General features: G+C 39.5%; 1 long non-coding RNA gene across 1 annotated transcript; it reads right to left on the reverse strand.

Annotated features, from left to right (window-relative positions):
• Positions 1 to 23,082: 23,082 nt before the first annotated feature.
• LOC141938381 (uncharacterized) lies at positions 23,083 to 87,752 on the reverse strand. The gene is made up of 3 exons (XR_012627248.1): positions 87,696 to 87,752; positions 83,159 to 83,250; positions 23,083 to 23,350 (listed from the first exon to the last, which is right to left on the reverse strand). It is a non-coding gene; the product is annotated as an uncharacterized LOC141938381 (long non-coding RNA).
• Between the last annotated feature and the right edge of the window lie 56,427 nt (positions 87,753 to 144,179).

Below are 144,179 nucleotides of genomic sequence, written 5' to 3' on the forward strand. Positions count from 1 at the left end.
AAGTTTGAAAATAGAACCATTCCCAATACTAACATCTAAAAGCACTCTCTTTTGTCTTTCCCCCCAAAAGTTCCATCATTCACTTAAACATAAAGTCAGACCCTGCAAAGAGAATTTCCTGTTGTAGTTAATGTTACACTATCTATGACCCAATCCACTATGGGATTTAAAAGCACAGTTGCTAACAGGAAATCTTTTCTACTTCTTTTATGCATAAAATTAAGTGGGTCTAAAAAATGTTATTTTGACATTCTTTTCTTTAAAGGCAGCAGGGACAGAAAAGGGACATATATTCAGTTATGTGCACTTTCTTACATGTATTTTTCATACAAAACTTTACTTTCTGAGAAAGTAAAGTTCAGGTGAAGAGATGCCCTTTTGCTGGATGAAGTGAGCTCATCCACGGTGCCTTTGTCTGCTCTACATCTTGAAAAAATCACATCTTACTTTTATATAATGCTGTGGAAGTTGGATACATTACAGCTTCCTCCTTTGGTTTTGAAGGTACTAACCACTGATGATTTCTAATTCATCCTAGAAGGTTCCTGAATGGTAGTTTTCTAAACTCTAGTTCTCACTTACTGCTGAAAGGAGACAAGACAAACTTTCATTAAAGTTTGGGAGAATTCAGGCAAAAACTCCTACGGGCAAGAGTGTCCTTCCAGGACCACTTTGTTAAAATGAATGAACAGGTTTTGGGGAAAGGGAAAGAGAGAGAGAAAGGGAAAAGGGGAAGAGAAGGGGAAGACACGTTTACCTTTTCCAGTTCTTTGGCTATCAGAATGATTTCTGCATACTGAGACGAATATCCAAAAGCGACATACCATAAAATTAACATCGTAACTCCAAAACAACTAAATTCGTAAGCCAATTGTCTATGACTTAACTCTTTCAGTTCAGGTTTGAAGTATACGTCAGAGAGACTGGTTTTTTTATATAGTAGGTCATACTTATCCATCAAGTTCAGTCCACAGATTTCAAAGGGGCTGAAATAAACAGCAAGTTGTTAAGATAAGTCCCACAACCTACATTAAAAATATGCTGTGGATATGAGACAGTGAAACCCTCTAACAAATATGGGTTTGTACTTTGTACTTTGTACTTTGATCTGTACTACAATCCCACCTTTGGGAAACTGTACTTAATGCTGCATCACAGTTTTGAAATATGTATAATTCTGATATTTTGAAATATGTTATTTATTACACTTGTTAAAAAAAAGATGGGTTTTTTTTGTAAAATGAAAGAAGAATCTGCCACTTCTGTCGGAAACAAATCAGAAAGGCACTGGTTATTGAAAAGAAGCTTGATTAAAAAGAAAAGATTAAATGGGATTCTTTCCACATTTGAAGACTGATCTGAGTTTTATTACTTAAGTTTAAATGTAATCACCATGTTTTGAAATGATGTCTTCAAACATACTTGCAAAATCGAGGAATTTCAAGGTTAAAGCTAGAAAGTTATATATTCTGCAGCACCTAGGCACATCTGAGTGAGCTCTTACCTGATTCAGAGACATGGCCTGTTTGTGCCTTGTACTAAGTTGCCCTGCTCGTGAGACTTTAAACACACTGATTTTATTTTTTGTTTGTTTGCTAGCCTACCATTTGATGTTTGGATTTTACAGAAGTGCCTGTCGGTGTTTGAACTGGTGATACAGATCTTCTTCTGCTTTTCTCCCCCAGGACAATTAGTGACAGCACCTGGGCTGGGACACCTAAAGGAGCCTCACTGAAGGAAGCTGGTCCTCCCATTACCTCTGTCACTTAAAGTCGATACAGGCTGCATATCCACCTACCAACAGCTTTAATCAATGTCCATCATGTACAGAGAAAATAACCTCCAGGATGGAGCAAGAAACTCGCCTGCTGCCAGCACCCTTTGTATCCTCCATATGGGCAGGACATGATTCCCCGCGATTAGCCAACAATTACGAGCTCTGAACTGATCAATTCAGCCAATTTACCGTGCAAAGTAAATTGATCCTCCGGAACAAAGAGATCTGCCAGCAGGGAGGTACCTGAGAAAGCAGCATGCCTGTGTAAACAGTGCTGTCCTTGCCCCGGTGTGGAGTGGCCCAGCGCCATATGGTGCCACTATGAACTTATTAACTGACGGATTAACTCATCTCAGCATTTGGGATCCCCAGTTTCCAGCTGTGAGGATGATTGATAGGCTAACTACTGCTTCAGTCTTGGAAGTTATTTCCTCCATTTAACAGAGTCAAGAAGACAGAAAATTGCCCCCTTTGTAAATGCTAATCTCACCACTCCTTCGAACACCCAACATAGCAATTTATTCCAGGCAAAGTCTTAAAATTGGTATAGTACACATCAAATGCATACTAATTAGCAATTTCTTTTGAAGGCTCCGTCTCTTAATAAGGGTCTCCTTTTCCATATGTTCATCATGCCCCACTTCACCCTTTAATTACAAAACACCACTTTCTACTAATTGTGAGAAGGTACATTGTACCCAGTATCTGTATTAAATACTACACCTTCTGAGGACTAATTTAGGGTCAGATAGAAAGCAGGCAGATAGGCAGAAAGTCTTAGGGACACTGTCCTCATCTTAGGGATATTAATTTTTATTCCCCCTGGTGATGCTTCTTAAGGGAACGCTCCATGAAAAGGGCATTTCTTTAGAAATGGCAAACCTCATGTCCACACAGCATTGTGCCAGCACTGGTAATGAGACCATGGTTTTCGCACTGCTGCTGAATAGGGTCTGACTACCAGCAATTTGTTTCTTGGTGCCTTCAGGTGGGAGGGTGTCGATAAATCTTAAAATGGGCAATCTGTGGTGGGTCAGAGGATTTGGTCTGTCCAATTCAGTCTGTGTTGACCCAGGTCATGATTATTTTCTTTTTACCCTATATGATTCTTTACTGATTATATAATGAGCCTTCAGTTCTTAAAAGCCTAGCACTACCTTACTTGTTCTTACCATCACTCACACCAGAATTACAGCATGAAGATGTACAAGAAGCTGAGAAGAAAAAGTACCCAAACTAAATCAGAGGCGTACAAAAAATTGACACCTTTTTCCTGTTGAAAACATTAAAATGTGCTCCTTCTTTTGCTTTCCTTATGCCAGGCAACTGCAACCATAACCTTGATAAGTAATTTGTGTTTATGCCTAGCATGGCATAAATATAACTGGAGATGGATAAATAAACAACCAGGTTTCAAAGCAGGTTTCACTACTATGGTGTTTATTTTAACATGATCCTTGTAGGCAACTTCAAGCTGGTTTAGTTCATTATCTTTTGCAAAAAGCAAAAGCCCCATTCAAAGCGAATACTTTGTTATGAAATGAGGGAAAGTATGTCATGGAGATTAGAACAAGTAAAAGCTCCAGATGCTTGCTGAAATTTATGTTTTAATGGTGTCTCTATCATTGCTTAAAAGACGAATATGCCTTTTTTGTGTTAAGTTAAAAGAAGACGATAATTTCAGAGCATATATAAGGAAGATACTTTGTTTGAGGGTAAAAGAAACTCAGGTTCTCTTAGTCACTCCTGTTCAATGAAAGCAGAGCTTGTCTGAAGCCAGAAGAAAAATATTCACTCAAAGCTTTAATATTTTTCCTTGGTTTTGTTGAAACTGCATTTCAATCAAGATTTTCCCACCAGTTCTAAGTGAAAAAAAAGAAACATCCTTATCTTTTAAAAGGAACATTAAAAGAAGCACTGCCACATTTGATTTCATATTGCAGTTTTTAAATAGTTAGGTCAAATATTAAAACTGAGGTTAAAGCAGATGTTAGCACATATGATTGCTGGCTGCCAGCAAGTTCCACGTTTGGGTTTGCCACCAACAGAAATCCACCGAACAGACATACTAGCCAAATTTGTTGTTGCTCCGAAAGCCTTAACTCATCTGTACTTTAGAAATTCTGCCATTTAAGAGCACGGACCAGTGCAGGAGATCCAGATGATGACTTTTAAATTGGGGTAGCCTTTACCTTGAGGTGGACCAGCAGCACCATCAGAGGAGGCTTGCACTGAACTCCACTGGCCACAGTGAGATCGTTGTTGCCAGACAACTTAGTCTAACCTGCGCATCTGTCCACTACATGAAAGACCCAACATGCCTTTAGTTTACACAGCCCTTACAAAATGTTGCCTTAACAGTAAGATTTACCTATGGGTAAGAGGAAAGATTTGTACCAGATATGTGTGACCTGTGGAGAAGGTGAGACCATGGCCAGGCATAGAGCTGCCCCATCCCAGTGGCTGTCGCCATCCAGCCTTTGGTCTCAGTCTCGGAAGCAACAACTGTACCCGCCCTGTGACAGCTGCACACGATGGACCTGGTCACACAGACATCTTCTGGGCAATGGAGGTTTTCACTGGACACCTACTTTAGAAGGAAGCTGGAAAATTATTTTTTATTTTGTTGAAACATCCCTTGCTAGCATTTTCAGAATAAATTGTTCTGATTTTGGCTAATTTCTTTTAACTGTGCTTTAACACACAGTCTTGGAAATAATTCTGAAAGATAATGAAATTATCTCCCACTCCTTTGAATTGTTTAATTTTTTTTTTTAACCAAACCCGATAATCTATTAAGCCCACATTGCACTGAACTTCATTTTCAGCACTCAAGTCCTTACGAATGTGATGTGATGTCTGGAACAATAAGTTCTAAAATTTCAGCCTTTGTTAAAAAACCCAAAACCACAACAACAAACAAACCAAAAAAACCCCCCCAAACCAAAAATTGAAAGATTGGAAAACAAAGAAGAAAAAGCAATTTAGCTGGACAAGTGACTGAAGAAAAGAAGTCCTTCACTTGAGAAACAGGTACCTAATAATAGCTTACAAATGAAGGGAGAAATAAAGAACTTCTTTTATCTGTGTGTGTATATGTATATACACACACGTATTTATATGTGTGTATATGTGTATATATATGTGTATGTCTATAAGTGTGTATATATGTATGTGTGTATATATAAATAAAGTTATGACTTAACACCTTGAATTTGGGAGGGGACAGTATAACGCAGCATTTTTTTGAGCACTGAAGACTGACAGCGTGGCATTTTGTTCAAAGCTCAATCATGTTTGAAATGATTAAAATATTTTTTACTTGTTAAAAGAAAAAATACATGCATCTCTTGGCTGGCACTTTGTATGATATGTCGTGTCTGTGCTTGCTGTGTTTTGGGATGGGCCAACATTTTCAACCTCAAAAATCATGATTTAAATTGGGAACTGACAGACCCCTACAGTCCTGCGAGTGGCAATGTGATCGTGAAGAAATGTAATTAAATTGTCTCTGTCAGGGAGAGATTTGACCAATCACACAGTGTTCATCTTATGTGCAAACACTTCTTTCACTAGCTATTAGCTTCATTGTCTTTAGGTGTTTTAGTTTCATCTGGAGCATCATGCTGATCAAACTACACCTCTTATTCCTTTTAATTAGGAATGCAGCATCCTTCTGTTCTCAATTTAGGCATCTCAAAAGCATTCCTAAAATATCAGATCCTCTGTCAACTGGGTTGAACAGCATGAAAATAATTATATTTTTCTTTCTAACACAAGATCAAAGCTCCAGAAGAGGTGACATACATGTTGGATATTCAGCCTCAAGCACGGAGGTCAACTGAACCCAGAAATACTTTGTTGCTGATTTTATAGCATAAAAGCTGTTTTTAAAAGAAATGTTGATACATGGTAGTACTTAACTGCTGCCCTAAGTTCATGTATATTGTATGCTTTGCTAAGGTGTGTGGGTTTTTTCCCCTCGTGCACTGCTATTTGTTCTAATATAGAAAATGAGCATGGAGCCAAGGCTCAGATCTACAGAGACATCAGGAGAACTGATTGCAAACCCAGCCCTTTTAAGCCCTGCTTTGAAAATTTACAGGGAGGTATTCATATTTGCTTTCTTACTCCTCCCTAAATTTTACCTCTCCTGCATACATCTAGGAGAGGCTCTAACTTCAGGTTATTAGCAGTCACTGAGTGCTTTCCCCCTTTATTTCTCCTCTCCCCCCCTCCACAAACACATTTTTTTTTTCCTATTGTAGTGCAAAAATCCCAGATGCAGAGTAGCTTCCTTGAGTGCGTGGGAAGGCTCTCAGAGTGGATGTAGGCTCCAAAATGTCATGGGGGTCTGTCCTGGAACAACATGCCATGCCCTGATGGTCACTGTGAGAAGAGCTTCTGCTCCCAACCCAATATTGTCAATTTGCTGATCATTTGTCCTCCCGAGATGCAGGACCTGTGATCGTTGAATTGCTGCCTCCCAGAAGGGCTGCAGACAAATGTAAAACTGGATCCTTTTCCTTATCAAAGAATTTCTCATCTCTTTTCAATACAGGAACTGCCAGAAGTGGCAAAAGAATCACATGAACCCTCCCTCTGAGGATTTTATGAGTACGGGAGACAATCTCTGAGTGGCCTTTGGAAGTAAGAGCTGTTTTAAATCACCAAAGCATCAAGCAGAAGAAAAAAGGAATCATGACAGAAGAACTGGCCGTGTTTCTTATGGTAAAATTCCCAATTGATGGAATGTGTAACTTTTCACTTGAATTAGTGCAAGAGCATTTCGAGGGCAATGGTCCAAAGAAATAAAGCATTTTTAATTGGGCTAGCAGGAGGGAGAAGGGAGGGCTTCTCACCATGCTAATTGAAAAAGCAAACTCACTGGTTTTATACACTGGGTTGGTCAAGAGCTTTCTTTTATGCTTTAGTTTATTTAAACATGGCACATCTGTGGCTTCAGTGCCTTGCACACAGATGGCATCCCTTTTTGTTAAAGCACTTGACAACAGCATTGCTTGCTTGTCAGTCTGGATAACCTCAGATAACATGAAGAAACTTCTTATGTTATGCTTAATGACAGTGTCATTCATTACACCGCTTCATCCTTTCCCTTTATCTGACTTCTGTTAGAGTCCTAAAACTCCTCTCATTTACAGGAATGCCCTGGTCATGAAAAAGCTGCCTCAGACAAACAGCGCATCACCTTTCCTTCCCTGGTGCACAGCTCCCTGTGAAAACTCCTGTCACATACCAGGGGCTGCTGCCTGAAAAATGGGAGAAAGAAGCAGGTGGGCAGGAGGGAGTGACAGAAGCCGGTGTACATATTAAGTGCTACTCATTAAAGTGGGTCCCTGGAGAATATGGCCACTACACAGGGGTGAAAGGACAGAGAATTAATGACAACCGCCTCAGCCATGACAGAGAAGCAACAAGTCACCTTCTCACACTGGCCTTGATCTCGCCTGCGAGGGTCATTGCATCATGCACGGTGCCGTGCACGAAGCAGCCTGGCCCCAGCCCCTGCGGTGGGTGGGTGTGGGCGCAGTCAGGTTAAACACCAGACATCCTTATCCATAGGGCACGGTGGCAAGAGTCAAGTCCCTGTATCAGTTTTCTTACTCACAAGAGGAGAGCGACCAGACCAGGTGAGAAAGGAGGTTGGACTCTGGAAATGGTGCCTTGACTCCTACCAGGGGCTGGAGGAGCTTGGACATCTTCCAGCTGGACATCAGTTAAATGATAGGGTGATACGCACAGCCCAGGCCATTTCACATGACCGGGTTGTAGGAGCAGGCTGCAAGTTGCTCTTACCACCACTGTCCAAATGGACGATTTTACACTTGGAGATTAACAAACAACCCCTGGATGTTTTGGTCATATTTTTTATACATGCCTGCTCATCAGCTACCTCACTGGACAGAGCTGTAATGAGGCATTGCCAGGACTGTCGTGGCCTCAGACAAATGGGAATGGAAAAGTGCCTCAACCAAAGAGCACATGGCCTTTCTGTCTCAGGGTGTTCAGTTGTCTATGAAACGGCCATGATATACTGGGGGTTGATGTCCAAGGAACGGGAGAATGCCATTTTCATGCCAGTTCCTTTCTTACATTTTTCTATTTTTCCCTTGAGCTTCATTCAGCTGCTGTCACCACCAAGGTTCGGTACAGTGCCATGGTTTTTCAGCTCATTTTCCTGGGCAGCAGCAGGCACAAAAACAACCTGAACATGCCAACTCCTGTCTCCTGTTACTCCCAATCTGACAGCCAAGTAGCAGAGAGTAGTTACCTGCATGTGGGAAATGAAAGGGTGTTGCCATATTGCCCATCCCTTGAGCTGGCAATACATGGAAACATGACCTGACTTAACCTCTGAGTTTACATCATCAGAGCAGTGTTTCAGGACTGATGTGCAAACAATTTAGATTAGAAAAGCAATCAGTATGGTCTGGTATGTAACTTCTGGATATGTTTGCCATGGAAAGAGATTGGCAATTTATTCTATTTTTGTGCTTTCTTGCATTTTGATCCCATCATAAAATGCTTTACGGACCATTTCACCTTGCAGAGTAGATGGACATTCCCAGCCTCCTGTGACCCATCTCTTCTCTCCTTACTATACCAATGAATGCCCATCTTCTGATTAGGTATTCCACTCCCAGCCTATGCCACCAGAAGTAGTGATATTGGTAGTAACTGGGGACTTTGAGGCAAAAGATTTGTGGAAGTAAACCTTAATTAAATTTATCAACAGAATTTTGAACATAAATTGTATTTGGTATTTAGGAATGGGAAAACACTTTAAAATTACTCCTGAAATGAAGATGCCTGGGATGGAAAAAGTGCTTTGATGGAGGAAAGCACTTTTGGATAGTCAAAACTTAACAGTCCTGCCCAAAGTACCAGAGCAATGTGGTCTTCACTACCATTGCGTTGAGTTACTGACCAGCTCTTTAGGCTTGAAGACAGAACAAAGTCAGTTTTCAAAAGTCACAGTGGAAATGCGGACAAGATTTCCTTTTCTCTCTAAGATCTAAGTCTATGAGAAGATGATACTACTTTAATTTCATTCTGAAACTTCAGAAACTGGATTATTCTGGCTCTGCACCCAGAACACGTGTCTCTGATGAAGAGGAGATTGCTGCTTCCCCAGCACAGGGATGTGTGGGGAAAGCAGGAGGATGGGAGGACTGTTTTGTAGCTGGTCCTTGTGGACTTCCAAGGGCGAATCCAGGCAGAGGAGAGTATTAATTCTAAAGAAAAGTAATAGAAAAGTAAATAAAAAAATGAGCATAGAATTGCCTCTGAATCCTAATATCTTTATCCTTGGGGATTTTGATTCCATTACAAATATTAGCAAAGATCAAGGGCGTTTTATTTTAAGGGCAAGTCTAATTGGAAAGAAGTTAATTCTACCAAAGTGGAAGTCAGCTAAAGAAATTAAAATTGATGTGAGTTCTGCAGTGGAAGTGTCAGATCCTTCAGGATTCTTCCCACATGTGAGTCAAACTTCTCTTCAAGGGACCTCTTGTATTTTCCAAATCCCAGCCCACTCTTCCCTCTTGTCCTCCAGTCATCCCAGCCCTTCCCATGCACATTTTGCTTTGATGTTCTTGCAGATCTTTCTCTCCCCTTCCCAGCATGCTCTTTTGGAGGCACAAAATGCTCTCTGTCACCTATCTAGACCACCAAGAAAAGCAGGGGGGTGTCTTCCCCATTGGTTATTTTAGCTGACCCCCTCTGAACTCCATTTTGTCTAGTTTCACTGCCTCTGACAGTATGAAAACACACTGAGACAGATGGCAAATACCAGCTTTTTAATAAACAGTGAGTGTACATGGCAAACCAAATCTCACCTCAGAGTCACAGAGAGGCATCCAAGCAGATTTCCTTAAGAAAAGCCTTATCAAAGAGAAAAAAATGAGGAGGCTTGACTCATTTTTAAAGATTATTTTTACTCCTGCTCCTCTTCATCAGTTGAACTGATACATCTCAGGTGGGCAAAGGAACAAGAAAGGCAAGTTGGCCATGTAGATGAAGTAGACAACAGACAAGAGAGAGACACAAGGAGATGAGATTAGCTTCAGATTTTTTTCTTGCCTGGTTCTCTAAAGAGACAAAGCTGACATTCTCACAGGGTGTGAGCATTCACTCTTATCTGCATCTGTGCATGTGTGTGTCTTCCTTCCTAACACCCTGTGGGCCAATTTCAGTGAAACTGCAAAGAGTGCATGGTCTGAAGCCATTATATTCCTACAAGTTTTATGAGAAAAACCAGGTATCGCCATCTGCTTGCCTTGATGTGACTCTGCTCCCTATCAGCCTCTGCTGAATTCCGCTGGCCACTTAGTGTAACTGTGCACAGCTGCGTTTACATTCATGATAAACAGCTGGGCAGATGAGCAAGGTCCTGCCAGTGTCTTTACCGAAGTACAGTCTGCACACAGTATGGGTATCAGATCTGCCTCTCAGTGCTGGGAGAAAATAGCTGCATGCACTGTAATTAAAATCAATAACAAAGGCAATTCCATGTTGTTGCCCTCAATAAAAAGCTCCATAATACTAAAACCATTTAGAGGTCATTTTGGGTATACAGAGATTTTACCATTATGTTAACAGTTCCTGTAATTGTGCTAGCAGGAACACAAAACTACAAGATATCATGGGATGGTATCTGCTGCATAAAAATTGAAAGGAATTACATCATAACGAATCAGTTGGAAAAGCAGCTAGTTGCAGAAATACACGAAATCTAAAGGTACAGCATAAGCAAAATTAAGGATCCACATCAATTGCATTTCAAAACATACGGCCTGGGTAAATGCAGGTTTATCAAAAAAATTAATGCAAAATAAAGACACTTTCAACAAAAAACATGCAGTAAGTTACAAAACCAAAGATAGCAAATTGCAAATTCAACTTGATCATCATTTGAATGTAAGACTGAAATGTTTCAAAATCATCTCTATAATGAGAAATAACTAAGAGTAGCAAAGAACTCAAGTCTTATTCACAGGCCACAATTACAATGATTTTATTGAACCTGGAGCAAACTGGTGGCTTGTGAACATGTAAGAGTCCTTCATTTTTAAGTCCACTCTTAAGACTTCGAATTGCAGAAAAAAGCAAAAAAACACAATTGGAAAATTGAAATAATAATTTCTAAAAACAAAGCATCTACATGGTAAGCCAAAATGTTGATATTAGTAGGATATGAATTTCTGGCAGAGTTAATGGTATAGAAGTTCATGGTCAAAATACATTTTTTTAACTGATGAAAAAGTCATCAGCCTTGGTCTTTCAAAAAGGATGACTTGATCTTTTGAATGGACTGAAGAAAAGGGGACACAGCTCTGAAATTTCACTTCGTAGATGTAACATTTATTCTGACTCAACAAAGGATCTCCAAGGCATAAACACATACTTACAGACGTGCTTATGTCACACAATAAACAGATTTTTTAAGAACGTGCTTAACTTTCATCATCAAAATCAAAATCAATGGCACTCTTTATATCCTTGAGATTTGTATTTGTTCAGGTACCTTATCACAAGACTGAACTCAAGAGATACATTAAACACACAGATCTATTACCCATTAAATGCTACTGCCACCACAGCATGGCCATTCTCCACCACTGGCATGCTGAGGGCCAGACATAACTAGGATGTTAGAGAAAGACCAAAGGATGGAAATAAAGCAGGAAGAGGAGGAGAGATCTCAGGCAGAATGGAAAGGTAAAAATAGTTACTGCTTTGGATGAGCAAACAGCCTGTGGGAACCGAAATTTTGTTGTGATGACTCTACCCATGGCTGGGTTAAACTTGATAGAAAAAGGACGGACTTTCAGAAGAATAAACATGATGAAAAGTACTCAGGTCTTGCTGGGAATAGAATATTTTAATTGCTGCTGTCATTTGTTAAAACTCTAGCATCTCCACTTAATTCCTTGAGCACACCTGAGGGTTTGAGGTATTACAGGCAGCTCTAAAACATGCAATGCTGCCGTTGTGAGCGTGTGCACTGGGGAGAGAAATATTGGGAGTGAATGTGTCCCCAGGGAGGGGCAACTTCTGTAAGTTTGTTCTTACAGGTGTCTCCTAGAGGAAAAAACATTACAGCCAGTGTTTTCTATTTTAAAAGTATCTGTTCCGCAGTTTTTCATTTCAAGTAACACATTTCTAAGGAAGACAGCAAGGGAATGGTCTACCAGTTCAAAGGTAGAATTAGCACTGAGTGAAGTAGTTAAAATTTTGGTGCCACCAAAATAAGTAGGCTAGACCTCCACTCTCCATGACCACTAGACTTGAGCCAGTCCTGTAGAAAACATGTTCAAAGTAAACTCCAGAGAAAAGGTAGTGATCAGAAAGATTACCTGGGGAATTTTGCCGGGTCATATGGACTAACCTACATGCAAAATATCACAGGATACTTTAAATGTCTGTGAGGGTGGAGGATCTTAATTTTACTTTTTAAATGAATGCACTTTCAGCCCCGTGGCAGTCTCTACCAACTATTCACAACTGACTCAGCTGGAGGTTGTGCTAATTCTTGGCACACCATTTGTTTTTGGTCCTAGTAGACTCTTTAAGACATTACTCTCTGTGTTGCAACCATGTTTATGGCATCTGACAGGACCACAGTCAACTGTGTTATATCTGTATAAAGAATCATACAGTTAAAACATATTTTTTATTACAATTTAGGAGTATGATTCAAACTTGGGAGTAAATTATTAATGTATCATTATTAATTAATCCGCCAGATGTTACAGTTTTTCATTGTGTATCTCAGGAGACTTAAGCCAAAAAGCAGAGTGCAATGGTAGCTTTAATAAGGAGTTTTTCCCATTGATACAGGGCATGAAAGCAGGAGGAGCATATGGAATTAAAAAAGCAGCAAAGTAAGGATTGAGGCTAGCAAGGTTAAAGGGGGATCAGGACTTTGACATGATAATGTGAAAGACAACTAGGGTAAGAGATCAGTTATGGTCTTTAGGGCAGGGCATTCCTGTTCATGGTGCTCTGGCAATACATCTTCAAATAACATTTCTCATCAGGATTGCTTTCATATTGAAGGAAATGCTAAAAAGGAGCCATTGTGCTCACACAAACGCATCTCAAGCATGTTCTTCTACATAATCTGTACCACTCCATACAGAACAAACTTTTATGTAGGTATGAAAAAAATCTTGACCTGGACCTATACTGGGTACCATAGCTGACTATGATTATAAAGGAGAAAGAAATCTGTGAGCTAGAAATGATCAAAACTAAGATAAGTGGTTATGATGGCACCTTCTGAAATTAAAGACCCAAGTGTTACAGGCACAGTAGCATTGTACATATGCTGTAAGACTGTACCATGATAAAATCCTTTGGGAAAATTTAAGTAATGGAACAAATTACTCTTAAGTTAAATGATACACTTTATAACCCACTTCTTATTTTAGAAACATTTAATAATATTAAATTACCTAAATGGCTAGGGAGGGCTATGCTTAGCGATTTACTAATTGCTGGCAGAGTCATTCCAAAAATGGAAACCCCAAATGAGCCCACCCCAGTTCTGGCCCACTCACTAATAGATTGTGACTACTCTGAAAAAGTTCACTTTCAAATATGTGAGAACTGATTGCATTTGACATTGCTTCTAGTTTGAATACATGAGGTGACCTCCAAGCCTCTCTCAAATTAATGTAAAAAATTTATTGTAACTTTAGTGAGATGAGGAAGCCACACACTTGGGCCTTCCCTGCTGCTGCTCATTCCAGTTTGTTCAGAAGGAACTCTAGTAGACCATTACAAAAAAATAAAATCAGTTTTGGTGGAAGGCTGCTTTTTTGAATTTGTATAGGATGCAAACCAGCAATGGGATTAACAACACATTCAGTCTGGTGAACTCTCTGTTATTCATCCTTTTTAGGCAGTTCATATGCTTCATCTGCGAATTCAGGTATATATCAACTTCTTCCTAATTTTTCTGAGATGTACCTCAAGTTTTTGAATTACTTCTAATGGAAGTATTGTAACATAGGCAGTGACTCTACTTCACTAGTAAGGCATAAAGCATATAGCTAATTAGCCATTTAAGTCATATACAGCTCTTTATGGTATAATGCTAATTTTAAAACTTTCTCTGTGACTTATGTGTAATACATTTATTCTTCGTCTGACTTTTTAAAGAAAAATGGCAGAAAAGAGTGTATAATTGGAAAGAGCTCACAGGAATATTCTCACACTTTATACATTGTTTAAAACAAGTAACTCCCCTGGGAAGTTCCCTGAGATTCTTTTCTTTTTCTTTTTTTTTCTTTTTTTTTTTTTTTTTTTTTAAACTGGGTTAGGACAGTTCTTGTAAAGTGCCTTTGAAAATATAAGTAGTGCTTAAATGGCAGAGCTGGGCCTGCAGAAGGGGAAGAGGGAACCTCTAGTGTGTCTGGGAGGGCTGATACACTTGTGGCAGTGAATTAAAATCAGGATGCTAAAGCTGTTACTGCCTTCAGCTGTTTGACCCATCTTTCAAACAGATGGATGGCCAACTCAGAATGAACTGATCTACTCACAAAACAGTTCCCAACTTGCCGGTTTTCAGCCTGTCACACTAATGTGAAGTAATTCAGATTTTGTTTTTTCTTAATAAACCATGCTGAAACCAGTGTCAGTTCAGGAGCTGATTCATGAATGTACTGGATGGTTTTGCCTCAGGGTTAAAAATGTCATGGGAGAGACAGGGCAAATACCTGAGGGATGTAACTAATCCACTGCCCAATTTTCATTGGTTTCATCGACTCCTACATCCACTTTTGTAAGCAGTCTGTCTGCCTATGAATCTCAGCCTGAATTTTATTATGCCTTTTATATCATGTTTTCCACAGTGCTGCCCTGCAACGGATACCTGAAAGGTGTCATTCAGAGAAACACTTTTAAACATACTTTATGGCTTTTAACATTCATTTTGATAATTTGCCATATTCCCACCTATTTATCCAAGGTTTATCTAATTCATTCAACACCACAACATTTAACAGATTCACCATATGTAAAGCCAGACCCCTAGCTGATGCAGAAGCCAAAAGGATTTTTAAGAAGCTTTTGCTGTGCCATACTTTAAAACATACCTTGGCGTTGAAAACCAACAAATTAAGAGAGGATTGAACCTCACTTGCATGGATGCCTTTGGCTCCTCTTCTCCCACTCACACACTGACACTGGGTCAAAGCAATCGCTCCATGTGTAGCTGCCAGCAGCATAAAAAGAAACAGTGGGACATATATCACCCACTTTGGGTTTCTTTATCATTATCATATGACAATAATAAGCAAATACTTTTCTTAACGCTTGCTTCCCTGAGTGCCTCCTCTCCTTTCTCCTCATCTTTCCCTGACTTCATGTCCATTTTGTCTGCTGCTGCAGAACTGCAGGAGTTGCTCTTTGTGCCTCAAGGAATGCAAAGATCATCTCATGTTCAACCTGGGAAGATGCCATAGATGCGAAATCTGAAGCAGTCACAAAACCCTTCAGATATTTTTATGGAAACAGACAGGTGGATATGATTGTTCCTCAAAGCCAGGATAATATGAAGCACCATTTTTCTATCTGGCTGGATTAAGCGATGTTCTGCTCCAGCATTATTTTTAGTGGTGATGTAAAAGGAGCAGGGGCAAACTTTGTGTTGAGATCTCCCACTGCCGTTGGGTTGTGCATGTTCTTCAGAAAAAATTTCTATCACCATATTATGAAATATCAGGTACCTAAGGTGACAAGCTGTTTTCTCCACAAACCTGTGACATCATTTAGCATTAAAAAAATGTGGAAGGGATGATCAGATTAGTGCCCAGGAAGGGGGGGAAAAACCCCTCTAAAATCCAGAGTAGATATTAATAAATTCAAAGGGAGACAATTTTCAACATTTCAGCTAAGATTTGTGAGGAATCCTGTGACAATCCACATTTGCACTTCAGCTGGCAGAATGGCAGAGCTGACACCTCCTGTCAGGACCAGTCAATGGAGCAGGTAGACCTTGGTGAGGAGTCATTGGCATAACAATGAAAACTGGTACTGCATGCCCTAAAAAAGATGTCAAAGAAACCTCAAAGATAGTGAAGTGCACAAACCCTGAGTCACAACCTTTTAAATTCATTTCCTTAGCCTGCTGACTTCTAGTATTTCCTTCCTATTGTATCTGTGTTTCTTAAACCTGCCTATAAGGCACATAACACCACCAAGTGAAAGAACTCTATTGGTGTAAAAGAATGAGGTTGCAGCTGGCGTGTATCTCCATCACCTGATCAGACCCCTAGAAACTTACCACTGCCAGGGTAGCTCCCATCCCTCTTTCCCTGCCTCTTGTCTTACTGCCAGTACTTGGCAAGTAAGTGTCGAGGAGCTGAAGAGTATCTGTTAAAGTATTGACAGCCTTTAAAAAGGTCAGGCTGCCTCTTCTTCTTTTTATTTTTTTTTTTTCTGATTTTCAGCTGTTCCTTGATAAAACTAGCAACACTTTATTTGCACAGAGTTGAAGCATCAGGTATACTGGATGAAGGAGCCTAAGTAAACTGCAAAATAACAATTAAATTCCTGGAAGAGATAATGGAAAAATATTTGCTTTGTCACCGCTTAATGAGAAGAAGGGCCCGTCTCTTAATTTTGTCATAAAGTGTTTTGATGACTTGTTACTAGTTAACTGTGAATCTTTTGATCTCCTGATTTTGATAGACAATGACCCTGTCATCATATCAAAGCGCTTCCTATTACAGTAAATGGAGAAGCACAGCTCTCTAGAGATATCCTTAGGGCAAAGTGTGTATGCATACACAAGGAAGATGGAGAAAAAGGGAGAGATCTATAGCATCTAGCCTATTTAGGGGTTTTCTATACTAGAAATACAATTGTGTCATGGGACCCACTTACCACACAGTTTCATTGTAGAGTGCAGCTGGTAACCTTAACCTTTAAGCCTTGCTGTGGAACATAGTTATGGACCCATCAACACTACAAAATAGGATCATATTGTATTTGGGTCAGGGGATAACTATGTTGTAACTTCGTCCCTTGTCACGGCTGTGATTTTACCACAGACAAGGCCTTCTAAAGCCCAGTATTGTATTATATGTCTTGTTCACTACTAATAATTGCTGCAGCTACTGCTGTTGTAGGGGAACCACCTGCTGTGTCCCTTTCTTTTGTGTAGCAGCCCCTTTAACAGCAATAGTAGTAATTCTAGGAAACCCTAATGCAGACTATTAGTGTCATTTTATTGGGTACAGTAACTGACCATTTTTTGCATAGCAAATTTTTAACTTTGTACAGGAGGGTAAAGACCAAATCTGAAAGGAGAGTGGTTGCTCTCAGAAAATGTCTAATTCTGGGCTTTTCTGATGCCAGTAAAAGTCAAGGCTGTTAAAGAGCCTCCTTTCAGCTTTTGCTACTGACATAAACTTAATAGTGGCATGTGAAGGTGTGCACCATCCAGATTGCTACCTTAACATCATTGCCAGTGTTAGGTGATAAACCCAGCAAGAAACATGAAGTCTTTTCATATTCCTTGTAAAATCTATTAGTCCAATATTGGGGGTGGGGGGGTGGGGGGCAGGAAGGGGTTGTGTGTTTGTATTTTGGAGGGGAGCAGGTGGTGGACTCATCTAAATTCCCACCTTCATTTCCAAAGCTTGGGAGGGACATGGGAAAATGCCCTAAGAGCTGCAGTGTGTTCAGGTTTCCACTGAGATCCTACAAACAGGAGGCTTGGTGAAGGCAACGGGGAGGACAGCATGCCTTAGCAAGAGGTCCTCTCCATGGATGCTTAATGTTGCCCACTTTTGCTGCTGTAGTGATGCAGTGCAGGGCTCCTATAAGGGGCTAGTCCATCCTAGGCCCACTGGATACTCTCCAAGTAATGAGGCAGCCTGGGAGGAGCAGAGGGATCTGCAAGGTCATGGTTGCAACAGGTCCCTTGTGCTTCCAGCTACCATACACCACCTACCATATAGCTTATAGGGTGATCAGAGGTTGACTTATAGCTCTGCTGTCCAGTAGCCCTTTAGAGATTCTAACAGGTCTTGAGGCAGGGGTGATAATTTCCTGTTGCTAATCTCCTCATTGAAGTATCTTCTCAAAGGGCAAGCTGTTAGCTACCCCATCCCCCTGTGCCCTGTACCCAAACACGGCAAGGAGGGATGCATTAACTGCGCTCAGGGCAAAGCAGTCTGGGCTAGCTGAAGCTTTGAAATCTTTGCAGGAGAAAACTGAGAGGAGAACACATCTTTAGAGCACAGCACAACTGTCTGGAACAGCCCTTTCTTCAAGAAAGGCATCAGGCAGAGTGGCAGGACCTCCTTTCCCAAAGAAGGACAGAGGAATGCAGCTGCCCTGATGGGGGAACTGTGAAGCCTTCAAAATTGTGTAGGGTTGCCCAAGCACCAGGGTGACTGGCATGCTAAACACAGAGAGGGATGTAAGCACCTGAAAGGGGAGAGCAGGGACACAGCAGCCCCTCTCAGCAGGGCTCCAACGCAGCTTCCCTGGAGGTACCTCACGGACAGAAAACAGACATTGCTGGGAATAAAGAAAGGAAGGACAGGTTGAATATCACAATAAACTTTATTACTGCAATGCTTTTATTTGCAGTTATTTCATAGTTTACAGGTGTCCTTATGTCACCTTCCACCGTTGTATCTCTGTGCCTCTCCAAGGCTGACAAAAAACCTGCAGTGTTCAATACCTCCTTAGTCTTGCCTTTTCATTGAAGAGCACAAGCAGCCACTTGGAAGTGTACCCCAAAACCCATGAATGTTGCCTGACATGGAAGAAAAGGTCTGTGGGGAGCAGGAGGACAGGGGAAGCACTGCACAGTGTTAGGCCCACATTCAGGTGGAAACACGGTCACCCTTCTACTGCTCTGCTTTCCCAAGGGCGGCAGAGCCAGGGCTGGGTGGGAAGCTGCACTGATTGTAGAGTGTCTGCCTGTAGCTGCCTTCCCTGCTTTCATCTGCAGGAAGGTGATACAGAGCCTGGGGCTGGAACCACGTCCTGCCCATCTCCCCCCTCCTCCAAATTTATGCACGAAGTATGGGTCTGCAGCATTATCCTAGTAAAGTCAGTCACAGTGATGGTAGAGCCTGAGGGGATACATAGCTCTGCCTGTAGCTACAGTCATGCAGTTTTCAGGGAATTACTGCTGTCAGACGTGGTGCATACTCCTGCTGCCGACTGCCTCTCACAGCTCCTTCTGCTAGAGAGCCAGGTGAGGAGGGAAGGGCTCACTGCAGAACGTAGTTACATTGGCCAGTTCATCCCAGTTCTTATAAGATTGCTTTCCCTTTTCCTTTCTTCACCGTTTACACCTTCTTACTAAAGTTTAAAGGCTCTCCCTGAAAGATAGTGAAATTCCATCTCCAAATGTTAAAGCTTCCACTTGTGAAAAAGCCAAGTCTGTCCTGGTATGATTTATAAATTTCTTTTGTTCAGGAAAATAAATTTACCTTTCGCTAAAGGCAGAAAGTAGAGTGAATAGTTCTAAAATATTCAACATGTAGCCAGCTTGGCTTCTCAGCTAAAATTTCTGTTCTTGTGCAATTTTTCTTGCAAAAAGCAATACATAGTTTCCTTTTATATAGGTTCTCTCCTGACAGAAGTTTTCTCTTCTCAAACACTGCTAAAGAGCAACCTGCAAAGAAGTGTCATGGGAACTGGGGTTGGCTCTCTGAACTTCAGCTGTCTTTAGCCAACATAATGTGTAAATTTTGTTTTTACTGAGTACAAACCAGCTTCGCTGCTGAAAAATTGTCTTCACTCACGGTGAAAAAACCCCAGACATTCACATACATTTCATTTTGCTTTTTTCTGTTCAACCAACACAAAAAATTAAATTTGTCATTCTGCAATAAGTATTGTCAGGGAACTGTAATTAATACCTTCTGGAGATAGCCATTGCCCTCCATGAATGCCCATTGAATTTGTCTGTACAGGAACTACAGATTTCCACTATGCATCTCAAGCAGGACCAATTTTGAAAGAAAGTAACAAAGATTGGAGTTTTTTTCTGGGCAGAAAGTGCACTGGGCAGTTTCTGGGTTTTTTCTGGGGTTTTGGGGGTTTTTTGGGGTTTTTTGTTTGGTTGGGTTTTTTTTCGTTTTGGTTTGTTTTTTTTGGGGGGGGTTTGTTTGTTTGTTTTTTTTTCTCTTTGGTTGTTATTCCTAACATAAGGCTGATGTTTAACATCCTCCTTTTGTCCCAATACCAGGGCTTCCTTCTGGTTGGCTGCTGAAAAAATTGCAGATGCTGAAGCAGGTAGTTGTGTGTCTGTATGGAGAGTACAGAAAGGAACTACCACCTCCTAAGGGTGCCCCCAGGAGCATGGGGGAGAAGGGAGGAGGCAGAGGGACAACTCAAGGGCAGAAGGGGCATCATCTGCCTCTCCCTGTGATGGTCAAGAAAATGCCTCTGTTTGTTCATGTTCTCTCAATCCTGCTCTAAGCGGGTCCCTGGTTGAATCAGGAGCCTCAGGGTTTGGTAATGTCACTTATTAAAGCACTCAACCCCCTGAGCTTCTCCTAAAAGCTAGGTTTTGGCAAGCTGCTCCTGTGAGCAGGAGGTGCTGAAATGGGTTTCTAGTCTGAAATCTGCCTTATGTCTCCAATAAGCAGCTCTTGGGTCTGTTTTCACTCAGCGCTTGTCCATACTTACATATCAGTCAACAACACATGACATCTCTTTTATCTTGGCAATATCCAAGGAGTACTCACGGAGAAAATCCAATACAACAAAGAGAAAAGCACTGCTCTGAGTGTCTGAAGATGAACACTGAGAAAGCTCAAACATACTTGACATGCCCTAAATCACCAGCTGTGGGTGATGTTAAAATTTTCCATTCTGATTTTTTGCTTCCCTGACAAAGGCATCCATCGACCGAAAACTCTTTTATTGCGTTAGGGCACACTGCAGATGTCCTACAACGTGGGTGCTCCTGAAGGCATATTGATAAAAACCCTGTACGTCCCGACAGCCTGCAATTTCACCAAAGGCATCGCATGGAAGGGGCTCCACAAAGACAAAATTCAGCCTCCAGCAATTTCAGCGGAGGAGGTTGCAAATGCTGAAAACTGCTTCTTATGCACAGAGTTGTTGGAATCAGATTAATGCTACAGCATGAGCTACTATTGGGAAGTCAAAACACATAGTGTGCATGAAATAGCTTAAAATAAACAAATACACAATAAGCAATATAAAGAAAATTATTTTTTTTCCAGGAAGCAGTCAAAAAACAATATCTTATAATACCTACATTTGGCAATGGTGTGTCCAGGAAGAACTCTGGTCTCTCAGCAAAAGAAAATTGTTTCAGAGATGAATCTCTCTCAGTCTCTTTTTTTTACAGAAAAAAAAGATGGACATTGTTAGGCAGTTGTAAATTCATTATTCAGGTTCATCCTTATAACTAAATACCTGGATTGCAATTCTCTACCCACCGAGTTATGTTTCATTACTTCTAGGTAAAACTGTCGCAATTATTTCTGCCTATGGATAACCATGGTAGCTACCCAGAAACTACTGCTTGTCCAACATATGGATAAGCTGTCACCTTTAATAAAAAAAATAACCAAAAATATATCTCACTGGGGCTTTGTGCGTTATATTGTTTCCTCATGAAATACCATTTTAATTTCCTTCATAAGCCCTGCTCTTCCTCTTCAGAGCTCGGTTATGACTCTCCATCCTTCCCTGCATTGAAGGATGATGCAGTTGATAATAGTTAGAAAAAAGCTTCTCTTGTGAAGCCATGCTCTCAGCCTCTCTCTGTGTTGTATGTGTTAAAATGGAATATGTTCTTTGTGGCAAAGAAAAGGAGAATGAGAATATTTCTGTCTCCTTTGGCTACAAAACTTACTGGTGTTTTGTCTGTGTATTAATGATGTAGTGCTTGCAATACCTTGACTTTTTATGACCTGCAAAGCCCAAAGATTTCACAGTCCTTTTCACGCACTATGACTCCTTCCTGCCTCTCTCTGAGGAGGTTTGATGATATTTCTCCATTTTGGATGAGGAAACTGAGGCAGGAGTTACTAAGAGCCACACAGCATGATGGCAGAGAGAAAGAGACAAGACCCAGGGCTCTTGGTCTACATGCAGGTCACATCTGCCTTTGAATGAAGACAAAGCAGGAACTTATGTGTCAGCTTTATGGCTCATTTTTTTACCAGTTTTACCTATTTTGGGGGGAGCAAAAAGTCACAGGTCAGATTCTCAATGGAAACAATGTCACCGCTTCTGCACCTACCTGTTAGCTGCAGTGAAAAGCTGGTACGCATGGCTGGTATGAAATTGTATCTACCAAAGAGATGTTATTGCTGGAAATCAGGCTCTGTTTCAGCTGAAGAAAGAGCAGGTAAGGACATTACTTTGCCAGACATTACAGATTAAGTAGTGTTGCTTCGGCAGTGGAAATATCTTTAGACTACTGAAAACTACCTTAAAGCCCAGAGGCACTGCCAAAGAAAAAAGAATGATTTTTTCAGTGGCCTTCATCCTGTTCCTACTTTCTCCAGTAGTATGCTCCTCTTGCAGAACTATATATTAAGGTGAAGGATCCTTTCTTGATACTCAGTGGAGCTCATTCCCCAAAACCCATAAAAATAGATTGCTCATATGATTCTATTAACTGCTATATTTCTAAAAGCCATTTTAATTCACCTCTGGCCCTCTGTAGCACTTCTTACTCAGGCCCAGAGGCAGGCTTGGTTGGATTTTTTTCAAGAATAGGGGACACCTAACGATGACAAGGCAGGACCTAGATGTGTTGACAGCATTTTCACGCAGAGATCAGTTGTGTTTGTTAGCCAAGACAACAAAATAATGAATGGGAAAGAAATTTCTGCAGACAAAACCAGGCTTATCGCTGCTGTAAAATCTGTGTCACTGATGCTGCTGGGAGGAGAGGGGGAAGCTGGAGAGTGGAGATAGCTGCAATAGCACAAACCCTCCCCACCACCGGTGCCGTGAACAGCTTGCCAGAATAACAAAAGGTTGAAAATTGCTATTGTCTCCGAGTTGTACGGCGTGCCTCCCCGCTCATCCCGGAGGAGAGTGACCTCCTGGTCTGGAAGCAGCAGAAGAAATACAGGCAACAACTGTACGTACAAGGATGGCCCTGCAACCCTTGTCAGGCTGTGATATACAGCTCAGCAGGAATTTATTTCAAACTGGTGGAGATTGGGGGCCCCATAAAACTGTACAGCCTCAACCCAGTGAAATAAGGTTAGTAAAATACATAAAGTCTGATACCGTGCAGTGAAGTATGCCTCCAGTCAACTGCAATTCACCAGTGGCATCATGATGGATACTCCAGCAGCTTGGTTTGTCTGCTGATGGATCTGACCAGTTCATGCCTTCAGCTCCTTTCCTCTCCCTCCTTTTTGCCTGCCCACCGCTGTGCTGTCCGTTAGGATGCAGGACTGAGGCCTTCTGCCTGCAGAGTCAATGTTAAGCAGTGACACTTCAGCAAAACCTGCTGCAGACCTCCTGGGTGATAACTCATCTCATCCAAGCTCCAGTGCAGGATAAAAGACCATGCTTGCAAAACAAAAAATACAACAGGAGACAAAGAGAAAAAAGAGGCAATTAAAAAAAAAAAAAAAAAAAAAATAGTCTGTGCTGCTGACGACTGCTCTGTCTTATAGGAGAAAACACATTAGGCAGAAACACTACCAGTTTTTTTACACTTCATACTACTGTCAGTGTGATGTTGAACAAGTGCCATTAATCAAGAGCTCTGTAATTCATTAGGCACAGTGATGTACTTGAAATGTTATTTCAGTATCATTGTTCAAAGCCCCTGTAACAGATTTGAAAAAGTAAACTGGGAAGAATTAGCTGCTTGCATCTTAAAGCCAGGGTAGGATTTAATTGGAAATAACAACGTTCTCACTGTTAACCCAATTCTAAATAAAACAGGAAAGTCTATAGTGGCTTGGAGGATCACCGATGTTTCTCTGTTAGCATTCTAAGTGACACTGGTCCAGGCCAGATTATTCACAGGGAAGTGCAGACACTTATGGCTGTGCAGGATATTCCCCTTCCTGCATTTATTCTTTCTGCTGTGAGGTCAAAACTGTCTCGTACAGCTGAAGCAGTTGGGTGTTCAACCTTTAATTAATACAGGCCCTACCTAATACAGCTACAGATATCCTCAATATTTATGCCAGCACCCAAATCTGGTTTAATTGCATTAAATTGTAAACCTGTGTGGTATCTAACTGCAATGATTTTCACAGGTAGATTACACAGACTACAAAACAAGACTTTGCTGATTATCATTTTCAACTAACATCCTTGTCACATGTCGTGAGTATGATTAATCTTCTGCATGCAGCTTGTTTTATGTGCATCTATCATGCAATTTCTTATTGGACTCCCTTTTAAAAAGAAGATTATTGCCTTTTTAGTACCCTTTCAGACAGGACACATTTTACATATTTAATTATTTTCATTACCTTCGCTGCTTTTCTTTTTACTCTTCTCTTGCAATATGGTGACAATATATATGAGCAGACTATTCTGAGTGAGGGAATGATACGTTTTTAACAGTTGGCACGGTATTCTAGTACAGAGAAACTTTTGCTGTCCTACTTGCAATATTTTCTTGGCATTTTTTGCCCATGTGAATGCCTGCATTTTGATCAGAACCTGGTTGTGTTACAATGTTACCATCCTTGAGTTGTTTCCAGTGCATCTTCATTTATACATCCTGATACTGAATTCCACCTGGCTTTAACTTCTGTAGACACAAACTTTCTTAGCTCCTTCTGCAGATTCTTGCAGTCTTTCTTGTCTTGACTAACCTGAATCTTTTTTATTACTTGCAGACTTTGTTAGGCTTCTTTTGATCATTAGGAAATAGATCACATCATTTTAAAGCATTTAACTATTATATTTTGATAAAATAAAATTATGTGTATTTCTACTTCTCCCTTCTGCCTTTCAATCCACTGTCTATTTATAGATAATCTGTCTCACCTATTTCAGGACTTTGGTTTTTTACATCAAAATATATTTTCTTCCTTAACAGCTAATAGTGATTGATTTGTCAAAAGATTATGCTGCATTGACTAATTCTGGTTCATCTATTCTATTGATAAAACTTTAGTACCTGTGTGGTAGGTTGTAGAAATATGATTTTTTTCCCTTATAGAACCTATATAATACTTTTATGATCTATGTGCCTTTGATCTTGCATTGGATGGCATGCAGCTAGGTTGCTATCTTTCCAACAGAAAGCTATACAGGCAGAAAAGTTTCACTACTTTGAAAAGTATAAAGAGCAGGGAACCTGTAAAAAATAGCTTTGTAACCCTATACCTGCATGGTAATGAAAAAGGTAACTTATAAATAAATAAGTATCTTATAAATAATGGTATATAAGTAATAAACCTGTGTACATCAAGTGATTCTACACTGAAATAAGCAACCTGTCTGAATTCCTCTTTCCTTGCAGAGAGCTTAGCTACAGCCACCGGTTATAAATACACTTAGGATTTTCTAATTATGTTAAAAAAATCATCCAGAAAACATTCTGAGATGGAAGTCTTGCAAGTAGAAAGATGATGCAGAAGCACATGCCAGGAAGCCTTGTCAATACTCCTGATGGCATCACCTGTGGTGCTGCTTCAAAAACTCTACAGACAGATTGATTACACAGGGGTTGGAGACCTGTAGTGATGTGACCTCCTTTCTGAGGGTGTGACACTGGATATTATAGCACAATTTAAAGGTCTTTGTCTCCCTCCAATGCTCGGCATGATGATGATGTTGCAGTGCCAGGAGTGACCCGCTCTCTCCCATTAGCACCCACAAACCACACACAACATGCACCAGTGTTGTTCCCAACATGACCTCATGGCTGTTTTGCCCACTTCCACCTACATTCATTCTGCCAAGACTGGCTCAAATGCCTCTTCCAAACAACCAAGTTTGCAGTATTTTGAAATTATCAATATATATTTTTAAAGGGATCACTCACCACTGTGTATTAGATGACCTGAAACTTTACTATGTAAATTTTAATGACCAGCAGGTCCACCCTTCACATGATTGTCTTCTTACTGTCTCACACTCACAAAACCTAGGATCTTCTCCTCAGGCATAAGTGAAACACTTAACAAACAGAAATTGGTCAATGGTTTCAGTTTTGTCTTCATTAACTGCTGGTTGGTGCAAAAATACGCAGAGCTAATATGCCTTACTTTCCATGTGAAGAAGTGGTTGAGCTGATCACCCAAGGAGCCTGTTTCAAAGACCATATATTAATCAAACTATTGTAGTAACATGAATACTTCTGCTGAGATTTTTGCTTTATTTTCATTACAGGTAAGTAATTCTGTACTTTTATAGCACTACCCAGGTACTCTCTTGAAGTTTTCGAACCCTAATCTTCTAAAACATAGTTAAGTTCCCTTGCCATTATTTCATTTCCTTCAATTTAGCTGCCAGCCACAGAATATTTTCTTAATACAACTGATCAACTAATATTGTAGGCCAGTTTACCCAATAAATAGTTAAATGCACATTTTAAACATGATTCTGGCAAGAACTATGACATAGTTTTATGTTACTCACTAATTAGTACTAAATAAATATATATATTATAAATCCTCTATAGACATCACGTGTGTGTGTGTGCCTGTCTGTTGCTTGCTTGTGGAAATATTCCAATAGTGAAAGCATTGGAAGTTTAGGAGAGTAATTTCCAACAATGCTTCCCCCTCATCCCTCAAACTGTTTCTGACTATAGGATAAGAAAGGAAATTAAACAAATGTTTGGTGACTCCAAAAATGAAACCAGCGTGTGCCACCAATAGTTCTGCAGGAAGCTAATACCATAGCTGGCATAAAATGTAATTTCTAGTAAAATCAAAATGATGCATATTATATATTTGGTTAAAATATGTCTTTTTTTTTCTAAAAGAGATGAGGAAATAGGTTGTGGTTTTTTGCCTTTTTTTTTTTTTTTTTTTTTCTTTTTTTGCTTAGGCTTTTCATTTGCTTCTGAAAATGAGGTTTGGCTTTAAAGAACTTTCATTTTGATAAGAGTGATTCTGGATATTACTTCGGCGCCATTTACCCAGCACTTCTTTTTATTCAATTATTTAGCAATATTAAGTGAAACAACATTTAATTTACCAGGTTTTCTACAGTACCATTTGCTGAATCAGAAATGGTTTATAGTCGCCAAATAAAATTAAAATTATGTGTACTGGGATTAATTAATATTTACTGCAGACAGTAAATATTCTTGCACATAATTATTATATTATAACTGTAAAAATAGATTAGTTTAAAAAGCAAATATACAAAGGCTGTCTTTAATAAATCAGGCTCACAAGGCTCACAAACTTGCTATTAGAAGTGGACAAAGTGCAGAAGTGGTTTTGAATGCAAAGAAAGCCTATCTCTCTCTCCATCCATCTATCCTAGGTTATTTAAGGCATTATAATTTTGGCATCTACATCCCAATTAGTGACAAGAGTTACAGAATGAGCTCCCATTTCCATTACAACTTGTTGCTAATGGCAGAAATGAGTTTATTTAGCAACAATAAGCATAATGCTGTAAGTGTCCACTCCATAAAGTCCTTGCTTGTACCAATGCCTGTGCACAAGTATCACATTTTTAGACCCATAGTTGGGGCATTCATTAAAACTTTTCTGCATGCAGATGCAGTGCTCAATCCCTGCCTTATAGTTTTGGGTAATCAACAACCTCAAGTGGCAGCCGTGTGGCTAAATGTATTGCTTCATGAAGAGGTTTCACCAGGCATCTGAAACATATTCGACATTAGGCCTATTGAGAAATCGTCTTTGTTAGCAGGGTGGGCTTAACTGTGGCTTTCTCACAGGTTTATGAGTTTAATGAGCTGGCAGAATGGAGGAAAGAGTTGGAACTGAATGCAGAGGAGGGCTTGATAAAGAAAATCGTGTGGAAGCATGGTGTAACTCTGAACATTATTAAAAAATAAAAAAAAAATAAAAAAGAGGAGGAACATCAAAAATAACTATCTTTTCTCTGCATGAGAGAGGCTTAGTTGCCTTTTCACCTGACTTTTTATGCAGCACAAATTATTTGGGAAACTAGCAAACAATGAAATACACAGCAGACAATTTACATCAGTATGCTCGGCTTCAAGGAAGTGTCTTTATTTGAGCTACAGCTATAGATTAATCGGTAAAAGAAACGGCATCTTTTAAAATGTCAGCTGTTCCTCCTCCTGCAACTCACTGGTTACAGGTTCAAATGTCATGAGTCAGGGTGGGTAATAATGTCATTGAAGCTGGGTGAAACATTCATAGCACAACGTGTCTACTTCTGACCAAAGTGCATTCAAATAATTGAAACAAATGTGCCAAACGATAACTTCATTGTCATTTTATATACACAGGTAAATATAAGATTGTGTAAAAAAAGAAAATGAAATGAATTTTTTTTTATCGCTGCTCATTTTTATTTTGAAGTGCATTAGTTATAATTCGCATGGCAGTGGTTTTAAATTTCCTGAGGGTAGACAGCACTGAGAGAAGGTATTTGGACTCATTTTCATAGAAGGAATAGCCATATTAGACTGCTGTGTTACTCCTTGCTGGCCCTATTACTCCTTGCATGGTTGGAATAAAACTCCAACATCAGGAAGCAACAACTTATACAGTCAGACAAATGTAGTAGAGGAATTAGTTAGTTCACATTTGTTGTTGAAGTAGAGCTGTGAAAACAATTATTTTCCAGCCCAAAGCAACACCTTTTCTTTAACCAACTTTAGATCCTGGGTTTGGTTGACCCAAAATGACATTTCAGGGTTTTCTAAACTGTGAGAAGAGACATAGTGGCATCAGGCTGTCTAACATCTCCTTTTCAAACTTTTAAAATATTTTTTCAGTTTTCAAAAATAATACTTTATCATGAGGGATTAAAATAATTGTGATTTGGGAAGGATTTGTGGAAGGGGGAAAACAACTAAAACAAATACTCAATTTTTTTTTTCTACCAACCTCAACCATTCTGTGATTCGATGATGTTACAATCATCACCATGCTTCCAAACCCTTTTTTATTTTCACAACAGCTTACCTGCCCTCAAAAAAGTCAACATATAAAAAACTCTTTCATGATGTTCATCCTCAATTTTAGGAGGGCAGCACCCTCAGCCTAGAAATTTCTACTGAAGTACTCTGGCAGGCAAGGCTCAATCAGAAAGGCATGGGCTCACTCTTCTCCTACGCAGTAAGACAGTTTGGGTTAAAAGACCTTGTGACAGAAGATATGCCAAAAGATTTACTGATTTTTAGATGCACAACTTATTGTGTGCCTTGATGCAGACTGATTAATAATCCTCCATTAATTTTTCAGTTTTCTTTACAATAGATATGTTCTTTAGCTGAAACTCTTTGCATCAATCTTGGATGTGTGCTATTGATACCATTTCACACCAGGCACATAGAACTTAATTTTGTTAAACTTGGGCATTTATGTTTTATTTCTCTTTAGTCACTGGTATTGATTTCAAGGAGCACCAGTGCTGTAGTAGAAATAAGAGATATCACTGTGAGCTTACCTGTTACCTATACTGCAATAAAAACAATAATCCAATATAAAACCATATAGGCCATTATCTTTGTTGTATTTCTGCTCACCTAGCCACCTCACATCCACAGAAGCCCACGAACCGGTGCATGTCCAGCTCTAACCTCTCCGCATGCCGCACTGTAATTTTCAGCAGCCATCAGTCCATTTTCTCCAGCAATTAGCCATGAGCCAAGCAGGTTACACTCCTTTGAGCCTGAGCGTGAGGCTGCAGTCCCTGATGCAGATCACTAACAGCAAGATTTTGACAGCTTTACTCAATACCACAAAATATTTCCGTTCCACTGCTATCGACAGTGGAAGATGTGCCTGCTGTATGAAGCACAAGCTATTTTGGTCTTTTTTGATCAGACTGTGTATGTGGTTCAGTTGTTTTCATTCCTTAATTGACCTGCTTACTCATCACTTATGTAAATAAATTGTTTTAATCTGCTCCACATCTTTCCTGTGTATCATCATTTCTTTGGTGAATTATTGTGATATATTCAGGCAAAAATCTGAATGTCCACATTACCAAATGATCAAACATAAGAAATTTCAAAGAAAAAAAAAAATTAAAGGCTTTGAAAATGAAAGGCTTTTTTTAGGCAAAAAAATTTTCCTTTATTCTCAAATGTATTTTCCTTTGTCCAGAAATTATTTTTGAAATATAGACTGTAGCGTTTTTTGCAAGGACCTACTGCCAGCAATTCTGCATTCTGAACATGTTGGATATACTGGAAGAATAGTTTTCCTTTCTAAATATTCCTCATCTTCTCCTCCCATTTCTTAAACATGGGCCAAAATTAAGAAAGAAAAACCAAACCATAAATGACTGATATTAGCCAGGTAACTTAACACACTGTTGGAAGGTTTTCTGCAAATGGAAAACACTTGAACGGATGGAACTTCATAAAAAAAGACAAGAAAAACAGGAAAAATAAAATTAAATAGATCTTTTTAAAACTGAGAGTTTGAAATTGCTGTATATTAGATTTGATTTAAACCAATTCCTTGTTTACAGTTCATCCTTCCTAAAAATGATATTATATTTTTTGTCAGCTGAGAGTTTCTCCAAGCTTTCAAATCTCATTTGGAGTTTACAGTGATACAGTATTGCATTACTTCTGTTAATCAAATATGTAAATATACTTCAACACTTTTTAAAAGGAACCTTAGGTTGTCCCAAAATGTGTTTGTGCCTGAAAGTCTGTGTTTTAAAAGCTGTGTTTTAAAAGCTGATATTTAGGGCTTCCCATGCTCCTCAGCCTGTTATTAGGACTCTGCATCCTGTCCCCTGCATCCTCAAGGTGCCCACAGAAGTCACTTAGGACAAGATGCAAAGACAGAAGGTCTCCTCAATCCCTGGATTCTCCCCCAAAATTCATAATTATGGCATTTTATAGCTGCTCCCTTTTTCCTTCTATTTCTCCCTTTTCTTTTCTTCATGTACGGCATTTGCAAGACAAGCTGCTCATTGCATGGTTTTTATTATTTGTTTTCCCTCTTTTTTTCTTTCTTATTCTGAAGTGTAATGTCAGACAGTATGAACTGTCTCATAGAGGATTTCATAATATTGGCCTGACTAAGAAGGGAGATTTTCTGTAAGAAGTCAGAAGGGGCCTGCAATGAAATTACACTGATGAATTAGCACATTGAGACAATTGTTTGTGATAGTAACACATTGCCGTGGTGAAGCTGCCACCAGCTGGAGCGGCCTTTAACACCGGTGCTAAGAAAATTATAAAGGCAAGATTGGTGGGAGAAATAGAAAAGGATAGGTGTGGAAGAAAATAAATGGACAGAGGGAAAAAAAAACCCCTCACACTAATTAGCTAAGAAATTAAGTACCTTTACAACCACTTTTCACATCCTTGGAGAAATAAGGACTTGAATTTAGCAAAGAATAAATTCATGTCAAAAAAACAAAAAATCAGATCAGCTGATTACCTAAGTAAATGTCATCAAGGCTCTGCTGTATTTTGAAATACCTGAATTAAGTTAATACATGCTTGCATGACATACCCCATATTTGCCCATAAAACAGCAGCAGATAAGGCTTCCTTCAGGTTTACAGGGAATGCAGTGCTTTGTCATTTTCAGTTATCATTTAAGCAGTGTGTGTGTTAGTAGCCGCTGTAAACAGAAAATCATAACAGATAGAGCAACTGCTTTAAATAGTACCCGTGATGTAATACTGCCTTGAAATATTTTATGCCTGACTTCTCCGCTCTTTTGCCGAGAATCAAACATAAGGTCTCATGCAAACTTTATTTCAGAGACTTTGTATAGGGGATAAGGAGTAGTCTTTATGTAGCACTGTTACAAACGTTTATCATACAGCAAGATGAGGGAAAAAAAAGACATGGCAAGAGTTGCTCTTTTTTTCTTCCCCCAGATGATAACATCCCTAATTTTGTTGATAGCAGTTATAAGTTGGTTGCTACAAGCTGAATGGGATGCAAAGCTGGTGGTCATGCTGTTTGCTTTCTGTCAAAAAATAAGCTTCTTGGAAGTGATTTTCCTTGTTATCCCAGAAATTGACCAGGTATTAATTAACCTAGGGAGGAACCAAGCTAAGTCTAGTAAGCTTTGTCTCCTAGATGACCTTCACTACATAACACCCAGCTAACTCTTTTATCACAACAGAGCAAGAACAGTTTTGCAGTCGCATGTGAATCCCATTGTTCCCTTTCCACTCATGATTAAATGATATGCTTTTCCTCTTGGCACGCATCTATGATTTTAAACCTAATAATTTTAAAGGCATCATGATAGTTTTAATTTCCAGGTGATATTTTAGTAATAGACAGCAGACCCTTTTTGTTACAAGAAAGTACATGGGAATAGTCCTCAAAACATAAACAACACCTTGTGAAACATATTCTGTAAACGTACTTAGAGAGAGACAAGCTAAGGTAGGGAAAAAAGAAATGGGAAGATTTTTTCTGCTACCTCTTAAGCATGATATAGAAAGAAGTACAAGCAAAAGACGCAACAACCTTACAGCTGAGTGGGCACGTGGCTTACTGAGAACTAGAAAGGTCCAGTAAGCTCCCAGGTATCACAATGGCCATGGGACTCCTTTCAAAACAGTTATTTTAGCATGCTTGCCTCTCCAATTTACCAGATCAGACCTCAGTAATGTTTGCTTCAAGAAGGAGGTCTTGTTCCACCTTCTGAACCGGTGTCACCGTCAGTCAGTGCGTGGAAATAGTAATAGCAACGTACCAGCCGTCCTTCCACTGCTGGTGTGCCGTAGAAAAGGCTGGTGTTTCTCTTGCTGAGTAAGCAAACTTTTACTTTTAGATGGTCAGAACTGAGTCTGCTGAGAAACAGGGTTTGTGTAGCAAGGGCTGAAAGTTGCTGTAGGAATATTTTTGGGTTTTTTTCTCTTGATAGAAGGAAGCCGTGTTTTTTCATATATCAGTGGGCTGTTTTTTAAAATACATATATCTGAAAGTTTGAGCAGATCTTTCCTTCATGTCTTTTACTTGTGGAAGAAAATTACATCAAAATTGGTGATCAAATGAGTCACTCACCCCACCAACCAAAGCGTTCTCAGCTATTACAGTTGACTTTAACAGCATGTCATTACCAGACAACTTAATTCAACTTCCTGGAGGCATTATGCTATTTCTGCTCTTCTGTCCAGTCTCGTCGTGCTTTAATAAGCCTAGCCAAGAGATAGTTCTTAACTCTTTCTGTTTCTCTTTTAAGATATCAACTTTGGCTTCACAGAGATGAACTGACACTGAAAGTCTGCAAGAGGGTTGAAGTCCCTAATGGCTATGGATTTCAACAGGAATAAAAGATCGCACCACCTGGGAAATCCATACCCTGAAAATCTAGTTCTTTATCAGTTTAGTGCCATTTCAAACCAAAACACACCCCACCCCTCAAGTACTATCTCTGTATGTTAAAATCACGATTGTGCCTCTGACTTGTTTGTATTTAGTATGTTAGCTCTGTCTGACAGAGTATCACACCTGTAATCTTACAGACATTCAGTAAGGGGTTACGGTTAGTTAATAGTTAAAAACTATTCATTGACTAATTTTTCATGGATTACCACCTTGACATTGGAGACATTGAAGATTTTACTGTAACTTCTAGGTACAATGGTGATGGTATAAGTGCAGAAATTGAGATGTAGACAATCATACACACAAGCAAGCTAAACACACACATATATAGTACTTAGAAGAAATATAGAACAAGTGTGGAGATTTTTTTCATTCTTTAGAATTCAAATACTCAGCCAGGAATAGTTTTATGGAAAGTGAAGATATTGTAACTTAATGATATTAAATGACCCCTCCCAGGATATTGAACAAGTCTACACTTTCCTTACATTATCATACATTAGTAACAATCCTAAGTAATTGTAATGTATGAAAATTGAGTTCCTTGACTGAAACAACCATCTATTCAGCAAACAACAGTAGCTGATAAACACTTAATCGTCACCAATATTCATGGAAAGGGGATTCAAAGAAATTTAGAGGGGGAATAAAAAAAAAATAAATGTGAAAAACATTAATGCGATGTTAGAGATGAAAACTGAACCGGTACTTTTGAATTTGTGCTTATAGAAGTGTAATCAACTTCATATCATTCCTTTAATAGGGAAAATTAAATGCACAGATTATGCGAATAGGATGGTATAGTTCAGAATTTAAACACAGGAGTTGGAGATCAAAGATACACTTCCCACTGTAACAGAATATGGGGTCCTCAGGCTGCACAGATTGAAAGGATCTAAGCAAAAGAGTTGTTATACCTGAAAAGGCACATATTCATTATACAGGCTTTGTTCTTTTAATGCATCCAGGTTAAAGTTGATGTTGGTATTTTAGCATTTCATATCTTTTACGTTAGCTTAAGTTTTGCATTCAGTTATCTAGGGAACTATTAAAGAAGCCTGCCTTCTGAACCTGGATGAGATAAGCTGATTTATTCTTTTTTCTTTTTTTTTTTTTTTTTTTTTTTTTTACTTTGGGTTATACTAATTGAATTCCAGTGTGTTGTGTAGGAATGCAGGGATTGGCAGTACTATGTCCTGAGAGGACTATGACTATGGTGCCTGGAAAAAATGTCTGATAAACCTGTGATCGACCCAAAGCTATAGGAGGGTAAGGTATGAATCCATCACGTTTATTAGATTGAACACCTAAGCTGATTTCAAAGAAAAACACCTTCTGGCTCCTGAGGGAGAAACTTCTGGCATGTGCTGGGTAGATGTCTGCTCCATGGAGGGTCTGGCATCCAAAACAGTGATGGGAGGCTGTCAGAGTGCCAGATGTGTGTTTTAGGAAGGTGAGATGAGTGTCCTTCTTCCTGGAAAGTGGGAAGTGGAAAGGGAAAGGAAAGAGGAGAGGAACACAACCACCAGCACTGGGTAACCAAGACTGTGAGATGTTTAGCCCTCTCCTAGAGCATATCCTGATTACCCTGCTTTGAATGGCTCTCTGGAGAGATGTATTTTCCTTCATGGGGTATACAGATTGCTTAAAAAACCCCTCAACAGATAAAAGAGCATGGTGAGCATTCCCCTAAAAGTTCATCCCTTCACCAGATCACCTCCCAAGAAAGCTACTGGATTAAACTTTGATCGGTAAACAATGCATAAGTCTTTGTGTACGTGTGTAGGTCTGCATGTATATGCTTCTGTAGATATACCTAAAAATCAGAATGATCATGTAAAGCAATTCTTAATAGCTAGAAAATGTGCAATAAAGTAATGGAAGCCAGCTTTAAAAATTAATATGAATTCTGTGAATGCCATTAGAACAATTCAGTGAATATATTTAAGATCGATAAATATACTTCCTATTTTGATTACCTGCATTTTACTGTAATTTCAAATACATATTTAAACAACTTAAATACCTGAACTTATGAGCGTTTTCTCTCTTTTCAAGTTGGCTGAAACAGCATCATGACCTAATTGATAAATTCTGCTATTAAATAAAAATTGATATTATAGTAATGTAGTAGGGCATGACAGTTCATGGGTTTGTATAATTAGACAACAGACTCCAGCCCACTCTAGTCCCAGGTGACCTGAGAGCACTAAAACTTAGTGTTTGACATCAAAACCTTAAACGTACAGCAAATTATTTAAAATGTAAAGTTAAAAAAGCAACAAAGGATTCAGCTTGGAAACTTTCAAGTGCAGCCTCTTCCTTAGAGCTAGACTATTTTAAATTTATCATTTTTGAAAGACACTGTTAAAATGCAACAGAAGAGGAAAATTTAACAGATAACTAAAAGTAATCCTTATGCTAAAAATTGTAATTGTTGCCAACAACTGCTAGAGGATAGATGGAAATACAATAATTTGATGCAGTTTACCATCAAGTAATTTGCAATCGTATTCTCGTGTGTATATATTGTTTTCTGAAACAGTTTGAAGAATTACTACAGCTCTATACCTAGAGAGCAGAGAATATAAAACAGGAAAAATCTTGCAACGTCTTGACCCATCACACTATATTTTCATAGGGCTCTTTAAGGAAAACAGGCTTTGGAAAGCAGTTGCTGATGGCTGAATTACCAGATTCCCTTGCAACCAAAAGAATGATGTTAGATGTTCTTCCTGGCAGCACAGGTCTGCCTAGAAAAGGGTAATCATTAACACAAAACTAGCATGTAACGTTTGCACTTGAAAAGTCAAATCAAATGAAAATACAATTAGCCATAGATTTCAGCCAGTTAATTATTAATCCTGAGCAGCATATAAAAATTTAAAGCTCTGTAACTGGCAAGCTGTATTTATAAAACCTGTTCAAGATATTGTGCTCCCAAGCTTAGTTGTAATTTTCACAATATAACTTGAAACTCTCTGGTTTAAATCTCGTCTCTGAGTTATATACAGATTTTACCATTACCGAATTTGCCATTACCAAATTGCAAAAGCCCTTCCTCCCCAGACAACAAAACAGATAGCTGTAAAACTCGATACTTTGGTTTAAATTTAAGTAGCAATTAGCCTTTGTAAATTTTAGACACAAGAATGTACAGTTAGCTTAATAGGGGAGGATCATAATAAGTATTTATTAATGTTTTAGATTAATGCAAGTTACAGTATGAAATCACAGGATAATCCTCATGGACTTGACATGGAGAAGGCAAACAAATGGAAAATATTAATAGCAGCAAGGCAGCTATTAGGATAAGGATAGTGTAAATCAATCAAAAATGAATATGGACATAAACATATTATTATAATATAATCAATGCATTTCTTTATATCCTTTTCAAAAGAATAACTCTTCCATTATTCTGTGCTATTTTATCTTTTTTTCCCAGATTTTCTTCAGATGTTTTCACAACATGAGTGAAATATACCAATTTTTCAGCAATGAAAGCTGTTTTATTTCCCATATTCATACTATGAACACATTATTTTTAATCCTCTAATTTTATTTGACAGTTATCAAAACAATTTTTAGCTCTGAACTATGGGTTCAGAAATTCTATAACAATTTCAGCTATTCCAGAAATATGTTTTGTTACCAAAAGCGGCTTTTCAAACAGAATCATGCAACTTCCTCAAACAAGACTATTAATAATAAACAGAAAAACTGCATTTCTTTTATAGTAAAGAATAATAACATTAGTATTTAGAACGTTATGATCTGGATGGTGATTTGATTCTTCAGCCAAAATTAATTAAAAAAAAAATTATTAAATTTAAGAATCGCCTGTTACATAGAACAGTGATGCTGTTTAAAAGCAGATTGTTTTCATCATTATTATATTTTTATTCCTTTAAGATGTGTCCTTGATTCAGGGATCTTCTGCCTATGACAAGGAACACCTGTAGGAAAAAAGGAAATTAAATCCCAAGGAAAATATTTAAAGCAAATAAGTTCTTCAGAGGCTGGCCCAAGATTCTCTGTTATCAGAAGAAAGATACTTGTAGAATTAAATGTGTACTTATTCATGTTTCATCATTTCCTACCGTGGTCTGAAATGCACCATGCTTTAAACATAAATAAATCACTGACAGTTAATTAACACTCAGTCCTATTAAAGAGGTCTCCTCAAAGCAGGCAGATTCAAGTCATACCAAGATGACTGCCATGAAGGGAATTTTTGTAGTGGGTTTCTTAAAGGCAAGCAATAAAAGTAGCCTCAAATAAGATATGATTTTAAAAAACAGAGAGTTTTTCTGTTGCTTTCCAGAATCAGCCTTTACCAAATGATTTCATTTGTTCCATTCACAAGGTTTGTTCAAAACCAGCCTTGTAATAGTTAAGGGCATCCTGAAGTTAGTGGCAGTTGCGATAATTGCTCAGAACAGTAAAAAAAAACCCGACCCAAAATGAAAAAAAATTAAAAAACCCAAGACTCTTAACTTCAATGTTATTTGTAATTTGGGATTTCTTGGGACAGTCTGAAAGATGAATCAGTAATACTACAGGGACAGCTACTGGCTATCTGTGATTGACAAAGCTGGTACAATTTTATGAGTTTTTTTTTTTTTTTTTTTTTTTAAAAAAAACCCAAAACAAACCCACACAGCAAAAGGACAGGAAAGCTTAGCTGTGTTCTGTGCCCATTGATGAAAGCACTGTTCTCTGATCCATGCTGCTATTGTTGGTTTTAGTTTAGCTCCCTCTCAATCAATATCTAACGGGGCATGATTTAATAAGGTTTTATAATCTCAAAAAATGGGGGGAGGGCAGTTGTGGTATTGTCATTCATCAAAGGGGGCCTTTCAGGTTTCTTTGCTTTCACCTGCTGGGACCCATTTGGTCTCTTTCAAAGAGAATGCAGTGACAAAATGAATGAGAAATGCTAGAATAAGAGTCCCTTATTCTACCCAATAGTATGATCAATGAGCACTTGTAATCCCTATTGTACTTCACAGAGGTAGTTGTAAGACAATTAAATCTTGCTTCTCAGGCAAATGATTTTGGTAGTTAACCTGAAACAGCCAACAATATTGTAGAGGATGAATGCATCTGAAGCAATGATGTAATGGGATACTGCTTAGCTAGAAAAGCCTAGTGGTTTGGGGTTTTTTTGGTTTTGTTTTGGTTTTTTGGTAGCCTGAAACTACAGTACATGTGAGCTATAATTACAGAAAAATACTGGAAAAAAGCAAAAGAGATTTTAAATTTAATTCTCAAAGGGGTGAAAGAGGTGAATAATCCATATATATGCTCTTTTAAATGCAGAGTTTGCATCTTAAATGTACAACAAGACTTATATTTTTATCACAGTCTAAATTCTAAATGGTGGCTTAATAAATAGCAAACATTTACATAGTTAACATCATCTTGATGTGACAACCAATTTGGCTTTAATTTCATTTGCATCAGCTAAATTCAATTCTAGCTTTTTTCCTCCTTACTGAATTGCTTGCATGTCAAAAGAGAGCTTGTACTGTTTTGAAGAGACATGCATTCATTCTGTACTCTGCATTATTTGTCCGCTTTCTACTGCATGGACATTATTCTCGGAAAAGCACTTATCTCCTGCATCATGTCAGTTTATGTATTTTTCTCTTAAAAATTTCATTTTTGTTATTAGACTTAGTCTTGCATAATTTACATATTTCATCAGAATTGTAAACATTTTGTGCTGTAATTAGAGTACTCCACAAAACAGAAATGGTCAAACAAGAATTGTTACGCTTCAAAGAGCACAGGCAGAAGATACTGGAGTCAGCAGATATATTTGCACACCTACTTTTATATATTACATAATAGATGTAGGGAAATAAATGTTATTTGCCATTAATATTATGAAATGTTGCTAATGTAAGCATTTATTGTTTTAAACAGAAATTGTACCAATAGTTGAGATTAAACTGCCAGTTTTCACGTTTTTATTCAAGATTTTGAAGAAAAGAAAAAGACAAAACCAAGCCCTGACATCATGTTGCACTCTCCTGTTGGCAAATAGATTCATTCAGTCCTTTTTTTGGGTGTAAGAGTGTCTCTCTGGCAAAAGGTCTATGACAGTCAGCTGCATGAGACGATGCTTTTTATTGGGTAAAGGACAGTGCTTTTTCAGAAGGCAATCCACCTTATGAAAATGATCAGATTTATAAATATCTTAAAAAATACTAACTTTTCTACACAGGTTTTTGTTTTTGTTTTTTTTTTTTAGAAGGTGATATTGGGAAGAACTTACAGAAATACAGCGAGACTCTTAAAACCCCTGAGCCACTGTCCATGAATGCCAGTGGAAAGACTTTAATCCTTGCCAGCTTTCCAGGTTCCACATGATCACTTTGTGATAAATCCCATGAATGTTGTTTTGCTCTTTGAATCATAAATACTTCCAATCTTGACCTAAAACTATAGCTCTATTGTCAGGGAAGGTGACACAATGCATTTTAAAAATGTCATATGAGGTAGCTATTCTTGATAAATACTAGCCTGCAAAGCAGAGCTGGAGCAAGAAAGAACAAAGAAGTATTCAGCTGTGCCTCAACTGAAAGGGGCAAGTCTAATTTTGGTCACAGAATATCAAACTTTTTTATTGGTTTAGACTAGATATTATGCTAAGATTACTCAGCGTTGAGTAGGAAAAAGTGTTGCATGTGAGATACAGTGGGAAAGGACATAAAAGAAGAGGGATGCCATTTAGTAACTGCTCAGAGAAGGCGGCAGAGGGAAACCACGATGGGGGCTGCCAGTGAGAAAGACCCTTGCCCATATGCACACAACACTGCTGCTTACTACAGGTTCTGCGTGGAGGTGTCATGAGCCTCACTACCCAGCTGAAATGCAAGCATGTGTTTAAGCCAAGCTGTCCTCCCTCTCTGCACATTAATTTGGCACCTACGTGGTGGCCTGATGGGCTTGTCAGTATCTTCCCCCTCTTCCTTTCTTAAGTGTCCTGAGTGAAACCCCCTCCTTTTGCACTGAACGTCCAATTTGCCATCACTGCTAGCAGAAGCATGATTTAGTCTCCTGAATCAAACAACCACTCACTGGCTCAGCATGACAGTAGGCACCAGTGGTAACAACACCAGTAATTGAGATTTAACACAAAACCAGTGTCTCTTGCTGGCAGACATGTTTTTATGTATAGGAGAAGCTCCTTCTACTTTTCTATACAGTAAGGATCACTATAACCTTAACATTTTACGCCCATGGTAGCTACATTAATTGCTGTATTTGTGTGTTTCCCATTCTAAGATAAGGAGTATGAGCGATACCATGCAGAAATCAAATGTCATTGCTTGACATTATAACTGCTGTCGAACCCCAAGGCTCCTATTTCTAAGTCTCCTCTATATGCAGAAGACTCTCTGATGACACTTCTGAGAATATCTGGCCGTACACACATGGCTGCAGTGCTGAGCCAGACTCACAAAAGCCTCACCGTCCTCACTCAGCACCAGCCATGTGTGCAGGAGTATGCTGGGCGGGGAGAGCAGCCAGCCGTGCTCTCCATGGCCTTCACCAGCAGCAACAGGAGAAAAAATTCCCCTAGTCTGGTCCTCTCTTTCCCATTTTTGAGTTTCTTTTCTGTGTTTACTTTGCCTTTTGAAGAGGTGATGCTTTCCTTCTCAAGTTCCCAAGCCCTGGCTTAAGCGATGCTGTGAAGGAAGGGGTCTACCTCTACAGCTCTGACCCACTTCGTAAATAAAGGTTACACCAGTAAAGATGGGATGTTTGTAGCTTTATGGTGCTGCTGAACTCAGCTGGCTAACCAGCAGTGGCAACATTGCTGAAGTCATCTTCCCCTTGATTGCCTGGCATAAGAAATCCATCACAGGAAAAGCACCAAGAGATGTCCCACTCTTGTTTCTTTCAAAAAACAAAAGCTCAAGAAAATCACTTAGTGGCAGCTAGCTCTATTATCTTATTTTTTCACCTGATGGCCAGGCTTTACTGGAGGCCTTGGGCAGCTTGCAAGGTGGGTGGGACTTTGTAAAAACACCAGGAAAGCTGCTAGGAGAAGACTCTTCAGGTAGCTGTGTGCTGTTTTTGAGGGCAGCATTACTGCGTTTGCTGAGTTCGGTTGCTGCAATGGCATGAAATGAAGGAAGAGCGAGTGCCCCTGTGCATAGAAAAAAGTTTAAAAGCATTAATTGTGTCCCTTAATTTTATTTTCTTCTTTATTTTTTGTGTTAAGGATATTAGATACTATATTTAAAAAAGCTGTCATGCTACTGTGAATTTAGTTTTTTCTTTAGCAAAAAAGACACATTCATCTCTGTTTTAATACCTGGGTTTCAACAGAGCTGTCTTCAGTTGTATTTGACACATGGTGGCTGGCTGGTAGCTGGCTGAATACTCTTTCTTTACCAGACTTTTTTGTTACTTTGCTTTTAATGGACTTTGAGATGTTTAAAAGAAATTGAAACAGAGTCTGTAACACTGATCCTATATTTCAAAATCATAAAAAATGTACGGTTTTTTTCTTTTATTAAGAAAGTATTTTGTTCTGGGTTCATTTCATTTTTTTTTTTCTTGGGGAGGAGCAGAAGGAGGTAATTATTTTTCTGTGGAGCTGCATCATCAAGAAGAGGAGTTCAGGCATTAATACAGCTGTATGCGTTGATACACAGTGCAGTAGCATTTGATATATGCACTTGGTAGTTACAGAGTTAATTTTCAGCAGTCATTTAGCTAGATAAGCTAACCAAGATCAAACCACAAGGCCACAAAAAACCCAAAGGAAAAGAAAAACACCAGTCCTTATTTATGTCAGTGTGTCTGCTGTGCAAACATAGAAGGGAAAGTTCATAGATAGAAGAGAGATATTTTAAACAAACATGTCTCTTTTTATAAAAAGTATAATGCAGAGTAAAACATCAGCTAATGTAGTCAAAAGCTCTGGCAGATCTTGTGCTATTTGTGCACAGGTGCAACAGAAGGATTCCTTTATTTCCTTCTCATCGCCCTACCTTTAATCTTCAGCTTAACTAGAGTTTCTGCTCTTTGTACTTTTCCCTGGCTATTCCCACAGCGGTAGGGTTAAGTGAGAGGGACAGATAACAATTGTTCTGTAGCCCTGCTAGGAAGCACTAATGTCTGTCAAAATCATAACACTGAAGTTATTAGGAATCATGCCCACTATGGCTTTCAACATGGTTTAAAAACCATTTCAATTCAAAAATTCAGATAAAAGTTTGCCGGTTTTAAATTGCTTTTTCTTGGCTCGTTTTTACGCACGCACACAGACCTGAAATGGCTGCTGGCTTTGCTAGAAATGCTTGAAGAGACCAGTCAGCTGAGCAGAGGAGCTCTGAGCACCAGGCAGCCCCTCTGCGTGCCAGCATCCCCCCGTACAGCCCCAGGGACAGGCACCGTGCACCGAGGAGGATTAAGACAAACTCTCTCGAAGCTGTCTCGGATGAACAGCCTGCGCTGCCCGGGTCCTTCGCAGGGAGCAGCTGCTTTGCTGGCAACAACTTACAGGCTGCAGTCTGGGTGCTTCTATGGGAACGGGTACCTGCTTTTTTGTGCAGAAAATGAGTTGAGAGTCAGAGGAACAGGTCTGCCACCTGCTTCTCTAGAGCTGGGTTATTGCAGGTGGTTCCCACTGCAGACTACCTTGCAGGGACACGTGGTTAAACCTCGCTGAACTGTTGCTTAGGAATGGTATTCACTGGTGAGGCTGAAAAGGTATAAATGATATTTGTATTTGTGGAAAAGACTTATATATTTCAAGAGCACCCAATGAGTTGTCATCATGGGGTTTTTTTAAGACTTACTGTGGTTTAGCCTGTTTTGGGAGGAGATGCTTCATCTGACAAAATTTAACCTCAAGTTCTTTCCCTTCATCTGACAAAATTTAACCTCAAATTCTTTCCCAAACAAAATTCTATGCAAGGATTTGCACGTTCAATACCATTTTCTATACTGGAGTCAGATTCCTAATACGCTTCAAAAGAACTGCACTCACTCACACTTACCGTGCCTTAGAGTTTTCTGCCATAGTTCACACACTTGTGATACAAACCAGGTCACCATATAGACCTATTCTATTCTATTCTATTCTATTCTATTCTATTCTATTCTATTCTATTCTATTCTATTCTATTCTATTCTATTCTATTCTATTCTATTCTATTCTATTCTATATCTTGCCCTTCAGAGAACCCAACTGAGCTGAACCCAACTCAGATCTGCAAGACTTTTTGATAAGATTCATCCCATTACTTGTAAAAATAGGAAATTTTAAATGGTAAAATACAAAAATTTTTAAAAAATGATGACCAAAGAAGACTGTTAGTTCACTAAAGTGTAAGCAAAAAGTGGTTTACACTGAAAGAAAAAAAAAAAAAGTTAGAAGGCGCTTTCAGGGTCAGGGTTGCACAGTAACAAGCCTCACAAGCTTTCTGGTGCTGTGTTGTTTTGCCTATAATTTTGACATAAATTCAGAATTCTGGCTCTGTTACAAGATGTGGCAATTTTACTTAAAACAACTTTAAAAGGAAATATCCTCCCCAAAAACCCAAGAGGTATATCAATCATCCATTTTATAATTCAATTAATGAGGAAATTGTCCAGTTTCAGAATTTGCTGTGTCAGGCACAGCAGCAGTTTTACACAGGCCGTGAAAATCTCAGCGTTGTCTCTAGCCAGGTTAGAGCTGTCTGAGTTTTGAATACTTCTTTTTGTTGGAACCATCTGAAATTAATGATTTAGCAATTTCAAGCATTTCAACTTGTATTGGGAAAGAAAACAAAATCTTTGCTTGAGCCCAAGGCAAAAAACTTCTGTGTTTCACATACTTTAGAAAACAGAAATAAGTTTAAAAACATTTGTGGGTGATATGGATTTGTACAATAGCAAATCTATTGTGTCTGTATAAACTTAACTATATCAATAGCATATGAAATTAATCATGCTGCTCAGTTTCCTAGTGTTCAATACCTTTTTCTAGGAATATGTAATTTTTCAAGAGGTTTAAAAGAGTTTCTTAAAATACACTCCAAACTACAACAGATTTGTCATTCATGCACTGATGAGCACAGAGGCTTAATTTTACTTTTTTTTTGCTGTTATTTCAAATCAAGCCAGTTATCCAAAAGATGAAAACAGCTTTTAAACAGACATTTTGTGATGGAGGAAATGATGGTGCGTGCTGGAATATGGTAATTTTTCATACAGTAAAGGTGCAGATAGTGCTAAAAAGCTTAATAGGTGTGTTGAAAAAGTACAGAGACGGTGGGCCAAATGTATCCTTAATGCAACCTCGCTGAAATCAACAAATCTGCACCAGGAAAAAGTAGGATGGTTGTAAATTGTCTCAGGAAAAAAAAAAAAAAAAAAAAAAAGCGCCTTTTTTTTTTTTTTTTTTTTTTTTTTTTGCTTTGTTCTTTTTCTTCTCCCTAAGGAGAACTCAAATTCCAGCAGTTTGTTTCCTGGGCGGGTCGGGCCGGCCCCCGCGGGACTGCGCGGTGCTGCGCGGCGCTGCGCGGTGCTCTCCTGCCATCTAGCGGCTGCCGCCGAGCACCTCTGCCACCTACCGCACCGCGCCGCCCCGCGGAACTCCCGCCGCCGCCCCGCGGGGACCGGCGGGGCTTACACCGGGCGGCCGGGCCTATTGGTGAGTCATTTAAAAAAAAAAAAAAAAAAAAAAGTCAAAAAAAAAGGAAAAAAACCCTTTAGATTTCTCCTAGAGCATAGGTAACTCTATAAGAATGTCTCACCCTTTTGTGAGAAACTCCAGAATTTACAGGAGAAAGGGGGATGCACGCCCCACCTTCATGGGTAATCATTTCTGCTGATAGCCAATGCCCAGTTTACAGGTTTACTCATAACTGACAATTTTGGCATCGTTTTACAGCATACCCACTTTAAATACTCCGTACTTAATTCTAGACTAGACATACAATGCTGCATATCCCAGGTATTATTCATGAACCAGGATAATTATGAGTCAAATACCTGCTCTTCCTGAAACCAGAAGGTTCAGAGCCAGCTGGCACCCACGCTTTTCTAACATGTTTTTGTTTTGTGTTTTTTTTTTCCTCTCCATGTGTTGGCACAGGAATTTATGGGCTGGACCAAATTGCAAATCCCCATGTCAGCTGTGTATTTCAGCCTTTAATCAGTAACAAAGAAACATCCTCCCTCCGTACATAATGGCGAGGAATTGCTTGGTTTCACAGAATAATGTGGAATAATTAACTTTATAGCCTATTTGTGGATCTGCGATGTTGTTTCTGGATGCCCAGAGGTATTTAGTTTTTCCCTTCTTGTAGCTCCACCACTTTCCCCTTTACCCTCATCCTGCTGGGAGCTCCCGCTCTGACCCAACCTGGGACCTGTGTATTTTGCCACAGGTCTCTGAACTGGTGAATGACCTTTCTCTGCCCTTTGCCACACATCTGCACACTTTCCAGATCTTCTTATCTAGTCTTCATTGTCTAATAGTTGCAAAAGTCTCTTACACCATTATGAAAGGCTGTTGCAGGTGTTGATGAGGACTTTACAAGCAAAATAATTATGATCGAGCAAATGTATGGATCAACATTAACATTCCTCAAACACCGTAATGAGGAAATCCAGATAGTACTAATTATCTGTTAAATAAGCAACATAATAAAGGTTGTATATGAGTCCTGCTGTAAAACGTCAAAATCAGCCCAAACCTTCATCTTCAAGAGCCTCAAGCAGTATCTCAGTCTGAATACTAAGTGAGGCAAACAATATGGAATTTTTTTCTACCAGACATGTTCAAAACAGCAACAAGGAGATGGCAGAACATTGCAGGACCAAGTCGAAGAACAGAAGGAGGTATTTTGTTGTACTATCTGCATTGGAATAATTCTACAACAAATAACTGGCTAAAATATCCCCAAATTAATTCTTTTGCCTGGAAACCTCTGTACTGCCTTCCTTCATAAATTAATGCAATGACCATCTTGTTTGCAAATTTGCTTCACGTGATACCTTTTTTGCTCCCTTTTGGATTTCTACAAAGTCTCAGAACAATCCCGATGTTCAGTCTGGAGCACAAATGTAAACCCTGGATATGTTGAATAAGATTTTTTTGCATCAAGTCAGAAAGGACGCAAACACTGGTACTTTTATATGAAAATTATGTGCTGTATTTTGTATATCATTCCAGATAGAACACAACCCTACCATTGCTCTGCACATTTCCTGGCATGAAACAGAGAAAAATTAATAACTGTTCTGTATAATTCAGATATCCATATAATTCCTTATTTAAACATGGGAAACCATGTCTGATATAAATGACCTACTACTGATTTGAGTAGACTTTGGTTCCTCAATGAAATGGCAAAAATTATTTGTTAAAGGTCTGTGCTGCTCTCCTTAGATAAAAATCCTGTTCTGAAGCTTGCTTTTCTACATTTTACGTCCTTGGCCTTCAGTATTTTTCTTAAGACTGTAGCTACTGCAAGATTTTTTTTTTTAAAGGCTAAAACCTAAAAGGTTGCTCCTATGAATGTTGTCATCTTAGGTTTATACAGTAAGGTCCCTGTTGTGCAGCTTGGTGTCTTCTGCTGTTCTGAACACCTCATCTGATTTTCACATACACTTTCTGCATCTCCTGGTGCTCCAGAGCACCTTTTATTTCAGTTCTTCCTTCTCCTTCCTCGGTTTCTTGTTAAAAAGAAACAGAAAACGCTTTTCATCCCCATTTGAGTAACTGCTTTCCCATCACGGGTCCCTCACTTTGCATCTGGGCTGCCTTCCACCCCGCAGCACACACTGCCAGACAAGCTCTTCATTCAGTTAGTGGTTCAGAGCAGCATTGTGCAAATCAAAACAAGTTAAATGACAGATGGCTTGTGGCAATTTAATGAAATGTCTAGTCACCGAGCAGCCTCACTCTTGTAAACTACAGTAATGAACTAGCTATTGTACTGGCTACAGTAATGAGCAGGCGCAGGCAGAGTGGCTGAACCCCTGTTTTGCAGGCTGGGCACCAAGGAGACCTAAAGCAGAGGCACCTCCTTCAGCTCCTGAGCTGGCAGCTGCCCTGCACAATCCAGTCACACATGGTAGTTGCTGTTTTTCTCCACTGTCATCACTACAAACTTATTGCCTTCTTTACTGCTTCATGTTATACATATTTTCCCCTGGTGTTCACGGTATGTCCCCATACCCTTCCTGGTTCAGAGTGAAAACAAACACTGTTAAGAGACCTGAGTAGTACACGTGCTACACAAGAGGGGTGTCATCGCTGTCATCATAGTAAAATGGGGGTGGCATTCTCACTTCCCGGTAATATTCTGCAGGCAAAAAAGTTCTAACGAGGTTCGGTTGCTCATTTCCATCTGGGCTGTGTACAGTATCCGCATGCATCTCTGCATTTTCTGTACGTGTTACGGATTTGAATATTGCTGATGCAAGTTCACTAAATTTATATGGCCGTGAGTCAATCCTCAGATACCATGGTGATAACCAATTACAGCCATCAATCAAACTCCCACTACAGATGATAGAAGTGGCCCCAGTGACTTCAGCAGGGGAAAGATCCTTGCTGTTACATTTACAGAGGAGCTCAGAGACACAGTTCAGTGCCACGGTTTAAAGAAAAAAAAAAAAAAAAAAAAAAAAAGGCAGTCAACCTGAATACTTTCTGAAGCATCTTTGAAACTGGGGCCCTAGGTGACACAGGGAACACTTTAAAAATATGGCTTTGGGTTCTTTTTTGCCTGAGTTGAAACTGAATGCTGGCCCTGGTCTGTCCCCAGTGCTGAGCAACAGAAACACAGTTTTTATAAGAATTGTATGTGAGTGTGGTTTTGTATGAATATGCTGATCATATTTGATTTCTCATGGGAACCAGCATAATTTGGTTCATTCCAGTCAAATGGTATTATACTAAAAGCCAAGTTCTCGGTTCATTAAGACTTTTGCCATTGACTTCAATGCAAGCAGAAAATGCTACATTTTCAGTATTACTACCTATTACTACCTATTACTATTACTTCACATCCACATTGATTGTCTAGGATGAAAAAGACATAATGAAAAAAGTAAAAGGAAATGCAATTTTACAAATTAACTTAAAAAGAACTTAGAGAAAGTGAACTAACACTAGAAGAGTTTGAAAACATAGAAAGAGGATGGAAATCAGATAAGTTCAGGGATATCCGTCTAAAGTTAATCAGATCATAAATTATTTTCAGATTATACTTTTCAAATTAGCATGCTGCTTGCACAGATTAGTCTGTGCCTGTCACATGGCTATATATGCTACTGCCTTCCAGAAATGTGCAGCATGAAGAGCTCATGGTGTTATTGATCAAGTCAGCTTGACAATTATTGATTTTTAATTTTTTTCCATCTCTTTTCTGACTGCAGCAATTTTTCAGAGTAACTTAGTGAGGGGACAAATCTCTACAGCCCTAACCCCTTCCATGTGCTTCTGACCAGAGGCTGTGCATCAGAGAAAGCATGCAATGCACCCCTGGGCACAAGGCGTTAGTGAAGGCTTGTCCCAAGCGTGGGTCAAGCTGGGGGAGCTGCTCTTGGTGCCAGGACTGGAGATGGAGAAGTCGGAGAAGAAGGTGATGAAGAGTTTCAGGGCGTGTTGTCGCAGCAGTGTTCACTGCTCTGCCCAAACCAGCACTGATGCCTACCTTGCTCTCATTATCAGCAGCAAAACTGGCTTCCCAGAAACAGGCAAAACAGTATGTCTACACTTGTTTTTCCCTCTGTAGTAGTCTGCTGTGCCTACCATGCCAGTGCACAGACCCCATGCCAATACATTACATACAGCGCTCAGCAAAACTTATCCAAAAACTTCCAAAAGTAATGGAAAACCTCCTGTTTGCCAGCAAGATAAAACAACCAAGTGAGAAAAATAGTAGCCATCCCATTAAACAATAATCACCTTTTTAGATAATTGCCCTTTCATACCTTTGTATTTAGCTCCTAGGTGCAGTGATTGACAGCCAGCATCGGTGCTTTTCAACCCTTTGCACACCAGGATACTTCAGTACTTCCCTTCACCAGAAAACAACCTCTCTGGTATCATGACACATAGAATGATCATAAATGATGACTTTTTAGTGATTCTTACTTCACTGTGTGGAGGGATGCTTTATAAAAGTCAGAGACTGACAGACATGACTACGGCTGTATTCATGGAATTGTTCCAGGCCACCTGGGTAAATGAGCCCTAAAAGTGAAGTCCAGACAAGTTATTTTAGCTTGAGGATTCCCCTTTTTTTCAGAGAAACCCTGTTTCAGCCACAGTGTTGTGTAGTGATTAACTACGCCATCCACTCACTGGCTATATTAATCATAGGTGAGCTCCTTATGGATATTGCGAAAGATTTATTCTCTGTGCTGTTCTATTTCAAAATGCCAGCTGAAATTCAGATAGGGTGAACAAAGCTGTGTCCTTGAATGTGTTACAGGCCCTAGTGCTTCCTTACAATTGATAGTCTTATTTCTGAAAGTGTATTAGCTAATTTGCTCACCCCTACTGAGAGCACAGGGACAGACTAAGCAGCTAAGGAGACATATGAGCAAAGAGAGTTAAAAGAGGTTAGTTTTGTCATGGGATTGGCAGGAGCTGGGTACATCAGACCATGGTCTGTTGCTCTGTCAGGTCACTGAATCCAGTGGTGGCAGCACCTTCCACAACAGAAGGCCCTCCCCAGAAGAAGACACCTGTGGTACACATCATTTTCTGTCAGTTCAGCCCAGACTGATGCTGACTGGGGAACCTCATGAGTATTCAAATCAGTCCCTAAAAGAAATGCCCAAAGTCCAAGGTTTTATGGAAGTAAAGCAAAAGTAATTAAACAATTGGCAGTATGTCTCCCTTTACAGTACCAGTAAACTTCCCAGTGCTGAGAAGCAAAACAAAGTGTTAAACGACTCTAGAAAGGGAAGAATTAGAACCGGTTAAAAGGCGGAATTTGTTGATATGGAGAATAAATAAATATTGACCAGAAATTATTTTCCATTGGTCCACAATTTAAAGAAAAAAAAAAAAAAAAAAAAAGGAGAGTTACTGAATTGGGTAACTACAAAAAATGAACAGTTAAAAAAAGTTTTTAAAAGTTAAAAAAAGTCTATTAAAGAGCAACCTATGATCATCTCCTCCTGTAGACTTCCCCAGCAAGCTGTTTTTCCAGTTTCAGGGGAAGAAGAGAGTTCACCCACAGGGACTCAAGACATGTCACACCACCTCTGACCTGTTGTGGTGGTTTGGCCTTGGCTAAATGCCAGGTACCCACCAAGTCGCTCTATCACTTCCCCCCCTTTCCCCTTTTTTTCTCAATAGGGCAAAGAAGGGAAAGAAAATAAGATAGGAAAACAAAACAACCCTTGTGGGTAAAACAAAAGCAGTTTTAATATAAGCAAAGCGAAGCAAAGGTCCGCGCGTGGAAGCAAAAAAAAAGAAAACAGATTTATTCTCTACTTCCCATGAACAGGCGATGTCGGGCCTTCTCAGGAAGCAGAGCTCCAATACGCGTAGTGGTTGCCTCAGAGGACCAAGGGTGACCCCACCCCCTTCCTCCTTTCTCCCAGCTTTATACTGAGCAGACGTCAGATGGTCTGGAATATCCCTTTGGTCAGTTGGGGTCAGCTGTCCTGGTTGTGTCCCCTCCCAAGATCTTGCCCACCCCGTCCCACTGTGGGGTGGGAAATGTCAGAAAGAGCCTTGGTGCTGTGTAAGCACTACTCAGCAGTAGCCACAGCACCAGTGTGCTATCAACACCCTGCCAGCTCCCAGCATAAAACACAGCACCATGAGGGCTGCTACAGGGGAAAACCAATTCTGGCTCAGCCAGACCCGGTACACCTGTGCTGGACCTTGATTCTTCACAGGTCTTGTATACCTGCAGCAACTCTCCTGAAGCAAATGGCAGAGCAGCAGCTGGTAACGAGACCCAACCATACAGCTGTGCAGCTGCCCCTGCGAGGTGCTCTGACAACCGTCTTCCACTTGTCTGATCAAAACCAGACCACATCTTCTCCCCGTGTCACTCACCTGAGTCCTGTCACCCTTCCACTGATGTCCTTTATGGACTTCCACTGCGGTGCAGCAATAAAACTATCCTTGGCATTTCTTGACTTACACCATGAGCAGCACTATATTTAAAAATTGGATGCCACTCTAAAATCTAAACAACACTTCTATATTGGCAGAAAAGTAGTCAGAGGGTCAGCATACTATTTTATTGCTACTGCGACAATTACTATCATTATTGTAAACTGAGCTTGTTCCTTAAAGCACACAACACATAAAATGGTGAGAATAACAAAAAAAGCAAGCAAGTGGCATTGCTTTAGTATCATCACCCCAGAAAAGAGAAAAAGATGACTCTCACTGATCATCATTTAAGATGAGATAACAGAGAAACCTCTCTCACTGCTAATTCAGACTTTACAGTAGGGCTCAGCTTGTCACAGTGCGTAGCTTTCTTCCCTTTGATAAGGTCAGTTTGCCAAAAAGAACAAAGTGCACATGAGTAATACATTACTCAGCCACTTGTATATATACATCTATTTTTTTTTACCAGGTCTCACTATTCAGACAGGTATGGACATGGCACCATGATAAAAAGGGTCATTTAAAAGACTTCTCAGAGGCTCTGTTCTGTGAAGGATTGAATTTTCACTTGAATGCCTACATTTTCACATCTTTTTCTTTACAGAAATATTGTGTTTGAATAGCAGGATGCAACTGGGTGTTTCCCTATGATGTTCTCTAGGAATATATAAAATATTAGAGCACATTTGCCCTGGGGGAGGACCACAAGTAACTCAGAACTGCATGATTGTGATGATGGAGGTTATACATCCAGTCCTGCCCGGCGGCCTCCTCCAGGTCTGCTCAGATGGTGCTGCTACAGAATGGCCAAAGGAAGACAATTTCTGAAATCACTAGTTCCCAGACATATTCACAGGACTGACTCTCATAATCATCGGGCCTTCCACATGCTGGCAGAATGCTGAGTCTGATTTGGTTTTTTCCCTCTTCTCAGCAAATTTAAGTGTTAAAGGGCAACATTTAAAAGATATCTGCAAGCAAATTGCAGGAATAATTGTGGGCTTGCATTTGTGCACACTTAACAAGGTAAGGTGAAGTAGCTCCTTGGTCCTGTTGGAGTATCTACTTGATATCTGAAACTATAGAATGCTGCACACACACCAAAGCTGTCTAAAAAAGAGTGTATGGATAAATTTAGGAAAACTTTTGGGTTTTTTCAGGTATTGTAACTCCTCCAAACAACTTTTGGTGACTTTTACAAAGGTGAGTTCATCTAAAGGGGAGGGACGGTTCTGGTTTGATGTGGGCATTGGTCAGCATATCCGATCAAACTGGTTGTGTTTTTACAGCAAGTTGTACAATGTTTACTGGTTTCCTACTGAAAACCTGAAGCAGGATTCTGCACAGCAGAACAGATGAAAGATTCACCCAGTCCCATACAACAGCTTGTGGGACAACTCCCAGAGACCTCCTGCCCCTGTGTTAGCAGTGATGGTGGCTTCACCTTCTCCTTCCTTGCAGAGTCCCCCTGTGCTGAGCACTGTACAGATGCACAGGAAAGAAAAACCTTGGCATTTCCTTCGCAGGACACTTACATGCCAGTTGAAAAGCTGGGCTGAGCTTCATCGTTACAAACCTCCATGACCTGATGGAAAGGCCGTTTAAAGGAATGAGCCTTTTTATTGCTTCTGCAATAACTTTTGTATAATGTTCGGTATCACCTTGAGTTAATGTTGCACCCCAATATTTACTTTTATCAGGGTATTCTAGATACTTACACTGGGAAATTCTGCAACAAATTTAAGTATTGTGATAGTGAAAGCCCAGATTGTCATAGGGTTCATTTCATGTGTAAAATTCAGATCCATGCCTGCCTGTTTCCCAGTAAAAGAAATTTCTTCCACTAATCTCTTAGCCGTATTTTTCCATACTCTATTTTAAAACACAGAAGTAAAAAGAAGGTGACAAGCAGGGTCAAGAAGAGAAGCAGATCCTAACAAACAATGAAATAGAAGCACTGTAGTTCTGGCAAAAAGGGAAATTAATACGCCACTGCTTTTCTGAAATGTGAATAGATATATGAGTTATTACTTTTTCTTTTATTTGTTCAGGCATTCTGAAACTTTTTTCTTCTAACAACCTTTCTCTTCATGAAATTCTTTCTAAGGTGCTTCTGTTTGCTGTATGGTAAGGTTTAGAATAACTGCAGAAGGGTGTCATAGATGGAAAAGGACTTGAAACTATCTTCTGCTCTAATATATGCCTTTCATCCCTCAAAGGAAGATGTCACCTTTAAATAAAATTACATAAATGTAATAATCCCTTACAACTGTCTTATACACAGGAGGCAGTACAGCTAAGTAGCAAAATATCTGATGTTATGAGCTTAAATACATGCTGTTGATTTGTCACATGTTAAAAAAGAGGCTTCCCTGGATCCTTTTATCTCAAGTTCTGATTCTCTGAGGCTTGACAAAATTCAGGAGTATTCCTGGTCAGTATGTTTTCTAATGGATTACCCTTCTTTGTATTTGTTGTAGGACATTTGTTGCCGTACAATTATTTTGAGCAACCACAGCCTGTTGCAGGACAGCTGGGAGGTAGAGTCTGAGTGGATGCAAATGGGATGAAGACCCCAGGACCAAGCATGTTGTGTCAGGCTGAAGTTCACCTAACACTTCAGAGCATGGCTGGCAGCAGACTCTTGAGGGGCAAGACCATCAGTAGTGTGACCTTTTCCTCCTCACAGCCAAGCTGTCCCTTGTCACCTCCAGGCATCTGGCAGCCACTGGCTCTGATCCTCTTTTCCAAGTATTCTCTTCTTGTTTTCATACCCTTTTTAGAACAGAGTGCTCAGAATTGCAGTAGATGTTCAGGATCAGGGAGTACCTGTGAATTTACACAGTGGCATTAAAAAGCTTTTTTGTGGTTTTTAGTCATGTCCTAATTACTTGCATCCTAGCACTGAACACCCATGTCAGTGATAATGTAAAGAACAATGAGTACCTGATCCCAGAGGTAGCACAGACTCGTTCACACTCACTTCCTTCCTTCCTTCCTTTTTAATGGCCTGCTCTGCTCATGTATGTGTAAGATAGCACAAGTGGTTTAAACCATGCAAAGGGGACGTTATACTACGGTGAACGGTGATTTTTCTACACATTCCACATAATCAGCTTTTGAGGAATGTTAAATTATTCTGTTACTGAATTTACTTTGGCAGGTTTTCTACAGTTTCGATTTTATTTTAACATGATGTTATATTGTACTTATTTGCGAATTCCTCTTATATTAGTTATTGCTCCTTTATAATTCTGAGGCTATTTGGACTTCCTTTTCCTTCACAAGAACTAGCACTTTAAAGAGTTTCTTTATAAACTCAAGTGAACTGTCTGTTTATCCCCAATATCCCTTATTTATCCATAGCTCCTTGCATCCCCATTTTGCAGACGGGTCTGCACTTGACACCTGCTACATTCGAACCAGCTTTCAAGCTGTAGCTCATTTCAGTTCTTGCTTCTGTACACTGTACTTCCCCAATACATTCTTGTCCTTGACGTAATTAAAGTGGTTAGCCCTCCAACCCTGTGAAGTTGTCCTCCAGGGTGGTTACCAAGAAGGATGGTCTTACCAAGATAAATGATTAATTTTATGCTATCTAATATCTTCATAAATGATCTGGAAAAACTGGGTGAGTGCTGACATGACAAAGGTTTTCAGCACTGAAAAATTTTTCAGGGTATTCAAATCCAATGCTGATTGCAAAAACTTCTGGTAGAAAGGTCGATGCAAATTATGGCAAAGTAATGCAAATCAGGCAAAAAAGAACTGCAATTGCGTGTGTACAGTGATGACGTTTTTGTTAAACATTATGACACAGGAGAGACAATTTGGAGTCAGTACAGAGTCAAAACCATAAAAAATATATTTAGAGGTACTACAAAAATAATACCTGAAGAAACCAGAAAATATAATCAAGTCATGGCTTAAGTTTTTGCTACTCCTAAGTCTTGAATATTCTGTGAAGTTCTGATTCTTCCATCTCAAAAAAGATGCAATAGAACTAGGAGAGATATAGAGAAAGGGAAAAAGTATGATCAGATATGAAACAGAATCTATATGAAAAGAGATTAGGCTGGGATTCTTGGCTTGGGAAAGAAGCCTCTGAAAGTATGAAAGATACAGAGAAAATGAACATGAGGCTGCAAACTGTGATTACTTGCAACATAAAGAACAGATCAAGATAACTCTGAGATTCACTTCCGTGGGGAAGTGAAGCCAGTGTTCTGGGGACTAATTGTTAAAAAAGGGTTAAAAAAAGAGAAAGGATTGAACAAATTCATGGAGGGCAAGTTCACTGACAGCTATGAAACATAGCAGTCTAGATGCAACCTCTAAATCAGAATATTCCTAAATTATTGTTTGTGGAAACAGTATAGCAGGAAGAAGTTTGTGCACACATACATGACCCTATCTCTTATGCTTTAATAGTATCTTTAAGCATTGCTAGTAGGAGTGCCACTATCTGTGCTGATTAATCTATACAATGAGTTTGATACACTCCAGCCCGTGCTTTCTCCATGCAACCACAACGCAACTATGCAGCATTCTCTGTGATGCCATTCTATCTTGTAGTCTGTATGTTTGTGTTGGTTTTTTTTTCAGGTGAGAAGCCACTGCTACTGCCATTCTCCTCTTTCCTTGCTCTTTATATGTGCTGCACCTCTATTTCCTTGCGGCAGTGCCAGGCTGATGAAGACAGAAGTTAATTAGCTGATGTTTACCAGCTTGAGCTCTGCACTGTGTCTCACCTTTAAGGTAATTTTTTGCGAGTAAAGAATCGATCATAGAAAAGTCTGTCTCTGTACAGTTTATGAATTCTGTTTGATTTCAGGGAACTCAGTGTATGCGTTTGTCGCGGATGAAAGTATTGACACGGTAATATTTAGTAAGAAATCTAGGTTTATTGATAACTAACAGCAATTTGTTATTATAAAATAATTCAGAGATACTAAAAGAAAGAAAAGCTACTTATTCAGATTCTAAAATGACAAGATTCACACTAACTTACTTAACGGTACCTATATATATACACATGCATGCACATAACAAAACAGACAAACATACAGAAACAAAGGTGTTTGGATTCACTAGAATGGACACAGAACAGACATACACACACAGAAACAAGGGTACGTACCCACACACACACACACACAGAGTAAAGAGAAGCTAGCTCAAAGAAAATTTCCCTCTCGAGTTTAGAGCAAATACTCACAATGCCTTGGCATTCCTCAACGGGCGATAATTGAGACTCAAGCGGGGGACTTCGCCCTGGCCTTCCGTCTGGAGCAGACGACACCTTAAGGGTTTGGTACCTGAGAGGCGTCCCAGCTCAGGGGAGATGCTGGTCACAGGCCCACTGCGATCCAGGAGAGCTCAAAGGGTCTCCCTGGTGGTCGCCATTTATAGGGTCCAAGATAATTGACTTTTGTCAAATGCCTTCTGGTGCCTTCCAGCAGTTACAAAAGAATTTGATTAATGTGCGACTCTGTTATTGTTCCCATTTGACCACATCCCAGGTACAGGTGTGCCAGGCCCTCAGGAGTTGATGGGCCATTTTAACCATTTCCGAGCAATCGGGAGGGGCAGGAGCCAGGCTCGTTAACATTGTCAGTCCTTATCTCCACAGACTGGTGTATAGCTCGGGGGATGTGGGTGGAATCGCACCTAGCACCAAGCAGCCCAACAAAGAGGGGAGGGGGGGGGGGGGGGGTAAGGATTGCACCACCACAGCGTTTCAGACTGGAAACACTATTTTGAAAGTTGGACTTGCCTGCCTTTTCTGTTATTACCATGTTTTTTTACTTCCAGACTGATTTAGTAAGGGAATTTCAGTAAAACCAGACTGATCTTGTGCTGCCGATGAAGCTGGTTTTGGACAGAGCTACCACCCAGTCCAGAAAGAATTAGTTTCAAGGCTGAATAGCAGAAGTACCTGAATTAGTCATCTAGTGATGACAGGCTTAGTAATTCCTGTTGTTCCTGTGTTTCCTAAAAAATACACTCAACAATCAGGAAAAGGAGATCATAACAAAAAGAAACCAGAGATACCCCTTGTGAAAGACAGCAGGGCTCTCACTACAGGTTTACATTTCTTGTGCCAACATAATTGTATTTAAAGTCTTCACAAAACAAAAGTGCTATGTAGTTATTACTATGAATCTCACAAGGTAGGTGACTGGAAATCAAATTGATCACAAAGGTCAAACTGATTACTGGGAAGGGTGTATTAGTCTAAAACCAGCAAGGGTCTTGCCATGTCTCTAAGAAGTTAAAAACACAATGCCTATCCAAGAAATGTATACCCAGACAGAAAAATTTTGAAGCCTACCTACACAACAAAGAGCTTTCCATTGTTTTGGATGACAAGTTTTGCCAAGTTTAATGATAGGGAAAATTTTGCTATTGGCAAAACAAAGAATCATGTTTAAACTACATATTGCCATGAAGATGAGACCCTCTGCAGCTGGCTGAGATTTCATATTTTGCGGCTTCTAGCAACACTAATTCTAGTGATAAAATTAAAAACTTCAGAAAAAAATTTCATGGAAAATTTTGAATGGAAGAAGTGGAAAAGTTTGGACAACTGAAAAATTGTGCTGACACTCTGAATATATTCTTGCAATGGTTTTTTTTTTTTCCATGTCTATATACAAAGTGCATGCCTAAGTATCCTGCTCAATAGTTTATCTCTTAGGGGCAGTAGACTCCTAATTGTTTTGTCAAGTGTTATATAGATCCCTGTAAATTTTCTATTCTATATTGATTCTGTATTGTAACTCATGTCAAAGACACCTCAATTTGGGGATAAGTCTGTTTTAGGTCTCTTATAGTAAATATGAGTGCATGTACACTACTGCATCTATACGCACAATAAATATCATTAATAAATATTGTATCACACCACATAGCTGAAAAGATTCCTTGCAGCATTCTTGAGTTGTTGCTTCGCAGAAGTTGGGTCTTCCTGATTTCTTTCAAGCAATGGTGATGTCATGGGACGGTTTTATTTCAGAATTCTTTTAGATCGGTGAGAGTTAGCTGATTTGCTGTTTGAAATGGAGTCTGACTCAATGCTTGTGTATGTCTTGATGTAGTGGATTTCTACACTGGATTTCTATGGCAGTTTTATTTATCCTTTATGTTGACAAAGGGATGTGCCATTGTCATCCTTTTTTATTGCACTGTGGTGATTTAGCTCAGTGTTTTAGAATATCACACAGTAGCCTTTCACTGTGTAAAATGCCAGTATGAGGGCATTATGGTCACCTGGTGATTAAACAAGCAGTATGAAGAGGCAGAAAGGACACTGTCAGGCTGCATTCTCCCAGTGATGTGCAAGAGGACTTAGAAGTTCCTCTTGCCTGGTACTAATAGAACATCCCTCAAATCCCCCAGGCTTACCTGGGAAAATACTGTCCATTACTTTTATTAAGGTCATATAGCATTGTATATACAGCCCTTATTTGCCCATAAACTGGGGAGAAGTTGAAGAACACAAACAAGGAGTCAAGTAAAACTCAAAACTCAAAAATCTTGGCTTGTGGTTGAGTTTAATTCCTATCTTTGCTAGACTTGATAGTATTTTTATCTAGCTCGGCATTAACTCATAACTCGTGTTTGTGCCTGGCAGACAGAACCGTGTGGATTTATCACCAGAACTAAATTCTGTACAATACAGCCAAGAGGAAAAACATACTAATCCTGTAGTCACCCAACTTGTTTCAAGGTATCTCATGGGCATAATATGGAGACGGTAAATTTTCTCTGAATACTTAATGGTTATTTAGAGACATTCTGAAGGTATTTAGTCTCGCCTTGTTTGCATTACTTCTTATCAAGAATAACCTCTTTGAATCCATCTATACTGTACAGGCATAAAACTGCAAAATGTTTAGAAACTCAGTCTTCAGTCATCCTTAAAGACCACATGAATTTGTGCTTTTCTGAGCAGGAGCTATGCTCTGTACAAAGCTCTGCACTGTACCACAGACATTATTTTTAGCCTAAGAAATATCTCAATCATCTATAATAGCCATTTCCCTCACACAGTCATGCTGTCACTGTCTGCATGAAGACCAGAGGAAAACGGGTACTGTTTGATTTGAGGAAGTGATGTCATTTGGACTTTTAGAAGACAGTCATTCTATTAAGTACTTGCTGTGTTAAAGTTACACACATTTTTTGGCATTGCACTTAGTGACTCAGGAAAATTGTTGACCTAGGTACAAGTCTAAATGCACAAATCTTTCTAGTTTTTTAGAGTGCTATAGATGTTTTTTCTTGTTTCTTGCAGAAGTGCTACAAAAATTTGATTGTTGACTGTCACAATGTTTGCAGAAGAAACATAATTTTCAGTGGGACACACAAATCTCTGGATTACATCATATAACGTGAAAAAAAAATCTTGATTTGAGTCTTACTAGCTTTCCTCAATGGATTTCAAACTTATGTTGGCATACATGTGAGGCTAAAATGCTTGAAGATGTGCAGATTGGCATAAAGTTTAGTTTTCTGTAACAGCTATTAAACATGGAAAAGGTGGAAGAAAGTTGGGGGTTTTTTTTGGTGTTCCAGTGCACTCTCTTCTTTTCATCTTGTGAGTTCAGCCCTGCTACTATCCATTTGTCTTGCCTATGAGCCAAATTCACCTCTTTTTATGGAGTTGAGTGGGATGCTCAGGTTTTGAGCCTTACTCATTCTAAGGTAAAATGGGCTCATTTCTGAAACATGTTCCAATGGGGAGTCCCAAGTAATAATGTAATTTGAAGCTATCAATAGCCAGAAGCACAGAACAAAAGTAAAACCTGTGATTCCTCCCACAATATTTTCAAAGACAGTGGACTTGGTATGGCTGAAGAGGGAAAGGTTTGTCTGAAATGGGTTGAAAAGGATCTAAGTAAAATAGATGGAGTGATTGAGAAGAAAAAGAATGAAAAAAGGAAGTTCTCACAATGTCCAGACTGTTGGGTACATCATCTTATTTATCAGATATTTATGATGTAAAAGCATAACAAAACTCTCATTGGTTATTTCCTTCCATATTTCTGTGCTATAAATTATACTAACAAAAAGATACCAGCAATCCAACTGGAGATCTCTACACTCCCTTGGTGTTGGGGTCATAGGTGAATAATAAAAGGAGATTGTTTAGGATTAAGATAAATGTGTTGTGGGTTTTTTTTAAGTGGTTGTTATTATTATTATGTATTATTAATTAATATTATTTATTAATATTGTTAATAATTGTGGTAATAACAACAACAAACAAGAAAATGGAAAGAGAGTTTGGTTTCCTTGGTGATAAAGGGAATGAGGTCTACCTGAAGACTAATTGAAATTTAATTTACATCTCTGATTTATTTGACTACTCACTGCTGGGTGGTAAAAGCTAGATACCAAATGACTTACAGTTTTTCTCCCTACACTCATGTAAGTTAGCAGATCAGCTTACTGTGACCCTGGGCTAACAGGGAGACTAATTCCACCATTCCCACTGGTACAACATTAAGGGAAATTAATCTCATTCTGTTCCTTTTTTTTTTGTAGTTTATCAGATGATTTATTTATAGAGTCGGCTGTATGGCAAGTAAACAAATATGTTATTTTTACCGTCTGCAGCCTGTAAATGCATTCTGAACATGAAAAAGAGACAGAATAAAAGTCTTTCCCGGGTGTGTGAAAAATTCAACAGCCCTGGAAAATGAAGGGAACTGTATTACTGGGTGTTTAGCAAGAGCTGATTTACATACTGGAGCAGATCTTTCATGAATTACACTGAAATGTAAAGGAGAAAGGGAAAAAAAAAAAAAAAGCCTGCAATTGCTCTCTACCACCATGCATGTTGATGAATCCCTGGCACATGTTAATTAATGCCCTATTGTGTTTGGCAGCTTACCAAGGACTGGGACTGAAGACAGAGAGATCCTTTAGACTAAAAGTGGCTTACAACATATACTGAAAAGGAAAAGATTTGTATTTGTACAAGCTGTGAATATTCTGCTGTTAGTGCAATTAACTGAGATGAATTGCCATCTATCACAATATTTTATCATTAGTATAGTAAAATCTTAAACCCTATAGAGTGAGTAAAAAAACATTTCTAGTATTAATGTGCCAGTTGGTCAAAAAGAATATTCTAAAAAAATCCAGTAATCCTTCTCAGATTCCACACTAGGGGAGAGGGAATGATAATCACCATCAGAGTAAAGGAAATTCTTTAAAACACTCAGTGAGTATTTGTTCACATTTACAAATAAATGCATTTGACTGTATTTATATTCTTTTTGTTCAAGCTTCCTATGAGCAAATTTCTAGCTATTCTCAGAAATATCCAGTAAGTAAGATTTTTTGGCAAGAATATTGACAGAAAAACCCGACTTTTTTCAAATAGTCAATTAGAATTAAATTTACAACAGAAACCCAATTCAAAGCAAGATGTTAATTAAGTATACAACACAAACTGTTGGTGTGAACCCACTGTTCAGGCAAAACAGCACAACTTCTCGATATCAGAATTGCAAAGCAAACAGCTCGCAAACTAAGGATAATTCACAGAAATTATTGGTTGAATAACAGCAAATACATCTGTGAAAATTATGATCCAGTTTTTGGCAGCTTGAAAGGAAGAAAAAGACTGAACAGAGAATAAAAAAATCTGTGAAAAACATACCTATTGCAAACTATTCATCCACTCTGCTAATATCATATATATACAATAACTGTTATACACTGCAAAGATTACAGTACTGTGCACTCTATATGTCATAAAAACAGTTGTGTGTAGAATAAGAAATGTGTGATTATCACAATAATCATACAATAATTACAATTTTGTCTTTTGCTCTAAGAGGTAGTGTGTGGCCACGATACCCAGGAACTGAGCAGAGCCTGAAGTGCTCAGGAGTTTAGCAGTATCTAGGTGCCAGAATTTCTTTGCTTGCCTTTTCTAGGGGGAAAAAAGTGAATTATTAGACGCCTATTTTTTCTAGAGTTGCTTATTATCCCTGTACATGTAATCACCAAGAATGGAGCCAGGCCTCCCCCTAGACTCCACCTCCTGCCCTGGGCATGAGACCAGCCTGCAGCCCCCATCACCTGGAGAAAGCCAATCAGAAGTACATCAAGAGATGCTTAGACAGCCAGAGAACAGCTGTGGTGGCCCAAGACCGTAACAATAGCTTGGGCACTCTTAGCAAAGATATTTCTCTCTTCTAGCTGCCAGCCTTTGAGAAAGCTGTCTCATCTAGGTTAGAAGTTCCATGTTAATTAAATGCATCTTAACATTAATTTATAGAGCCTAGTAGTGCTTTATTTCAACACTAACTTCATAGACTTTATGGAACTGGTAATATTTTTAGATAAGAGAGAAAATTGCCATTGAATTATTTCTTCTATGAAAATAAAAGCCATGCTTTCAGGCGTAATGAGACTTCCAGAAAGAAGAACCACAAAATCTTTCTGAAATCAGATTTAGTAGATGGTATTAGTTCCTAGCAAGAAGGGTCTGAGTCATATCCTGTCATCATTTACCTCATCAGAAAAAGAACAAGTCTTAAGTTTCAGTCAAGGAACCCCTTCCACAACAGATGAGACAAAAAGATCCATCTCCACATAGTCTTATCACTAGTTTACATTTTTATAAACTTAAATTCAGAGAACATGGAGGTCTGAAAGAACACTCTAACTCTGCACCCAGGATCAAAATGAGAGCCCCAGGTGTCAAGGCATGGAGGTAGCTCACCGTAACTTTGGCAGACTATTTCAATGAGCACAGAAATCTAGATTTTGCTTTGTATATCTCTTCTCCCACTTGATCCAGGCATGGGTGTTGGAATAATGAATTATTTCTGCTACTGCATAGCACTTCTATTGCTGTGTTAGAATTAACAACAGTGTGATGCAGCTGGCACTAGGAAATAATGTTATCATGTGTCTTGAATCAAAGCTCTAGGATATGAATAGCCCTGAGGAGAAGTTATTTCTTTTGTGTAAAGGTAGGATCCAGGCAAAAAAAAAAAAAAATTACGTGTGCACTCTTTAAAGTATACATCACGGGACTAACCTTCTCAGAAGAACTAGACTTACACCACACGCTCTGTAGAGCTGGGATGCACATTTGCAGTGCGTCTAGTAAGTCTGGGGCACATTTTTTCATGTCCATTCTAGATTTGACATCCATGGAAGGGCTAGATTCTGCACAGACACCACAAAGGCAATCCACCTATGTAAAGTGCACATATCTAGATTTTCTGGTATGCAGTAGCTCGTGTCTCAGCTGAGTTGTTGGTCATCTGTAAGCACTGAGGAAATGTGCAAAATCCTGTAATTCCATCAGGATTGAAATACCATGAGGAGTTAAGGGACACCACCAGGAGTCCATGGAAAATGCTTCAAGAGACATTGGATGGACTTTCAGACACCATGGTCAGGAGCAGTGGTGTGAGGAGACAAACACCAGGGATGTTACCTTTCCTGTAGCACCAGACAAAGAGAAGAGGCTCAGGACCTTTGTCCACCTTTCTGTGCAGTCTGATTTAGTTTCCATGGAGATGTTACAGCTAGTTGCTGTAGTAAACTAACCAAAAAATAAACTAACCAGAAATAATTTTCTTCACAAAGCTAGAGAGAAGTAGGAAAACTTTTTCTCTTAAAGAGTATGTCACCATAGCTCCTGGGGCTACATTAGGATGACATAATGCCACCTTATAATGAGCATTATATATAAAAGTGAAAATCAGTCCCTGTATGACAAGAAAAATGTGATTTTTATTTGCTATTATGACATCAAGAAAATTGAGCTGCTTTTTTTGTAGATGAGATTATGTTAGAGCCCTGTTAGGACACACTATTAATAGTGCTATATATTTATAGAAGGACAAAGCTTGAAGTGAATGGTGTAAGGAGAAGAAACTTGTTCAGGTTTTAAAATCTTTTCAGCCAAGTATTCTTCTTTCTAATTTTTCAGTGAATGAAAAGGTACTAATACACAAGAGAAATGGATCTTCCTAAGGCACCTTTTAACAACTTCTTTCTCAATGCTTTAGGACAAATTCTGTCATTCTTGATAAGTAGGAACAGACTCTGAGATGGCAGAAGAAAGGAATCAGTTGTCCCATATTACTGGCATTTAAACTTACTCTGAATGGGTATCAGTGTTGTGGTGTTTAAATCACCCTTCTGTTCCATGTTATCTTCTGATAGAAAACCTTGTACTATTTATGGATGTCCGGCTTCTGATTAATGCATGAAATGAGACAGAGGAAAGTCTGTAGAGTGCTGTGAGGACAGGAGCCACAAGACTTTGCACAGGTGTAGCAGGAGATATCACAGGAGAAATTAAGTGGATTAAGACTTGTTTTGTGTAATAACTCTGAAGAGTTCTCATTCTGGTGAGTGATAGGTTTCATAGAAGCACAGAATGGTTTGGGTTGGAAGGGACCTTAAAGATCATCTAGTTCCAACCCCCTGCCATGGGCAAGGACACCTTCCACTAGCACAGGTTGCCCAAACACCCGTCCAACCTGGCCTTGAACCCTTCCAGGGAGGGCGAAGCCACAGCTTCTCTGGGAAACTGTTCCAGTGTCTCACCACCCTCACAGGGAAGAATTTCTTCCTAACAGCTAATCTAAATCTATCCTCTTTCAGGTTAAAACCATTACCACTCATCCTATCCCTTCACCCCCTGATCAGGAGTCCCTCCCCACCTTTCCTGTAGCCCCTTTAAGTCCTGGGAGGCTGCTCTAAGGTCTCCCTGGAGCCTTCTCTTCTCAGCTGAACCCCCCCCAACTGTCTCAGCCTGTCCTCACAGGGGAGGTGCTCCAGCCCCCTGAGCATCTTCATGGCCTCCTCTGGCCCCGCTCGAGCAGGTCTGTGTCCTTCTGATGTTGGTGCCCCCAGAGCTGGACACAGCACTGCAGGGGGGGTCTCACGAGAGCGGAGCAGAGGGGGAGAATCCCCTCCCTTGACCTGCTGGCCACACTGCTCTGAATGTAGCCCAGGACACGGTGGCTTTCTCAGCTGCAAGTGCACATTAGTGGCTCATAGTCAGTTTTCCATCCACTTATACCCCCAAGTCCTTCTCCTTGGGGCTGCTCTCCATCCACTCATCGCTCAGCCTGTATTTGTGTTTATAATTGTCTCAACGCATTTGCAGGACCTTGCCCTTGGCCTTGTTGAACTCCATGAGGTTTACATGTCCCAACTCTCCAGCCTGTCCAGGTCCCTCTTGATGGCACATCACTTCCTTCCAGCGTGTTGACACACAGCTTGCTGTCGTTGGTGACCTTGCTGAGGGTGCGCTCAATCCCACTGCCCATGTTGCCAACAAAGGCGTTAAAGAGCGCCGGTCCCAACCCCAGCCCCTGAGGATGCCACTCGTCACTGGTCTCCACTTGGACATCGAGCTGTTTACCACATCTCTTTGAGTGTGACCGTTCAGCCAATTCCTTATCCACCGAGTGGTCCATCCATCAAATCCATGTCGCTCCCATTTAGAGACAAGGATGTTGTGTGAGATAGTGTCAAATGTTTTGCCCAAATCCACGTAGATGATGTCAGTTGCTCTTCCCTTACTCACCAACACTATAAGCCCATTGTAGACGGCCACCAAATTTGTCAGGTTTCGCACAAAATTAATACAGTAGGGCTGAAGAAGGGGTCAAAGATTCCTAAAGAGCAGTGGAAAGGGTGGGATCAATAGCCAGTTTAAAACAGTAATCAAGTTTTCCTTTCTTGGTGTCCTCAAGGTACCCTTGCTCATCAGCAGCTCAATATGTGTATATGTTTGAAGGGGGAAGACATCTCTTATGTCACCCAAGAGTTTTTTCTGCTTTGGTTTGGCAGCTTTCAACATCTTCTATTTTAACATAAATAAACACATTTAATCATCACAAGGGAAATCTGACCACTTCCCAAGAGACAGAAACTTTGGCAAGATTCATAGAGTGGAAACAGAATTAACACCACAAAAAAGAGTTTGTTCACATACATTAGAGACTTATTTAATCCAGCAGTTTATTGACTTTTTGTAGGATCTATCCCCAACCTGCTAGTGAAGATTTTCCAAACAGGATCAGTGAGATCAGTCAAAACATTGCAACTTCAAAGTGTGGGTCTGGTCTGGGTAAAAGTATGAAAATATGTCTAAGACTTCATTAAAAAGTGCCTACGTGACATCTCCCATGAGATATGCAACTGTCTGGCAGCACTGCTCATTAAGAAAAAAAGCCCTAAATGGTCACTCCTTGAAGAACAGCTGTTGTGTCACATTATGGCTGGCCAGGGGGGCATTTTGCTCGTGCCTGTTGTTGCACTCCTAAGCCAGAAAGTCTCCTGCACAGGAACCAGATTTGCTTAATGCAGTATTGCAGCTATGCCTAAGAGAGAGCCATCAATACTTTTGCTTATTCAGACCCTGCCATCCACCCAGCTGGCCACAATGGTATTTGATTATCTGGACTAAGCGTTAGAAAATCATACAACAGAACAAGGCAGTTGTCCCTGGGTGATGGGAGGAGGTCAACATGACTCAAGGGACCCTTTTTTTTAATATTTTTTGCCTCCTGTGACAGTCTTTTCTGGAAAGAAAAAGTAAAAAATTAGACTATTCTAAAGGTATTGAAATCAGACACTTTGGAAATAATTCCTTTGTTCTAATCTCTATCAGTAACATTCAGGTTAAATCTCCCCTACCTTTTATTTTAAAGCATCAGTGGAGTGGTCTTGTTATTTCCAATCACAGAGTATTCACAGCCTGCACTTGCACTTACATCCAGGGCATATAAAACACAGAATTACTGGAGGTGATCATGACCAGCAAAGGCCACGATGTCAAGAAAATATGAATGATACACAACTTTGTGGTCATTAAAGAAATTAAAAGAAATTATTAAAGAAATTATTAAAGAGATACTTCAAAAGAAGTCATGTTTGATATATTTATTTATTTATTTATTATGCTGTAGTTTCTCTACTATACTTTAAAGTATTGTATCACAATATGTTCAGAGAAAGAGCATGACAAAGAAAGGAGAAAAAAAAACCTGACTTGAAGAAACTAAGGTTCATCTTCTTGCAGAGCATGATTTACGAGTTTACAATGGTTTTAAAAGTCACCCTATTAAGATGTAAATTGTAACATTCTGTATTTCTTAGGAAAATGTAATGATCAAGATAGGCACATTAGAAGAAGCCATAGTGCAGTTATGTGACCGCATTTTTTTTTTTTTAAAAAAGATGAATAGATGTTTAGGAGCTGTGACATATAGCTCAAATTTAGTTTGAATGGTGATGAGATCACTGCATTGAACAGACTATTATATTACAGAATCACAGAATCATTCAGGCTGGAAAAGACCCTTGGGATCATCAAGTCCAACCATCAGCCCTACTCTACAAAGTTCTCCCCTACACCATATCCCCCAACATCTCATCTAAATGACCCTCAAACTAAACAGTCCCAGCTCCTTCAATTACTCCTCATAAGATTTATTCTCCAGGCCCTTCACCAGCTTCGTTGACCTTTGTTCATGTTGACACAGTTTGACTCATCATGGCTGATAGTGCAGAAACAGGAGTATACTCATATCTGTGACACTTTGAATAGTCCCAAAATATAAATATGCAGTTAAACCTGGGATGAAATGTACAATGCTGGACCTAGACAAACATTTGTTCCCTGAAATGGTGGTATACACTGACTTTCCTTTCCTGTGGTCTGAAAGAAAGTTAGAAGCACAAACTTAGCAGTGAACATTTGCCTTTACAAAGTTCAGCTGCACTGGAAAAATTGCAGTCTTCAATATGTTGCTTTTTATTCCTGTGGAGCTCTACGATCATTTAACTGTTACTGGTAATGGTGACAATGTGGTTCAAAGGCTATCATAAACACGACAAAGCATTCAAGAAGGTTCAGCTCGATGGATTATTCAAATGGCTGAACTTTCTGATGTCTCCTTTATCTCTCTTTAGGAAAGAGGTATCAGGTGGACCCTTAAAAATCCCATGCATACATCTGTTTTCACCACTGAAGCAGGGAAATGAATGCATTTATATTTTTAATTTGGGTGTGAGGAAATTACAGTATAAGATATCAGTATGACCAGTTTCATAAGAGTGAGAACTTCTGCTGACATCTTTTTCAGAGGAGAGAGATGCAGTATTCTCTGTGGAGATGAGACTAGATTTGCTTCATAGGCCCCTAAAACTCCTATATAAAAAGAAATGTCATTATGAGCATTTATTAATATATAATTAAATATCAGGCTACATCCATCTTGCTCATCATTTTCCCTTCATTTCAAGGTTTAATTTAGGTGGCTCAGAAAACAAGGAGTGGAGCTGTTTTCCACACAAAAGATAGAGATATCACAAGGCTTTTTTGATCTCTACTGGCAACGCTAGTCAGAAAATGAAACCCAAAATGTATTTTTCCTGAAGTTTTTTTTACAAAGCTAGGCACAGTTTCCACCCAGAAAAGAAAATAAAAAAGAGGGAGAGAGAATGAAAGAAATCAGGACACTTAAATCAATTAGAAAACAGCATCTTGAAGTAGCTGATTTTCAGCAAGCAGAGCTATCCTGCTAGTGAAACAGGCATGCTGAAAATGGTGAAGATTTCCTGCACTGGATTCTCATCTGAGCTACAACCAAGTAAATCACCGACACAGCTGGGACAAGGTGACCCCACTATTAAATTAATATAGTGGGAAGGCTTCAGTAGTGTTTGTACTGGTTATCTGTACTGAGAATGAGCTTTCAAGACCATAGACAGGTCCCAGAGTGCAGTTTGGGCAGGTGGTTGCTCACCCAAGACAAACAGATTATTTGCAAAGTTCCCCCACCGATCACGGAAGAGTTATACTCACAGCTTGAAATACAGAAAATGTTTGTACAATGATGCAATAACATTTGTCTCCTGTGCTCCTAGGAAAAAGGGTTTAAAGACCAAAGACCAGAGGGATTTTTATTCAGACAGATAATCATCTTCTGTGCTCCAGTGAAAGCTCAGGACATCCCCTGCTTCATGAGCTGATGGAGGAAGGACAGCAGGGAAAGGGAAAATGGAGAAACATCGTCTTTCAGATGCTGCCATGGGGCCGTAGTGCCTGTCACTGCCTCTGTGATCTCTTCCCACCTGAACTGCCAGACACATGAAAGGAGATTCCATTCAGCAGGATACTTATGATTCACACTTTCATCTTTATAATTAGATATCAAAACACATAGCTTAATGAGCAGGGAAAGTAATGAAGCATCATTTCCAAAGAATCTTTCCCAAGTAGTCTCTTGGGACATTAACAGGATCCTTCACCTTTATCTAACAGTCAGAAACCTTATGGGAACTTAATATCTTTGATGCGTCAGCCTAGCTATAGCAAGCTTGGTTGAAATTAGCCAAGAAATTCAAAAGTTATTTGTAGGGGACTAAAATGGACAACTGAACAGGCAATGACTAAAGAGAAACATGCATGTTCTCTTTGATAAGAATTAAATAAGCCTTTGTTCTTAAAGCAAGCAGATTAAAATAATTAAAGTTTGAAAGCTACCACTTCCATCACCACTGGTATGTGGATCATGTTCTCCATAGGAAGCTGAAGAGAGGGTGACACAGTACTTCCAGATCAGATCAGGTGCATTAGAGCAATGCTGGTCACTGTTTCCCTACCCAAACTGTAAGTAGAGGAGTTCACCACTGCTGGTTGGAAGTTCAGCCTTGGTTTCGTTCTTCTCCCTGTTTTTTCTCTTTTCTCTTAATCTCCCTGCCTCTTAATCTCCCTCCCTCTTAATCCCTTTTATGTGCTGGATTTGCTACAATGCAAAATTTACTGCCTCTGTAGCTGTGATGTATCAAACCTGGGTAACAGCTACTGGGAAGACAAGTATCTCATCAAAGCAGAAGGTGGAGAAACTTACTCACATACATACTTGCAACTGAGATGAACTACTTGTTTCAACTGTGCAAACTAGGGAAAAGGTAATACTAATACACATGACCACTTTTAGATTTTTTTTTTTTTTTCATCCACAGATCCCAAGGCACTTTGTAGTTTATAATTATTCTTATTTACAGTGAGACTACAGAAAGAGAAGGTCAAATTATTTCTTAAAGATAATCTACCAGAAAGAAATAGGACTAGGCAGAGACCTTAGCACCCATCTCTTTGCCTTAAATCTGTCTCCTAGACCACAATAAAGAACTGACAATTTCTGTCGCTTTGCTGGAAGATTATCACATTGTATGGGGGCAGTGGTTGAAGCCTGAATATCACTTTCATACAGAAAATGTTAATCAGAAATGTAAACTTTTATCTTGTCTTGTGTTTTCTTTTTTTTTTTTTAAATTTAATAAACAATCCCCCTATATTTAAATATGATTTTTTAAAAAAAATTACACAACACAGGATGAAAAAGTCTCATGTCCATTCCAGATGTCATCTGCTTCAAAAGAAGCACTATGCTGGTAGTTATACTGATATCCAGATCATGAATAGATGAGCATTCATTTAAAATAGATCTGGCTGTGGTTTGCTCTGCTTTACCTGAGAGTGAAACCTGGCCTCATTCATTGGAGTACATTGGAGGAAAGTTAAAATAAGCTTTTTTATTTCTGAGGACTGTGGGAGAGCATGGGCTTGGTTCTTGCTACAGCACCTGAGATGCTCAGCACTCAACTAGCAAATCAGAAAAGCACTAACACTTAAGAGTCCACATTGTACTGTTGACATCAGTAGGGCCTCTCACGCAGCTAAGTGAAGTATATGTGTCAGTGTTGCTGTATTAAGATCAATTTGACCATTTGGCAGAAGCTGTAAAATGACAGCAGAATGTGTGTTTTGCTTGGGATTGTTTTGTTTTGTTTTGTTTTGTTTTTTATTGGTAGGTAGAATTTTAAGTAGTTCATATGTGAACTAGTGACTAGCTGATCAAAACATGAGTGCAGAACATCAGTGAAAAATCATTTATCTTTCTTTTTGCACAAATGCACATTTATACAGTGGTATGCATATTTTGCAGTACAAGTTTGAATGTATATATAAAGGTTGATGAGTGTCTCACATTTTAACCTAAAGGAGGAAAAAAGAATCTTATTATTGACACATACATAGACTTTTTTCCCTAAATATTAAATATCTTGCTATCTATTTCATAGAATATATGCATATAAAATATACCTTATATGTCTATGGCTTTGTGTGCAGTATGTAAATACACACTGCATTTATGTGCAGAATGTAAATACATACTGTACATAAATGATTTATTATAGAAATATCAGTGTTTCTAGATTACACTGCATAGTAGATGAGCTGTCATTAGCAAAAAAAAGGATATACAGCTTTTCAACAAAAGAAGAGAATAAGGTTGCCGGAGTGTTGCAGTGGTTTGGGTGTTTTTGTGTGCATGCATGTGTGTGTGTGTGTCTCTATGTGTGTGCCTCTCTGTGTGTGTGTGTGTGTGTGTGTCTTTTTTTTTTTTTTTTTTTAGCATTCATCCCTGCCAATCTTTGCACTGCCAGTAGGGAAAATCATATCCATGGCAACCAACTGCACCATTCCTACCCACATCAGTGACGCCTCCAATCTAAACTGTCAAATATTCTATGCACATCATGTAAAATAGGTCTCTTTTCCTTATACCTTTGTGCATCTAGTTTCCGTGGCTACATGTTTATGCAAATGAGAATTGTCCTTTTTCTCTCAGGTTGATTGAACACTGAATTTGTTTTTCACCTTGGCAATGCAAAGCCATGCTGTCTTGCCACCTAGTATATCCTATAATTGCAAAAGCTATATTATAATGATAACTCTTCTTAAATTAGTCTGATAATAGCAACTACCTGGCTTGTGAGGAAGACTTGGAGTGTGCTTTAAAAGAAGAACACTAATAGGGGGCTGAGACATGCGAATAATGTTTAATTGGCTCTCTAGAGTGTACTAATTTTCAGGACTGGAAAGCTAGTATTTGATTTGTTCTTTACAGGTAATGAAAATGAGAAAACCTCTTTCATAAATCCTGAATGACAAATTAGCCACCACTTTTTGTACAAAGACCTCTGATACCAAGGATTGCCCTTTTCCTACCTGCCAGGAAAAAAAGAAAATCCTATTAAACTCTCTTGGTTTCTGCCCCACGTTTAGTGGACATACAGTCAAATCATCTTTCCTTGGTCTCTGAATCGTGATTCTTACAATAACTAACCCTACAAATCCCACAGGAATGCTGACTGGAGGTTCTGAGGTGCCTCAAACAAAACCAGCACACAGCGGTGCTGAGCCTCTCTGTCATGTCCTCACCCATGGTGCTGAGTTGGGAGGAGAAGATACTTCCAGTCTCAGCCACCAGAACCCACAGCACGCTCCAGAGAGGTGCAAGGCTTTGACTTTTGCTTTTTGTGCAAGGAAAATTCTGGATGTCAGGACCTTGGCAGTGTTACCTGGTAAATAAAAAGTGCTGGACAAAAAATACAGCATTCGAAAAGGGTGTTCTTTTGAAGCATTGGTGGCGTTTTTATTTGATTTGCAAAAATACTTCAGTGCCTGCGGCTTTCTTGTATGCTATGGGCTGTGGGAAGGGTGAAGCGGCTGCACAAGTCTCTGATTCAACAGTACAATCATCAAAAGCAAAATTGTTCTCGTTGAGAAAAGCAACCCCAAAAGGAAACTAATGGTGAATATCCAAAAGAAAGGGGATTCCTTTTGGCACAAATGCTCTCATTTGAACATTAGCGCATAAAAGTGCTTACCTTTCACAAAGTTTCAACTAATCAAAGACCAAAAAGTTATTTAAAAAAAGTGTGCTCACAAAGTAAAACATATCTTTTTGTGAATATCAGTCCCCTGTCAACTGATGTCACTTTATCATACCTTAACTAGTAAAGTGTAATACACACAGTGCTGTACATATAGCACATTACACCTATGAATCCAGTATAAATTGCACTGGTGAGACTCAGCACCAGTGCTGTATCCTCCTCTGTGGAACTAAGAAGCTTATGGAAATACCATTCCACTGACAGCATTGTGTCTGGGGTGGTTGTCTCCGGAAGCATTTGACAGGGGGACATTTTAGCACCAATTTCCAAAACACCAGCTTGCCTCTTCTAAAGGAGGCATGTGGAACCTGTGAAAGGTCACTACAGACATTAAAAATCAGGATTTCCTCCTGGCCCAGGGGGACTCTGAGATGCGAGATATGGGATGGCCCCACTGGAGCTGTCAGCTTCCTTCTGAAGTTTCCAGCCCATCTGCTGCTGAATGGAGATGTGGTGGAAACCCATACTCTGCTTCTGGCTGCTCCAGGAAACCTCCTCAGCCAGACATTGAGAAAGACAAGAGCACGATGGAGAGACAAACAACATTTAAAACACGAAAGACTTTCCATCACTACACTAATACTTTAGGAATAATTTCCTACTGTGCTTATCCAGAGTTTCACACAGAAATTCAGAATGAGTACATCTATGTAGTATTTTGAAGACATGTAGACCTAAGGCCACCCATTAGACCAGGCTCACCATCTACACAGATAGCAAAATCCTTTCATATCTGCTTTTGTTTTTTCCCTCCTTTACTGACTTAAGACTTTAGACAACTGTGTCCAAAACAAACTTTTGAAAGAACATTCAGACATTCCACAGTGAAGATATTCCAGGAGCATCTTTAATGTGTGAATGCATTGCAATACTATTTAACTGCGTTGGGGAGCTGAACTAACATCATGCAGTTTCACAAGGGTGAGTTTTGCAATTCAAATATTTCCATTACTTGGTTTTTGGGACGAAGAGGATTTATCAACAATCAAGTTCTATAAGAACACTTTAGTCTACTCCAGCACTTTCAAATACATCCTAAAATATGAAGAGCAAGATCCTTGTCCCAAGAACAATAAAGACTAAAGGCACTTAAGTATAAATACCCTACATGCAAATTCATTAAGTGGGTTGGAGCCACTGAAGTGCTTTGCAAAGCAGATGATAGGTTTTTCAGGGTCTTTCTAAAGAATTAGTTGGAAGGGTATTAACCTGCCAGTTTTTCCAGGTGTATGAAGAAAACAGATTTTTTTACCTGAAGTTACCATTTTGACAAGCATTTTTATCTTTTTTTTGCCATAAATGGTTCTACAGCATCCTTTTGCAGAGTTACTCATTCTGACATGCAAGGCAGCGAACAGTGCAGATTCAAAGCGCAAATCAAAAGGATATATATAAGAATAAAACTGCAGCTGCTCTTGCTGTTACCCACCTGGCAATCCTCACAACCTTTCCTGAGCTACCATTCTCATCACCAAAGCCACACTTTCATACATCACTGTGCCTTACTACTTAGGTCTCTTTGATTATCACTTCTGTTCAAATGAGAGGTTTGGCTCAGTAAAAATAGCCTGCAGTAGGATGAATGGAAAGGCAGTCTTTTTGCTTATAAATATATCATGTCTGTGTACACATTTGAAAAGTCAGGCCAAATTAACAGGATCATATCATAGAATTGTAGACACAGAATGGTTTGGATTGGAAGGGACCTTAAAGATCATCTAGTTCCAACCCCCTGCCATGGGCAGGGACATCTTCCACTAGCCCAGGGTACCCAAAGACCCGTCCAACCTGGCCTTGAACCCTTCCAGGGAGGGGGCAGCCACAGCTTCTATGGGCAACCTGTGCCAGGGCCTCACCACCTTCACAATAAAGAATTTATTCCTTATATCTAATCTAAATCTTCTCTTTTTCAGTTTAAAACTGTTACCCCTCGTCGTATCCCTACCCTCCCTGATCAAGAGTCCCTCCCCACCTTTCCTGTAGCCCCTTTAAGTCCTGGGAGGCTGCTCTAAGGTCTCCCTGGAGCCTTCTCTTCTCCAGCTGAACCCCCCCAACTCTCTCAGCCTGTCCTCACAGGGGAGGTGCTCCAGCCCCCCGAGCTTCTTCATGGCCTCCTCTGGCCCCGTTCGAGCAGGTCTGTGTCCTTCTGATGTTGGTGCCCCCAGAGCTGGACACAGCACTGCAGGGGGGGTTCTCATGAGAGTGGAGCAGAGGGGGAGAATCCCCTCCCTCAACCTGCTTGCCACAATTCTCTGGATGCAGCCCAGGAGACAGTTGGCTTTCTGGACTGTGGGTGCAAATTGCTGGCTCACAGTCAGTTTTCCGTCCACTAATACCCCTAAGTCCTCCTCTGCAGGGCTGGTCTCAATCCACTCATCGCTCAGCCTGTATTTGTGTTTATAATTGTCTCAACGCATTTGCAGGACCTTGCCCTTGGCCTTGTTGAACTCCATGAGGTTTGCATGTCCCACCTCTCCAGCCTGTCCAGGTCCCTCTGGATGGCACATCCCTTCCCTCAGCATGTTGACACACAATTTGGCATCATCGGCAAACTTGCTGAGGGTGCCTCGATCCCGCTGTCCATGTTGCCAACAAAGATGATAAACAGCGCCAGTCCCAATCCCAGCCCCTGAGGAATGGCACTCTCACTGCTCTCCACTTGGACATCGAGCTTTTGACCACAAGTCTTTGAGTGTGACCATCCAGTCAATTCCTTGTCCACCGAATGGTCCATCCATCAAATCCATATATATTTTATCCATATGTATTTTATCCATAAATATTTTATATAATTTATATATTAAAAAAAATCCTCTCGAAGCATGGACACAAGCTTCAGTCACTGGAATGTGGGAGAGGATATCAGAGTAGTGTTTTCTGCTGAAATGGATTTTTAAAAATATAAAGATAAACGGAAAAGAAGTTACATGATATTTTTATTGCTGTGACAGTCAGGAGTGAGAAGGATATATTAATAAGATATGATAACTACTGAAATTAGAATTCCTGGTCTCAGTCTTTTGTCACCATCTGGAGTGTTCCTATGAATAGTGATGATGTCATACTGCTGTGAAAGTTATGAGGTCAGATGTGTTCATGCATTTAGTAAGGCAAATGTAATCCTGCAAACAGTGCAAAATCAGGAGGCAACTTTGTACATGATTATTCACTATAAGACCCAGATGTTAATATTAAAGAGAAAATGCTCAGGAGTATTTTTTCCACCTTTATCATCAGTACTCTTAGAATACAACAGGAAGGTCTTTTCCAACCATAACCATCCACAGATTAGCATTCAAATTATTATTTGAGCATGAGAAAACAGTTTGCTTACTGCCTGGCCTGGGATTCTGTATATACTGAAACGTGCAAAATGCAGTCAGAGGTCTGACAAACAATGTTCTCTTTCATGGAACAGACTCTTTTCAGATGCTGTTGCAGCACTGAAGCTTCACCAATAGTTTCTCTGACATCAAGAAATATTCTGGCATACAGCTAAAGATACCATCTGTCTGGCTTTAGAGAAGAGAGAAACAAAGTGTCACCACAGTGCAGAGGATCACACTGATATATTTCCCTTCAAATCGAATAAAAGAGTAATTATATTTCTTTAATGACAATATATAATTTGTGTCCAGGAAAGGGAAGATGAAAATGACATTAAAGTAAGTCTAAATCTGTGGTCTAGAGCTACACCTGTTATAAATCAAGACATTGATAAGTGTCAATTTTCTTGTTTTGAATGAACATTAATATCCTAATATCATCATCTTCATGATCATCATCACCACCATCACCATCATCATAGCTTTTGACTGATTTTTGTCCTCCTCTGGATCTCAGACCATTCTTAATAAGCCTGTTCACTGAAAGCATGTTTGCATTCAAATAATGCAACAGGCAGAGTCAAGGCACTTTTCTATAAGAGCCTAAGGTCTTTATGGTGTCAAGAAACTGTCTGGGGTACACCTGACATAGTGGAGCAAGATGTCAAATGCATTTTCTTTCATAGTTTGAACAGAGTGCCTGCACTGGCTGAGTCCATATCAAAGAGATATGTCTTCCAACTCATGGACACAAACACTCCTCACTAATATGGTAGGTTGTATGCTGAGGATGCAAAAAGCCAGATTCCTTGGTTACATCTTGCTGTTCTTTACATTGCCTGTTCCAGATCTGAAATTGCAAGGTTGCTTACAAGTGCAATAAATTTTTTCTCCTTTAGATAAAGCAGTTATAATGTCACCAACTCTAGATGATACCACTCATTTTCTTTATGTCAGTGGAAATTTATCAACATACAAACCAATTCTGTTCAGATTTGATCTAAATAGTCACATTAGCCTGGAAACACTTTTTTCTTTTAGGTTGTTATATGGTCTGGATTGCAGCACACACCCTGAGACAGAGGAACTAGGGACACCAAATCAAGAGGCAAAGCCCTAGCATAATCAATATCTAAACAAACACAAGATGAGATCAATCTATGGCACATTGTTCATTCATTTGATTTGGCAAGTATCTTCCAACCACCAGTAACATTTGTCAGTTTCTGCAGATCTGTTATTAATGTCTTTATTATTTGCTTAATTGAAGTTAGACTCTGTCATTAGCAGCTCCATCTTGTGTCATTCAGACCTTTCAAATGAATTTGTCTTTGGTGTGAATAATGATATTCCCACTCTTCAAGACAGACTGAATAGCAATCAAATGAACCTTTTAAAACAGTATAATGGTTTGAAGAATCAACCCTCCCCTTTCCACCATCAACTTTCTTATTATTTCTACTTCCAAGAGACTGCTGTTTTCTAGACCAACTCATAAAGTTCCTAGTATGGACAGTGGATAATCATGGTGCTTACGGAAATCTGATGAGATAAAACTGGGGTATGAAAGAGTCTGCAAAACCCACAAACCACAGAACTTCATGTTTTCTAACCAGCTAAGCTTGTTAATAGTTTTGGCACCTTAATGAAGGATGGTATAAATTCACAACACCCTCCTTGATTATCGGTGAATGACTATTATTTCATCAACCTCATCCTTCAGCATTGACAAAACTTTGGCTACCAGTATAGTTTAAGCTCATATCCAGTAGGAATATTCATCAGTTAGCCACATGCTTTTATCCCAGGATGTGCATGTGTAGGTACAATATCTGAAGAATTGCAACACAGGCAACAACAATTCTTCAGCAGTCCATTTCTCATTTAAACAAATCAAACAAACAGTTGAGAGTAGTTCTTAATGACCAATGTCAGCAGTTTCTCTCTCATGATTGCAGAGATGCTAGCTCTTTTCACCATAACAGTCATCCATCTAAAGCATCACTGATATATCTTATTTCGTGTTCCCGATCCTAAATACTTTCAATTTTTCATACACTAATATGAAATCCTGAACACCTTCACAAATCAAACCTCTATTTTCTTCTTTCTCATGTTTAGTAAACAGTAAATTCAGTTCACCCTTACTCTCATCATGCCTATTTTACTTTTTCTTTTTTTTGTACATACAATGTTCCTTCTAAAACTAAGAGTATAGACAGCCCAAAAGTGTATGATTTATTGGTTCAAAACTGTGTATTTTTCTAAGCCTTCTTCCACCTATTATTTAATAATAGTTTAATCTGCAAGGTTTCCAGCTCTTCATGACTTTCAAATTAGCTATACCTCTTTTTCCTGTTCATCTAAGTTAGGACATATTTATAAATGCTGTTCATCTACTCAGCCATTTTACAATTCATCACAGATTTCCCTATTCTACCTCATTTATTAATGGGTCTATTTATCTAGTGTTTGCACTGATATATCTGAAATCTCTTTGTAATTCCCACAGAGTGTTGCATTATTCTGACAACTGACTTTGTAAGTGGAATATGGGCTTTATGTGCACACTCACTAATTCTATATCAAACCTTAAGCACAAAATCTACCCAGGCTTATGAATGAAAATTGCCAATGCTCTGCCACAACCTGCTGAGTTTTCAACACAAATTCAACATTTTTATTTCCCATCCAGGCAAATGAAACTTTGACGCTCAGCTCACACTCTCTTCCTCATCTTCATGCCGTATCATCAACGTAAATTTGCCTCATGTTGAGATGGAGACGGAATTCCCACTGACTGATGTACGTGAAGGTGTAAATCTAGTTTATAACATCTTAATTTTTGGAGACAGTGCAGGAGGAGAGGAGAATCCATTTTGACTTTCAGATCCTATGTTAGCTTCTGGAGGTTAGAAAACAATTGTTTCACTTGCATGAGAAACAAGCAAACCAGGAGTTACTGAAACACAATAAATAAATTTCTTCTTAAAGCACTTTTTCTGCATTGCAGACAATGGCTTTTGACACACTAGGAGTTTATTTTGCTCGTCTATTTCTATTTTGTTGACTTTATGTTCACTTTTTGTACCTTATTAAGACTAGCTCTTATTCCCTACCATTTTGTTAATCTGTCTCAACACATTTAACCTAACTGACCCAAATACCAAAAACCTTGTCAGCTTTTCCAAAGAAATATATTCAGTGCACCCACATGCTCCAGAGATTTGCATGGTGTCACCTAATGACACACATTAAAACTCAGATTTTGCACTGAGCTCGGATCTTCAGGGAGCCATTTCTGATCTCCCTTATATCATTATAATTCCAATGAGGTTAAATTTATCCCAGTATAAGAGAAAGAGTGAATCTTGTCCTAACCTTCTAAAAACCCAATTTAGCAATATAGACAATTTCTGAAACACAGATTTTTTTGGTCATGTAAAATACTGTTCTCCTGAATCAGAAGCCAAGTATTATACACTCCATTTAAATCATACAGAACAACTAGATATACTCTTAAAAATCTATTATGGTAACAGATTTTCTTAATGTTTGCATTGAAACCTTAAAATCCCAATATCCTACCTGATATTACATACCAGTCAGAAATAAAGTTTTAATTTGTTTTAAAGTCTGAGCTGCAAACCCAACAGCTTTGGCAATAGAAAATCTCATTAACCAGCCTCTCTTGCAAACTAGAAATGGATCTATGGGACAGTCTTATGTTGTTCTAGTTCTCATGAGGTTTCTTTACACATAATTTTTAAAATTAATGTAAATTCTAGGGGAATAAGAAGCTCTGAAACAAGTCTATTACCTTGTTACTGAAACCCAGTTGAATGTGAAACCTCACAGATTATGAAAGAGTTTTATGAAATGCACAACATTCAACAACATTCAACAACATTCAAACAACAGAAAAAATGGGACACTTAATTAGTGGTAGAGAAAATATACTTTCTCCTACTGATTTAACAGCTCCCCACATCAGCATACAACAGAACTAGTCAGTTTTGAAGATGCTCTTGATAAATTAAGACTTTAACAATATAGAAGGGTTCAGTAAGGTGAGACCTAGGGGTTCAGAAAAAGAGACAAATTGGTTGCTCCAGGTACTGCTTCACTCCTGTTTAAGGGATATTTCAGCTGGAACAACAGCATGGAATTGAGCTGCTGCGAATGCTGCACTGCAAAGGGAGTTGTGCCAGATTTATCCTTTTCATTCTGCAGAATTTTTCTGGGAAATGGTGAAATTTGAGCAAGATTGCACAATACAGCTGTGTCACCATATCTGCATTTTCTTAACACCCCACCCCCCCCACCCCACCCCCAGTTTTTCATCACAAATTTTGCATATTTTGATGACCAATTAATTTCTATTCAGGAACTCATTTTGCTGGAAATATCTTGATGAACACTCAACAGAAACTATTATTTGTCAGAAAAAAACCCAGATGCAGAATAATTTAGAATGCTCAAATATAGAAGTAACTCCATCTCAAGACCCCAAAAAAAGATGGAAAAATATTTATTTGGCTCTGATGTGGATTGAAACAAAAAATAAACATAAAAAGAGGAAGCAATTTCAAAACAAAATAATTTATTTTTCACACAACAAATATTTCCTTCATGGGGTACCATCAGGTGATAGAGGAACTTCTGAGAGGGAAGGGACAAAGTGAAACCATATGGTGTTGAATTTTTAAACAGGACAAACATTTTGAACTAGACCTGCCTTTCTAAACACTCACAGAAACATAATTCTGGGATTATTTGGTTGAGAAAGGAAGCTCAACTCTTGCTGGTATTAATTCGTGCGTTTCATGATGGGATTTGACTGTGGGTACAAGTAATGGCAATGAATTTTTGACAGAAGGTAGGTAAGAATTAAAAATAAATATATGCATTAAAATGTGCATGTCTTTGTCTTTAGCTTTCAGGAATGGGAACAGACAACCCCCGTCACTTTCATGGGAGGTGATCAGAGCTGCATTGTCTCCCGAGATTTCCTCTGTGGCTCATCACATGAGATGAAAAAGAACCCATAATCAGAAGGGTTTACATAAGAAACACATAGAATTTACAGTGTTTCTCCACAAATGTCCTAACCAGAAAAATGAGGCAAAAAGAAGTCCTATACTTTTTTGAAAGGGAAATCTTCCCATGATCATTGTAAAGCTTACTTGACATGTATTGTGACTGAATGATGTGTTTCGCCTTTGTTTTCCTGTGAACAGTATCCTCCTAACTGTCCATGGCAAATGAATTAACACATTTTTCTCCCCTCTTTTTTCACACAGCAGTGTGAATGTTTGCATTCCGGGAATGACCTTAAAAAGGAGGGACTCGTATGTACAGGCTAGTAATTATAATAGCAGTAAAGCTGTTACATTGCAAAGAACGGGGGTCAGACAATTTGTACAGATGCAAGAAAGCTGAACAAAGTGTTCCAGGAGAGCAGCTGCACTAAACCAATAATTGAACTCATGATAAACATTCAAGAAGAGTTTTGATCTGAGAAACTTTCAAAAAGGGAGAAACCTGAGAAAGCCTGAGAAAGGTTCCTGAGATTATTCATGCAAATTGTTTGAAGAATTTGCTGCAGCCGTCATGAACTTCTGCATGTGTTTGTTTTTCAGAAACACTCATTCAATCACATTTTACTTGCATGAGTATCTGCAAAAAGTGAGTTTCACACCCGTGTGCACAAATATTTGAAGAAAATGAATGGCAGATCCATAGCTGTGTATTCATGCAAGAAAAGCCCATGCGCTAATCTAATCAGGCAATTTACACAATGCCATGAGACAAATCTGCCCAATCACAAAGCACCTAAACATTAAACCATGAGTATAAAGAACGATCCATTTTTTGAGCAGTTCAAGGGGACATGGCAATAAACTTTGCCAAAATGCTAGTGAGGATGTCACACCAAATCAAACTGAAAAAAATAAAATGAGGATATTCCACAAGCAGCAAAAGGAGCTAATTTCATTGAATAAAATATTAATTGTGAATTATTCACTAAGCATTAATATTTGGTTTATAATTGATACTGAATAATTTAGTTCTGCAACCATGGAGGAATCCATGAAATGCTTTATTTATATTTTTAAATATATCTTAACTCTTAGATTTATAACTGTTTCAGTAGCTTGAGAGATTTAAATTATCTTCATTTTCCAGAAAATTTATCACAAGACTGCATCAGGAAGATTCCTCTCCTGCAACTGGGAGTCTCTCTCCAGAGAGTGGGATGAGTCTCAGCAGATTCAGAAAGGAACAATATCTCATCTTCTTATTCTCCTCTTCTTATCCTCTGCTTTTCCTTTTCTACGTTGCATTATGCAATTAGTTGGGGGTTTTTTGTTTGGATTTCTTTTCAGCATTTGCGTCTCCCATATATTTTTGTGTCTTTATACAAGCGATGCTGTATTTTTCATTATTTACCCTACTCTTTGGTAGCAAGTGTTTGCATTGAGATAAATAATAAGAGATGCATTGAAAAATATTTTTAGATTAAAAAAGAAAGCACAGTACATGTTCAGTAAAACACTCATGGCCGTGATGAAATCCCCAAAAAGCGAATGGAAATGCGCTTTTGTGTCATACAGACACTGCTCTTCTTTCATCCACATGCTTACCTCAGGACAGAACTGCTAAGGATGGTTCCTGTGTCTTTCTGGGCTTCTCCAAATTTCTGTTGTCTTTACTGTCATTTCAGGACATCTGTTTACTGGAACGAAAGTTGTGCAAACTCTGGGTGAGCACAGTCCAGCACATATGGTACAGATACTTTGGACGCATGATTCTGAGCAAAAACCCTTCGATTTTCTATTTAAATGCCAAATTTTCGTATTTTTTACCACGAACCCTGAATGGAAGGCAATCAATTAAAATCCACAGGCAATTATTTTGATTTTCAATGTTGGCCCCTTTTGGGTTTTCTCTTCAACAATTAAACACAGCAAATATCCAGAGACTGTCGAAGGGGTAGTCACACCTCTTTGCTGATTTCCTCACGTACTTTCTGTGTGATTTTGAGATGAAAGAGTAGGGACCCATTTTATTAAAATAACATAGTATGTTTGGGGCATAACGTGATGAGGGAGGAAAATACACAGCAGTAAGACCTTTCCCTCTGAGATGACACTTTAATGCTTTGGTAGCTGAGACTCCCATCTCTTTTGTCTGTATAAATACAACCTTTAAAATTAGCCAAGTTTATAGCAGAGGAAAAATTTTTGATTTCTTAATGCAAATGACTGGGAGACAAATACCGTATTTCTCTGTCTGTTACAAAATACTCCATTTTCTTGGAGAGATCATTTCAATAATCTGTTTCTAGTTTTCCTTGAAGACAGGACAAGTAATACCTTCTTGATGCAAGTAATATCAGGTTCAATTCTTTGCTGTTCGTAACATGTTCAGATAAGACAGTGATAAACCACACACAAAGACCCTTTTTATCAGGTCAAGTTCCCACTGACTTCGATTGAAGTTTGCTGAGATAAAGGTGGAAAATGAATAAAAAATATGACCTGTTATAAATAACAATTCATTTTAACCTTTTATTTAGGTTTATTTAATGTAGATTCCTCACATCTATGTGGTATGATCTCAGGAATGTGGGCTGGTTTTTTTTTCCTCTTCTTTTCTTTTCTCCTCCTCTTTTTTTTCCATGCACAATGCCCAGATTAATGGAGCTCTGAGTTATAGAGGGGTTATTATAATGCACTGAAGTAATGAATAATCATTTATGAGCAAAAAAAAAAGACCAGGAATATCTGAGGGATGATGCTTGAAGTGGTCTGTCTAAATCACACACTTGGATTATTGAAATATAGGTTTATAATATTTAAAAACCCTTTTGAACTGAAGGACATTAATTTCCTACTGAAGCTTACAGCTAACATTACTGTGCCACAGTTTCATATATCAGGTCAGGATTTCAGTCAAAAGTACAGTTTTTGGGAAAGACTGTGTACAACTAGAAGACATTTGCCCCCATAAAAGAATAGGGAATTCTTTTGTAAAATGGATGCTGCTAAATATATTAGATCAAAACAGCTGTCCCCTCTCCCCACTACAAGCCTGAGCTTGACTAGGTTGAACAAGATGTGACACCATGCGTGTTAGAGATAAACGTCTGTTCCAGGGGCTTTTTCCCATCATCAGACTCCCTTTTTCATAAGCTAATGATCCTCCAAAGTGCATGAAAAGCTTTTTGTCACAGAACTGAAAACACCATATTTCAAAGTCCTCATTCTGAGCAGAGCAACTATTTCTGACGATGGCACGTGCAAAGTGAATGTGTCCCCTTCCCAGGGAGCAAGCTTTATCCTCTCAGCAGCATCCCAGGAACAATGTGGGTGAGACACAGACATCTGGAGTAACACCACCATAGCTGCTGGTGGTTTGCTAGAGGGAGAGCCCTTCAGCAGCAAGATATGCCTCAACCAAATGCGTTCTTTAGCAGCAGATGTTGCTCTGCTGAAGGACAATGAGGTGTTTCTGCTTAGTTACAATACAATAAGTCATCGCTGCACTTACATAACATCATTCACTTCATAGTTTGAGCCAATTTTAAGAATTTTCATGAAACAAACCTTGCTCACTGAACATATTTAAGTCAGAACTGAGAAAAGTTAAGGGTACCAGAGGGCTACAGTTTAGGAGAAACTTCACTGCTGATTTCACTATTTTCCTCTCAAGATATCAATGTCAATGGCCATGTAGTAATTACTTTGTTTTATAAATAATCAGAAACTGTCTCAACAGTAACTTCACATATAAACATCTTCTGTTAATGTATTGCTCTCAAGATAAAGTGTATTCCTATGTATGACACAAGAAAGATCACATCACAGGATCTCTCCTTACTTTTTTCATCAGCCATTTTCTCCCTGTTGGTTTCTCCTCCTCTACATAGTTTCTCTTCTCCCAAATCAAATCGCCTCTCATCCTTACCTCTCTTTTGGTTATCACATCTCTCTGCTCCCCTTTATCATCACATTTCTCAGTCAGGCAATTTAATCCCCAAAGAATAGGAAGGGGTAGGACCAAGCCTTAGAGTTTTCTCTTCAAAGCCTCCTGGCACAAAACCTGTTCTCATTTGAAAAAAGGAAATAAAAGGCTCCACAGGAACTCTACCATTTTTTAAAATAAGTGGCACAAGCCAATTAGAGAAATGCCTAAATCACACTTCAGAATGACAGAAATATTCAAAATGTTTTATGTTTCCAGGATTTTCTAACAGCATTTGCCAATCCTTTGAAATGTAGCTGAATATTAGGGGAAACATTTTGAAAAATAGGTCCTCAACTTGAATGCAAAATTACATACAATGCACAGTATATTTTAAAAATATACTCATTTTTTAATACAAAAGCCACTCAAGCAAACAGGGTGCATAAGTATGAACATGTAGGGACAGGGTCCCTTCCCCAGCTTATGCAAAGTGACAGCATCTCACTGAAAACCAGTCCTGCTACCACAGAAGGTGACAGGAGAAAGGCTAAAATTTTGTTGTCAGCAACAGTGGCAACATCAGTATAACACTACAAGACTGCCAGAGCTGCTGTACCTTATACAGATTGAACACTTCCCATGCACCTTAAAACTATTCTCATTCTTTCAGACTTGTTAGGAGACACCTTGAATGTGAGCACTGAACTTGTTATGGGGACCTGCATCAGGTGCCTCTGCCCTCCCCTTCCAGCTGCCAGGGACAGGACTTGGCCCTCGTTTCAGATCCCCCTGACCTGCCACAGGTCACCATACATAGTCTCAAAGACACTCATTTGACCTCTAGTAACATGATCCTCCAGATTTTGAGGGACCCCCTGAAGGCTACTATTGCTGTAAAGCAGGAGGAAGAGATACCTTATCCAGCGGTCCACCCTTGAAATGGCCCTGATTTGACAGATGCAAGCACCAAACCCCAAGGACAAACATCTCGTAATATAAACATAACTTCCAAAATGTCAGCCAGCAATTTATTAAGTATTCAGAGATCATTCAGATAATTTTGAGGTTGCATTGCATTATCAGATGGGTTTTTTTCCTTCTTTTTTAATCACAGAGAGTATTTATGAACAGTTATTCCCATGCTGTTCTCTCTTCTGATGCTTCAATTTCCACAAGATACACAAAACAGTATAATATCATGAACTAAAAATAGCACCAATAGGATATGAAAATGTTAGCAGACCATACTCACAATTCCCTATTGATTTTCCCTCCAATAATATCAGATTAATAGGACAAAGGGCATTAATGCAATACGATGGAGATCTCACAGTTAAAATACCAGACTATTACAATGCAATAATAGCTAACACTGCTGTATCATATCTGACTAGTATGGCTTCTGTATAATATGATGCAATAGTATGGCATAGTACATAAAGAATACAAGATAAATAAAAGTCAGAGTTTTCTTCTGTTGAAGAAAATGCTATAGGCATGCAATTACTGACCAAGAAAGGAAAATATTAAGGATTAAAATAAAATAAAACACATTTACAATTAAGCACACTATGATGACTAGGCATTAACCGAAGTCATTTACTGTTGTTCAGTTTTATTATTTCTGAAGATGAGTCATAGGTGCTGAGACTATTATTATCATTTATATGATTGGGGCTTATGCGATGTTTCATTGTAAACAGAGCACGCTTTTCACATCGATGAACCAGAGTTCATTGCAAGAGGGTTTCTCTCCATTATGAAAATCCGTATTGACTTAGCTGCAGAGCTGTCACCAAAGTGAAGCCAAACACAACCTAAGTAGGACTTCACCCATAAATATGACACATGTCACTATTTTATGACACTGGAACAGAAGCATCCTGGCTTCCAGCAATGTGGCTAAAGTTACATCAACAGTTTTCACAGCTGGGCACAGAAAACTGAAAAACTTAACAACACTCAAAATGTAAATATTAGCACCTGTTAGTGGTTCTAAAATTTTTCAAATTTTTTACTCGTTAGGCCTGTTTAGGAAATTATTTTCACTTACTTGCCATAAGAAGTTCTGACATGGCCAGTATTTTCACAACACAAGGAAGTTTAAAAGCTGGTCAGCATGAACATGTTTCGTTGGATTTTCAGGTACCTATTTACAACTCAAACTCAGTGTGATTATATGCTTATGCTCCAAGTATGTGATACAAATACCTGCTAATGTTGGAAAATGGTCAAAGCCCAGGCACGAAAGATCATTGTCAGCGTACTACCAACAATTCCACTAAAAAAAAAAAAAAATCCCATAAATTATTTTACTGGACACTTTTTCACAGTACAATTTTTAAAAGTCATCCAATACTATTACTCTGGCTTTCTGATCAGATAAAAACACTGCTGCCAACAAACTGTCCACAGGCTCCAGTAGTCAAAGAAATAAATCTAGATATAAAGATATGGTCTGGGATTGTATTTAGTGCTGTGCTTCTATATATGTTTGTATTTTGCTGAGGCAAATATTGCAAATTTTGAAGGTGGTGCTGGAGTCTGTTCTGTAAAATATTTTCATGAAATTCTCAGCTAAAGAGTAAACATTTTACTACACAACAAGGAAAAGATTTCTTAACTACTTTTAAATTTCAACAACATAGCATCCTGTCAAAAGTTAACCACTAGGTGTTTTTAAAGTGTCTATTGTGCAGGTGTTTGGGGAATGCTTGTTTAATTTCAATAAATGTCTTAACTGACTGTAAAATAATAATATAATACTATAGAGCTATTCACTGTAATAAGTGGTCTTGTGACAAGAACATCTCTGAGCTGCTATATCATACTGCTATTTGAAGAGAAAAAGAGACCCTCCTTATAACTCTCATTTTCAGTCTGGTCATTAGTTTCATAAACAGGATGTGCAAATTAAGCACTTTTAGGTATAATTGTAGGGCAAACCTAGCTTGGCTTGGGGAGGTGGAAATATTCCAGCAACTGTATCTAGTTTGGATTGAAAACACTGTCTTGTTAATTCTGCTCAAGAAGAATGAAGCAGGACAGCATATACATAGTGCAGGTTTATGCATGTGAAATGGTTCAAAACTCGCTATTGTGGATGTGATCATATGAGTTTAACTTGTCATGAGCCAAAGTTCTTCCAGATATTCGAGATCATGAGTGGTGATACATGAGTCTTCTAAAGAGGATCCAAAGGGCAAGCAATCACAGGTAATTGCACTGAATCAATAATTTCTTCTGCATAGCTATAGCCATATAGTTCTTAGGGGCCTGGGTTAAAGATATGAATAGAAAGCTTCCTACTCTGGTATGGACCTCAAATTATTATCTATTAGTGATTTTTCAGGTAGGCAGTGATGAAGGTGCAACAAGAAGTCTGAGGGCAACCAAGAGACTCCAGGGCCTTGGGGTGTCTGGTTAAGGGATCAGAAGTACAAGTAGTGTTCTCCTCTATCTTTCCAGTTTCAGGGAATTATGAGGGAAGAAACAGGAAGAGCCAGAAGATCAATACCTGGCTCTGACCTTGGTGTCACCAGCAAAATTTTGGGTTTATGGGTTGCTCTACATGACACCAGGCCTGCTGGCAATAGATGGGGTATGTCTGCCTCAAGGGGGAAAAGGATCTTTGCGCAGGAGTTAGAAGAGCTCATTGAAAGAGCTTTAAGTCAGATTTGAAGGGAAAAAGGGATAAAACCAAGCTTGCTAGAGATAAGCCTGGGGGCGGCACGCCAAAGTTTGCGGGATGGTGTGCTAGCGAGGTCCTTTGGTCTGCCATCTCTGTGGAGGTAGGGGATAGAGATCCATGCAGCAACAAAGACACAAGGGTTGTTGATGTGTTAGAAACCATGAAAGAACCTGAGAATGATCACATAGGACTTAGGGTTTCTCCCCTCCAAAATGTGGCAGGATCAACAGCCCAACTGAAGTGCATCTACACCAATGCAGGCAGCATGGGCAATAAACAAGAGGAGCTGGAAGCTGTTTTGCAGCTGGAAGACTATGATATAGTTGCAATCACAGAAATATGGTGGGATGACTTGCTCAACTGGAGTGCTGCAATAAATGGTTATAAACTCTTCAGAAGTGATAGGCAAGAAAGGAGAGGTGGTGAAGTAGCCTTGTATGTGAGGGTGTGTTTTGACTGTCTAAAGCCTGACAGTGATGAAAGGGTCGAGTGTCTATGGGTAAGAATCAGGGCGAAGGCCAAGAAGGTACATATCATGGTGGGAGTCTGTAATAGATCACCCAACCAGAATGAAGAGACGGATGAAATATTCTATAAGCAGTTGGGAGAAGTCTCACAATCGCTAGCCCTTGTTCTTATGAGGGAGTTCAACTCGCCATATGTCTGCTGGAAATATAACACTGTGGAGAGGAAACAGTCTAGGAGGTTTCTGGAGTGTGTGGAAGATAACTTCCTGACACAGTTGGTGAGTAAGCCAACTAGAGAAGGCACCCTGCTGGACCTGTTCATGAACAGAGAAGAACTTGTGGGCAATGTGATGGTTGGAGGTCATCTTGGGCATAGTGATCACAAAATGGTAGGTTTTGATTCTTGGAGAAGTAAGGAGGGGGGTTAACAGAACTGCTACCTTAGACTTCCAGAGGGCAGACTTTGGCCTGTTTAGGAGCCTGGTCAACAGAGTCCCTTGGGAGGCAGTCCTGAAGGGCAAAGGAGTCCAGGAAGGCTGGCCATTCTTTGAGAAGGAAATCTTAAAGGAATAGGAGCAGGCCATCTCCATGTGCTGAAAGACAAGCCAGAGAGGAAGACCGGTCTGGCTGAACAGAGAGATTTGGCTGGAACTAAGGAAAAAAAGGAGAGTTTATGACCTTTGGAAGAAGGGGCAGAAAGCTCAGGAGGACTACAAGGATGTCGGTTATGCAGGGAGAAAATTAGAAGGACCAAAGCCAAATTAGAAATTAATCTGGCTACTGCCATAAAAGACAATAAAAATGCTTCTATAAATTTAAAAAACTGTTTCTATACTTTAACAGCAAAAGGAAGGCTAAGAAGAATCTCCATCCTTTATTGGGTGTGGCAGGAAACACAGTGACAAAGGCTGAGGAAAAGGGTGAGGTACTTAACGCCTTCTTTGTCTCAGTCTTTAACAGCAAGACCAATTGTTCTCAGGGTACCCAGCCCCCTGAGCTGGAAGACAGGAATGGAGAGCAGAATGAAGCCCCCATAATCTGAGGGGAAATGGTTAGTGACCTGCCACACCACTGAGACACACACAAGTCTATGGGTCTGGATGGGACCCACTCAAGTGTATTGAGTGACCTGGCAGAAGTGCTCACAAAGCCACTTTCAATCATTTATCAGCAGTCCTGGCTAACTGGGGAGGTCCCGGTTGATTGGAAGTTGGCAGATGTGATGCTCATCTACAAGAAGGTCTGGAAGGAGTATCCAGGGAACTACAATCCTGTCATTCTGACCTCTGTGCTGGGGAAGGTTATGAAGCAGATCATCTTGAGTGCCATCACATGGCACATACTGGACAACCAGATGATCAGTCCCAGTCAGCATGGGTTTATGAAAGGCAGGTCCTGCTCGACTAACCTGATCTCCTTCTATGACAAGGTGACCCACTTAGTAGATGAGGGAAAGGCTGTGGATGTTGTCTACCTGGACTTCAGTAAAGCCTTTGACACTGGTTCCCACAACATTCTTCTGGAGAAATTGGCTGCTCATGGCTTGGACAGACATACTTTTTGCTGGGTAAATAACTGGCTGAATGGCCGGGCCCAAAGAGTGGTGGCAAATTGAGTTCAATCCAGTTGGCAGCCAGTCACAAGTGGTGTTCCCCAGGGCTCAGTGCTGGGGCCAGTTCTGTTTGATATCTTTACCAGTGACCTGGATGAGGGGATCGAGTGCATCCTCAGTAAGTTTGCAGATGACAGCAAGCTGAGCAGGAGTGTTGATCTGCTGGAGGGTAGGAAGGCTCTACAGAGGGATCTGGACAGGCTAGATCAATGGGCCAAGGCCAACTATATGAGGTTCAACTAGGCTCAGTGCCGGGTCTTGCACTTGGGTCACAACAACCCCATGCAATGCTACAGGCTTGGGGAGGAATGGCTGGAAAGGTGCCCGGAGGAAAAGGACCTGGGGGTGTTGGTTGACAGTCGGCTGAACAGGAGCCAGCAGTGTGCCCAGGTGGCCAAGAAGGCTAACAGCACCCTGGCATCAGAAATAGTATGGCCAGCAGGACTATGGAAATGATTGTCCCCCTGTACTCAGCACTGGTGAGGCTGTGCCTTGAATACAGTTTTGGGCCCCTCACTGCAAGAAAGACATTGAGGTGCTGGAGTGCGTCCAGAGAAGAGCAATGAAGCTCATAGAGGGTCTAGAGAGCAAGTCTTATGGGGTGTTTTGCCTGGAGAAAAGGAGGCTGAAGGGAGACCTTATCACTCTACAACTACCCGAAAGGAGGTTGTAGTGAGGTGGGTGTCAAGTGTCTTTTCCCAAGTAACATGAAATAGGACAAGAGGAAATGGCCTCAAGTTGTGCCAGGAGAGGTTTAGGTTGGATATTAGGAAAAATGTCTTCACCAAAAGGGTTGTCAAGCTTTGGAACAGGCTGCCCAGGGTTCAGTCACAATCCCTGGAGATATTTAAAAGACATATAGCTATGGCACTTAGGGACATGGTTTAGTGGTGGACTTGACAGTGTTAGTTTATGACTGGATTCAATGATTTTAAGGGTCTTTTCCAACCTAAATGATTCTACATGATTCTATGACGCTATGATTCTATATGTAACCCATATTTTTATGTATATGCTACAACAGTTGTAACAACACCACAATAATCAGAAGTTATGGACATCAGTTTGGCTTTTCTCTGAGGAAAGGTAAGAAAATATTAAGCCAAAATGCTCACTGATTTACATTTGGGTAAAAGTACCTCTTTTCCCCCTCCCATATCGTGCTAAAAAGGGACATTGCAGTTGCTGATGTTATTACCAGCCTGCCCCACAACTCTTACTCTCCGTTTTTAGTATCCAAAGATGAAGGTCACCTTTCTGATGGATTTCAAGAGATCTCAGCAGTGTACAGGCCTTGTTTGAGGCTCGCTTGGGTGCTAGGACTCTTTTCCCCAGCAAACACAATTATTTCCAATCATACGGAATATTGTACCAGTTCAGACATTAGATAAGCTGCTATCTGTTTCAGCAAAAGTACATCTATCCCACTCTCCTTCCACCCCCCACAATGTGGAATTAATGATACAAAAAAATAAGAGGAGAAGTTAAATGCTGAAAAATTACCGCAGCTGTGCTACGACTGGGCTAAGAGTGTGTCTGATCCCGTCCAACAGTAAGTGCACAGAGAAGAGCAATAGCAATAATTAGAGGGGCAGTGGTTCTTAACACAGAGATGGCTTATTTAACACTGAGAGGAGAAGGACAGGGTCAAGACTGAGTGAAATCAGAAGGGCATAGTGGAAAATTAATCAGTCACTTCTCTTTGCACCCCCTCCTAACAAAAGATCAATGAAAAAGAAAGAAAATCATAAAAAATAAATTGAAAGGAAATCCCCCTCATGCAGTGCAATGCAAACTGCAAAATTCACGATGTCTTACAGTCGGATTGTGAGCGCTTAGCACAAAAAATAATTCAGCAGGATTTTTTCAAAGGACTGAATCATTTTACGGGCTTTTAGCATTCGGTGTTACGCAGGCAAAGTGCACGCAAGGAGAAAGATCAGAGCTGGTGTCTCAGGGTAGTAAGCTGATTGCCTGCAGGCATCAGTCATGTACTCATGTGCTTTACCCCCATAACATCACTAAGTTGAGTAGGTGCATTGTGGTAGGTGAGGTACATCAGTTCTTTAAGACCTCAAGTGTTACCATCCACTGTCAGAGCAAGTCACCCTAATTAATTGATTAATGGAACAAGGAACAATGAGCTTTGCCTCTTTGATGTTACATAATCCAAGAAGTGGGTCGGTGGTAGAAGCTCCTTCCAAAGAGACTTCATGCAAACCACAAGAGCCTCCAGTCCTGGTACCCAACGTGTCCTGTCCCCAGCCTCAAGCTTATCTGTCAGATACTCAAATGAGAAAGACAGAACACACCTCTTTAAGGCAGCTCTAACCAGCAAAATCAGAGGGTTGGTGCAGCCTGTGGAATAACCACAAAACCACCTTAACAGATCATTTCATTGACTGCAGGCTGATTGGGGTAAAATTAGTCAAACCTGATGAGGGAGTCACTAGAGATATGTGTTTATCTTTCCAGCATTACAGTGTCTGAATTTGAAATACCTCCAACCTCAGAGCATGCCTACTGTCAGAACCTATTGACAACACCCTTAATCACCAGGTTCTCTGTATTTCCGTGCATATATTTCTCTGGTATTTTTAATATATCTTGCTTCTGCTTTCAACTCATCCACAAAGCTGTCAATTTTCTGAAATGCTTCTCTCACTCTATCATTCTCCATGCACGTCTAGGTTTCTGACAATAGTTACCTAACTCAAACTAAAGGCTGAGCATCCTGTTCCTGTTTTAAAAGTGAGAACATGCAGTATTGCCAGCCCATTTTGGTACATTTGAACTGCTTTAAAAAGTTGATCTATTTGTGTGCAGTGCTGTAATGAGGTCTCATGGACATCAGAAAACCTACCACACATACCTCTGAGGAGCCACTGACAGCCTTAGCTGAAGCCACATTTTAGGCTGGGGTCCTGGACTTTTTGTTCCTTTATTAAATTTAATTTATTTCCTTTTCACTGTGTTTGTGCTGATTTTTTAAAACATTTCTAGTATAACTCTGCCAATCTTTGTCTTTTACATGCTGCCAAAAATACCTCCATGGTATTTAGAGGGAGCTGATTTACAGATGAATTATAGCAGATTAGATGAATAATAAATGAATTCTAGCAGATTGACACCTTTCCTTTGCTTTTGCTGAAAAGATGTTTCAGGTTTATCCCCAGCCTGCAGGAAACCTAAATATCTCTAAAAGGCAGAAGGACAACCAATGTGGTAAAATCTATATGGTTCAATGAATCTTTTTTCCTCACTGGGTCTGGGCACAGTGGGATGATTCTGGTTTTTTTTATTTCTTTTCTTTTGCTTTCTTTTCATCCAAGAGGGGAAAACTACTGGTTGGCATCCCCTTCACAGGACATTAGACAAACCTGCAGGTATCAATTCACTCCCCGTCCTTGCCAACGTCCCTGCTGGTCTCTGTTTCTAGCCCTCCCTCAGACCAATGCTGCTGTGAGCAGAGCCTCCACAACCTGCAGGAAAATTCCTTGTTTATCATTTCACTGCCCAGGAAACCAGTCTGGGTGGTCCACATCATATGAAATCACATCTCTTTTCTATATCAGCACCCCAAAGTTCAGCACAATGTGTTTTTCCCTATTTATTTCTCTGCTCTCTGGAGACCTCCACATGGGGGGGAAAAAAAAAATCACCTTAATTTTTAAAAGTTTACATCTTATCATGTTCTTGGATTAGTCTGTTTTCTCAGGACATGTGGCTGGTGTTGGAATTGCTGTAATATTTCAGAAGATAGGTTATAATTTCATGTGGAAAATATAGGCTGAGCATAGATCAAATGCTGGAGAATCAGGGATTGTCTTACTAAGCAATTTAACTGAATAATTTAGGGCTGGATTCTGAAGGTGCTCGCATCTGTTTCAAGTATTTGCCACTGTTTGGGACTTGGTCCATAAAGACAAAATAAATGGACTGTAGATAGGCAGAATTCTTTTTTAGATCTAGTTCCCAAGCATCATCTGTCCTTTATAGAATTGAACAAGTTAAATAACAGTGTCAAAAGAAGGACAGGTTTTCTTTGCTAAACTAGGAGAAACTCCCCAGATTACTGACAAACATCAGTGAACATATTTTCTTCTCAGGTTTAACAATCTCTTCGTAAAATCTGTGAGAAAAACTACAAAATTATTTTGAAACTAATGTCCTTAGGCACATCTGTGAAAGCACCTCTTAATTAAGGCAAATGTGTTAAAAAGCTTGATATTGAATTATGGTTTTGTTAACTTGTCTTCCAAAGAGGCACACATACACGATTCTTCCTTCTCTCCCTAGGATTTTGAATTTTGTGCTTGGAAGTTGATCTCTTTGCCCTAACAGTCCATATTTCCCTGAAAACTTATTCCTGATTTTCTTCTCTCCCCAGATATCTGCATTGAAGACAGAAATGCTCTAGCTTTTCTTAGAACATTCATCCCTTGTACACAGAATTTTACCTGAATTCATCTGCAGCAAATAAACTGCAAATAATAATGCAATAATTAATGCTGACATTTAAATTATTCATTTTTTAGCCTTCAGGATGAATGCTGCAAGTAGGGCTATGGGGACTGCACAGAGGCCATGGGGAGGGGGAAATACTATTTGTTAGTGTTATTTTTTGGGTTTGGTTTGTTTCTTGTCGATCAACTTGGGACAAGAACATTTAAGTCACTTCTCTTGCTGAAAAATCAGAATGAGATTGTGTGAAAAACTTAGTATTCTGAAGTACACAGATTACCCTGAATTCTAAAGCAAAACCTTACAATAACGGTAAAGTGAGAATATTTCTAGTAAATATTTTTATGGTTTTTTTAATTTGTCTTCATTTGTGGTATTGTGAATAAAGAGATGGGGTAAAGCTGTATTCTATTTTACAAAATGTGGACTCCAACAACATTATACAAAGAGGAGTCAGTGCTATTGACATATTTCATTTTGTTAAAAAAGAAACCATATAAAGAAATATATAAACAAAATCACATGGTGGGAAGAAGGATTGTTAATTTTTTGTCAGTGCTTATGTACTGATTTAGAGCATGCCCCATCATGTTCTGTACATCTGCAAAGATACAGGGATATAAACATTTACACATAATTTTTAAATGTCATACAATAATACTACAAATCCAAGAAATAATAACATTTGGGAAAACTCTGTTACCATTTGGAAAACATAGCAAACGATGTCATAAACATAGAAGGCTATTTAGGAATCAGATTTTCTCAGGGTACCTTTGGTGAATAAATGCAATAGTGTATGTGCCGCACTTGGACTTTTTACTGTATGAGCGGATGTCTATTGTTGCTATGAATCCTAAATCCTTGGACAGTCCATGTTGCCTGCTGTTGACTCTCTTTCACACATCAGCCTAGGACCATATTTAAAATTTATTTGGTGCATTGTTCACTATGGAAATGTCTGGACTTTGTGCACTCGTATCAGAACAGGGCCCAATCCCCCTTTCAGAGAGGTTAATTCTGCGAGATCTCCTGGGTCTGGCATCAGGCCCTATATAGTAGTAATAAAATCATTACTTATTACTGAGAAGTCATCACTCATTACTGAAGACATTACCAGCTTGCACTGAATACATTGTGGACCCTGGCAAAACCAGAAAATGATTCATGTAATCCTAAACTAAAATAATTATAAGAGTTAGCAATGATGCAGCTCTTCACATCCCCAAACTGATGAATGAAGATGAATTAATTACTCCTTCCAATGCCCTGCAAGAGGACACCTGTTTCTATTTAGATGAAAAAGCCACTGAAGGTTCATCAGAGTGGAGGAAAACTGGAAGATCCTCCTACAGAAATCCTCCTATGGGGACATCCTGAGATGGAAGGATCACATTTCTTCTTGCAGAGGGGCAAGGACAGTGCTCGAGGATGTGTGGGAGCCTCCTTTTCCACCCCAGCCCCATCTCCATACCAGTGCCCACTGGTACCTGGGACCAAGTTATGACTTATTACCTTTTCTTAATAATTCTGTAAGGGCTAGAGAGCAACAGGCAGCCTATGGTGGTAACTGTTCTCAACACAGCTCCCTCTCCATCTCTTTTCCCAGGAAAATGGACTCAAGAGAACAATGGGATCCCTCTTCCATGATGTCAAGACACAACCACAAGTGCAATGAGGCCCCACCAGAGGCTTTTAGTGACAAAAACTAAATAATGCACAGCTCCCCTCATCATGATCACTGGGGGAGGAGAGCACAGGCACTGAAATGACTTCTCCAAGACTTTTCAGGCAAACCATAGCCAAACTAAGAATGAAAAACTGCACTTGGTAAATTGAATTGAAAATTCTTTTGCTGCTTTGGCTCAGTCTCACCCTGGCAGATCTCTGTTTGACTAGCTGGTAAAACAGAAAGCTGACTCTAATGGTGTTTTTAAATGCTCTTTGAAAATTACACTTCAAAGACACCTCCTCCAGTATTTTCCCACTCCTCAATCTCCAAACCATAAAAAGACAAAAGCCATGAGGTAAAATCCCAAACTAAAACAGAATATGTGAGCTGAAAATATCTGTAGAGGCTTTTTAAAGTTCGAACAGTTCTCTTTTTCTACTGCAGAAAACATGCTTATTCCACAAGTGTAAAAATGCATTTGGCAGAACCTAGGGCTGTTACCCTTTGTTCCTGTAGATTCATGCCAACACATATTTGAAATATTTTTTTTCCTAATATGTCCTGCTTTGCTCCTGAGAATAATAATAACTCAAGCAGCAAAGAAACAGAAATTCTATGGGTCTGATCCACCTTGCAGTTCTGGATAGGCTAAGTCATTCGTTATGTAAAAATATTTCCTTCCATTACAGTTATTTTTCTGTTGTTAATAATCTATCAGCACTTTCATTCTAAATCCTGTTTATCAGTGGTTTGCTGCAAAGCATCTTCAAAAGTACCAAGATTTTTGATGTTGATGGAAGAGAAGTGAGAAGAATTTGTGGAAGATTAACTGGGTACAAATATGTTAAGGCAGGCAGTGTAATGCGGGTAGATGGCTGGGCAAAAACCTGTTTGCTGGCTGTCAGTGCAGCGTTGCTTTTTTGGAATGCATAAAGGTGAAATACACTCGAGCTGCACACGTTGTAAGCATGTACTTTATACCAAGGGCTACAGTGACACATCCACAGTAAGTATCTGTGGGGGGTTTTTTGTCGCTAGGAAAGCTATAAAAATTCAAAGCTTGATTTTCTTCTTCCTTTCCTCAAGGTAAGCCAGCAATTCTACCACTAAAGTCAGTGGTGTTACAGTGGTGTAAAATTGGGGTGAGAGAGGCGGATCAGCATCCTAATTTATAGCTTCATGTCAAGCTATTATTTTTCTTTTTAAGGCTCGGTCCTACGGTTCTCCAACACAGCAGCCAAAAGCAGTGGTACTGTGACTGGCTAAAGGTTACTCACAATGAAAAATGAAAGAGTTTCTTTCTTTTTCTTTTTAAAAAATGTATACAGAAAGCCCACAAGCCTGTTTGCTCCCTTTTCCTCCACACAACTTTTTCCAGTACCAGAAATACAGGCTTTGTTTCATGCTGTGGTCAGCCTGGAGAAGCAGGAGTCCAATCACAAGGACTGCAGGAGTGAGATGGAACCGGGAACATTTATATTCAGATTCCCTTCTCATTTTTATGCCTGTTTAATTAAAAACCTACAAAACAGCTGAATTAAAAGACATACATTGCTGACCTACCTCGCTGGGCAATTAAGGATGAATTAAGTTCAGAGTTCACTTTCCAATCATAGTTATTAAAGATATGTTTCCAGTAATTATTTACTTCCCCTAGGGAAACAAACAAACAAAAAGAATAACAGCAAGACCTATATGGCCAGGCCCTGTTTTATTTCTGATCCTTCTTACACAAAACAGACGAGTCCCAGTCTCATCTGATAAGATGGCTTCATTTCAAAGGTGAAAAGGAAACTGCTGTATTTTTATGAGGACTGGTGGTGGGTAATTTGGAGATTCTCAGAAGTGCATTGAGGCAGGTTGCTCCGTGAAGCCCAGGTGCATGCAGGAAGGGCAAGTTGGTCATGGTTATCTCCAAGCACCCAGCGTGGAGGGTTGGGTTTCCAACTTTCATAGTATCCTTGCTCAGGATGCTCATCCTATCTCATTATGGACGACTACGTTGTGCTTGTTGTTCCCTTTTTTTTTTTTTTTCCAGAAGATGCCTAGGCCAGCATCTCCCTTCTCTTCTGCTGTGCCAACAAAGACATCATCTGCTCTTCAGAAATGACTGACAAAGACTCCGTCCTAAAGTCTTTCCTACATGTAAAATCCCCACACTGCATCTAGAAATTTCACCTAAGCAGCAATGATAGCAGTCACAGGTGAAAAACAGCATCATCAGGTTATTAACATGCTATTGTCTTTTCACCGTGAAAAAAGTCAGACACCAAGAGAGGGCTTAGCACAGAATAAGGTCCTACATCCTGTAAGCACCTGGTAATATGTTCATTAATACAGATAGTCTTCATGCTAGTTTTTTGATAAGTGTTCCATTTCTAGGGTAAGTATATTCTTTTAAAACTACCAGCTCTGCAATCCCTTTAGTGGGTGAAAGATCGCTTGGTGTTTATTATAGTTGTAAACATTTAATGACTGATGATTAAATGCACAGTGAACTTATTAAAACCTGAAAGATTTAATTAAAGGTACTTGGAAAGAGATGTAAATTTAAAATTAGTTTTAATAATTCTGCACAGAATAGTTGCATTTAATCATGAGAGATATTTTTTCTTTGTTCCTATTTTTACATCTTAAGTTTTAATCCACTCTTCTGTTTCCCCTTCAAAACACCAGGCTCTGATTTAAATGGAAAAGGTAGAACTAAAATTGACAAACAGGTCAAATAATAAAACATGCTACTGTCAGGCCCCCTGCTAAGAATCCTAAAAATATTCCTTTAATGCCATTTAAGAAATAGAAGAAATATTTGTTTGAAGAATAACATATCCCAAATGAGGAAACTAGCAACTAAACCAAACAAGGCTTTTTTGCTTTTTTCTTTGTTCCCCCAGGTTTTGGTTTGCACTAGATTCACAGGAATAGTTGATACCAGCAGTGAAAATGCATTTTTTATTCAGTAACTTCTCATTAGAGATTACTACGTGGTAAAAAACACACCAGCTTCCCATCATCTGCATTGCATTATTCCAGGTTTCCCAGTGTCAGTGTAATGTGTAATTTTAGCAATGTGGCATTGTTAAAATCCAGCCATTTCAGGTTTAAAGGTTCTACCTATAGTCCGAAGCCATGGACAACTCAGTAATCCTCATTATAATTTGTGAAATGCAGGCATTGCTGTATTTGATACAGTTTAATGGATAGATGCTCTGATCACACATACCATTTAATATGACTTTTACCATAACTCATATTGTCTATCATGCTTCTGTTTTATTATTTTTCCTTCTCCATTTGGCCGTCTTTGGTGCTCACATATGCTATATTTTGCCTGGGACACTGAATCCCCCAAGGGCCAGCCTGCCTACGAGCTTGTGGATCAGAACCCTTTGAAATAGGCAAGTTTTAGATGTGATTATTTTATCCCCTAATGGCTCATTTCAAGATGCCAACAAAAGCTGAGTACTAAGCTAAGAAGAAAGAGAATGATGCTAATTATCTTCAGTAATTTAAATACATAAACTAGCTTTGACTCCCTATACCCTGTTTCCCAAGTGCTGAGTCCTCAATTAACTCTTGCCTTATCGTTCTTCCTTAGTTTATGAAAAGGTATCCCTCCCTCCAGTCCTCCTCCTCAAATGACATTTTAGACAGCAGAAAAATCAAACCAGCATTATATATAACTTATTTAGTGTGCAATTATTCCTTTTCCGGATCGCACCTCTGTTTAAATGGAGGGGAGTGGAGACATCTTCAGCATGTGAATGGGCGGGGGCACATTGCATACCAACGCCATGGTTTCTTATTTACATGTTGTTCATGTTTATGCAAGTTAAAGACAAATACAGCTGCTGCTGCCTTCCTCAGGAATCACAGGCACTGGTAAAGGCTACAAACAGTGTCCGCAATCAAGCCCATAACATATTTTTCATGGAAAGTGAGAAGCGCTAATAGCCAGGGAAGGGGTACAGGAAGATGTGTGCAATTTTCTTTGAAAAGATAGCCGACATTTTTAAAAAACAAATACTGTACATTCAGTTCAGCTTCTTCAGTGGCTTTCATGTTATAGGAATATTTGCTGGTGATGAAAACGCCGCAGAGCCAATCAAACCACAGTGCTATACAGCCTGCCGCGCTAGGAGACCAGTGTTTAAAATAACCCTTATGTATTATTCATTAAGAGTTGATGTTTATGCAAATTACAGAAGCATGTGCCCACCTGGCCATCATGGGTTAATAACAACAACAACAAAAACAACAACAATAATAATAATAACAGAAAAAATGCATGCGCAGCCTCTCCCCAAGCAAACTAGTAAGCTTTCAGCCATCCCCAGAATCTATATAATCAATGATAATTCTCCTTCATTAAATGCATCACAGAATTGCAATCCTTACCTGGTTAGCTTTGTAGGGCCCTCAGATTTTCTGGATGAAATAACGGACTGTGCGTGCAACCAATAAAACTGAACTGAAAAGCTGATTAAGGGCACTTACTTAATGCAAAGCCCCTCACTGAATATTCATATGATGCCTGTGTTTATGCAAATTAAAGCAAAAGAAAACCCAAGGGGATTGGTTGCCATAGCCCACAAACACTGTGTACAGCAGAAAAACAGAGAATAGTGACAAATAAATCTTGAAAATCATGGCTAGGAATGAGAAAGAGGAGTACAGTAAAATATTAAGTCTTACACAAATTATAGTTTTTAAGAGTTTTATCTAATCATATAATTTTTAGGCCTATCAAGTATTTTTCTACAGGTACTAATCTGTAATTACCATCATTCTACAAGATAGTATCACTAATGTTTGTCAGCATTATTTATTCTGTAACTGTGTAAGCAGAGCCCTTAAGCATATCAAGTAGGTGAACAAATAATTACAACAAAACTCATAGTGTAATACATTAGGAACAAACCCCATAGACTTCTGTAAGTCTTTTAGGTGAGGATGTCTTCTCAGACAAAAGGACAGAGAAAAGCAGAGTGTGCCAGTGGGAGTCTGCTAGAAATTAAATTTAGCTACTTCGTACCTTGATTTTGTTGTGTGGCTGCTTCATTCCAATTGCAGGTTCATATGTGATACGGCTAATAATATTGTTGCATTGGGTTTTTTCTCAGACTAAAGTAATTTAGAAAAGACTATGCTTTTTTAGAATTAAACACCAAAACATGTGTGAAATTTATATAAAATGCAATTTCTCAAATCAGGTTCAAATACAGCAACCCAAGTTTTTACAAGGAGATATTTCAAAATCAGAATGATATACTATGATATAGTATGTCAGCATTGCCATTTCCCTGATAAGCAAGTATATTATATCTTAGTCTTTTCCATTTATTTCCATCAACATATTTTACTTTAAAGAGAGGTTTCCATTTGTAGATAACCATTTCATAGTGCCATTGTAATTCAAGGTTTAAGAAGGATCAGATGAAACCATCTCATGCAAGATATTTGAATTACGGATCAACAGGTACATCTGGCTCTTAAGTTTTGTGGGGTTTCCATGGATATCTATTGACTGCTGTTAGCAGATAACTCTTCAGCTGAAAAAAATCAACAATCATCAAAACAAAACACAACAGAAACTGCTGCTCCATGGGCACACATGAACATGGTATGCTGGTTTATAGGAATCTGACAGGCTCTCCTTTCTGGTAAGATGAGTTGAGAACAAATGTACCTTCTCAGAAAATGGAGTGTTGGTCCCACTGTAGGAAATCGAAGTCTACCCTTGGCTTCATCACTGTGGAGACTCCACTGCTAGTTTTTCTTTTGAAGACCATCCCATTCCAACATGTTTCCACGAGGGGACTGATGAGTTTACTATACCAGCTTATGACTTCTGAGTTGATGCCAATGCTTGTTGTGAGGTTCAGGACCATGCTGTAAGGCCACTGGCTGCAAGGTGCCAGCGAGTGTGCCATGTCGGTACCTGAACAAAGGCAAAGAGACTCTTTGGCCATGGGATACTGAAGCCGCATGTGAGTGGCAGAAGGAACAAAGTAGAGTCCCCATCATGCAGGGACAGGCTGCTCAAAGTGGGCAAGGGAACCAGGCTGACCTGCTTGGATGGAAATGAATTTCTGCCTGTCTGAGGACCTCTAAGGGCAAGAAAGCTAAGCATCATGGGGAGAGAAAAAGTAAGGTACCACACAGCCTGAGAGAAAAGTTGTGTCCTGAAAGATGAACATTCCAAAATGTAAAAAAATTCTGGAGGAGTAGAAATGTGCTTGTTTATATTTATCAATTTGTCTTGACTTATGTGAAGGGTAGTTGTGCTTAGAGATCAGCATCGACATCAGCACAGGTAGCCAAGCAGTTAAACAGAAAATGCAGAGTGCTGACATATTTATGAGAGGCTGTGACCTCAACTTAAGGGAAGAAAACGAATGTATTCGGGACAAGGGAAACCGGTTGCAAAGGCAGAAGACAGGGATGGAGATCAGAAGGCCAAGAGAAGAGGCAGTCCTGAATTCACTCTTGTAGAGGGGAGGTTTATGCCTGGAATGGGGGTCTCATCAGCAGCTGAGTAATAAATATCCAGCAGGAGACTAATCAACTGGTGAATATAACGATGTGTATTTAAAAAAAAAGACTAGTGGGGACACCAAACACATGCTGATGTCCTCTGCATCACCCACAGAAAAAAAATTTATGCAACACAAGGACTTTTCTGTTTTCAAGGCAGGCACACACTACTCAGGGGAAATTTCAAATTATTCTATCAAGGTTTTTGAAAAGTTCATGAAGATCTGATAAAACTCAAGTGCTTCCAAGTTTTTCCATTTCTTAAAAGAAGTCTAAAAAAATTCTTGTCTTCAGAGAAGAAATGTTTTCCCAGGCTGGACACAGTGCCAGCTGCAACATCACAATATTCAGCTACTGACTGAGCTGGATGTGCATGTGAACGTTGATACAATGATTTGTACATCCAATACATGGATGTGTAAACAAGCAGTCATATTTAGGAGGCAGAAATGAGAGCAGAATATGAAGAAATTGTGAGGGGCCTTAATCAACTTTATTTACTTCACATGGACCACAGTTAACATCATTCCTGGGTGCCAGCTGGAAGTTTCCCACTGGATTGAATGGGGTGGGATCAGTTGTGGGTGAAGAAGGTTGAGCTGCTGTTGGCTTTTCCAGCAGTCTTTAGTCTGACTGTCATGTACTTACCTGCAATTATATCTAATACTTGGCACAATGTGACTCAGAATGTGCTAGGGAGCTAGCTGCTTCTTCTTTTTTTTTTTTTTTTTTTCAAAAAAAGGGAATTTAAATTTAAATGCAAGTGGAAGCTGAGAAAATTCTACCTTTTCAACTCTAGCTTTAGCAAAGATGTATGTGTATGACCTGATTCTGTGAAGTGATATTTCTGTGCTGTAGTCCTGTCAATCCCTCACCTTTCAAATACACTAAGCCAATAAAGTAAATTATTTTAAAGAATAAAGAAAAGAGAAAATCTGATCCATAAATTGACTTCTTTGTTCTGCCAATTGACTAAATGACACTTAAGTCATCTCTAAGTGCCTGGAAAAAAATAAGAGGCATTTCCATTGTGAAGCTGATGAACAATTAGGCAATTGTAAAGCATGGAATGGCAAAGTGGAAAATGCATAGTAATAATGTTTTCCGTTTTCCTCTCCTCCATTTATTTATTTTTTTCCACAGCAAATGCCATAAATGGAGCAGCAAGGGAACTTCACTTTCTAACCTCTGGATTAGTGACAGTGCTGGAGATGTAGCTACTTTCCAGAAGCCCACATATGGAAATTACTATCCCACCACTGTTTCACCATCATTTAGATAAAGAGGGGATAGCTGTGCTGCTTTGCCCTTTCCTACAGAGGCCATGTACATCTGTTTGACCTCAGGCATTCACATCATTTTCAAAGCTGAATGACAGAAAGACGTGCAGAAGAAAACACTTCATACACTCACTGGAATAGTGTGTATCTCCTGGATCTCCAAAGTAACAAAAATAGTAACTCACACGGCAAAACCCTACTGATGTGTGACTCAAACCTTTTCAGACTCACCCTGCTCCCAAGGATTTCAACTCACATTTTGGAAAAGATGGTGTTGAAGATGTCACCATAACAACAGTTTTTCTGCTCCTTGTCAAGGCAGCAGGTCTACATGGGATTTAGCTCCCTGCATCTGCTCATTTCTCACCATTTTTCCTTCCTTTAGTAATATTTGCTGCACACCTCTTTTCACATTTGTCCTTCTCTTGCCTCTCAGCTGCTGTCCCAATAATCAAGTATTTACTCCTAGTCAGTAACTTCCCTGTTCCTCCCACTGAAACTGAAGTCCATTTGAAATCCTTCCTCTTCTGGGATTGTCATTCCATCAATAGCTATTAATGAGAGAAGGCTAGTATATATCGATGCCAATATAACTGCCCAGAAACATTGCATCAGGAAAGTTTGATCCCATGTGACATAAACATAGATTAAACATCACAGGACATTAGACCAAGGAACAAAGAGGAAACATAACTTTATGTCATATACTATTGAAGAGTGAATAGAGAAGTCTGAGAGGTGGCTGCTCAAAAATTACACAAAATATTCCAAGTCTGTTTTAAAGAAAGCCATTATGCTGTGAACTGTCACAGAAATGCTTGGAAGATTCATCCATACCAAGAAAAAACAAATGAACTTTTCTTGCTAGTGAAAAATATTGGCTTCTGACATTTAAAAAAGCATTACTTACAAACACAATACAGATTAAAACTGTGGAGTGGTGTGGGAGTGTGTGTGAGGGTGGAAACACCTTTTAGAGTGTTTGTGCCATTAGCTTGGATGAGACAAAAATAAATTTGCAGGACAAACCTGCTACAATGAATATAAGGGGGAATTTGCGCTGCAGTCAAAGATATTTTTTTTTATGAAAACTGGCACAAGATGGAGGAGAAATGAAAGAGCAAACAGTTATTTTTATGACCTAATAGGATTTTAAAATTAAGCACAGTAGGTAGAAAAATCCTGCACAATTTCAAAAAAACATTGCATGTCCGTACATGAAAGCCTCCTCTCTTTTCAAAACACTCTGCTGTCACCTAGGTGTGGGAAATCAAAGCGTGGGGTAGCGATGGACGTACATCTCTTTCCACAGTCAAGTGGTGCAGCAAGGGTGTCTGGAGCCAGGACTAGAACCAAAATCCAGACAAGAAAGAGAAGAGACTGAAGGCCCTCCTTTCAAAAATCACCTCTGGATTCCAATTTCCTAATATGTTACTGCTCCAGGAGGTCTGCTAACAGCTGCTTTGAAAAGTACCTGGTCTAAGAGGAATTTTTTTTGTGATCACTACACCTGCAGGTGGCCCTTTGAATGGACACACAATCTAATACGAGTATAAAAATCTCACTTTCAAGCAACATAAAAGACAAGGTGCCACTGGTTAATCTGTTCGGGGGGAAAAAAAAAGAAAGAGAGAAAAATATAGATTATCTGATTCTAGTACTGAAACATTGTTCTGCAACATGAAGGTACAGATTATGTACTGTGAACAAAGTGCTGCAAGGTCTGGAACTGGCTACCTGGGTTGGAGCTGAGGTCCCCTGTGGAAGATGTAGTTTTGCATAGGAACTGAAAATAAAGTAATTGCCACGTTCTATATATGAAAGGTGTCAAGGCTGGCAGTCAGTGTTAATAATCTGATACACGTTTTATAACACTTTTTTAGTGAATGTGAGATGTATGATATCCAGCAGCAGGAATAGAAAACTAAAGAATTTCAGTGTTTGCTTTTTTTTTTTCTTTCCTCCTTCAAATGACAAGTATTCTGTATCTCCTGGTTGCTAAGGATGCGTGACCTAGTCAGGGAGGGCCTGGGCACCTGGTGAAGAGTTTCCAAGGGTTTGTATTGTCCCTTTAGATAAGGGAAAATTCAGAACAAAGAACTGCTCTTATTGGGGTACTCATTCTCAGACCACAAAAGAATGTTTCTCTCCCCTGCTTTACTTTGATAGAATTAATAATGACTAAAGACTCTTTGAGGAGTTTCAGCCTGACCTCATGAATTGCCTACATGACTTCTAGCAGAAATTAAAGTCTCGCGGGGTCATAAAGCTTTCTGTCCACCACTCTTCTGTCTCTGAAACCTTCAGCTTATGAACTCAAAATCAAGCACAAACAATAAACTTGAGCATGGGCTATATGCCACTGGGACAAAAGGTTCAGGTGTCTTTTCTTCTCCTGCCTTTCAGTCTTCCAAATATTTTTTTACAAATTATCTGAACTTTACAGATTGATGAGCACTGTCATCTGTGCATGTTATCAAAGTCAAGGTACTTCTTAATAGGGCAATAGAGGTTTTACAGAGCATGTGGGTTTATTTGCTTTTCTTTTCCTGAGAAGAGATGACGATTCCCATCAAGGTCTATAACACAGTTTGCTAACACAGTTAATAAACACTTTTTTTGTAAACTGAGAAAAACCCATTCGTGAATGCTGGGTGTCCTTTTTCTTTGGAAATACAGGCCAGTTCTGTCCCTCTCCTCTGTACCATACACAGAGCATGGAAAGGTTGTTGTTTTGATGAACAGTCAGCATATAACAGCAAAACTAAGACATTTGATATCAAAAGCTATACCAAAGTATTCTCAGCATTTCAGATACTCCTCTTGTTTGGTTTCTCAAAGAAATTGTTTTCACAGCTGAAGCAAGGTGACAAAAAAATATATGTTTAACTTATGCAAAGGATGCAATAGAACAAAATTATATCTCTTTTCAGAATAATTTTTCAGAAAGGGATGTTCCCTAAAGGATGGAGCCATTCAGAAAAAGCATTCAGAAATCAGCACACTTATTATATTCTTCTTTTTTCATTTATTTATTGGGTTGTTCCTAAGGACAATTCTTACAGTGAAGAAATTTTAACAATGGAGGTGACCTGAGAACAGTTGTACCTCTCTCTCTTGACAGACAGATTAATGACAAGAAGAAAAATGTTTATAAATGGTGACTCGACAGCAGATGAACGTCACAGACAACCAGTCCCAGATACTGTATACACCATGAACAGGCTACAGAGGTGTTGGTGTCACAGGGCTCCCTGGATGCCCTGGCTGACGTAAGCAGATAGCTTTTGGTCCCTCAAGGAAACTTTCAGGGAGGGCAACGCTTTGGCTAGAAGAAGCTCACCCAACTCGTGCTTTGATAGTGGTGTGGTTAATGCATTACAGCTCGCTGTTTTAGTATGAATACACTTCTATAGATACAAGTCATAATGCAATATAGCAATTATACTTTTAAGAAAATCTTACAAAATAGAAATTGCCTAATGCTTGCCAATTAACGTGCCTTTGATGACAGTACAATGGAGAAAAACCATAAAAGCAATTTTTGTGTCTCAAAAGGCTGAGGAAAAAATAACATCTTGAGAAACCTAAGGCAGTGTTTGTAAGCAGAGGTGTTCTTTGCTCTCTGAAGGGTGCAGTAAGAGCTGTTTGGCTGTACATTGTTTAAATAAACTACCCTTGACCAGTGTTTGAAATTATCATTGCTAATAGAAACTACAGACCTATTGGACAGCTGTGAAGGTCTCAAACTCTGGTGCTCAGTCATCACAGCTATCAGTGTTATAGACCAAGTTCAATAAATATGCTGCTTTCATGACTTTGGTGATACAAACAGATAAGTGCAACTTTCATGACCATAAAATGAAAAAAAACCCAACCTCAGAGGTGAACAAAGAGATCAGAGCCCTGTCAAGATTTTTGCAGTCTGTGAACACTACAGATTTCAACACTGTCTGTAGGTGTGTTGGGTGCTTTGCAGCCATCAAAAATGAAGCTAAACATAATAACCATGTGTCAGAGTTCAGTGGGTAAAAATAACAGCATTATTAGTTGAAGGAATGAATTCATTACAATGTCTAATTTGTGAACTATTTGAACACTGGGAGTTTGCAAAGTACATTTGAACATTGTTGGGTTCTTATCCTCTGTAGGAAAGATTAAGAAAGAAAAGAGGAAGAGAGAATTTAAAACATGCAAAAGACCCTTCGAGAGAAAAGAAAGACCCTAGGTTATGTTTTTTCAAGTTTGGTCTTACTCCTATAAGTGATTTCATTCCCTGGGTCTGTGCAGAACCTCTATGTATGTGCAGAACAGACTTCATACTCACACTCCAAAGAGGCCCTAATGATCATTCATATTTAAATTCCTGAAATTCCATGGCTTCACTAAAAATCTGTGTAACCACTTTTGCAATCCTAAAGTTGCACTAAAAAATAAAATTGCTAATACAAATGAGAGCTAACTATTCTGACTTTCATAACAAAAGCTAGAAAGTCTCTGTAGGGGCACAGAACCTAATACTTCAAATATGCATACAGAAATAAACTACACTGAGGTGCAAAAACTGAAAATCGGAACTTCAGTTTATAAGTGAAAAGGTACAAAAGAATTTCAGATTGCCCCAAACTTAAGTAAAAATACATTTTGCAAATTGTAGGACTAGTCCAGTAATGCAGCAACAAACATTAGAGCATGACAGCTGGTCGCCTCTATAGACTTTGCATAAACCTGATGTTCAAGATATCTACCTTAATAATTACAAAAAGATTCACAGGCAAAGCGTGAACACCTTCTGATCCTTATAATCAGACTTCACAGCTGTAAAAATCGGCAAAAAATACCTCTAAATTTTTCAGTGGTGGTTGGGAAAGGTGTATTTTTATTATTTTTCTTGTCTTCTGAAAAAAATCCATTTTCACTGAAGTGAAGTAAACTGCTGGTGACAGAAAATTAGCAGTCCTTTGTGAGGAATATTTTCCAAAGAATACTGCATTTGTCAAAACTTCACTGAAAGATTATTGGAACACATTACTCCTATAAGGCCATGTATTTAATTTTTGACTTTATGTGACGTTTACATTGTATTATAAATCACAATATAGCACTTGTAAATATAAAAATTGAGTAGAAATAACCATCTGGAGAAAAACAGTTCAATAAAAGGTTATTTCCACATTAAGTAACAGTTTTATACTGTATATTAGTATTTTATATTTTTTAAGGCTATGTATATTTTTTTTGAATGTTAAAAACAATTTTGAGGAAGTTTGGCATTCCAACTGTTTTTCTCATCAGTGATGACAGAAAAAAGTCAGAAATCTCTGCAGAGCTGGGGATCATTCACAGGGGAAGATGAAATTTCATAAAATAGTCTAAATGCCACAGAGCTGATGTGTCACATAATTATGGTGAAGAGGAAGATGGAGAAATTTCTCTCCTCTCCTGTTCAGAGGGTCTTTCATTCATTTTTCTAGGGACAGAGGGTAAGAGGACAGCAGATTTGTTTAATTATCAGGGTTTCTGGAAGCTGATCAAATTAAATGAGCTATGAAGGTGAGGAGAAACAGCCTGCAGTTCTCACGTCTGGTCAAATCTTGCAGTTTTTGGAGCAGCAGCTATAACTCTACGAGTTTATCAGAAGTCTCCTGCTATTTGGAGATTCCCTTGAAGAGTCGGTGTCTGGTATCAAGAGATTGCATATGAATTTCCACATCCATCCTTCTTCTAATGAAAAGCCAAGTTTCCATCCCTCCCGACTCCAGAGAGAAGCTTGCAGATATGAAGTCAGTGCAAACACAGAGCTTCTGCACAAAGACTTCAAAACCAGAAGGCAAATAAAAATAACCCCAGATGACTATATATATTTTTCAGCCACTCCTGTGATTTCAGGACTCAGATGCTGGATGGCCTGGGGTCAGCAGTATTGCTGTTCCAGGCTAGGTCTGAGACCCACACCTCGGCCCTGCTCCCATATGACTAATCCCATTTGTTCTTTTATCCAAGCTGTGCATTTTCCCTCTGATTTCCAGCGTTTAAAGATGCACTGCAGCAAGGGCAAAACTCAAAGGTGGAATTATGCTTGCTGTGACACTTTCACCATGCTATTAACCACGCGATTAACAAAATAACTCACATCAGGGGTAGCTTGAGTGGATGCTGCAGAGCTCGTGAGATGAGAGAAGAGAATATTCATTAAAATATTTCAAGAAAGAGAAAAAAAAGAGACCCTTGTTTTATGTCCCCGCATTAAACTATGAGAAACTCAAAAGCTTGAAAGAAGAAGTGGCACAGCCAAAGGGGATCACAAGCAGCCAGAGACACCGAAGCTCTGGCAGGAGTTTCTGCTATTTCTGCCAAAGCTACAAAATGGTCATGGGGTTAATTTTCCTCCTTTTGTTGACTACGCAGGGGAACAGAGTGCCTCAAGAGCAGCAACAGCAACAGAAGCACATCAAAACGAGAATACCTTTGATTTTATAGGATTTGGGTCTATGATTCAGTCTATCTGAGGGAGGTAAAGAACCATTTCCACACAGGGGTATATTCAGGTTGATTTTACTAGGTCCATACAAACTCCCCATCTATTCAGCAGTAACGGCAGGTGCTCATCACCCTGCATAATCCCGTTAAAATTAATGAGTCTTCTCCAGGGAGTAGACATCCTCACAGGAGCCAACGCTAAGAAGGTACCTGATAAGGAGCAAGAGATTTTACACTTGTCTTTTGGGTTCTTTATGAAGCAAGGTTTCCCTCCTAAGACCATGGAATCTTTGTTATTGCTCATCCCACCAAAAAGTAAAATTTTTTATAAAGTGATGCAATATTTGTAATCTTCCTATGAGAAAACAGTATATTTGCCATATATATATATATACTCACAACATCAAAAACCACACTTATCTTGGCCTAAGCTGACTACACTCTTAAGGTGATACAGGCACAGATAGCCATTGTCCTGGCAAGTCCCAAGGTCAGAGTGGAGCCTGCAAGCACAGGCAGATGAGACCTTGTAGCACAACCAGCATGGGAATAAACTGAAATAACTTCGTTACCTTGGGCTGCTGAAGTGGAGCCATGGCAGGGAGGACTTCATAGAGACCAGGACATGCTGGGTGTCTGGGAGAATCTTCTTGGCAAAGTTCAGCGGTGGATAGCCCAGCAAAACCAAGGGCACCAAGCTGAGGACATTTCTGTCCAATCATCAAGCCTCAAATGACTATAATATTACAATGCTGTTATTAATTGCACTATGGTAGCAGCGATGGTCACAGTGACAGATCTAGGCTTTGTGCTGAGCAAAGAACAACCAAAAAAAAAAAAAATCTCTACTTAGCAGAGTGTACAGTAAGTCAGTGTAAGTCAGGGATACCACCTGAGCAGGGAAAGATAACATTTACCTATGCATGGTCATGCTTTCTGTAGATAGCTCCATAGTCATCTCAGGAAGCTATGACTTGGGACTGGGCTCATCAGATCCTTCTCCTTTCACAAAGTGAACCGGGGTTGTAGCCAACAAGAAGCTGCTGAGATGAATTGCCAGTGCTGGAAAAAACCCTCTGGATTTCATTTTCCCTTTGCTGATTTTCCATTGATTGGTTGTCCCTTTCATGTCACTCTTAGCCTGATGGGGAAACATGTCAGCTGGCAAACCTGCTTCTCCTCACCTGAGGGTCCTCTGACCCTCAGATCTTTCCACATATTTTGCTAACTTCACCACCTGCCACAATTTCTGACCTTGCACTAGCTCCTTACTTTTACCTGAACAGGATTTTTGCTCTGTCACCTTCACCTTCACAAAGTCCTCACCCTGCATTTACATACTACTGACACTACTTGCATTTTCCAGAATCCCTACAACATCATTTGTGTTGTGTAACTCTTTGGTCTGCAAGCTCTTCTTACCTTCTTATATAACGTGAGGCATAAGGAGGATGTTGAGCCTGCTGAGACCTTCAAACATTATTGCAGTAGCTAAGCAATATATCAGTCAAGCTCCTTTTGCATACTCCAAGCGGTGGGGTTTTTCCACTCCTTGTCTTCCATGTTATAAAACTAGAGAGCACTAGCACTGATTTGGTTCCTTTCTTGTAGCTTCAGCAACTTGCTCAATTTTATTACATGAATCAAACAAAACTGAACAATATAATGCAGTTCACGTGCTATAAGCAAGCTGTGAATTTAGAAGGGCCAAAAGCAAAATTTGAATTGGATAGCTAAATATCTGAGCTTGAACCCTGCTCTTTCTGCACATCCTCACTAGTGAAGCCTGAGTGTTCAAATGTTATGAGAAGATGAAAGAATACAGAACTGAACTAAATCAAGGTTGATTTTCAAAGTCAAACAAATATTTGTGAAACAGTTTTCTACTACTTGATCATTTCTATTAGCTGGCCAGTGATCAGGGACTTAAATCCTGAAAATGATCTTTTATCCCTTCGTTCCAATTCAGACCAGAGAACAAGGCACCTCTACATTTTTATTTTACTTCTGTGTTGTGGCCAGGGTGAGAGCAGAAACTCAATAACCTGTTTCAGACACCTTGACTTTTTGGAAGGTTTTCAAGCCCTTCACAGCAGAACTAGTTTTCCGCTCCCATTTCACATGGGTCACATTGCTCAGTATCTTCAGATTTATGGCGACAGTAAAACACTGCTGCAAACCTCATCTTCTGCCTTACTCTTTTGAGCACGTTATTCTTTTCTACAGCCTCCTGTTTTAGCTCCCCTTTTCAAACATTAGTTTTGCTTCCCACTTTCAAAGTCCTTCACAGACTTGGGAAGTTGGATCTCACTCTCAGTTCTTGAAGCCACTTCCCTGTGTACCACTCAAACAAATTATTTCACATTTTCTCCCATACCAGTCCTTACGCTTGCAAGGAGCTCCCAGCAGGATTTATGTTCCCGCTTTCAGCAATGAGGTGGGTGGAAGGAAGGGGAGTCCTTGTACTGAGTGCTGTTTTAAACAGTTGGAGATCCCCAGGCTGTAAGTAATTCTCATTTTTTTTTAATGAAAAGTAAAACAATGGGTTCCATAGCTTGTTCATCCTTTTAAGAAAAGTGGTGCAACAGAGTCATTTGAAGGCCTCTGAGATTTCCAGAGCAGGAGACACTGGAGGAGACCAAGGCTGTAAGGAGATACTCCTGGCTTGCCAAAACAGACCAGGGCAGATTCATGTTCTTGGTAGTTGGGGTCCTCTTCCTGTGCATCTACTGCAGATAATAACCTTGGCTGAAAAAGGGAGATGGATGCACTCCCATCAATACATATGCCATATCTGTTTAGTTCAGGGATGTTAGGATAAGACCCAAAGGATCCTTTGGGATTGATGGGCTCACATATATACTTATTTACTCTTTAAGATTAGCCATCTGATACTACAGCCATATAACACTCATCCATGCAGCTTAGCTTCGATGGCTAGTGACCTCTGTGGTAGTTTACCAGCTAGCTTGTTCAGACACTTCCAAAAACCCCACAGATACCCACACCCACAGCCGGTAGGCACCTAAACACATTTGACAGTCTGGCTCTGAGTTTAAGCAGCTCAGTGGCAGCATTTGACACCTGCATCTTATATTTTACCACTTTTTACACATTGAAGAGCTGAATAATTACTGCCAAGCAGTTATTTATTCCTTTTTAACAAGACGGCTCTTGCATCAGAGGGCAGTATTAATCTTTCTGTCTCTTCTTTCTTGACATACTTTACTACCTACAATTGAAAAGTCCAGTAAACAGCCAGGCTTTGCTGGGGGAAAAGAAAAAAATAAAAGTGGTGTTAATGTAGAAGTGTTAAAAGAGGGGCGAATAAAATTGTGATGATAATTACCATGAACTATTTTAACCCATTTTTAAAAGGTAATATATAGGGCTATTCACACGTATCCCCAAGGACAGTATTCTTCTGTAATGATGAAAGGTAGGATATAAACCAGTGCTGCTAATGTTATTATGATAATCCTATGTACTTCAGCAGCTGCTTGCACTTAACTGTTTGTGGCATAAAACATTTTCTCTAATCAAGTTCCTTAATAGTGTTTTCTTTCAAGATTATTTTTTTTTTTTTAGTTTAAAGCTCAACTAAACATTGCTATAAATAAACTGTATCAGTGTACATCCACGCAGCAATTTTTCTCCAAAATCTTTTCCACAAAGAAGCTCTGCCTCTAGCGCCTATCTATTACCAACCTCAGCAATTTACCACGTCAGCAGAGGTTTTCTTTCTCAGAATCCATCTGCTCTTTAGATGTCCCCCATTAGAAGAAAAAGCCTTTGCAGGCAAAACCACAGTTCACCTTGGTCCACTTTGCGGATGCTTGACATGTGACAGCGTTGTTCTCAGGCAGCTAATCTACAAATAGTCTAATGAAGCACTTTTATGGGGCTGCTTCCAAAGAGCTGACAGTACTCTGGTACTGCCAGCTGTTAAAGAGATGGATCAGATGTATTTTAAAGCTCCAATATATGCATCACAAAGGAGCCATGCACATGAAAGTGCCTGTGTTGACCCTGCTATGCTGGAGCCGATGCTGAGCCAACACCGTGAGCCCTGGGTATCTCCTGCTGCATCTCCCACAGTGATCGCTGACCATAGGAGAAGCAGGGAAGGTGTTCCTCTGCTCCACTCCTGCCTACCCCCGAGGAGAAGGGCATGGCACATGGGGAGGAGATGGAGGCTGCTGGCCGTGACGCAGTGCAGTGCGCGGGCTTGGAGCCAGCAGAACCGGGGGACAACACGCACCGGCACCGCAGCCATCAGCACTGACCTGCTCCCAGCCTGAGCCCTGGCAAATCAGCAGTATTCACGTTTTAAAGTCAAGTTGAATATTTTATTCTGGGCTAGATGACTGTTGTCTCAGGGATGATTAAATTAGTTGCAGAGATTGTGGTCCCAACGTGTAATTTGAAGCGCCTCCCTGTGCAAATTACCTGAGGGCCATGACTTTAGGTACTGCTGGGGACCCTTTGGGTACAGTAATGTTATCTGTGTCTAGTGATCCTGTAGTTACGTTCATCTAATTTTTCATTCACCTACTCTGTGACTGAGCTGACAGGATTTTATCAAGCATCAGCACTGAAGCATGACACCATTAATCTCACAGATGTGCCAGCATCACTCAGCCCATTTTGCTAGCAAGTATTGTAAAAAAATATTTCCACAAAATATTTTAACACTCAATACCTGCAAAAACAGTTGGGCAGTTGGGACCACAGGGCTGCACTTGGCTGTGGCACAGCACAGGCCAGCGCCTCCGTGTCACTTGCTGCACCACCAAAGGAGCTAGAAACAGACAATTTTGAAGTTTTTTCCAAGCAATCTGAGGAATGTCATGTGCTGAATTCCTCCAAAAAAAAAATGCTTTGAAAGGTCTCAGCCTCTGTGTTTTGGGTTTGTGTATTGGGTCATGTCCCTGATGGAGTAGACAATATGCATTAGAGTAATATGAGGAAACATGAATGGTTATATTCTAATCTTTGTTGCAACATTTGGCACCTTTCAATCAAGAGCAAGGAGAAATGAATGAACGAGTGACATTAAAGTGTAGCCAAGCAAATGCAAGACAAACATAACAGCATGAAAAGCAGCAAGTAGTGGCACCACAAAGCACTGTCTGTTCATGGGGATGAAATGGCACACAAACCAGGAGAGAATAAATGAAATGCATATTAAATTATTGCTACACTTATACTGTTAATAATGATGCACAGAGACACTCATATCTGTCTAAATTTATCCTGTGGGCATAAGTAGTCCTTCTCCCACTACACAAATGTAGACTAATTAGTGATACAAATGCTTGATTTTCATTTCTTACACACACAAATGTAAATCAAGAGTGACTTCCCATACATAAACAGTTATGCTAATGCAAACTGATAAAAGAACAGAAATAAGATCTAAAAAAATGTTCTTTTAAAGTTTCTCTGTTATTTTTTATCTATTTAACTGTTTATTACAAATAAATGGGAAGAAACATGGATTGGAGATCTTGATTTTTTTGCTCAAAACAAGAACAGAAGGCAAGTTTGCACACGCAAAAGGTATACAGTGGTGAAAGCGGTCCGAGGCTGGACATGAGTGATAAAATGACTGTAAAGTTTTCATAAATAGTCTTGTTTGCTTCTGTTGTTTGTACCAGGGCTAGAGTCGCTGCATGGAAGGTCTGGGAATTCAGGATTGGTCATCTATCATCTACTGGATAGTCTGAGGAAGATGAGAAACAGGCACAACCCTAAGTCAGATACTGCATCTCAGACAAGGATAAATTGATGGACTAGTTCAGTTCTTGTGCCAGAAGACTGATCCCAACCCAGAATCCAGACTTGTACCAACAAAGCTACATCCAGTGGATCCCTTGCCAACATGGTATCCCAATAAGATATATTAGCCCCAACTTTTCTCAGCCATGCCAGGCCAGCAAGACCACAAGTGGGCAATCACAACCAGGTCAATCATAGGCCAGTAATGACCTAAAGATGTCATGGACCTGTTCCTCTGCTCAACATCACAACCAGGCAGGTCATTCATGGAAGGTGTTTGTCCAATTTGTTTGTATCTCCAGTGATGCTGAATTCACAGACTCCTCATGCAAGCTGTCCCAGAATTTTTTTCTTAATGCACAACTTCAGCTATTATCTGCTGCAATTTAAGATTACTGTTTCTTATTCTTCCTCCCATAGACATGGAAAGATTGTGCCCTGCCGTTCTGTAGCAGCTTTCACAAACCTGAAAACTGATATATCCTCCTTCAGCCTTCCTATGCAGATAATCCCACTTTGTTTAGTCCTTTCCACATGTGCCATGGTTTTGTAGATTTCTGCTCATTTTCATTTGTTTCTTGAAACTCTCCACAACTGGTCCATATTTTTCTTGACTTATAGTGGCTAAGACTGTGTATCCTACTGCAGCTGAGATCTTAGTGCTGAGCAGAAAAAAATAACTTCAGGGCCATACAGGTTGCATTTCTCTTTATACCTCCCATCACCATTTTGATCGTGGTATGGGACTGTCGACAAATGTTCAGCATGTGAAACAGCCAGCACCGAAAGCTTTTCTCCAGTTATTCCCCATCATATGTTGTTGTAGCTAATTAATTATGCCCACATGCAGTATGTAGTACATCTCCTTTTGAAGAATATAAGATCACATCTACAATTTCCCAACAGCACTTTGAATTGCAAGCCCAAGATACAGCACACTGGCAATGCCTCCCAGCACAAAACAGGCTGCAAATGCAACAGGGATATTCTCTGTCCCATCATCAGGTTTCTAACGACAATATTGATGACTTGGCTGATGGAATATCACATACCAACAAAGGTGCTGAAAGGTGAATATTGTTTCTGTAAGGAAATGATGACAACACCAAATGCAGAAGAGCTCCTCCTTTTTTTTTTTTTTTTGTTATATTCACACATTTGACACCTTTTCCGCTGTGACTGCCATAGTACTAACTTCACATAGCTATTCTTACAGAACCTGGTGTCATATCCAGTGGTGTGGTGTCATCAAGAGTTTTATTTTACCCTGACTAGTCCTTCTTAACTATAAAATATAGTTAAAATCTTCTTTACAAAGATTTTATTACTAGGGTAGCTAAGAAATGCTGAATTCACTGAACTGAATATTTTAACTAAGCAGAAATCCCTTAAAATATATTATAGTGCTATAAAGGAAAATGTATACCAAAAAATCCATACCAAAAAATCCAGTACAGAGATTATATTATTCTTACATATTTTATTTATGTGCAGCCCATTTATTTTATGTTATATTATAGAAATTGTAAAAATGAAAATTCAATTAATGTTCTGAGTAACTGGGAGCAACTGAGTCTCAGCCAGTTCTTGCCATAACCCCAGCTGCAGTCATTTTAGATCCAAAGGCATGTGTTATACTCAAGGCTTCTACATGTGATAAATTTCCTGTACTGGTAGTTAAAGAAAAAAAAAAGGTAAAAAAATACGAGGAAGAAGGTGTTTTATAAATTGGAAAATAAAACATGGCAGGTACTGAGGTAGGTGAACACAGACTGGTGAGAGAAGAGAGGGCAGTCTTTTTTTATGGAAATCCTCTTTTTTTTTATGGCAATCCTGTGCTAAGGGCAATGCAGACTTCGAGTTGTTCCGAGAGAAGAAATAACACATCTATAATCCCTCACTGGCTGAAAAATGCAGCATACTCACATCTTTATGTCTAACAAGATGAGAGGTGTCACTCGCTGAGTTTCACCTACATGATCCAACACATCCAACTATGTTGATGTCACAGTGGTGCAAGAAAAAACAGGTTTGGGTGGGACGAGAATCAAGAAAATGACCTGGCATATGCAGAGACCATCACATCTGCAAAGGGAGACGTGGAGGTGGTGCTTCTGGTCTAAGCAAGTCTGAAGGGGAAAAAATTTTGCACAGAGGTTTGCAAATTGTCAGTAGTATGCCCATAGAGTGTGCTTTTAGAAATGTGAAGTTCCCCCAAAGTACAGAAACAACACAAGACCACTCTAAGTATCTGCAGTACTATAGCACATAGTCTCCAAAACCCCACTCCAAGTCTTCTCCAAAACACATTGCCACCTGAGCAAGTATATTTTGCAATATACCTTCAAGCTGCAAAACACAGACCTGGTGGGCCTTGGGATGGGGCAGGGTCTGAAGCCCAGGGGTCTGGATGGAGCCTAATTAATTCATGGATTAAGCTGAGCACTGCTGTAAGCGTTAATTGGCCCATCATAAAGATGAAATGGTGGCTTAACAATGTTCTGGAGCTTTACAGAAATGCTGGATCTCAAAAATGCTTTGAGCTTACAAATTTTTTTCATGTACCTTGGCAAAAGTAGACAGGTCAGAAAGAAAAAGGACACTCAAACAATGTGGCTTTGTAAAAATTAATATAGTCAGAACCCTGCAAAACAGAGGTGGGACCAGAAGTGGGCTTTTGTGTAGATGCTTCTTCCATTGCTGGTGGACAGATGGTGAATGCCTCCCCCCTACTATGCTACTGCACACTATGAGGTGAAAAGTGAACCTCTGGCAGGTACCCAGAAGCTTCAAGGTATTGGATCTCCTGACCCAGGAGAGACATCCACCTCCAGGAACTGACACTGAGGACATCCCAGTGAAAGGGACTCTGTGTCTGATGTGACCAGGTGGGTTACAACGGGATCGAGCTACCCCTGTCCTGCTTCTTACTACAAAATGAATGCAGAGGGACAACTCTGCTTTCTGAGTCCTTCCAAAGTTCAGTAAATTGTTCATTTTGTCAGATGACTGGGGGATAACAGAAAAATATTCTGCCATTCCCCGAGCTACCACCTCTCCAAAGCCCAGGACAGTATTCTCAGTGAGGGTGATCAACATGTAGCTGATGCAAGGATGAGACCTTGGCTTGCTGGAGCAGGGGTAGAGGCAGCTCAGAGGTCTTCAAATAGGACTGAACTTCTTTAAAATTTTATTAAATATTCTACACATTTTTACCCATAATATTCAGTGTTTGAAGACCTGCTGTTATTGCTGTTAGAGCTGTCCTTGCTCTCCCTGGGGCTGTCACAAACGTTTACACTGAATTCATATGAATGAAGTCCTGCTGCAAGATCTCAGCTTTTAAACTTCAGATCATTTATTGTTTTACTTTTTTAATGAAAATTTGTCCTTGTCCCCCACCAAAATGTATTCTCCAATTCTTTAGTAACACTGGAATACATGTGGTTATTATATATACAGAGCACTGGCAGAAAATGGATGGGAAAGAGGCAGGAACACTTTTCTTTCAACAACTTTTGACATAAAAATATCTGTAAAATTACTGTTCTTTTCTGCATCAGCTGACTTAACATGTAATAACATTTAAACCTAACTGTGCATATGATACTATTATGTTTCTTAAATTGTTGCTTGAAGAAGACTCCAATAGTCCAGCAACATTCTCCTGCTGATATTTTGGGAACTTGCGCTAAAACTGTTTAGAGCACAACAAACTAAATGGCACATACTATTTCACAGGACACTTGTCAAGCAGAACAAGGAGTTTTTCTTACAAAAGCTACCATTTTTTGCAATCAGAAAATCTCCTAGCAGAAGGTGACATATGACCAAATGCAGCCATTTAAGATTAGTTTGTAATCTCAGACATCTAACGTAGTACAGTCAGTCAAAAGTCCACCACTGAATTCTTAAGTGTAATGCTTCCCCTTATCCATATTATTCATCTTGTATGACTTTGCTGACCATTCTGAACCCACCTCCAAGGCTTTAACTTAAAAAGGTGTCATAGATTTGCTAGCTTAGCCTTGGGAGAATTTACAAAGAATGTGTAACTAATATAGACTTCAAAATACTGGTAAAAAAATGTTATTGAGAGCAGGTTCTCTGTCCCTTCCTCACTAATTCTGGAGGGATGCCACTGGATGCAGTGAGGCCTCTTCAAGTTTAAATCACCATAAGAGAAATAAGAACAGAGCTCCAGGTGGTTTGCAATAGTAGGTCCCAGTCTGAGAGACTGCAAATAGTCTTCCATCTTGCTTTTATATAGCTTCAGCAGGAAGCTGGAAATTTAATGCTTTTTTTTTCACCCAGATGAACTCTTGATGTGAAACTCAGAAGTTGATCTGATACTCTTGATGGTTTGATTGGAGCACAGTTTTCCCTACTTGAGCTTTTCTACCAATAGTAGAAATCAGTATTGAAAAGGAGATGACAATTACAATTGGTTTTACTTATCGGTGGTCAGCAGTGTCTTCTACACTAAATGAAAGAGAATTATTCTCTATTAGAAAGAATATATGGTTTAAATTGGGGCTGCAAACTTCAGATATGCTATTACACTGGAAAGACAGGAACATTTTATTTTGCTGATTAAAGACACCAATTAAACTTGGACACCAGAGTGAAAAGAGTAGGTGTATTTCACTGGGGATAACTAAATAATGTAACAGAGTAATACAGAAACATGCAGTAAGAAAAGACAGAATAGTGCACTTAAAGCAAACAAATAGGAAAATACAGGGTAATGCATCAAATCATTACTACCTGAGAGAGAGAGAATAGGGATTAAGAAAGACACATCCCCATTTTCATATGCTACCATCATCCAGACCTGCAGTCGCTGGGGAGCCCCAACTGCAGCAAGGATTTGGAGAACCTTTCCCTGCAAGTGGGAAGTCCTACACAATGCATCCACCTGTAGGTGAGGCATCCAAAGTCACTGCAGGTGGGTCCAGCCTTATATACCCAAAAATCAGCAAGAAAAATAACTGGCACTTTTGTTTTAAGTGGAAACACCTGGTTTCACTCTCACATTAGATTCCCTCAGAGCCTGGCCAGGGCTCAAGGGAGAAGCTAAGGGAGTTTCCCTGCTTATCTAATTAATTTATGAGCAAGGTCACACATCAGGTCACAAGGCCAGACACCTGTCTCCATGGCCCTGTTATCTTGCCCACACACAAAGAAAGATAAAGATGTATTCAGGATAGACATGTTTTATGATGTTTAAGCTACATCTTCCATTACTGAGCATACATATTTCACTAATGACTACATACTAAGTTAACAGCTTCTGCTCAGGGCCTGTTGTTCAGGCTTCAATGCTTCAACACTTTAGCACTGTTTACATCAGAGTAGGTGGTTTGTTATAACTTAGTACAATACCTATTAGCACAATGGTTATCTGTTATAAAATACACAGGATTCGTCTATAGGTCAACTCTGGCTTGGGCTGGTTGTCCAAGCCTGAGCACTTCACATTTTAAAATAAAATCTTATTAAATGTGGATTATTATAAAAAATACTGGTTTTCAGCACATGGTTTTAAGATGGGATATTCATGCAATGATACAAAGAACTACACTTACCCAGTGTTGTTTTCAGATTGCCTTCTACTCAGTATTTTTTACAAAGAATTAAACATGAACAGGAGGTTGCAGCACTGCAAGTTCCCGAGCTCTCCTATACTTCAGCAATACCACCTGGCTAAAATGGGATAATGAACCCACATTTCTTGCTGAAGAGCAGGTGCTGACAGAAGGTGTGCAAGGAGGGCTTGTGTGTCCCCTCCCTCACTAAACCTGTCACTCTCCAAATCTCCTGTGAAACCAGGTGATGTTTCACCAGATCTGTGTGAAAACTTACCCCTTCCCAGAGTGTGAGTCCAGATGGTCCCTGTAGCACAACACCAGTTGCAGACCTACCTTCCAGGTAGACTGAGACCCAGATCTTCCAACATGGTTACACACTCAGAGCTCTTCAGTTGCAAATCTCCCAGCTCTTTAAAGTCTGTTTTTTCCAACACTCAGTATTTTCTATATATGGGCTTCCTTCAGCAATGGCTTTGTCTAGCCATTTTGAGAGGAATAATTTTGAAAATGTTGCCTGGACCATACACCGCTGAACGTGTTGAACACCATCCATGCCTATGAATGTCAATGGGAAATGATATTTCTTATTTTTTTACTCCTTTCTTGAAATAAAACTAAGATATTTTCCATTGAAACTGTCATAATCACTTGTGTTCAATAGATATTATTATGTATAATTAGAATAAAGCTGGTTGATAATGACATCATGCTGAATTCACTTCAAGATGCAGCTGTGCAGTATCTGAAGAAGTTAGTAAAATGTGGCTAAAGGAAATAAATGCCTCAGATGTAATTACACAGTTCACATCCATTCATTCATCCCGTTAGAGTGGCCAGTAAGCATCTATCAGTGTTGATGAGAAAGGAAAGTATTTCACAATTCTATGCATTGAAATCTTTAAAAAATTTAAACAGAAATACCCGGCTGTGCAAATCCCCCATAAATCACAGTCTGTCATGGAAGTCTCCATATTTGAAATTTCCCCCTAGCTGTTGCACCTGATCAGTTGCATGGTTTTAGCCTCATTAAAATAGGACTGACATTTCAGCACAAAACAAATTGTGCCTGAAACTGAGACTATTAAATTCTACAGGGCAGTCAAGAAATCGTGGTAATACCAAAGTTGTGTAAAGAACAAAACATAAACCCACAATAAATGCGATGTTGTGTTCATTGTGGCATAGATAACGTTTTTAGGCTCCAAGAAGCTGGTTTACATCGCTTTGTCAGGTTGCAACTTACCGGCTCAAGTTGGAACATATTTGCAGCACAAGACTGAGAAAGACTTCTTCAGAACTGGAATTTTTCCATGGCAAAATTTGCACTATTCTTTTTCAACCTTAGGGGTATTTACAAAACAATTCAGCTAGATCAAAGTCAGTAAAAATTCTCATTCTTCAAAACTTCTCCTCAGTTTGGTAAAAGTGATCTGCAGCGGGCAGGTATTTTTCAACACACAGATTTCATGTCAGTCACTGACCTGAAACAGGGGGAATACTACTAACCTGTCTTCCAGTAATAAAGGAAAGAAAAATGTCATGTCAGTGCAGATTCTCAAAGGAAAGGAAAGGAAGGTTGGGGCTTTCTGCTTTCCTGAATCATCTTCCACTCACTGCAACTCAGTGTGTAGTTTTTATTAATAATGTTCCCCAACAAGAAAGACTTTTGTACAAAATTTCATGTGATTCACAGTCTAGTGCAGACATCCTTCTTAACACATCGCTCTCAAAGATGCACATACAGATCTCTATTTTAAAAAAGAGCTCAGCACATCACAATTGAGTCCAAACTTTCAAAAAGATTCAGTTCCAATTTAATCCCCTGAAGGAGTGTCAGGTTTTCAGAAGAGCTCAGTACCCAACAGCTCAGCTCTCATTGTCACATACAAGGCCCAGAATCTCAAGAGACTTTAAAATGTGCTGATCTCTTTAGAAAATGTGGTTACTAATTTTGGTCCCTCATTGAGACAAATTCTTTTGGCAGTTGATGTTCACCTGTTGGTGTCACGCTTTTTCAGGAAATATGGCCTTTTGTGGCTGAGTGGATATTCATTGAATAAAATAACGTGAAAAAAAAAAAAAAAACCAACCCAAACCAAAAAACCCTTCCTGAAGAAAAAAATAAACAAACCAACTTCCATTGACATTCCTGTTTTGAATTGTTTTCATTCAGAAGTGCTTTGAAGTCCTGAACTTAGTAAGAGAAAGACTTTGTCCAGTAGTTAAGGACATTTATTTGGGCTGTGAGAATGCCAGGTCCCTGATTGAAATGGTATCCTGCTTTCTGGTCAGCTCTGTTTATGGGCTTCCTGCAGCAGCTAAGGAGAAAATGTGCCATTTAATTTTATAGGTTTCACCTTCCCACTCCCAGACAGAACATCATGTCAGGCAAGAGGGAATTGAGGGTTGTAATACCCATTTTAAGCCAACAATAATTTTGAAAGCCTTCTATGGAAATAATCTTAAAAATTTCCAAAGGGCAGAGTTACCTGGCAGATATTGAACTGGGGGTCTTTGTCCTGTTTTGAGGCCCCATCTGTCATTTGCCTTTCAAATTTTCTTGAAGAAATAACTTCTGATTTTCTATGTTAAAATAACTCCATTTTCTATATTTAAAAAAAAAAAGTATATAGTATATTGCATATAGATAGCATATAGATAAGATTTCATCTGATGGACGGGTGATTTAGCTTAATTACACTTTGAAATCTTATTTAAACCCTAAGAGAAAATTTGCTATTATTTTTATGGGCATACATTACTGCTATCAGTTTTCTTTTGGTTCAAAGAGTGAAACCACAAATATGGCACATTTTGGGCTTAACTTCCGTGGACTTGGGAACTGCTCTCCTTGGCCAAACAAACTAGCTCTGCTGGGGCAGTAAGACCTGATTTGGTAGCAGCACATCATGCCGAGTCAGGAATTAGAAGCGGCAGGGAGGGATGTTTGGGTAGTATATAATCTCTCATCCCTCCCAGCATGATACTCTGGAAAGCTTCATTTTAGGGAGACAGCTAAGACAGGGGAAGGGAGGTAGACAAGCAGTACATACTTGAAAAGCAATTTTATTTTTTATAATAAAGCAGGATTCTTTGATTATCACATGCTGGGGAGAAAAAAAAAGTATTGTGTTAAAGAAATACTATAATAGCAAACTGTAGAAGTTACAGGACCGAGCTGTATTTAATACAGAAAACATGATACGAAGTTGAAAAAAAGAAGTCTACATGAGATAATTGCATGCATACATTGTTATTTTAGTTACTTGCGTTTTACAGTTTTCTAAATCTAACCTTCATGCACATAGGTGCAAACACTGATGCACCCACACACACACAAACACAAATGCACCACGCAGAACTCACACAACCTTCTACCATGACAGACTGTCCTGATTCCTTGCCAGGCATCTATGAATTAATATATTAAAAATGTTCTTCCCTATATTGCAAAACTTATCACTGTCATGTTCATCAGCCATCACAATTCTGAACTCATGAAGTCTGTAAAAATGAGCCTGATTATTGATTTATGCTTTTTATATCTGTCCTCTAATAAACTTACTGTCTAATTACAAAAGCAACAATATTCCTGTTGCTAGAAACAGGAAGAGATTTGACTTTGTAACAAAGGTTTGCTAATCTGTATAATCAAATATAGCTTGGAGTAAAACAAATCCATTTAAAATGCATACACGCATATATATTCCTGAATGTGCGTGTATCAGAAAAGAAAAAAATTTGAGTTGAAACAATTTTTTATTCAGTTATTCTTTTTAAGGACAATGAATTAAAAGTACTTAGAATTTATCTGTTTTAGATAGGGAATAAGGAGAAAGGTCTTTTTAGCCCCTATGTTCTATAGCTAATTTGACAGAAAGAACAGTAAAACACTATTGCTTTCAAATGCGACCTGGTGTGGGTAAAGTGTTATCTATTCTGTACTATCACCTCCCTTTAAAAGTCCATCATTTCAGACAGAACAACGTCTAAGTAGCTTAATTCTATATTACATCTAAAAATTAATGATAATAAATGCATACATTTTAAACTGTGACAGATCTCTTGTGATCACCAGATCCGACCTCCTCTGTGTCACAAGTCACACACACGTAACCATTAATTTCTCCATTGATCCATAATTTCTAGTAGAATGATAACATATATTTTAGGAAGATAAATAGTCATGTTTTCATTATTCAGTGATGGAGAACCCATCTTATCCCTAGAGAAGCTGTTTCGTTGATTAATCAGTGATAAATATATTTGCCTTACTTTTAATGGAGCTTTTTTTACTTTCGGCCTCTGACCACTGTATTCTGCTATCACAGTGCAATTAATTTGTGTGCAGTGAGTAACTGTACTACTTCCAGGAGCAGTTAGCTGGAATTATCTAAATTATCTAAAAACTATCTGAATTGTTTCCACATTCAGTTTATAGTGCATACTTTTGTTTCTCTCAAATAATTTTGAATAATGACTTCTCCAACTCTTTCAATAATGTAGTAGACAAATTGAGGATACTCCAAGTTTTACACTATCAATGCCTTTTTTTTTTGCTCAGTCATGCACTGTCCCAATTCAATAGTGTCTGATATTCCTGAAATATGTTGCTGAAAACAAAACTAAAATTTTCTACTAGAATGCAAATTAAAATAATCTGATGGTACTCTTCATATCACTTCACATAACAATGTAAAGCCAAAGTCCCCTTCTTTATTAGAATATTAGATCAGGTTAGGACATGAACTCTAGGAGTTACATTTACTAAGAAGATGCTACAATAATTTTGTCATTGACATGGATCATCACTTAATATTGAAGCAGATCTTGGGTAAACCCCACAGGGAAAACCTTACTAAAGTCAGGTTCGCAACTAACTGACACCATTTCCTCAGTACATGTTCTATCCTGACCTAATTTTCTAGAAGAGACAAACCTTGAAAAGGGGGGAATTTGGAATATTGATTAGAGAAGAAGTGACTTTAGCTGCAATCTCCCTGGCTTATTAGGGCATACGGTTGAATTCTAAATTTTAAAAGCACTGAATAATTTTTCAAAGAATGTTGTTGATGGCGAATAGGCTTAGTAGCCTTTTTATTGTTGCACCTTTTTGTAGTTTTGTAGTTTGCTCTCTATAGGCCTCATCTCTGTGTTACAGCCTGTAAAAGGTCTTAGAAACAGTAAGGACTAAAGGCGGTGAAGCATCCCCAAGATCTTTCAAAGGTGATTCAAAATGATAGGGACATTTACAGTGCAAAAAGAAGCTTACCCTGGGCAGAAGCATCCCTGGATCTCAGAATCAGGGACTTCTTCTATACTGCTGGGGCTCCCCGCTGTGCCCTTTTACATCCAGAAATTGGACTATAGTTCATATGCATGTATGTGTATATATATATATATTATAGTACAAGTATAAAGGCACTGTAAGTGTGGACATACAAATGCTTCTGTATGGAGTGCAACATAAATAATCCAAGAGAGACGCCTTTCAAAGCAAACTCCTCATCCAAGACATAATGAAACAAAACATTTCTATCAATTCCAACACAAAGGGCCCTACCACTTTTTTATCTGAAAGTAACAGTGTTCCTGACTTAAGGGACATGATACCTGTTCCTAAACCAAGAATGTCTGAATTGGCAATATTCTTGCTCTGGTTTAGGTCTTTGCAACTGTTCTCCCAACTCCTCATTTTTAAAGCAGGATTACACTAACATGATGGAAATAAATGCAAGCTTCCCAGTTTGGACTACTTGGGAATGGTCTACAAGCTAAATTTAAAAGTGTGGCTTATTTTCTTGATTATCTTTAGAATGATTTGAATAGTAAGGAAAATCTTCTGCTGAATTACACTTTGCTCATACTTTAACGTGGACTAGACTTAGATAATGTGTCTTCACATAGGATGTTCCCTCTTTTTATAAGACAAAACATCACTGGGAATGAACATGATTCAAATATTCTCTAAGAAAAGATGTAAAAAAAATATCTATACACATCATGTCATGTTATTCTTGACCTAATCTAAAAGGCTGTAGTGCCTGAGCCAAACCTATTGTACAGTTCCAAATCCACACTGATGCATTTGGATATTTGTGAACTACAATGTTATGGAAGAACATAAAACAATTTCTATTATGAAATGAAATTTGACAAAAATAATTGCTGTGAATCCCTGAAAAATCACCCATAAGTGAGTAAGATTCAGACATAAATGCAAAAAACCCTCAGTTTCATCAGGATATATTTGCAGATGATTTATTTCATAAGATCTCACTTCTTTTTCCCTAAGAATAAAGTAAATACAAATTTATATTTCATGCTTTGAAACTCTTCTGGAATAAGGATGATTGAATTGCTCAAAATGCTGGAACCTATTCAATTAAAAACAAGTTTCATAACTCTGAAAACCCTCAACTCTTTCCCTTGACCTTCTAAACCATAGCTGTTGAGAAGCAGAGAAAAATATTAATAGCATTTAATAGAAAATCTTTCTTTCAAAATTTACATTTTGTTTTTTCTCACTGCTCTTGAAACATCTTCACAGTACTGGTGGGTAATAATTTTATATTTCAACTTTACCATCAAATAGCTCTAAAAAAGAGTTAGAAATATTTGCAAAAGTCTAATGCTAACCCTGCAGTGATTCCACGGAAGTGTAGCAGAAATGCATCTGAATTATAGAATCATAGAATGGTTTGGGTTGGAAGGGACCTTAAAGACCATCTAGTTCCAACCCTCCTGCCATGGGCAGGGACACCTTCCACTAGCCCAGGTTGCCCAAAGCCCCGTCCAACCTGGCCTTGAACCCTTCCAGGGAGGGGACAGCCACAGCTTCTCTGGGCAACCTGTGCCAGTGTCTCACCACCCTCACTGTGAAGTATTTCATCCTTCTATCTAACCTAAATCCACCCTCTTTCAGTTTAAAGCCATTACCCCTGCTCCTATCACTACATGCCCTTGTAACAAGTACCTTCCCATCTTTCCTGTAGCCCCTTTAAGTCCTAGGAGGCTGCTCTAAGGTCTCCCCGGAGCCTTCTCTTCTCCAGCTGAACCCCCCCAACTCTCTCAGCCTGTCCTCACAGGGGAGGTTCTCCAGCCCCCTGAGCATCTTCGTGGCCTCCTCTGGACCCACTCGAGCAGGTCCGTGTCCTTCTGATGTTGGTGCCGCCAGAGCTGGACCCAGGACTGCAGGGGGGGTCTCACAAGAGCAGAGTAGAGGGGAAGAATCCCCTCCCTCAACCTGTTGCCCACGCTGCTCTTATGCAGCCCAGGACATGGTTGGCTTTCTGGGCTGTGAGTGCACATTGCTGGGTCACAGTCAGTTTTCCATCCACTCATACCCCCAAGTCCTTCTCCGCACGGCTGCTCTCAATCCACTCATCGCTCAGCCTGTATTTGTGTTTGGAATTGTCTCTACCCATGGGCAGGACCTTGCACTTGGCCTTGTTGAACTCCATGAGGTTTGCACGTCCCACCTCTCCAGCCTGTCCATGTCCCTCTGGATGGCACATCCCTTCCCTCCAACGTGTTGACCGCACCACACAGATTGGTGTCACTGGCAAACTTGCTGAGGGTTCCTCGATCCCGCTGTCCATGTCACCAACAAAGATGTTAAACAGTGCCAGTCCCAACATGACCCCTGAGGACGCCACTTATCACAGCTCTCCACTTGGACATCGAGCTGTTGACCGCAACTCTCTGAGTGTGACCATCGAGCCAACTCCTTATCCACTGAGTGGCCCATCTATCAAATCCATGCGTCTCCTATTTAGAGATGAGGATGTCATGCGATGCAATGTCAAAAGCTTTGCACAGGTCCAGGTAGATGATGTCAGTTGCTCTTTCCTTATCCACCACCGCTGTAACCGCATCATAGAAGGCCACCAAATTTGTCAGGCATGATTTGCCCTTAGTGAGGCCATGTTGGCTGTCACCAATCACTTCCTTATTTTCCATGTGTCCCAGCATAGTTTCCAGGATGATTGACTCCATGATGTTGCTGGGCACAGAGGTGAGATTAACTGGCCTGTAGTTCCCGGATCTTCCTTTTTTTCCTTTTTAAAAATGGGGGTTATGTTTCCCCTTTTCCAGTTGCTGGACTGCCACGACTTCTCAAATATGATGGATAGTGGCTCAACCACTTCACCCATAAGTTCCCTCAGGACCCGCAGATGCATCTCATCAGGTTCCATGGACTTGTGCACCTTTAGGTTCCTTAGATGGTCTCAAACCAGATCTTCCCCTACAGTGGGCAGTTCTTCCTTCTCCCAGTCCCCACCTTTACCTTTTGCAACTTGGGTGGTGTGGCTGGAGCACTTGCTGGTGAAGACTGAGGCAAAAAAGTTGTTGAATACCTCAGCCTCCTCCATATTCCGGGTGACCAGGTCTCCCATTTCCTTCCATAGAGGGCCAACATTTTCCCTAGCCTTCTTTTTTTCAAATCACTATGTTTATTTAAGTACTTGGTATGTACAAATCTTTCAGCTTTTTTATACTGACCATCCTTTAATCTTTCACTAACTTAAGAATGAACATATCTATTTTAGTCATTTGAGCTAGTTTAATGTTTTGACTTTCAAAATCAGTTTTAATGCATGGTATCAGATCCATGACTTCCTTATGAGAATAGCTTGCAACAGGGCATGCATGAAAAGCACAGCAAACTGTGCCCTCTTAACTCTGAAAGGCTTAAAGAAAAAAAATCCTGTAATATTTTTAAAGAAAGAAAAATTATTGGAACTCCAAAGCAGTTCTTCTTCTGTTTGTTGAATACACGGAAAGAATACTCTGACAGGAGATGACAGTACTCTTTCATGGTTTTGGTCATGAACTTTGCTGTTCCTGTGGTATATGTCCAAGTGCATGCACAAGTTCATGTCCATGTCCATATCCACGCCCACATCCATGTCCCTGCCCATGTTCACATCCATGTCCTTGTTTATGTATGTGGCTGAGAACATGCTTTGGAAGAAGGGATGGAGCTCGCTTGACTTTCTCAGAGGGAGACCACAGTCAAGCAACTCCCCGCGAGACAGCAGGGCAAACCCCCTGGACCAGTGCTCCTTCCTTCCTCCATTACACTAACAATTACCCATCCTACAGAACATTGTTATTAGAAATGTACTTAATATTATCTGCACTGTTTTGTTTATATTCACCCCGTAGCAGAAGTCATTATATAGCATGGACATCACAGAAGTTCTGTTGCTCCCTTGACATTATTACATGATGAGACCCTAAACTTCTAACCAGTTTGATATAAAATGGGAGCAATTCCTACACGATGAATGAGATAAGATGGATGTAAATCCAGCTCAAATGTGAGAAAAACCCAGCTCTACTACCTGTGATGCACTTAGAGCTATGCGGAAAATTCACAACAGAGCAGAGGCACGCACAGGACCTAAAATGAGCTGTGGGAGCATAATGAGTTACCAGGCGCTGGCTGAACTACCATCACTAATCAGGTGTATGCTCTTTGCCCAGTCCAATTATGAGGTAATTAAGCCACAGTGCAAGAGATTCAATTGTATTTAATGTGCATCTTAATGCCTTTTTAATGAGCAAATCTGTTCCTCAGACAGTGGCGCAGAGAGAAGTTTTTTTATACAAGATGAGGGATTTAAGGACTTTTTCTACCTTTCACTTTATCAATTTACATGTGAAATTCTTTCCATCTCACTGCATAACTGGCACAATAACTATTCACATTAACGTTCCTGTAAGCAGGTAGGAACGGGCAATACAGCTACACCTAAGATGAGTACAGGTGGCTGAAGAATTGTACTCAGCAAATAGCTATCAATGTGTTCCTGTCAAACTAGGAAGATGAAACCAGTGAGACCCTGCAAGTTGCTGCCTGGGGTCTGATAGCATTTGATTTTTATTTTTCATTAAGGACTTGCTTGACAGAATACAAGGGATGTCTAATAAATCTTCAGACAATAGCTGAGAGGACTGACATTTGTTTGGAGATGGGATTAGAATTCAAAACGACCTTAATGAATTGGACACCAGGGGTTTTTATCTTTTCTCTCTCTGCATTTCTCTTATTTCTTTTTTCTTCTATTTTCCCTCCAAAGTAACTTCCACCATTAGTCAACATATGCCTTCAGCTATGGACCCTCCTAATAAAACTTTATGTGTGGACTTTTCTCAATACCCTTCATGCAATATGGGATGTGGCCACTGGACACTATCAGCTGAATGTGAGGCAGCCCTGGCAATAAAGGCAAAAGCAATAGGGTGACGTGTAAACAGAAGTATGGCCTATACTATCAATCAATCAACTCAAGGGCCTTCTGCCAGTGCTGGTATGACCCCACTTGCACGTGATTTTTGATTTTACACACTGCTCTCAAGGGAAGACATGGATCAATCTGAGGAAATTTGTGATTCACCATTGGAAAAAACTCTCAAACAGTAAGGGTGATGAAACCCTGAAACACATTTCTTGGGGATGTTATGGAGTGTCCACCTCCAGAGAATTTTATGAATGGTTAAGATGAGCTTGTATCAAAACCAACATAGGCATAGTTGTTCCTGCTCATGGAAGAGCAGTAGACTTTTGGCAGTCCCTTTCAGTCTTTGGTTTTGCAGATGAAGTGAGATCCACAAACAGGAATTTCTCACTGAACAGGTTCCTCCCTCCCTGGATCATATGAGTCCCCAGATGTCTCCTCTCCACCATGTGATCCGCTATGCCATGTCTTCTCCCATCCAGGTAAACTGTAAGGTCTTAAAAAAGGCAAACCCTGTATCCAAACTCTAATTACTCCCTGTACATCCAATGAAAGAGAACCACCCTCCACATAGCACAGTCAGCACATCTGATAGCAGTCAGCTATTCTGATAAAAAATATTTGAAAGGATGTTTGCTCAGCATTGTACTGATGAGACATCTACTCTGTACAGAGGCAGTAGGACCTCTTCTAACTGCATTTCTTTGAGGAGCAGGGAATAATTCAGGTGAAATATGCAGTGGAGTGCTCCTTCCTTGTTCTCTTTTTAAAGAAAATACTAGTGGTATCAGAGCCTTTTTTTTTGTTTGTTTGTTTCTGTCCAAAGCAACTCTTTAAACACCAGTAAAGTAGCAGTCTTAAGTACCTTGCTGAAATGTGAATGCAGATGGATCAGAGGTCTAAGTTTAGATTCATGTTTTCTGTTCTTACAGAAGGGAAATAAGACATCCAAAGATGTTGGCTAATCATCTCACAAAAAGAAAAAAATTTTAAAATACGCTTTATTGAATATTTTGCAAAATATACCTACCAAAACAAAGCATATTAACAAAATCACGGATTTACTGGCCTCAGCTGTTACTGCTGAAGATAAAGAATAAAAGAACAATCTTCCACTGAATTTGAGGATGATCTACACTCTTTATAATTTTTATGCTTACACATGTTTCAAGTGTGGAAAATCTACATGTCAAACAAGCTTGACCTTCACCAAAGTCTTATAAGCCTGGATAAGTCTGATTAAAGTCAATAATGAATTTCAAATTTAGACATATTCTAGTAAACTCATAGGGTCTTCCAGAGTGATCATTTGCTTTTGTTACATTTCTTTCAGCCTTACAACCCCAGATCCTACTCATCCTTTATATGCATGAATTTTGCATGTTATATATAGCTGATCATGTTAAAGATATCTAGTTGCTGAAAGGAGAAGCAGTGAGAAGCACATCAGAGCTGCATGCTGAAGAGCATCTCCTCCTTCAAATATTCCTTCTCATGCTGCTGGCCAATCTCTCCAGGCTGGACATGTGGTGACGGTGAAGGAAAAAAGTTGCTCACTTTGTAGTAAATGAACTAAGAAGGACCGTTTTCTTACGGACGTGTGCCCTATGCCCCTTATTTTTTTTCCTGCTGCTTATCCACCTTCCTCTCCTGTCCCTTATTTGCCATGCTTGACAGCATATGCCATGATTATGTGTGTGCTGATGGATCAGCCAGCACATGCGTGCTGACTGACCAGCTGGCTGTTGCCTCTTAGAAAGGACAAAGATCAGAATTATAACTGCCTTTGCCTTACCGGGGAGCACTAATCTGGACTTGCATTTTTTCACCTTGCCTGCAGTTTGCTGGCTACTGCCAGCTAGAAGAGGATGGCCAAGTTCTTCACTCTCCACTTTTGTCATGGTTGAATACAGGCCCTTTTCTGTGACTAGCTGCCAGTTCTTTATAACATTCACAAGAAATTAGTATCTCTGAGCCCTCTGGGGAGCTGTCAAAACTGGTCAGAAGTTTAATAATCATTCAGTGAAAACTAACAGACAGGTAGTGCAATCAGATATGTATCATTTGCCTAAGAGTCAGTCTGATAATATGTGTACAACTGCACTGACGTGCAAAATAAATGCTCAAAATACAGGATAAAACATGAGTTTTGGTGACTTCATACATTACCATCTGTCAAGTGAGTCACAGAAGCCAGCTGGGTGCACAGAGTCACCATCCCAACTGTGAAAATAAAGCTTATCAGCTAAAACCTCAGCATGATTCTGCAAACCAGTACCTTTGCAGATTTGGGTCTGAGTTCTCCACCATCTTCATTCAAGCACTTACAATTCTATTCATTTTGACATGCAGATTTTTTTCAGCCCAAAGCAATTTTTGGAGAAAAACTTAACTTTTGCAGACCTGCCATATGATTTTATGCTCTTCAGTTGATGTTTGCTACGTGGCACAGTGACCCTAGCCTAACTTTCAGAGGCAATGTATGGCCATAGCTAAAGTAAAGAAAAAATTCCAAGGATTACCTTGATGCACAAAAGAAACACAATAAATATGTTAATTTTCTTAAAGGATTGCTTTGAAAGGCTTATCCTTTTCTCCCTTCCAACAGGTAATTTATTTAACTGCAAGTGTCCTCACAATCATTATATCTTCTGGAACATTTGTGAACAGTAACTCCTCTGGACTGTTAACAGCATGGGAGCACACAATGATAGGATAACAGCAACAAGATCTGAACTAGATAAATACTGCAGGCTAGCAAAAGTGCAATAACAAGGAATGAAATAAGATTTTAATATGCACAGTGAAATCTAGCCTAACTCCTGGGCTGGCAGTTTTATTCCCATAGTGTTAATCAGAAACTCTGAAGCCTAGAAAACCTCTAATAGTCCTTTAATGCCCATTATGCGAAGTTTGACATGGAATATGTTGTGTTTATTGCAATTAAACAAGCTTTCATTCTCCACTACTTTACATCTTTCCTAATCACTTCCAGTGTGGTGTAAAACGATGACTGAGCAGACTGAGTTTTCCTCCACTGTACACTTTGCACAGCTGCCAGCAATTACACAAGGTGCTCGGAAGAACAGTACTGGGCTGTCAGTTTCTCAAACATCTCTTCTTTCTTGTTTCTTAGTTCCCACTCACTAACTTGATGTCCATCATTACACCAATAGCGTCAAATTCCCCTTAACACCAGACTGAAGCCCATGAAGTACTGCACTTCCTCAGCCCTCACTCGGCAGCAGCCAGGACCTCTCACCACCTTGCAGAAGCTTTCTGCACACTTGGCGTCTTTGAACCTCTAAAAAGCAAGCCTGATTTTAGTGCTCCACCAAAAAAGCTGGTGATTCTACAGATTCCCAGGTGACCAGCAAAAACTCTACCATTGCCATAATCCGAATGGTCAGAAGTGACAGATTTTAACGTTGTAATCAGGACACTGGTGTAAATGGAAACAAGTTCTTTTGTGGGCATAAGATAATAAGCTTTTGTTGGTTTAGCTAATAAGCTTTATTTTCTATTATGATAGCTTTACCTGCATTGCTATGCCCAAAAAATGCTTTCGAATGAAGACTAGTTCAGATAAATCAGCTTTATTCTGGCTTATGAAGAATTTAGTGGCTACCTTCTTGAAATCTTGCCCGTCTCATACCCACCGAGGAAAGAAAATGCATTTTTGTAAAAGACAAGAGTCAGTAACAAGATGGAAATGTCTTTTAGAATAGGAGGGCTGGCAGTCAATATGGTGCAAGTATTGGCGAAGCAGGTGGAGCTCCCAGCCAATGGCCCAACACACACACGACAACTCCTCACCCAGGAAGGTGCCTGGAAAATCCCATATTTTTTTGACAACATTTTACATGTGATGTAAAAGCTCTTCATGGCTGCATTCGGGGACTTGTTGTTTGAGCAGGGGAAGGAGCTGCCAGCACTGAGTCCTGGTAGTCTGTCTAGAAACGGAGCGTCAGGAGAAACATGCACTTTTTCAGCACAAGTCTTCTTCCACTTCATTTACATGGAAATGGACTGGAGGAAAGGATGCAGAAAAACAAGCAAGTAAAAAGAGGCATTAATAGTGAGGGCAGGCAGGAAAACGTCTTTACTTTCAAAAACTGGGGCTAAATTTACAGTCAGGCTGCTGAAATTTAAGGGGAAGTAATGTCTGTGAATAAAAGAAAGTGTAAAGTGTTTGTACAAGAAGAGGTTTCAGAGAAGGGACAGCTCCTTGGTCTTGCACAGTGAACACCAAGAGCATCCTGGATGTCTAGAACATCTGCCACAAAAAGATAAAATGTAAAGCAAGTACATTCCTCTTCCCATTCTTGCACAAAGAGAGGGGAAATAGGATACAAATATTGGAAAGCACAGTATAAGCCAACACTTGATTTAACACACAATCTTCCAGCTTTCTGCTTGGATGATGCTATTAAAGGCCTTCATAATCAACAAATTTCACTTCTGCTGAGGAAAAAGAGGGAGGTTGAACACATCAGCAGTTTCTTAACATGTGCAAACACCAAACAAATTAGCGAGTCATTAAGCAGATGATCCTGACATTTCGAAGGGGTTCCTCACAAATCGTCCTATGTCTATGGGAGAAGGCAGGATTGCTGTGGTGCTCATGATGAGAGCCTCTGCTTTGAATTTTTTGACAGGATAGGACATAGTTTCTTTATAACCCAAAGTTCTGGTATTACACTGGACATGACCTGCGGGAACATATCAAGTGACAAACCTCCCACGTCTTAATCCCACTTCATGCTTTTTGCTAATCTCTAGCTGGAGACTCTGAACTACCAGATTTATCTGATGAGATTTCCAGTGGCCCAGAGCAACTGTAAAACTTCATTTCAAACTCTCTTTAAATGCTTCTGCAGATTAACAGCTGTCTTTTTTTTTTTTTTTTTAATGTAAAATCTGCAATTGCTTTTGTCTAATGAGGCTCCTTTTCCCCACAGCAGCGCTAGCCAACAAGGGCTCCACCTGAAAACTAATAGGCTAAATAATAATGTGAAGTGGCTGCAGCTTTCTGTTTATCATATGAATAGAAGCAGCACTGGTCACAGTAGGCAGGCCCTTAACAGGAGGACATAAAGGACATACATTCACATACAGCTTTGTGTCAGCCTGCTACAAGCTATGCAGAGACAGAATGTGAATAATTGCATCAGATGTGTCAAAACAACAGCAAGCATGGGAATGGTGCGGATTACTCAAAGTTTCTCAGCCACAGCTCCCAGGCGAATAGGGAAAATGTGCATGTTTATAAGGAAATGGTCTTCTGTAGATGAATAGATTTTAAAGCCAAAAGAAACTCCCTTATTATCATCTCTTTATGGGAAATCATATTCAGATCAAGAACGTGTTTATGCAGCAAAGCACAGCCAGCAGATAGAGAGAGCTAACTTAATCTGGCTGGTTCAGATTATGGTAGTCGTGAGAATGGGTCAAGGTGGACTTCAGCCTATGTAGCTGGAACATAAGATCTTGGGAATTGTGCATCTATATTCTTCTGGATAACACTATGTTGTGCCTTTGTTACCACGCTTGCCTCCATTTTTTAACTTAAATTAGCATAACTGAACTAGCAGTGGCTACATTTTCAGTTTTGTTTTGCTGCATTGCATAATTTTCAAATTAATACCAACAAGGCCAAACTCCATCAATGAAAATGTTTGTCACCTCTTCACATTGGCACGAGGACAGATGAAATCCATGGAGGTGGCTGGGACAAACCCATCCCATCCACATCAAGAGTTAGAAGCTTTCTCCTGTGATGTAGCCCAAAGTCTGTCACACGTCCACTCCAGCAACATGCAAAACCAGACCTGCAGAAGCACTTCAAAAAGTGTAACAGAGTGAAGGCAGTCTCCATGCCTCTGACTTGTCTACAAGGACAATTAAACTGCTATATTTATTTGACCATACAGCTATTATGATGATAGATGGTAATCTGATATACTGGTGTCATTCATGATTTGGACATCCTAAACTAAATAAATAGTTCTCCAAATAAATCAACTTAAATTTGCATGTTGTGGATGCTGGAAGGGAGCCCAGTCTTCTGTTGGATCTCTATTTCTTGAATGACACAAATGGATTTATGTTTCAGATCTAAATGCTGACCCAGAAAAAAAGAGCTGAAAGAGAGAAATAATGAAAATTATACTTTCCTGGACATATGAGTTCTGGGATTGCTCTGTTAAATTTGATGGTTTCAGGATTGATCTTGTACCTTCACCTCCATCCTTGTCAGTGTTTTCTCAAGGTAGTTGATCTTCTCCAAGGATTACAATGGTTTTTAGCTACTTTCCTGATAAGCTTCTCAAGATAATGTGTGCATCTCTCAGCCTAAAAAAATATTTTTTTTTATTTGATAATCCATCCATAACTTCTTTCTAAAGCAGGAGTAGCAAGTGTAAGGAAATCATTGATATTTGATTGAAAATACGTCATCCATCAATAAGCATACACATGGCAATGGTGAAACAACCGAGAAATACTGGCTCTTACACTAGGATTCTGAAAGGATTTACAAGGCATAGTTTGTTCACAGATATACATCCAAGGAAAGATCCCCAGAAATGCCAGGTTTTTCCACTAAATTATTCTTGACAACTAACCAAGATGTTATAAAATGAAAATCTTTGAAAGAAGAGGAAGAGAAAAAGTTGGAACCTCAGAAAGCTGAGGCAACTGGGGGTTAATTGAAATAATTTGGGAATTTTAATGGGATGTTGAATGGATAAACCTGTAAGGATAGTCTCTCCCGAATGCAGATGTAACTCCTCATCCAATTAGGTTTTGGTTAGCAAGACAAGGAGAGCAAAGATGTCCTAAAAGGCAGAGTAAGCTCTAGGATGCCACATCTTTCCAGATGAATGTACAGTGAATCAGCAGAAATTTTTTGTAGCTCTTCAGTAAATCTAAGGGCATATAATCAGCAAAGGTAAAAAAACATAGTTCTGTTAAAGTCAGCTTCATCAAGCGGATTCATAGCAGGTAAAAATCTGTCTCTGAGCATTTTGAAAAACAGATACAAAATTCTGATGGCAATTACAGCATACTGTAATATATAAAGGTGGGTGGGTTTTTTCCCCAGTAGAAAAGAAATGCATCTTTTCTTATAGCACGGGAGAACAGATAGCAGACTCGACGCTGAAAATTACTGAGAAACCATCCCTGCAGATCAGGAAAATCTCCTAATCAGGCAAATGCCTGCAGTGAGAGTTTGGACTGACTGAGGACTGTATCAAGACTTAAGGACTCAGTCCCAGAAGACTAAAAATTTGAATCAATAGGAACCACTTTCAAAATGTTTCACTTCCAGTAAGGAAAGGAGCCTGATAAAGATAATAATAATAATAATCAAGATGCCAGTTCTACCCAAGCTGCAAGAAAAGAAGAGTGTAACGTGGTTGCAGTAGCTACTGCTCTATAACCAAACTGTGTTTTTCGCCTACTACTTACCTCAGAAATAAAAAGTACAAGGAGAAGAAGGCAGGGAGATAGATTAAGGAGCATCAGGGTGGCCAAACAGCTTGATTTGCTCAGACATCTCAGAATCTTTCATTAAGATTTACATCATGATGCTGACCTAAGTGGCAAAGCAATTTTTTCATGGCAGAAGAAAGAAGCTAGTGCTCTCCAGCTGGGTCAGGTAACCTTTCTCGAGCTCACAGCAAGTAATGCAGTCCTCCTCATGTGAACAGGACTGACCAATGGATGTGTCTTCTTCAATTGCCCTGAAGCGGAGGGTTTTTCATGCGATCACTGTGTCGCTGCTTTTAGTTGAACAAGCAGTACATAGATTTTATCCATTCTCCTTCGTGAAACAGGCAAGGTACAAAACAACGCAGCTTAAAAACCCTGCTTATACTGACATCAACACTTTCAAATTGAACTTCAAAAGGCATCTCAAAGATTGTGATGTAGTACTTGAGCAGCTCAGCTCCCAATTAAAAATGATAATGTTGAACAATGCGGGAAGCACGACATCAGATCAGAACTTCTAGAATATTGGATTTACTGAATTTCATTCAGATAACCATTTGGGTTGATATAAGGTGTATGAAAGGCATGAATTCGTGTGTGCACTATAAAATAGATGCCATCAGTTCTCCTGATGTTGAAGTTTTAATAATTATAGAAAGTCAAACTATCTACCAGAAAAACAGGCAGAAAACTCAGAAATTAAGAACACCACATATCCCTCATGGTAAATTATCATGACAGAAATGACTGCACACCAGCAGTGAACCATTGGCAAAATCTCCTGAGGATTTCACAGAACTTCTCAAATTTCTGGTACATTCATGGTAAAACCAAATCCAGGATTAGCATTCAACTTTTGTGACTTAACTTTCCTTCCATGTTAATAATGACAGAGTTTTACTGAGTGGGATTGGGACCAGTATCCTCATGAAAAGACCTTTGTGAGGAGGAGGTTTTGCAACAGCACAAATTTGCCCAGCCTCTGGGAGCTTGGATGCATCTTGTTCTGCATGGAAACTGCTTCCACCCTGGTCCACAGTCCAGCATCATGACACAACACAACAGAGAGCTGCTCAGCATTCAGGTCTGCTCCAGACCCAACAGCCCCCAGCCCTGGCACTAATGGTAATGGCACGAAAACACTTTGACACCAGCGCAATATGCCAACAATGGAAATAATTGCACAGCTGCTCAAATGACACCCTCTGAATAGTCTACTCAGAAAGGAAAGGACCACAAGAATCAGAATCCTTGTAATTATAGAAAAAGAGGAAAAACAGTCTCAGGTACTCAACCTGAAAATGAGATGTTTTCATTTTTTTGTTTCATGATTGTATCTTGACAGGATGGATCTGAGGCGTGACAGATAAGTATCAGGTATACAAAAGGTAGATGTGATGAGGACGATGTTATGACCCACTTCTGATGGGAGCGAACTCTTTTTTTAGGATGCTGAGCACTTCTTAAGTCATTAAGACTAGAAAGGGTTTTGCACACTACAGTTGCTGAATACTAGCCAAGAAAAGGTGTTTTTAAAGGAAAAGTGTCTTGCCAAGGTTGTTTACTGCTACTGTATCATACATTTTTAATGACCCAGGAATAAGTTTAAATTAAATTCTTATTCTCGGCGATCACTGCAAATAATATAGACTATAATATAGACAAATAAGGACAACTGCTCTCTACATCAGGGGCATGACCCAATGATGCAGTGGCACCTGTGAGTTTTTCCTGTCTTCATACTTCACCAATTCCTTTTTCCGATTTCTTGATGAGTATTTTCATCCACTGCCTAGTCTTCCTCAGTGCACAGTAAGTCTGACATTCATTCCTGCATCTCAGTGGTTTGTTTCAGCTCAGCTGCACACAGTTACCACAGCAGATACCTCACAGCCACCCTGGATAACCTGATTTGGTCACCGTTGATAACATAAATTTGGCGAGTGATTTGGCCAATCACTTGTAGTTCACTGTGTAAATAGGATCCAGGTGCCCAAATATCTTTTAGAGTTGGAGGTCTCTTTGTACTCAGATATGCTGGTTTCCAACTTTGGGAAGCCTGGCCGCAGGCTCAGACGTTTCTGTTGGCTCCAGCAGAGCCCTTCTGACTGCACCTGCCGAGGAACTGGCTTGAGAGCCTCTCAGTCATTTGATGGGCACTGTATCTTCCAAGGAAATTATTATTCAAGTAACGTCTTCAGTTAATCCAGTATTCTTCTTAATGGAGACAAAGGGCCATCTGCCAGGTCATCTTGATTAGGATTCCACTGTATTAAATTTACAGAAGTTGCGAGATGATCAGAGCCAAGACAACCAAAACATGTTTTCTTGTTTCTCTTTTTGTTTAGAATTATTCAGTGCACAGAAATTGCTGCCCTTGCTCCATAGGCAGGGAAAGAAAAACCTACAAAAAAACCCCAAAAAACATCCCAAATCCCACAACTTAACTTCCTATCTTTCCACCAAGTTTAATCAAAAAAATATCTCATCAACAGCTGTTGTAGTGCAAGGTTCTCTAAAGGAAGGGCCCGAGTTTGTGAACGTAAGAGAAAATTATCTGAATTTTTGGTTTGTAACAAACCATGCAATCTGGCAGCTTCACTGGCTTGGGATATCTGTGCAGACATTTGCATGTCCCTGGAAAAAAGTTTCTCTTCTGTGGTGATTAGAAACATGAAAGGTTCTTTACATTTTAGCAGCTGTGTAAATAGTTTTTATGGACATTTGTGTATATGGTTATGACAGAACTGATGGTACCACAGAATCAAAACAAAACCCTGCAGTAGGATTTTGCAGAGAAATAGAAAGAAGTGTTTCCTTTTCAACATTCTAAGTGTTTAGTGGCAACACTTTGGAACTGGTTTTCAAAATAGCAAAACACAGGAGCACAAACAGAAAACATACCTGTTTAAGGCAGCACTTGCCTTGCAGACTAGCAGTCCTCAGAGACCCGGTACTTCCCACCAGCTGTCCTTGCACTGGGGGCTCACTGCCCTTTGCACAATCGGGCTTTGTGCAGGTGGAAAACAGCCACAGTCACACCTTGCTCCTCGTGCTCCTCTGCACCCCTGAGCACACATGGAAGATCAGGCTCTGCAGCTTGCCTTGCCTTCATATGAGTTATCAACTCCTCAGACGTTGTGTTTATTTATTCATTCATTTATTTGTCTTGGTCAGGTCAGGAGTAGGAAAAATAAAGTTTTGCTCAGGTAACCTATCAGAAACAAGCTGTCATGGAGTTGAAATACTAACTGCTTGACAAAGTTCTGTCAAGCTGTTAAAAGGGAAAAAAAGATTATTTCAGCATTGTGTTTTGGTTGCTTAGATGTGGTGTGTTATCAGCAGCTAAAAACTATTCATTTACAGAATGATTAAT

This window comes from Strix uralensis, chromosome Z, assembly GCF_047716275.1.
Source record: "Strix uralensis isolate ZFMK-TIS-50842 chromosome Z, bStrUra1, whole genome shotgun sequence".
Lineage (NCBI taxonomy): Eukaryota > Metazoa > Chordata > Aves > Strigiformes > Strigidae > Strix > Strix uralensis.